This window comes from Bos taurus, chromosome 1 (assembly GCF_002263795.3).
Source record: "Bos taurus isolate L1 Dominette 01449 registration number 42190680 breed Hereford chromosome 1, ARS-UCD2.0, whole genome shotgun sequence".
Classification (NCBI taxonomy): Eukaryota; Metazoa; Chordata; class Mammalia; order Artiodactyla; family Bovidae; genus Bos; species Bos taurus.
Genome location: NC_037328.1, coordinates 142,757,949 through 142,900,597, shown reverse-complemented (window position 1 = coordinate 142,900,597; position 142,649 = coordinate 142,757,949). Strand labels below are relative to the sequence as shown.

At 49.4% G+C, this 142,649-nt stretch overlaps 2 protein-coding genes and 1 long non-coding RNA gene across 11 annotated transcripts; 1 reads left to right on the top strand and 2 right to left on the bottom strand.

Annotated features, from left to right (window-relative positions):
- Nucleotides 1–1,577: 1,577 nt before the first annotated feature.
- On the bottom strand, nt 1,578–2,560 carry LOC101905728 (uncharacterized). Its single transcript, XR_233439.5, has 2 exons — nt 2,051–2,560; nt 1,578–1,763 (listed from the first exon to the last, which is right to left on the bottom strand). It is a non-coding gene; the product is annotated as an uncharacterized lncRNA (long non-coding RNA).
- A 24,118-nt stretch (nt 2,561–26,678) lies between these two features.
- On the bottom strand, nt 26,679–128,293 carry SLC37A1 (solute carrier family 37 member 1). 8 transcript variants are annotated; one of them, XM_059889358.1, is made up of 21 exons: nt 122,385–122,462; nt 118,806–118,863; nt 96,992–97,180; nt 85,709–85,790; nt 76,367–76,499; nt 75,217–75,295; nt 71,808–71,943; nt 69,929–70,005; nt 68,221–68,387; nt 62,936–62,973; nt 55,316–55,396; nt 48,331–48,462; nt 45,361–45,451; nt 42,176–42,238; nt 41,723–41,808; nt 40,623–40,671; nt 39,370–39,443; nt 37,273–37,351; nt 32,833–32,930; nt 28,044–28,108; nt 26,679–27,603 (listed from the first exon to the last, which is right to left on the bottom strand). In XM_059889358.1, the coding sequence occupies exons 3-21, from the start codon at nt 97,045–97,047 to the stop codon at nt 27,588–27,590; spliced, it is 1,602 nt and encodes a 533-aa protein (XP_059745341.1). In that variant the 5' UTR covers nt 97,048–97,180; nt 118,806–118,863; nt 122,385–122,462; the 3' UTR covers nt 26,679–27,587. The 8 variants fall into 8 exon arrangements, 7 of the variants coding, with proteins under 7 accessions (XP_059745341.1, XP_059745344.1, XP_024852320.2 ...); XM_059889361.1 differs by lacking the exons at nt 26,679–27,603; nt 28,044–28,108 and adding an exon at nt 28,115–28,495 and having other exon boundaries at nt 122,385–122,464; XR_009495520.1 differs by lacking the exons at nt 26,679–27,603; nt 28,044–28,108 and adding an exon at nt 38,710–38,915 and having other exon boundaries at nt 32,841–32,930; nt 122,385–122,466.
- RSPH1 (radial spoke head component 1) lies at nt 128,223–141,419 on the top strand. 2 transcript variants are annotated; one of them, XM_005202022.5, is made up of 9 exons: nt 128,223–128,305; nt 130,066–130,179; nt 130,282–130,387; nt 131,746–131,836; nt 132,313–132,448; nt 136,346–136,417; nt 139,143–139,302; nt 140,267–140,407; nt 141,209–141,419. In XM_005202022.5, exons 1-9 carry the CDS (start codon nt 128,252–128,254, stop codon nt 141,259–141,261), a joined length of 927 nt encoding a protein of 308 aa, XP_005202079.1. In that variant the 5' UTR covers nt 128,223–128,251; the 3' UTR covers nt 141,262–141,419.
- The last annotated feature ends 1,230 nt before the right edge of the window (nt 141,420–142,649 follow it).

Here is a 142,649-nt window from a genome sequence, read left to right as displayed (position 1 = left end):
AGCCCGGTTTCAGCCCCACCCAACCGTCTGGCGGCACCGCTGTGGGGGGTACAACCTCCTTGGTCTATGTGGCAGATCTAGCTGTGTTAGTGCGGATGAGGGGAGTGTGAGTGGGTTGGGGGTGGCTCCCGCAGAGTGTGTTGTGTGAAGCAGGAGCTTGAGGGGGCACGTCTGGAAGAGGAAGGCGTTACAGGAGTTCCCTCCGCTGCTTGTAAGGTGGGAAAGCTTCGACTGTGGAGGGAAAAGGTCGGGCTGTCGGCACCCCAGTAACTGTCTGAGAGCGCAAAGCAGGGCCAGAGGGGACGGAAGCCGTGTCCGATGTCAGGACTGGCGGCAGCCAGCCTGCGGCAGCGGTGACAACAGCACTGTCCACCCTCTTCCTTCCAGGCCAAGTGCTGTCTGACGGTGTCAACGTATTAGTCACGCAGTCATGTCCGACTCTTTGTGACCACATGGGTTGTAGCCCGCCAGACTCCTCTGTCCATGGGATTCTCCAGGCAAGAAGACTAGAGTGGGTTGCCATTTCCTTTCTCTGGGAAATCTTCCCCACCCAGGGATCAAACCCGTGTCTCCTGCATTGCAGGCAGATTCTTTGTCCTCTGAGCCACCAGGGAAGCCCCAGGTACTGGCTGGGGAGGCTGATGGGGAAGGGAGGCTGGTGGGTGGTCTTTGGTGAGCCGGGGCACCGGGTGTCTGTGCTGGGGTCCTGTCTATAGGCCACGTGGTTGGGTTCTCCTCTCCCTCTGGATCAGTCTGTGATCAGTATCACGATGGACACGAAGGGTGATCATCATACATGAACAGCATCAGCCAAAAAAAGAAAGGACAGAAACAAATAGTTCAGGGCTTGGAGAAGCCTTTTCCTGGGACATAAGAGAATATCGCAGTCTTAGCACCAAAAATGGCCCTGCCGGTAGCCTCCACAACCTTCCAGGTTGAAGACATAGCACAAAGCTCGGCTTCCAGTTCCTTTCCTCTTGAAGGCCCCACATCATATGTGTTTAGAAGGTGTGAACATCACAACGCTTTCTTTGCGGTGTGACTGAGGCCATGTTGGTCTGTGTCTTGCCTCCTGGCAGGACCAGGAGGCCTGATCCCTGGACCAGATGTTTGTAGGGTCTGTGGGACAGAACCCTCTGATGTGGCAGGGGTCATGGAGGGCAGCTCTGATCACGACCATGTACTCAACCCTGGCTCCAGGGAAGAATATAGTTTCAGGCTAATTTTATAACTAGAATGGGTGTCTGCTGGGCTTCCCAGATGGCACTAGTGGTAAAGAACTCACATACCAATGCAGGGGATGTAAGAGATGTGGGGTTGATCCCTGGTTTGGGAAGATCCCCTGGAGGAGGGCATGGCACTCCACTCCAGTATTCTTGCCTGGAGAATCCCATGGACAGAGGAGCCTGGCGGGCTCTGGTCCATAGGGTTGCAAAGAGTTGGACATTACTGAAGTGACTTAACACACACATGTGTTTCAGTCTCCTGCAAAATTTCACCTTGTAAATCGGTAGATGAGAAGAACAGATATTTCACTCTATAGTTCTGGAAAAGAAATAATAGTTTCTCATGTGAAATAGGCTGAAGTCATCCCAGAATTTCTGAAGTCACTATTTTAATTCAAACAAAGATGTTTTGCAGGAGGTGCTCCCGGGCTGGGTACAAGCTGAATCCAGGAGAAAGAAGACCCTCTGTTGGGGCTTTGAGTCCTCAGTGTAGAGAAGTTCCTTCTGCAGAGTGGGGTTCTCGACTCTGGATGTCTCCTGGAGAGTTTTAAAAATGCTGATGCCTGACTCCGCTCCCCCAAGACCACAGGAATCAGAATCTCTGAGGGTGGGCTTGGCACATGTATCTCTAAAACAGCACCTGGGTGGGTGCTGAGAAGCCTTATGTAGCTTCCTGATTGCTGCAAAGTCAGAATCCAACTGTTTTGGTGCCAGGAGTTTTGTGTGGGGGCTGGGTGGGCATGACTGGTGAGGAAATGTGGGTCAGCCTCCCAGCCAGGCTCAGTGGGAAGCCCCCATCCTTTTTGCCCAGTGACTGGGGTTACCTGGGGGGCTGAGCACCCATGAAAGGTCGTGTGATGAGTGTACAGGGAGTTGTAAAGAGGACGATGCTCCCATCTCGACTGCTCCTCTAACAGACAAGCCTTCCTCAGTTCCTCTTCTGCGTGAGTCATCTGACTGCCCCCAAATTAGTCCACACATCTCCATGTGCACTGCAGGGAGGCAGAGACTGACAGCCTGTCCCAAAATGGAAATGCAGGTGACAGACACTCTATCAAAATAGAAGAGGCAGCGCTTTTAAGACCCCACACGCTGAGGCACAGCTGGCACCGGGGACGCCGTCGACGTGGCCTTGAGTCAGTGAGCTGAGGCGGGGGCACGTGACTCAGCGGGGCCAAGGGGGTGGCTTGCAGCTTTGGGACTTCTCCCTGCAGTGCGCCTGACTGATCATGTCCCACCCCCAGTGGACTGCACACTCCCCCAGGGCCGGGAGGATGTCTTATTCACCTCGATCATCTCCATGGCAGCCAGTGTGATGTCAGACACACAATGGGAATACTTTCTCTGTCTTTTTTTTTTTTTTTTTTAGGAACGAGTGGATAAAAGCAGTGATGTCTGGGAGGTAGATGATGAAACCAGCCTCCACAAGGTGACGGGAGGCCCATCTTACTGGGGACTGAGGCTCCTGCTGCCTCGGGATGGCCAGGGAGACAGACAGATGCCCGCTGGTGTTTCCAGCAGGGTGGTGACCCATCCCGCTCTGAGTCCAGGTGTTGGAGGGCGACAGGAGAGCATATGGAGGGGAGTCAGGTCTTTAAGTTCATCAGGAGCAGGCGCATCCTGATGACTGAATCCTGCGTCTGAGACATCTGTGCAATGCCCTCGTGAAGGGTGATGGCAAACAGGCCAGGGCACCATCTATGCACCCATGCCTTCACCTTCCAGAGTTTTTTTGAGCATCAGGATGTTCTGGGTGCTGGGCTGGACCCCAGTGACCCGGGCTGAGGGGCCACATCTTGCCCTCATAGAGCTACCATCCAGTGCGGAGACAGACCTGCCGCAAGCAATTCTAACTCCACTCGGGGGATAGAGACAGTGCGTGGGGACCACAGGAGCTCTGGGGCCCCTGCAAGAGGCACACCCACATCCTGCGGCATTTTTGATCCCGAGGAGCCGGGACAAAGACGGGAGAGGGCTTTCTGCTCTCTAGCTCTCTGACCACTTAACATTCCAGGCTAATGGTCATGGTTTTATGACAGTGGGAAGCAGGCCTGGGGTGATGTGTGTGTGTGTGTGTGTGTGTGTGTGTGTGTGTGTGTGAAGCTTTAGAGCATCTACGCAGAACCCTGAATCACAGAATTGTCAAACGAGAGTACTGGACTCTGAGTTTACGATGAAGTAGGATAAATGCGTACCTTTCACAAAACTACTCAGAATGCCCCTAATCACTCATCTTCGGTGACAAGAACAAATGGGCTTTCCTAGCTCCTGACGGTCAAGTGTAGAGAAAGCTAGGGATGTTTAGTGGGTCTTTCACAACCAGTCTAGTCATCTCTGCTTCCTAACCTATGTCTTGTTTACATGAAGCTCCCAATAAATTGCTGGAGAGCAATGAATACGTGAGCTCAATACCCACCACCTGCCCACCCTGCACAGGGGCTGATGCATCTCCTTTTTAAATGTCTTTGTGTCTTCGTGGTAGATGTCTTCCTATTTTTAGCTTTTAATTGCATTCATCGCGATGCTGATACAAAAGAGTTGGTTTACATTTCTGGACGTGCTTTCGCTCCACCATCTGGAAGATGGTGTGCTTCAGGGCAGATGTTTACATTCATGCCTGAGCTCTGCTGTTTCTACCCGCTCTCTGCTGCCAGAACCGGTGCCTCATAATCTTTCTGAAGTAGGGGTGGAGATCTGATTTTTCATTAGTGTTACATAGAACATGAAAGTCCTGGAATGAGAAATGAGGGTTTGGCTCACAGGGCCCAGATGTGCGCTAGGGTGCCATTTCCTGGGAGGCTGTGAATTAACTCTTGTCAACTCAAGTTGGCAGTTACTCCAGTGAGCATGGCGTAGTCCATCCTCACCTTCAGAGGTGGGGGCTTTCTGGAATACCAGCTTTGCATGAATCCCACTCACAGGTATGTCCACCACAGGCGTCCCAGGACAAGTCAAGTCTCAGCAGGGATGCTAAGAGAGCAGTGGATGGGGTATCCTGCTGGTGTGGGGACCAGGCAGGGTCACTCCTCATGTACACGGGCCAGGACTTTCCAGTATCAGACTCTGAGAGAGAAAATGGGCCTATTCAAGATTTCTGCTTCTGTGCCTGTCTGAGCTCTCCACAAGGTCCTGTCTGGGTACGTGGTCTTGCCATTTGAAGGCAACAACTTAAAATAACCTGAAGTGTTTCTTTTTATGGATCCACCGTGACAAGGAGGGGACTGAACACACGAGGAGGCTGCTGTCAGATGTGCAGGGTGCCCGGGTCCCTGCGGGAGGGGTCGGCAGCTCAGGGACCCTGCAGAGACACTCAAGGGGTGAAAGCCACCGAAATTAGCCACCAAGTCCTTAAGCCTCCTTCGTGAAAGGTTTTCAAGGGGTAATGCCCATGGCGAAGATGCAAGCCTCAGCCCCAGACAATGGGTGGGGAACTGCAGTGGGTCACGAGCGGAGTGATGGTTTCCGGGTAGAAAGCAGTTTGGGAGGCGGTCTGAGCCTCACCTTTTAACAGACAGTGGCAGCTTCCCTTCTTCTGATGAGAAAGATAATCCCCCACAAGAAGGCACCCATGTGACAAAAATTTTTAATAAATGCACTCCAGGATCAAAGGTACTGACCAAGGTCTTCTGGTTGGGCTGCAGCCTGGAAAGAAAGACAGAGCCAGTCACTTCAGGACGTCAGCAAGAGCACTGTGGTTGTAAAGGCTGTGTGCCGTCGGGGGGTACGCCTGGGGTTGCGATGGTGGCTACCAGCCTGGATTCTTGCTTTGAAACAGTAGAAACCAACCCTCCCTGAATAACCAACATGCACAGAATCTAGGAGAAGCTAGAAAAATGGTGTGGAAGGGGGCGGGGACCCTGCAGCCTGCAGCGGGGAGCATGGATGGTGTGCTCCCTGGGGAGAGTCTGTTATGACACCGCTGCCTTCAGACATGGGCCATGATGGCACAGCTGGATACCCTTCTCTCCCCGTCAGTGCCCAGGTATAGGTCACTGGCTCCGTGGAGTCAACCAGAGCCATCCTCAAGGTCACTGTACTCTTTCCAGGCTGTCTGCTGTGCGTGTCTATTGACTAAACTGGACACAGGAGGATGTGAGATGCCCCCAAGGGATCAGATGGGGGTCAGACACAGGCTTGCGTGTCAGCAACCCTACAGGCCCTGGTGGTCAGGGTCCGTTATCCCTGACCACATGGCGATGCGTTTCTCTGCCCACTGGTCTGTTGCTACCCAGCCTGTTCTTCCAGGACCCTCTTTCCTATGATCACCAGGGAGCCTGGGGCTGGAAGCCCAACCCACCATCCGCCCCATCCCATAGAGGCCAGTCACCGCTCACCACGAGTATCCCTCGGGTACATTTTTAGGATACCTAGAAAAAAATCCCCAACAACTATGGCAAAAGCTTACCAGTGATTGCAATGGAGTTAATGTCAAAAGCTTTGCAGATCAGCAGACAAGCTGTACAGAGACGGTTAGGGCAGGAAGGAGGAATCCACTGAGATACGCAGGCTCTGAGGGACCTGTAAAGATACCTTCCGCCTTACCAAGTGTCCCATCCTTTACCTACCAGACACTCGAGGATTAAGGGGAAGTTGGGGGACTTCTCCGATGGTCTAGTGGCTAAAACTCCACTCCTAATGCAGGGAGCCGGGGTGCGATCCCTGGTCAGGGAACTAAATCCCAGATGCTGTAACTAAAGATCCTGTGTGCCCCAACTAGGACCTAATGCAGCCAAATCTTTTTTCTTTTTTTTTAAAAAGATGTTGGCATGCGGCTTGGAAGGCTTCAAATCTATTTCTCCCAGTCACTGTTCTGAGTCGTGCTTGTTTTATCTCGGTCCCTCTGTTACTGTAACATCAGGTGAGCTCTGCTGCTTCTTGTTCACAAACATCTTCCATGTCACCTGTGCACTCATGGAGCGTGGTGACTCAGGATTTCACCTGTTACGCTGCTGACTGAGATGTCATACCTGGGAGGAGCAAGACGATGTTCCCGGTCAGAGGGACACCTGTTGGTGGAGCTAGAGAGACCTTTACTGACCACTGCAAAGCTGGACTTGGCCAAGGACTGAGTGTACACGCACAGGAGTGTGTGTATGCGTGTGTCCGTGAGGGAGATCCGGGCCACCTTGGGACGTCAAGGCGGCCGTGGGGGCTGGAGGGGAGACAGGAATGGGTAGAGGGAAGTGCTTGGGGTCCTGGGCAAATCAGCATCCTTGGGATCCTGGGCAAATCATTTAAGCATCTGTATCTGAAGCCCTTAAAATCCTCTTCGGTTCAGGTCTCAGGTTCTGTGACCCTCAGGGATGGGTCAGTGCTGGGATAAGCTTTGCTATGGAGGGGCTGATACATATGGACCCGGGGTACCTACAGAGCCTGCCCCCTTGTGGGACCCTGTAGCTCATGCTGGCCAGGCAGACCTCAGATGAGGCCCAGTTCTGAGGCCATGCCCATTAGGAAATGCAGGAACAGTCCCTGGGAATATGGCCTCTGTTCACAAGACGTTGTCCTCTCCCCTGGAGTTTGGCAGGTTGTATTCAAAAACCACACCGTCAGGGAGTAAACTGCCCAGACCGGCAGCGGGTCATGCGTGTCAAATGTCCTTTCATCTCTGAGAAGCCCAGAGAGGTCCATCTGGGGAAAAAAAAATTTCAAAGTTTTGTTGTCCAAAAACAGCCCCTTGGTGAAGTGGTTTTCTACCACAGGCAGTTTGATCAGACCCCCATAGACCGTGAGAACGGGGTTTGCAGAGAAATGCACAGTGTCATACAGCCGTCGGTAGAGGCCTGGGGCGGCCGTGAGCGGCAGGGACGACCTTCAGGTCGCCTCACTCCTTCACCCGTAAATGGGAAAGGCCAAGCTGATGTGTGGGGTGGGACCAAGCTTGGCCAGCAGACCAAGGGCCGTAAAACTCTCAGGTCCTCCAGTGACCTTCCACCGGCTCACAGCGTGGGCTCCTCTTGAGGCTTCAACAAAACTAGGAAGGTTTTCTGTTTCTAGAAAAATTGAGCACAACTGTCCATTAAAGTAAAGCATAGGCAACTGAGACCTGCCAGGAATGGAAGCTTGACTTTGATTTGTTGTTAAACTGGTAATAAAAGCAAAAACCAAACAAAAAAATAGAGCAACAACACTGTAGAATGTAAACCAAATTTGATTCAGTCAAGACACAAACCTAAAAAATGTGACTGTAAATAATCCCAGCCTGATGGATGCCCTGGTTTAGTAGGACAAGAAGGTCTAGAAGCCTCCGGGCCGGCCCTGCCCTCTCCCCTCCCTCGTCTGTCACTCGCCCCCTTGATACAACACAGACACCATTCTGCCTGGGAGGCACTGAAAAAATACCGAGATTTGGAACTTGGAGAGATCCTAGGATTCAGAACAGGAGGGAGAGAAAGAGCTGGAGAAGTAGGACCTAATTAAGGGAATGAAATAGTTACAGTGGGCTTCCCCAGTGGCTCAGCAGTAAAGAATCTGCCTGCAATGCAGGAGATGCAAGTTCAATCCCTGTCTGGAAGATCCTCTGGAGGAGGGCATGGCAACTCACTACAGTACTCTTTCCTGGAGAATCCCATGGACAGAGAAGCCTGGTGGGCTACAGTCCAGGAGTCACAAAGAGTAACGAGTGAAGCAACTCTGCACACACACACACACACACACACACACACTAGTTACAGCAGAGGCACCTCGGAGATGGTCTCTCCCATTGTACCCTCCCCCCGATTACTTCACCAAATTTCTCTGCAAGTGTTCTGTCCACTCTGTTACCTCTGCTCCCTGAAATGATAAAGCTGCCTGTTCCAACAGGTGCCTCTTTAAAAACACGAAATTAGTCTGAGCAGAGTCCTCCCTCCGTCAACTATGAGCTGACATGGCCCACAGAGGAGGACTGTGAGGGACAACGCTGGGTGAGGTTCTCCAGCAGGCAGGGGACCCCAGGAAGGCACAAGGTGATGGGGACCCAGGAAGGTACTGGGCACTGGGCACCTGGGAAGGCACAGGACACTGGAGGCCAGGGAAGGTACAGGGTACTTGGGACCCGGGGAGACACAGGGCACTGGGGCCCCGGGGACACTCAGGGCACTGGGGCCCCAGGAAGACGCAGGGCACTGGGCACCTGGGAAGACGCAGGGCTCTGGGGACCGGGAAGGCACAGGGTGCTTGGAAGCGGAGTGCTCAGAACGTGGAGAAGCTCTGCCATAGGCAGAGTGAGCCTATTAAACGTGTTCTCCCGGGGCCTCCTCGTGCCCGGCAGAGGGATGGAGTCCTGTCTCTGCCTCCTGTCATTTTCCTCCCACCCCCACCTCTGAGCCTGTGTCACAGAATTCACGTGGTCTCAGTGGCTCATCCCCACAATGGGGCTCTTGTGGGCTGGCTGTCCTTGTGGGAACACACACTCTGACCTCTAGACAACCCACCGGCAGGCAAGCTTTGAAAAGCAACCTATTCAGGGTTCTGGGTCAGCTTGTACTCAGACTTCTGAACTTTGCAGAAAGTTTGACTGTGTTTTTTTCCCATTTGTATTCAGAGTATAGAATGACGAAGTCAGGCTGCCAAAGTGAGCCAGTTTGAAGCTTTGATCTCTTGGTGTCAAAAGAGTGAATTGCTAAGTTTACGGTGAGAACAGTACAAATACCGCCTCCAGTAACAGTGACCTAAGCAATTTGAACCAACCCTCCCTCTGAGAACAAGATATATTTTAACAACATATCTGGAAAAAAGTATTCTTGAATACTGATCCACAAGGCCAATAAAGAGAGGTCAAAATTTGGAAAGATGAACCCAGCATCTGGGGCAACCGTTCCTTGCTGATCACTGAAGAGGCCGCTGAGAGGCCTTTGCCATCTCAGCAGGGAAGTGCCTTTGCCATCCCACAGCAAAAGGGGACGACGTCTGGAGTTCAAGAGCCTCCACGTTTGGGGGTCTTAGCAAGCCTTCTTCCTTGGGTTAGGACCCCAGAGTGTTGCACCTAAGGAAATGCGATCCTGTGAACTGTAGCCCACCAAGCTCCTCTGCCCATGGAATTCTCTAGACAAAAATATTGGAATGGGTTGCCATGCCCTCCTCCCGGGGCTCTTCCCAACCCAGGTCTCCCACATTGCAGGTGGATTCTTCACCATCTGAGCCACCAGGGAAGCCCCCAAGGGAAAAAGTGAACTGAAAATAAAGAAACCCTCATAAAAATTTCAATCCAGTTTTCAGACATTACGATGTCTCAGAGAATCTCAATTTATACAATTAGATGAAAATGATTCCAGCTTGCTAAGATAGCCAGCCAGGTGCCTGGCAGTCACAAAAAATTCTCGGAGAAAAACATTAGCATCAGTTATTTCTACAAAATATTTTCCCCAGGTGCGATGTCTAGCCCACCATCCAGAACAACTGAACTCTCTGAGAGAAAGGACAGTGTTAATAAGAACCAGCAGAAACAAAGGGCAATAAAATCAGACAGACCCTCAGGAACTCTAGATCCTGGAATGAGCCAGGCAAAATGCTAAAATCAGTGAGAATTGAAAACTATAAAAAATGACATAACACAAATGAAAACATCCACATACAAATTTGAGAACTACAATATAAATTATTGACATGAAAACTCAGTGGATTAGTTTAACAGAATGTGAGATTAGCTGATGAGAAAAAGAGTGAATTTGAAACAGGTTCAAAGCAAACACCCAGAATAAAAGCATGGACTGAACATACAAAATAGGGCATAAATACACAAAGGTTACTGTGAGAAGATTTCATAAATAATTATAGGAGTCTGAAAAGGAAAAGGAAAAAAAAGACTTGGCAGGAGCAATATTTGAAAAAAAATTGGCTAAGAATTCTTTTCATTGAAGAAAAGCATTTAAGACCCAAGATGTTTCTCTAGACACAGCTTTGTTGCATTCCACGGTATCGGAAAGGTATTTCCCAGCTGGATCAATGGTAAAGAATCTGCCTACCAATCCTGGAAACCTAGGAACAATCCCTGGGTTGGGAAGATCATCTGGAGAAGGAAATGGCAACCTGCTTTAGTATCCTTGCCTGGGAAAGCCCATGGACGGAGGAGCCTGGCGGGCTACAGTTGATGTCGTCACAAAAGAGTCAGACATGACTTAGCGACTAAATAACAAAGGATAAAAATGGCTTAAAATAAAATAATGGAAAAAGAAAACATGGCATGCAAATACTCACAAAAAAGAAACCTAGTGTACATATACTAACAAACAAAATTGACTTCAAGCTTAAAATAGATATTTAAAAGCTTAAAATAGAGATTCTAGAGAGAAGCACATTTATTAATGACAAAGAGGGATACTTTGATTCACCAGGTGTGTTAGTTGCTCAGTCATGTCCGATGCTTTGTGTCCCCATGGACTGTAGCCTGCCAGACTCCTCTGTCCATGGGATTCTCCAGGCAAGAATACTGGAGTGGATTGCCATTTGGTGCCATGATTCACCAGGAAGGTATAACAATTCTAAATTCATATGCAGTTAATAACATAATTGTTGTCACTCAGTCACTCAGTCGTGCCTGACTCTTTGTGACCCCATGGATTGCAGCATGTCAGGCTTCCCTGTCGTTCACCATCTCTTGGAGTTTGCTCAAACTTGTGTTCATTGAGTCGATGATGTCATCCAACCATCTCATCCTCTGTCTCCTTCTTCTCCTCCTGCCCTCAATCTTTCCCAGCATCAGGTAACATAATACCAAAACATATTTTAAAAATTGATGGAATGAAAATAAGTAGAAAGGTCTCCAAATACAATGGGATACCTTGGTGGGCGATGTAACATAGCTTGCTGGAATGGATAAACCGTGTAAGCTCCAAACCCACGAGATGGTTCTATTGCATGGGAAGTCCTGCAGGTCTTGCCGTTGACCAAAGGCACATGAAATGCATTGATGAGATGAGCACTTTAGGAAGAAGTCAGTGGTGGCCTCATCAAGACTCACTGTAAGAGGGGCCATGGAAACCAGAATCATCGAGAGCAACAGAGACAAAGACATAAAACCCACAGGGGCGGGTGTGGGTGCAGACCAGTCAGAATGCACGCAGACAGTGTCTTATTGCAGCTGTCCTTTGCAGCATTTCTTTGCAGCATTTCCTTTCTCATTGCGGTGAACAGAAAGGTCAGTGTGGCAACTTGCAGAGCTGCATGGTTAATACAGCGTAGCATCCTCAGGAGCAAAATGTACCTGCATCCAACAAGGATGTAGATCACGAAATGAAAGCAAGGATGGACATCTGAAGGGTGAAAACAGCTGCCCCATTCAAGAGTCACAATGCTTTGTCCTCTTCTGGACCTGAGAAGCCTGGGTCCCCCGGAGAACTGAACGTGCCACATGTGAGCTTGTTATGAATTGAGCCACTCCCTTGGGTGGTTGTACACTGTGGGAGGATCCAAACATTTTAATGATCACTAGACACAAGCAATGCAGAAGAGTCAGGTCCGATCCCTGGGTTGGGAAGAGCCTCTGGAGAAGGGAATGACTGCCCACTCTAGTGTTCTTGCCTGGAGAATCCCATGGACAGAGGAGCCTGGTGGGCTCCAGTCCGTGATGTCACAAAGAGTCAGACATGACCGAGCGACTAACACTTTCATCTTTACTTTCAGACATAAGTTAAGAGTTTATGTTGGCACCTGAGGATCCCAAGCTTCACGGCAGCCCTCTCTTGAGGTGGGTGTATATACAGCCAAGTGGTCTTCCAGATCTTTGTAGCCAAGGACTGTCTTACAGTAGGTACACTGGGACCCTGACCTGCTATGGTCATGTCCCCAGACCCCAGATTATAATTAGGAGAGACAAACGATGCAATGTGGCTTTGGGTCTTCAGTCTGTGGGGTAGGAACAAGAGGGACATGACAGGTGGAAGTCTTTGGAAATGCCCCCAACCCTGGTCAAGACAATACACACAAAAAATCCACTCTTCCATCTCAGGTGGGGGTGGGGCTGGGATTAGTTCTGCATCCAAGGATCTGAGGGACGCAGGGGTGGAGAGCTCCATCACAGCTCCACGTAACTTACATTTGATTGGCCAATCTGGCCCCTGCAGAAGCAGGAGAATCCTGAAGTGACCAGGAAGCAGCCTCAATGGCAGCTTCCCTCCAGGTGTGGCTCTTTGCCAAACAGATGAGCACAGCCTCAGGTATGTGGTTACCCCCAAAGTTGGCTTTTCTTTGCTGGTGAGGAAACAGTCTGAGGTCTACGTCCTTGTCACCTCATGCACTCTATGTCCCAAGAGATCCAGGTGACCGGACATTCCAAAGGACATCACCCTGCTCTACTACATTGATGACGTCATGCTACCTGGGTGAGAAGCAACAAGAAGAGGTTCACACCCTGGGAGTCTTGGGGAGGTACCTGAGCTCCAGCAGGTGGAAGAGAAACTCTAAGAAGACTCAGAACCCCCACAGCAATACAATTCTTGTTACTGTTGGTTAGTTGCTAAGTCTTGTTTGACTCTTTGCAACTCCACGGACTGGAGCCCACCAAGTTCCTATGTCCATGGGATTCTCCAGGCAAGAATACTGGAATGAGTTGCCATTTATTCCTCCTGGGGATCGAACCTGAGTCTCCTGCATTGGCAGATGGATTCTTAACAGCTGAGCCAACAGGGAAGCCCCAATACAATTCTAATCCTGGTTAGGGGCCCCTAACCAGGAACTGACCTGGACCTCCCACCAGTTCCTGCATCTTGTATCAGCCCCCAGACAATGCCTGGCCAGGCCCCTGTAGACTCTGGAGGTGGCCTGTTTCACCCCTGGGAAGACTGCACCAGCTGTGAGTCAGCCCAGAGCAGAAAAGGGCTCTGCAGCCGGGCTGTGCTGAGAGTGAGCAGCGCTGAGACTCCAGACATACAACCAGGCTCACCGTGTGCCATTAGCGGGGTCACCAGTGGGACAATGCTAATGGCCTTTGTGGCCAGCCCTCATGGCAGAGCCACAGCGCCAGTCCCCGAGACTCTGGAGGAAGGATGCGCCATCTGCAGCAAAGGATCCTGTGCCTTTGAGACACAAATGCTGATGTGCTAAGAGGGCCGGCGGAGATGGGATATCTGGTCACTCATCCGGGGTGAGCTGGGCTCTGTCACCCCCACAAATCGTAAGGTTGTGGGGCTCAGAAATCACCCATCACAGATGGAAGCGAGCATCTGAGACCAGCAGACCTGGGCAGAGGGCCTGCCGGCGGCAAGTCACCCAGCACCACTAGGCCCAGCTTACACCCTCGGCTGGAGGGAGGTTCCCTCTCAGTGGGCCCGTGCAGGAGGGGAAGGCCTGCCTGGTTCAGGGATGGGTTTACTCCAGCCCAGAGGCACGGCCGCCACCCTACAGCCTCACTCAGGTTGCTTTCAAAGAATGAGGAAGGGGACTTCCCTGGTGGTCCAGTTTTTAAGACACTGCACTTCCATTGCAGGGGTCACGGGTTTGATTCTTGGTCAGGGAACTAAGATCTCCCATGCCATATGTGGCCAAAAAAACAGAAAAAAGTAAAAATAAAAAATAAAGAGAGTGAAGAGGGAAAATTCTCCCCATGGTAGAGCTCTGGACCCACCTGGTCCTCTGCTCTGTGTGGACGGAGAAGCAGCCTCAGGTGAGGAGTTTATGGAGGATGGGGAAGGAATGGGCCAGCTGAGCAGAGCTAAGGCAGGGGGCAGGGGACCTGAGACGCGGGAACAGGGAAAAGAGTGGAGTCGTCGGTGGGCAGACGGGCATGAGAAGGAGGCTCTCTGGGCAGCAAGGAGCCCGGAGAGGGCAGCTGGCAGCCCAGCCAGGAGGACAAGCCTGGCCCACTGGGACCTTGGGCGATTCTTGCTCAGACCTATGCCCGGGGACCAAGGCTGTGGTCTGGTCTGCATGGCGGCTCCTCGCCTCCCTCCCTCTGCCATGTCCTTTTCCAGCCCTCCTTTTCACGGCCGTCCATTCCAGGGGGACTCCTAACAGTTGTCCCGCCTGCTCAGCTCCATCTTAGGGTCTGCTCCCTGGAATCTGCCTGGACACTGACCACGTCCAGACTGGAGAGAAGCAAGGTCCTTTTGAGCAGTATTGATGCTAACGTGTCCGCCTGCTCCCTTGGGTTTGCCCTCCTCACATTTGGAATACCTCTCCTCCCCTCCCCACACCCCTTTCCTGGTCATTCCTAGACCAAGCTCTCTGGCTCTCTGGGTGGTATGTGTGTGGGGGGTTTCTGCATCAGGGGTGATGCCCAGGAGTCCCCATCATGTCAGGAACTGGAGACTGATGAGAAGACACATTATCCCCCCACATTTACTATAAAATGTTGGAACCGGGTAGGATGACAGCAATCCATGTACCCACTAGAAAGGGGCAGGAGGGTGGGCAGGCGGGAGCCATGGATCTGTGCCATCCTGGAGCCCCAGTGGGGAAGGAAGGGCCCTGTCCATCGAGCTCTGGCCACGACCCTGCCTTTCGGGGGTCTTCCCTTTGCTGTCCCTCTCTTCAGCCATGTCTGAACGGGACTGGGGAGTGACCCTCCAGCTCTTCTCCCGGCCTGTCTGCTCCACGAGAACATGGCCAATGGATATGTTCAAGTTCTCAAACAGCCCCAACTACTGCTGTGCCTTGTTACTTGTGAATTCTGTGTTTTTAAATTCATCTACACAAGAAAATTTACTTGTAACCTCAAATCATCACCCAAGGAACTTACGACGTCTTTCTCAGACATGCACCGGGGAGGGGGCAGGGAAGGGCAGAGAATCTGAGTGCCCAGACATGCCCCCAGCCGAGGGCAAAAGGATGACTCCGCCTTCTTGTTTCAGCCTGTGTGGCAAACCAGCCTCCTTTCCTGGCCTATTTAGTGCCAGTTTTTCTACATTTTTTGCTGGTGATTTTGCTTTCTAAATGGCCCCGAAAAAATAAATAAATAAATAAATGGCCCCGAGCACAGTGGGCTTCCCTGGTGGCTCAGACAGTATAGAATCTGCCCACAATGCAAGAGACCCAGGTTTGATCCCTGGGTTGGGAAGATCCCCTGGAGAAGGGAATGGCTACCCACTCCAGCATTCTTGCCTGGAGAATCCCATGGACAGAGGAGCCTGGTGGGCTACATTCCACGGGGTCGCAAAGAGTCAGACACGACTGAGCAACTAACACTTCCACACTTTCACACGGTGGGAGTGCTGTCTCGTGTCCCAGACGCAGGAGGCTGGGCTGTGCCCTCTGGCGAAAGCGCGGGCGTCAGAGGAGCTTGGTTACAGGAGTGAGCTTTGGAGCTGCTGGCGGGAGCTCAGGGTTAGTGAATCAACAACATGTATGGAATTAGCTGTCTTTGCACAGAAACACACACCAAACAAGCTCAAACAAGCTCTTTGATGAAATCGTTGTGACCAGAGGCTTGCAGCATCCCGTGTTTGCTGGGAGCCATGGCTTGGACTTCACTGATTCAGAGGGACTTCACGCAGTGTAGCCACAGCAGACAGTGGATACTGGTTGTTTTCTTCCCGGTTTGTAGTTTCTTTGGTGGATGGTCCTCTTACCTCCACAATGAGGAGATATGGCTGTGGTCCCCAAGCCTGTGAGCTGACCTGGGAGACACGGCCTCTTCTCTTCCCACATGTCCACCTGCAGTGACTCTCCGAGAGTCGCCTTGATCCACTGACCTCACCCTGATCTCATCCTCGGTTGTGGCTGAGGTTCCTGCGGCTGCTGCTCCAGGCATTTCTCGGTTTCATCACTTTGCTGTTGGAGTTTGAGAATCAGTGGTGATGGTTCAGTCACTAAGTCATGTCTGACTCTTTGTGACCCCAAAGACTGTAGCCCATCAGGCTCCTCTGTCCATGGAGTTTCCCAGGCAAGAATACTGGAGTGGGTTTTCATTTCCTCCTCTAGGGGATCTTCCCCACTCAGGGACTGAACCCACGTCTCCTGCATTGGCAGGTGGATTCTGTACCACTATGCCACCTGGGAGGCCAGAAGCTTCTTTCTAATCCTGTGAGCTCCTGAGTTTGAGTCTCTGTCTCGTTCATACCCGCTTATAAACCAGAGGATTATTTTCTGAGCTTGTCTTTCCATATAACATCTTTGCATGAATCCAACAGTGACCGATCTCCATACACTAAAATAGAGTTTCCAGCTGTGTCCCCAAGAGCAATGGTGTCCTTAGGTGGAAGATCTGCCTCCGTGGGTTACAGGTGGCAGTTTTACTAAATGAGCAACCAAGCCCACCAAGAAGGACCCTCTTCCTTCTTCTGATGATCTTCTCTTGACCCTCCCGCCAGCCCCTCGGTTGTGTAGGTTTCATTGTGGGGACCCCTGGAGCCATCAAGGGCTGTGCTCACATCTAAGCCAGGTTCACAAAGCAGCCACATCTCAACATCATCAGCCACCATGGCAGAGGGAAAAGTGTTCTGGAGGGTCACACCTGGGCAGTTAAATTCTCCAGCCTGAAGGGACACAGGTCACCCTCCTCACAACACGTTGGCTGAACAGGCAGGGAGCTGGTGGTGCAAGAGCTGTGTGTGCTTGGAAGTGTGTGCAGCGTGTGCAGTCGCTCAGTCGTGTCCGACACTTTGTAACCCTGTGGACTGTGGCCCACCAGGCTATCTGGCCGTGGGATTCTCCAGGTCAGAATACTAGAGTGGGTTTTTGTCATTTCCTCCTCCAGGGGATCTTCTTGACCCAGAAACTGAACCTAGGTCTCCTGCATTGCAAGTGGATTCTCTGCCATCTGAGCCACCAGGATTTTCCTGGTGCTTAGAAGGGGCAAGAATATCTGGTAGAAAACTCAAATTACTGCTGCAGGGGACTAAAGAGATAGGATGACTTTTAGGGACTCCAGGGGAGCAGATGGATCACAAAGCCCAGTGATGTAGCCTCAGGGCTGGGAGGGCGAGCCTCCAAGAGTGGGCTTGTTGAGGGCATTGAGCTGAGCACTCAGTGTTATGGTCCAGCTCTGGCTTGCGCCATCCACACACAGGACAGTGTCTGAGAAGTGGTGACTAAGCTCTTGGGGTTGAGTAACCCCTGGCACAACACTGGTCACACACCTGAAAGCCCTTTGGGGTCCCTGCTTGAGTGCTGGCTCAGGGAACAGGCCTGGGCTTTTGTTCCCACTTGATTCGAGGGCCCCAGAAGTACCCAGCTCCACTCTGTGTTGGCTTTGGACGAGAGCTGACCTATCCTCGAGAGTGTCATTAATACCATCAATTTGTCACCGAGTCGGAAGCCCTCCAGTGGGTCCCCGTTCTATCAAATCCCGCCCCCGGGCATCTCTGAGTCATGGGCACTTGGACGGTTTCCTTGCATTTCCTGTGATTTGGAGGCATCGTTTATCATTTCCCCTTACTTGGTATTCTGGAGACACTCATTTTTCATTTCATGCTGCAGTTTCTAAAAATGAACTTAGTGGTAACTTGAGTTTCTTACTCATTTCTCTTCCTTTACAACACCAGGCGATCGGATATGTGAAATCCTGCAGCTGAGGAGGTGAGTGGAAGACCAAGTTACTCAGAACTCATGTTGTCAGCCTCCTGTTTTGCTTCAGTTGTGATCACCTGCAGAAGTGAGACCACTTTGGTACGGGGGTGGGGGGTGGCTTGCTCCTTGCTCTCGGAGTCAGGTCTCAAGCAGGACCTGCATCCCCAGGGCTCCCAGCTCTGATCCTTGGGGTGTGTGCTTGTGTGCTCAGTCACTAAATTATGCCTGACTCTTTGCAACCTCATGGACTGTAGCCCGCCAGTCTTCTCCTCTGTCCATGGGATTCTCCAGGCAAGAATACTGGAGTGGGTTTCCCTGCCTTCCCCCAGGGGATCTTTCTGACTCAGGAATCGAACCCAGGTCTCTTACATCTCCTGCATCGGCTGGTGGGTTCACCACCAGCGCCATATCCTTGTCACTCTGGCTGGTGCCACTCGGGGTGGCAGTGACTTGTCTAGATGGTGGAGACCAGTGTGTCTGATCTTTGCTCCTATAGAAAAGAGCTGAGCAAGCCGCTGATGGAGGCAGTGAAGGTGTTTGTGTTCAAGGATGTGATTCTAAAATTTGCCTAAAGATACGTAACATTATTAGAGGAAAATAGAAATGCAGTGGCAGAGAGGAAATGCACAGTGATACTTGTTGAGGCCAGGGGATGGGTGCGTGGAACTTACTATGTCAATTTCATGCAAGCATGAAAATTCCCTGGTAAGAAGTATTAAAAAAAGAAAGAACAATAGTTCTTTGTTGGTTATCCATTTTAAATACAGCAGCTTGTGCATGACCTTCCCCAAATCCCTAGCGCATGGAACTCTGCTGAATGTTATGTGCCGCCTGGTTGGGAAGGGAGTGTGGGGAGAACGGATACATGTACGCCTGTGGCTGATTCTCTTTGCTGTTCACCTGAAACTACCACAACACTGTTAATTGGCTATATCCCAGCACAAAATGTTTTTGGTGTTAGAAAATAGAAAAGTAAAAATTAAAACAAAAACAAACTCACAAGGAAGCCTGAGTTTCTCTGGCCTCCCTGGAGAAGGAGAGATGGACAGTGAGCTTTGGTCAGATATGTGGATGCTAACCCTGGCTCAGGGGCTCAGGGAGCTTGAGCAGGTGACTGTCTGGACGTCAGCCCCTCCGCTACTTCTTTAAATGGAGGGGAAGATGAGGGCTCACAAGCGTTGGGAGCATGGGTGGTGACTGAATGTGATGGAGCGTCACCCCACTGCAAGGTGGAGCTGAGCTTCACAAAGGTCGGGGTCTCCTAGGCCCCCCATCAGCCCACCTGGCTGCACAGGGTCCACCCTCCTCCCCTCTGCCCCCAGGCCCGCCCATCCCCTTGCCAGTCTGGCCACCTGACACATGGCGCTGGCTCTTTGGTTCCTTGTACCATATTAAGTGTGACATGGAAACAAAGGGACCTTCTGACAACCCGGCCAGCGAGGGCAGCTCAGGGGGCAGCTCGGGGGTTGGCTGGGGGCCCAGGGAGCCCCTGCAGATGAGCCCCACTCCCACCCCAGGCCCTGGCCATCCTTCCGCAGGTCCCTCTGTGACTCAGCGCGGGGACGCCCTCTAGTGGTAGCAAAGATTTCTGGCTTCTGTTAACAGAGAACTGAAGAAAACAAAACAGGTCTTGCCTCTCAGACCTGCAGGCTTTCAGGTCCCATTACCCCCCCAACCCCTTAGCTGTGGGGGAGTCCCTGGTTGTCCACCAGTGACCAGAACCCCTGGAACATGGCTGGTCCCCTGGGTGTGGAGGCATGAGGCACGGTGGCCGGAACGATTGCCATAGAGACAAGGGTATGTCCAGGGCACTCAGTGACCAGAGGTCACCTGGATTCAGCATTTACAGGGGACGGTGGGCAGGGACAGTGGCCAGCACACCTGACGGGTGTCCTCTGCGCCTCTCCTTGGCCCTCGGTGTCCTCTGCTGTCAAGTGACCTCTGGCAGCTCTGAGCTTGTGATTTTGTTGCCAAAATCAAGCCTTCACCCAGGTCTGCTTTCCTCTGACCCTTCCATCTCTAATTCATCCTCCTTGGCTAACCAGTAACTTCCCAACTTCACCCCTCCCCCACCACATCTGTCCCTGTTTCCATGGTCAACCTCAGCCTTTTATCAGCACCATCTCCTGAGTCTTTGCGCCAAAGCCCACTGACCCCCAGACCACCTACCACCGTTCCTCCAGCAGGTCCCCAGTCCCTAGGACCTCCCATGTCATCCCCGCCACCCACCCCTTCACCCACCAAGGGTCCTGTCCCCTCTCCCCACCTCCCCTGCCCCTCCATCCTGCCTCCCTGGCTCGGCCCATCCTGGTTAAAACGGCAGCCCTCTGTGGCCGGTGCCCACTGACCATCCCGCCCTCTTCCCAGGTCCTTGGATGGTTCGCTCCGTCCTCTCACTGAGTCCTCTGTTCAACGATCCCTTCCCCAAAGACGGTCACGTGATGTAAGGTAACCCCTGCTGTCCTGTCCCATCCCACAGGTTTGGTTTCTTCCTAGAACTGCCCCACCCCCGCCAGGACACTGCTGGTCTGTTTGCTGTCACAGTTCGTGGCCCCACGGAATCGGCCCCACGAAGCAGAGGGTGCTCTCACCCCGAGTGTTACTGCCTTTCTCCACACTCGGCAGTGTGCGTGTTGGATGAAAGAAGGACATCAGTCTACCGATAGGTTTGAAGTCACAATGTTTCTCCATGGGTGCGGCTCCCGGGCTGGGGGTTCTGAAGGCCAAGTTCGAGCAGTTGGTGATGCTGAGGTCCCTGAGGGTGTGGCAGGGCCCCGGGCTCCACAGCCCTGCCTCTGCTGCAGCCCCTGGGAAAATGCGTTGAAACATAAGCCTGCAAGAGTGGACTCTCTTTCTAGTGTTACCCCTGCTTTCAAAATTACCACTTGTGCTGACTATAAAAATAAGAAACATCCCCTTCAAACAAACATGTAGACAATAGAGGAAGGTATTGTACAGATGAGGGTTCTAACAGAAACAGAACCGGTAGGGGATTAGATGTGCATTCCCCACCTCCCACCTCCCCCCACCCCCCGCCAGACATGCATATATACCATACACACATGTAACATAGACACACACCGTACACTCATGGACATATAAGCCACACACAGATGCACACAGGCACACAAATACATACTTGCACACAGACACATAAAGACAGCTCGTGGGGAGCTGCTGTAGAGCACAGGGAGCTCAGCTCAGTGCTCTGTGATGGCCTAGAGGGGTGGGATGGGGGGGTGGGAGGGAGGTCCAAGAGGGAGGGGATTCACAAGCTGATTTACTTCATTGTACAGCAGAAACCGGCACATTGTAAAGCAACACTCCAATTAAGAAAAAACATATATACATATGTATGTATGTGTGTGTGTGTGTGTGCGTGTGTGTATACATATATATATATATAGGGCTTCCCAGATGGCACTAGTGGTAAAGAGCCTGCTTGCCAATGCAAGCGACATAGGAGATGTGGGTTTGATCAGGAAGATCCCTTGGAGGAGAGCATGGCAACCCACTCCAGTATTCTTGCCTGGAGAATCCCATGGACAGAGGAGCCCGGCAGGCTACAGTCCATAGAGTTGTAAAGAGTTGGACACAACTGAAGTGACTTAGCATGCACGCATGTGTATATATATAAAAGGATGGCATCACGGACTCAACAGACATATGTTTGAGCAAACTCTGGGAGATGGTGAAGGACAGGGAAGCCTGGCACGCTGCAGCTCGTAAGGTTGCAAAGAGTTGGACATGACTTAACTACTGAACAACAACAACAAACCACGTCCATGAAGGCCCCTGATAGCACCTGAATCAGTGGCTGATAAACAAGTGGGCGCTGGCAACCAGCCAAGCGCAAAAGCAACCATCAGAGACATGAACCAACTGCAGAAGCCCTCTGCAAATCAGAAAGAAAAGGCCAGCATTCCAACAGGGCAGTAGACAACAGTTCTTAAGAGGCTTGCACAAGAGCCCAGCGGTGCTGACACACGACAGGACGCTCACCCTCGCTCACCGCCGTGTGGGAAACCAGCGAGGTCAGAACAGCGCTGGCTGTTAAGGCAGGGAAGCCACAGGCTCTTTCCGGGGTCGGGGTGACATTCTACCTTCTGCCCTGGATACCGACTACACGACTGTGAAGCGATGATCATTGATTGGTTGGACTTGAAGGGGTGAGGGGCTCCCCCGGGGCTGGGCCGGTTCTGGGTACTGGGGTGGAGGCAAGGCAGTGCTGGTCTCGGCCTTTGGGGTCTGGTGCATGTGTGGAGTGACCGCTGTAGCGCTTGCCCTCTGGAGCTAGCTGCCTGCTTCTCCTACAGGTTTCCTGGGCAAACGCAACCCACACAGGAACCCAGTCACATCGACTTCGAGGCAAGAGACATCTTTTGGCCAGAGTTATCTGCTTTAGGTTGTAAGTTTAGATTGACTCAAAGCAGTAAAAATAATCTAAATTGATCTATTTTACATGCTGGTAGATCTGTGAACACTTTCACACGTGTGCAATGCGTCCTGGCCAGACGTGAGCCATTTGGTGCTACTGGGAAATAAACAGCAGTAAGTAAAGCTGATGGAAAAAGGCAAGGAAACAATGTTTAGGACACAGGTTCTGAGACCTCCGGAAAGGAGAGGGGTCTGACCCGTAAACACTGGCAAGTCCCTCGCAGCCTGCCTGTCTTCCACCTTCCGAGCTGCGGGCGTCGCCCTGTGATGGCTTAGCAGGGACCCAGCACTTTGTTAAGACACCCAGGTCCTCAGTTGAGGTCCTCCCAGTGAGTTTGGAGGTGATGCTCCTGTCCTGTCACGGGAGCATCTTAGTTGGGCCGGCAACTCACCAGTTTCAGGGTCGGGCTTTGTGTGGGTGCAGGGCGCCAGCTCCTGTGCTGCATTTGGGGCGGGGAGTCTGGCTCTTGGTGGGGAACTTGCTCCCCATGAAAGTGTCACTGCCCTGGAGCCCCGCTGCCAGGGCCTCGGTAAAACACCCCCGTCACTCAGCACCCTCGGCCGTGGCAGGGTGGAGACAGGCTGGGGATATAACACTTACCATGCTTCTTTAGAAAAACATCAGAAGGTCTGGGCCTGCAGGAGCAGAGACACCAGGCTGACCCCTGACATGGTAGCTTGAAAGGGACTGCCTGACTGGAGTTGGCGAGCCAGACCTTCCCAGCTCGTGGAGGATGAGCCGAAACCTGCATCCTGGTGGTAGGGGCATTTTGGACACCCTGGAGGAAGACGCCTGAAGGGGCTGCGTGACCAACGTGCAGGGCAGCTCAGGGTTGCGGGGACATGCCAGGTCCCTCGGCCGACTCTGATCCCGGGTCCTTCAGAGCAGCCAGCCTTCCCTCAGGCTTGCGGGCCCTGTCGTAGCCCGGGGTAAGCAGCGGCTTCACGGGCTGTGATCACTGTAGTCGCCAGGCCCTGCCCTTGGGTTGACTGTTCTGCGCGTGCTGTGTGGAGTACTGGAGGGTGTTCTTTTGGGGTCCATGTTTTATAGCAAAGCTGGTTGTGACAGTGATGTGGGGCTGGGGGCTGGACCCTCGGCTGCCCCAAGGACCCTGCCTCCCACTGCCCCTTCCCTGGGAAGAGGGAAAATGTCTTATATTTTAGTACCTCGAACAGCACTTGTTTCTGACTTTGAACAAGGGCTCTCGTTTGGAGAAACGGAAGCCTGCCGCCGGGCCAGTCCACAGAGGAATTGTTGGCACTTCCCAGTGTGCCGGGGGGCCCTGGAAGCCAGGCTGCTGAGGCTCCGTGGGACACGTCACGTGACGCCCTGTGTGAGCCACTCACAGCAGCTCCAGCACGCCCACGGCCCGCCTGCAAGCCCTCCACCCTGCCACCCCATCCTGGGGCGAAGCCATACCACGCCGCACAACCCTTACTGGCAAGTTTATCTCCTATCCGAGGTGTGGCTGGTGGGCCACCGGTTACAGTTCATGATAAGAGAAGCAGACTTCAAAAACAAACTTATGGCTACCAAAGGGGAAACCTGTGATGAGGAGAGGGATAAATTAGAAGTTTAGGATTAACATACACACGCTGAGTTGTTGCATGGGTGCTCAATTGTGTCCAACTCTTTGCAACCCCATGGACTGTAGCCCGCCAGGCTCCTCTGTCCATGGGGTTCTCCAGGCAAGGATACTGGAGTGGGTTGCCATGCCCTCCTCCAGGGGATCTGCCCGACCCAGGGATCGAACTTGCGTCTCCTGCACTGGCAGGTGTATTCTTTACTGCTGAGCCATCGCGGAAGCCCATACACGCTGCTGCTGCTGCTGCTGCTATTGCTAAGTCGCTTCAGTCGTGTCCGACTCTACCAAATTTAAAATAATTGGAAACGTCCCTCGTGGTTCGGTGGTTATGCAGGGGGTGTGGGTTCAGTCCCTGCAGCTAAGATCCCATATGCCTCACGACCAAAAAAACCAAACATAAAACAGAAATATTGCAAAAAATTCAATAAAGACTTTAAAAATGATCTACATTGAAAAAACCTGTTAAAAAATAATCAACAAGAACCTATTGTATAGCACAGGGAACTCCACTCAGTATTCTGTAGTAACCTACGTGGGAAAAGAATCTGAAAAAGAAAGAATATATGCATAACTGGATCGCTTTACTGGACCCATGAAGCTAACACATTACAAACCAACTATACGCCAATGAAATTAAAAAAAAAAAAAAGCTAAACAGAGACAGGAGTAAAGCATTCACAAACTTCCACAGCAATTTGGCAGAGTGGTTTTATGTGTACTGAACCTAATGATAAAAAGTTATGACTTGTATTTTTTTTTTCTAGCTCATTTTTTTTCCTGGTAATTTATTTCTACTAGATTTTATAAGCTGGCAATTGGAGGGGGTTCTGGTTTTATGATCTGGGGGGCTCTTTATTATGGCGAATTTCTGGGAGCAGTTTCTCTCTCCTTTGTGATTGAAGGACTTCTCCGGCTCCTTTGCTACCCCTCTCACAAGCTTGCATTTCAATATGGGGCATTTTTTGTGGATTTGAATAGGAAAATTTCACTGACATAGATATTCATGAAAGGCAGTCTTATTTCCATATGAATGCAAGCAGGCAGGCACCTCGGGCAGGCTGTTTGCAGAAGGATATTATCTCAGCTACTGCTCCGGGTGAAACGATGATGCATTTTTATAGTGAAATCATATACTTTTTTCCTTAAAAGTCAGGACGAACTCTTCCATTCACGGGTAGAGGATGGTTCAGCTAAACTGGTTTAAGAAAGTGTGTGTGCACGTCCTTCTCTAAAGGGGCCGTCAAGGGCGCTGTCTTCTGTCCCTCGGCAGGCTCAGGAGGCCGCCCTCCTGCCTTCATGGGTCATGGAAGATTTTCTTGTAACACCTTAGTCTCCCGAGTTGGGAAAAACAGTGACCGCGTCCTCAAAACTTCCTGTTGCTGAACCATAGCAGAGGATGGCTATTCTTCGGGGAAGGTGCAGAAATGAATTGGGTCATCTGGCTGTCTGACCAGCTCAGGCCCCAGAGAACTGTGCTCTGAGGCGAGGGCAGTGGGTTCCAGATTTTATTAGAAAAGAATTCCCTGGGCATCACTTAACGGCACGATTATATCAGTCTCATCCTGGCCTTGTTTATGCAATTTAGTGTCTAAAGAAGGACAGGAAAAAAAAATAATAAATAAAGGACAGGGGCTGTGTGGCAGCAAGGGGGCCTGCAATCTGCAGGGCACAGAAAACTCAGGCAGCTGTGATTCCTGGAGACCAGTCAGGAGGGGAGGGTGTTTATACCCCAGGCCAGGGAGGGAGGACAAGAAGGCTCTGGGCTTGCGGGCCAGAGGTGGAGGAGGAGACAGGATGGGAAGAGCGGAGGAGAGAAGGATGTGCGGAGTGAACTGTGCGCAGAACTGTATGGAATCCACATTTTGTTGCTGTTCAGTCGCTCAGTTGTATCCGACTCTTTACCATGCCATGGACTGCAGCACACCAAGCTCCCCGTCCTTCACTATCTCCCGGAGTTGCCTCAAATTCATGTCCATAGCGTCCGTGAGGCTATCCAACCATCTCATCCTCTGTCATCCCCTTCTCCTCCTGCCTTCAATCTTTCTCGGCAGCAGTGTCTTTCCCAATGAATCAGCTCTTTGCATTAGGTGGCTAAAGTATTGGAGCTTCAGCTTCAGCATCAGTCCTTCCAGTGAACACTCAGGACTGATTTCATTTAGGATTGACTGGTTTGATCACCTTACAGCCCAAGGGACTCTCAAGTCTTCTCTAACATTTTAACAAATGGGAATTTTATCTTTCGTAGGAGGAAACTTTCCAAGTGTGTAAATTTTGTTAATAAAATAGCAAACCTCCTTGTGAGGACCTCTGTGTTCAGAAGAGCCCTCACCTTGCCTGCCCTTCCCAGGAGAGTGGGGACCATGTGCGGACTGGGGGCTGTCCCCGAGCAGGGTTGATACTGACCAGGGTCCTTGGCCTCCCATGATCAATACACATTGACTAGAGGCCGGACAAGAACCTCAGGCAAGGCTTTGTTGGAGCCCCTGCTACAGCAGTGGGAAGTGAGAAGAGTAACATGTTACCTGCTTGCTTGCTGCTTTCTTATCTGGGGTGAGGGGAGGGGGGCGGGGAGTGTCTGGGGCTCAGGCTGGAGGGGTGGCTTAGCTGGCTTGCTCACCCCTTAGGTGGTGTTGAGTGCAGGGGCACGCTCAATCCTCCTTTTGCTCCCTGCTCTTCAGGAGTGGCAATTGGGTTTTTTGGTCTTTTTGTATCTTTTGACCAGAATTTGCCCCAACTCTCATGCACACAGTTACTTTTAGTCCCTTGCAGTTTCTCTGTGTTGTTGCTGGAGAAGAGGTTCGCCCAGGTGCAAGCTTTGCAGCAAAGGCTCCCAGGCCCCAGCCTGCCTCGGGGTGACCCCTTGTCTGCTGGAAACGGTCTCCGCTTCTAGCTGCCAAACCACAGTCAGGATCCAACCCTGAGAAAACCCAGGGCACGTGCTCTCCCTGGAAGTTTTCTGTTTTGAATATAATGGCGATGTGAGCAGAAATAACCAACATTCTGTCTCAGTTTTATTTTTTTTAACATTTTATTTCAAAGGGCAACAACCGAGGAAACAAGTGGCCAGAGAACAACCGGAGTTTGTCTTAGTAAATAACAAGGTGCCACTTGCGTCTCCTAAGCTTCTACAACACCTCACACATTTCAATAAATAAATCCGCTCCAGTGCCGAGTCTCGGAGGACAGGCCCAGGTCTGCAGTGCTGGGGGGGACAGAGGGCTGGGCGGAGGGCCTAGCCTCACTGTCCTCCTGGCAATCACTCATGGGGCCAGTGGCGTCATGGCCCTTGGGGTTCCAGTGACAGGAACCTCCGGGGTTCCGTGGTGGCCCTCCAGCCTGTCCGAAGGCTTTGATGGTTTCACCGCAGTCCACCCTGGACTGTTTCTGGGTGGGTGAAGAGCAGGAGGAAGCGCTGGGGACGTCCTTGGTCTGAGCTCCGCGTTGCTGTGAACGCAGGTGTCAGCTCTGGCCTTGCAGGGCGTCTCTGCTGCGTGCTCTCCCACCACCTGCAGCGTCCCTACTGTCCCCCGGTGCCTTCCTGTCGCCAGAGCTCCACCCGCTCAGACATCAGTGCTGTAATACCTGAGAGACCAGGGCTGGCCTGGGTGCCACACCAGTCCTGCCGCCGTCACTCTGGACGTGGAGGGGCTGCCCAGCGCCCGGGAGCTGTCTGCTTGAGGGGCTCAGTGGGTGGCAGCCAGCACGCCCATGGGCTCCCCTCCCGTGGCCCGAAGCCCACGGGCCGGCTGACTAGGTGCCAGGAATTCTCAAGGTGGCTTGCGTGTCTTTTCCAGGTGAATGTGCAAAAGGCAAGGGCAAAATCATTCTTTTCAACACAGGATCCTTTATTTGAACTTTTTCTTGAAAAACAGTTTGTGAAGGATGGGCCCAGCCCTCCTTCATGGGATTCGAGGACTCAGTGCTCCTTAAACCTGGAAGAGGAAGAAGAAAAAGCAGCTGGTCACCCGGCCAGCGGCACTCAATTCACCGCCAAAGCGCAGAGCCCAGGTGCCCGCTTCTCCCCGTCTGCCAGGGACTCCTGAGGCCTCCCGTTCCCCTGGCCTTGGGGAGAGCGGAGGGGACAGGACAAAGGAAGGGGGGCAGAGCCAGGCAGAGCCCGGGAGCTGCTATTTGTCCGAAAGCTGCAGCCCAAAGGGAACAACTGAATCAGCATTTTTTTTTCACTCTATTTTGAGAAAAGATTTACCTGGATCGCATCCCCACCTGGTATTCATTAGGAAAGGAGAAATGAGAGTGAGTGAGGTGCAGAGTGCCAGGGACCGTGGGTGAGGTGTGGCCTTTCAGAGAAGCCGGGGCGGCAGTGGACATAAGTGACGGGCACGGGTGGGGTGCGGGCAGGGGAGACACTTACGGAACCTGGTTTCCTGTCGCCGACCCTGGGCAGCTCAGCTCCTTGTGTATGAGGCGAACCAGAAACTGCACGTGCCCAAAGCAAAGAGAAGACCACATTATTGCTGGGAGACCCTGGGTGGGCGCCCTGCTGTCACTGGGGAGGGGCTGGCACAGCCATTCCCCACTCTGCCAGCTCCCCGGCCCAACCAGCTCAGCATTCAAGTTCCAGTTCGTCACGTCTGCGGTTCCCCGTATCACATGATGGGGGTGGGGGGCTGCCCCGTGCCTCTGAATGTAAAATTCTAAAGCAGAGCAGCGGGCGCCCCCGACCCCCAACTCAGGCACAGCTGCCTGCCGGCCTGGTCTCAGGGCAGGGTTGCTGGGCTGCTGGTCACGTAGTCCCATGCATCACAGTGGAGGCCATGCTCCTGGGAATAAGGCCCTTAGGCCAGATTTCATCCAGAAGGACGTCTGTTTAAATGAAACTAGATTAGTCATAAAATATCCAAGGGGAAAAAAGGACAAGGTGACTCACCTTCACAGTGAGACTGGGGGACCTGGGGGGACTCTGAGGCCAGTGCTCACTGGCCGCTGTCACCAGAGGCCCCAGCCACCTCTGGGGAAGCTCCTGGGACAGCTGGGCCCCAGCCCCAGGCCTGTGGTCTACCCCGCGGTCTCAGGGTAGACCCATAACAGCTCTGCCTTCGTCTCCCTCACGGCCCTCACCTGCCAAGACGGCGGAGTCCGTGTACACATCCCGACCTGCGGTGAAGTCTTGCCCTCAGCGGAACCGTCTGCAGCTGTGGACTAGTCTTTCCCTAAGCGCTGAGAACCCCCACCCCCCGGGAGGAACCCCCACGATGTGAGTTGCTCAGGGCTGTGAGAGGGGCTCCTGAGGAAGTCCTGGCTCTCGTGGCCCCTCCTCTAGGGAAGCCGCAGGCGCCCTGGGCCCAGGAGGCCCTGTCAGTGGGGGTGCTGGAGGAGCTTTCGAGGGGCTCCTTCAATAAAACACGAGCTACCAAGTACCAAGTCTACCGGCAGACTCTGGGAGCAGAAACGTTTGTTTTCTTAGACGCAGAAGATTCAGGAAGGAGCTTAAGTCACGCCTCGTATGGTGGCTGTGCAGGTTGAAGACAACAGGTGTTTCTCCTCGAGGACTGACCTACACGTGGGGCTCCTGGGATCTCGGTGGCTGAGCCAGAGGGTGGGGATTTGACAGATGCTCCGAGAACTGCAGGTGGCTATGTCACACTCTGGCTAAAAACACTGATCCTGTGAACTTGAACCTCTAGACCCCATGGTCTAGCACCGCCTTGCTGAGTTTGAGCTGGAGTCTCCTCAATACGAATGCCGAGTCCCATACGTGCAAATCTGTATCAGGGAGGGCCCGTGACCACAGAAAGCAGATCCTTAAGAGGAAGGAGATGAGGAAGGACCCTCGAGTGTTTCCTCTGGGCCGGGGTGCCCTGTGAGCCACAGCGACAATTCTGAAGGGCAAACACCAGCTTCCCAGACAGGACAAAAGTGGCCTCTGTGTGCAATGCCTGCAGTGAATGGACCTCCCAGGCCCAGAGCCCACCTGGGTGGCCACAGCCCCATGGGACCAAAGTTGGAGACTGAGGAGAAGGCCCGAGGCTTGGGGAGCACAGCCCCCAGGCGTGAGTGCGGCTGGACAGTCCTCAGGCCCCCAGGATGACCTGCCGGGTTCACTGAGGTCCAGGCTCAGACCTGCAAGGAGGGGAAACTGGCCTGTGGACCCACAAAGAGAGGAGGTGCGTCTGGTCTTTAAGGATGAAGACTTGCCCTCGGTGAGCCGCCCAGCCGCCTGCTGAAGCCCTCTCTCTCTCCTGCAGTGACTGTGGCTTTAGTTTCTCATCTAACCTGGCTGGTCCTGTAGCCTCAAAGTTATTATTTGCCTGTTGTGTGTGCGAGTCTTCCCTTTTGTCCTCTCTGTGTTTTGACATTTCAGGTGTGTCTCTTGTAACTGGGGTCCGGGTCTCCAAGCCCGTCTTCTGTCTGCGGGTAGGGGTGCGTCAGCCAGCCTGTGCTTCTGCTTGGATCCTCCCCCAAATTCCCTGCATCCACCCCATGTCTCATCATCGATGGCAGGGGCTGCTTCTGTTCTCAGCTCTTTTCAGAGAGTCCCGGTCTCTGCAGTCTCTTCCTTTAGAGTTCCTCCTGGACAGCACAGGGCCTCCAGTCTCTGTCTGCTCTCCAGTATTTTCCATCTCTTCCTGGGCTGCATTCTGGATGGTCTCCTTATACCTGCATCTCACCAGCTCTGTCTTTTTTAGCTCTTGTTCTTTTCTCATGAATTTGGTTTCTTCTTTGCCATCTTTAGTAATGTTTTCTTGTTTTTGTTTTTTTCTTCTTTTAAAAATTAAGGCATGATCCCTGGATTGGGAAGATCCCCAGGAGGAAGGACTGGCAACTCACTCCAGTATTCTTGCCTGGACAATCCCATGGACAGAGGAGCCTGGAGGGCTAAAGTCGGACACGACTGAAGCAACTGAGCACGCACGCATATAGCTGATCTACAGTGTGGTGCCCGCCTCTGATGTGCAGTACAGGGACTCAGTTTATACACACATATTCTTTTTTTATATTCTTCTCCATTATGGTTTATCCCAGAAGACTGAATACAGTTCCCTGTGGTATACGGTAGGACCTTGTTGCTTATCTGTCTTCTACATAATAGGTTGCCTCTGCTAATCCCGAACTCCCCATCCTTGCCTCCCACCACTCCTCCTGGGCAAACACACGTCTGTGAGTCTGTTTCCATCTCAGATAGGTCATTTGTGTTGTATTTTAGATTCCACGTATGAGTGACATCAGATGGTATCTGTCTTTCTCTTTCTGACTTACTTCACTGAGTATGATAATCTTGGTGATTTAGTTGCTAAGTCGTGCCCAACTCTGTGCGACCCCGTGGACTATAACGCACCAGGCTCCTCTGTCCACGGGATTTCCCAGGCAAGAATACCGGAGTGGGCTGCCATTCCCTTTACCAGGGGATCTTTCTGACCTAGGGATTGAACCTCGGTCTCCTGCATTGCAGGCAGATTCTTTGCCAACTGAGCCACCAGGGAAATGCTAAATATGTTTTAGTTTGTCTGGTAACCCTTTTACCTGGGTTTTTTTTGGGGGGTGTCTATCTGTTGTGCCTGTCACCCCATCACAGCAGACCATTTCCTACTGTTTCCTGATTTGGGGTAAGAGCTTGTCTGCAGCGGGGTGACAGCTGCGGGACCCAGTGCCACTGGGGTGAGGACTGTCCCTCTCAGTTGACTTGGGATTTGCTTCTGCTGAAGAACCGGGTATATCAGCATCCTGGGACCAATTTTACTCACTTTTTTGTAATAATCGCTTTTTGAGTATTTTAGTATCATTTTTTACTCATTTTTTTGTAATATTACATACTCATTGTGTGATATTTACAGAATATAAGTTAAAAAGTTGAAGGTTACTGTAGCCCTCAACTGAAGGTTAACTTTTAGCTTCCAGGAAGATTTCTCCCCAGTTTGGTGAGCAGGCTAAGAGGTCGCAGATCCTGCTTCTCTCCTGTGCCAGTACGCACGCGTGTTTATGCCTTCACTGCACCCAGAGCTCCCTGAGGGTCCGGGTTTGAGGAGGGGGGCTCCATTTCCAGCTCCCCGTCCTGGGCCGGTCCAGCACCTGGGGCTGGGGACCGTGGTGGGGGAGGTATAACCGCCCAGCATCAGTTTGGTACATATTTCATGTAGTCTCTACATCTCTGGCTCCTGGGGATGTCCCTTCCTTTCTTACGAGTGTAGTTGTGCAGTAAAAGGAAGTTTAATGTATATATACACGTTATTTCTGAACTAGAAGAATAGTCCATCTTTAAATAGCCGTAATTATGGAAGTTTCACTGCTACCTGGCAGAAATGATCTGGGGGCTTAACTGAGGGGCTGCTTTGCCCACCTCACAGGTTCATAAGCTGAGAGTTGGTATTTGATTGTGTATAAAGTTGGGGAGCTGTGACTTAGGGCTTCTGGGAATGAAAATATAAACTTCCAAGGTGCTCAACTCATTTGTGCTGGGGTAAATGTTCACTTTTCCAGGTGACTTGAGAGGAGACGGTAGCTTTGGGTCTGGGCCTGGTGTGGGTGACTGGTAGGGGAGAGCATGGTGGCCGCTCTCATGGGTGGCCCCTGCAGGACTGTGCTGTGGGGACGGGCCTTCGCCATCCCCAGGAAACCCTCCTCTCTTCTCACGCAGGAGGGGACAGGCCACGGGGCCCAGGGAGCAGATTGCTTAGTGCTGCCTGAGCAGCCCCGGCTCCTCTTCTGACCTCCGGTCCTCTGGATGTGGGAATCAGGAGCTTCCCCAGTGCAGCTGATCGCGGACAGGAGGGGTGTGGGAAAGGTCAGGGCACCAGGTAGGACTCGGCGCATGGTCCCCTTTAATCCCCACAGCAACACAGTAATCATGTTCCTGGTGTCCCCGTGCTGCCCACTTCACAGATGGATGCTTTGGAGCAGAGGGGCTCAGGAACCACCCAAGTCATACACGAACCCAGCCACTCATAGCTGACCGGCTCAGGATCCAAGGCCAGGGAGCCCCTGCTCTTGACCTCTCACCCATCCTGCTGGAAACTGCCTGCTGCTGCTCTGGATGCATCAAAGCCAGAGGGAGAAAGAGCCCCGGCCCAGGAGCCTGAGGGACGCATCACCGGCCCAAAGTCCCCTGGGAGCTTGAGTCCACAGGAACAAGCATCCCCAGCATTTGACTGTCACAACCACAGAGACACTTGTGAAAGCCTTGGAGGAAAAGTGAGGCGACTCACCAGTAAGGCACAGGCGTCTGCGAACATGAGCATGTAGAACACGTTGTTCCATCCTGATGGGGAGATGAGCCCTGCCAGCAGCGGGCCCAGCGCTGCTCCTGGAATGAGGAAATGGACATACATGGTGTGTGCAGAGGACCCTGGACTGCAACCACCCAAATACCCAGGCCCAGTAAACATAAGGGAGTCCTCAACACCTTATTCATAATTAAAACACACACACACACACATTAAGGGGACTTCCCTGTGGTCCAGTGGTTAAGATTCTGTGCTTCCATTGTAGGGGCACAGGTTTGATCCCTGGTTGGAGAACTAAGATCTTTCACACTGCCCCCTCCCTCACAACAGCAGGAATGCTGGGGCACACCCCCATGGGTACTGGGGGTCTCCTCCTCCAGACCCCACTCAGACCCCATAGACCAACAGTTTACACACTCCCCCATGCCTGCTGCACAGAAAAGCATTTTAATGAGTGATTAAGCCCCGTGTTAAACATGAATATATGAGGGGACAGCCAAGGTTCACTCATATCAGAGGAAAGCCTCGCCCTGAAAGAAAACAATCTGGTTCGAGGGGAACCTGGAGGAAATAAACAAACCAGGGAGAAAAACATTCCTAGGAAAGCGTGTCACACTCACGAGAACCACAGAGAATGAAGTTGAAACGTGTGAAACCCCCGCGTCTATGTCTGAAAACCATCTAACACCAGCAACTGCCCAGGATTCAATCTCATAGCACCGCATCCACAAAGAAAGAACGGGAGGGATTAAAAAGGCAGAACGACACCAACGAAGAGAACACTGTGACGGTGAAGATAAAAAGTCGAGTGCAGAAATGGGAAAGGAAAGCCAAGAGCATCTCAGAAGATGGAGGAAAAGAACAAAGACAGTCAGACAGAAGAGAGAACTGGAGGATGACTCCAGAAAGCTAAACATTGACTGGTAAGTTTTCCAGGAAGACAAACAGTGGAGGAAACTTGTTAAAGAGATAACACAGCACAGTTTCCCAGGGATCAAGGGCATCCGTTTCCAGGCTGGGTGGGTCCTGGGTGTCCAGGGCACAGGGGTGGGAGCAGGGATGCAGAGAGGCTGCACAGGTACAGGGAGCTGGGGACCTCTGAGGGGGAAGACCAGAGGTCAGAGGTGGATTTCTTGCCGAGGGTGACAAGAGGCTTTCCTGTGGTGATGACGGAGCTAGAAGACACTGACTCTGGAGGAAATTCTGGAGGGGGGCGTGGGCAGGGGGCTGTCATTTTGCATTTAGTACAGTTCCTAAGTTTAGATATTTTCTTAGATAGTTTCTCAGTTTAGACTTAGGATGCTTTCTAAGGCTATCTGGTTTCTCAAGTGACATCATGTGTTACTTTGAGAAAATTAAAATGAACTTGAAGAACGTCAGGGCTCTAATGAATTGCATAAACATATAGAAACAACCAGCCTGCAGCCCCTGGGGTGCAGCGCTCAGCACTGTGAACACATCACACACATCAGCTGGAGTCCCTGGAACCGTCAGCTCTGGTGAACCGCAAGAAGGCGTTCCGCTCATTAGGCTTCCCCGACGGCTCAGCGGGTAAAGAGACCGCCGGTGAAGCAGGCGATACAGTGGACCCGGGTTCGATCCCTGGGCTGGGAATATCTCCTGGAGGAGGAGCTGGAAACCCACTCCAGTATTTTTGCCTGGAAAATTCCATGGACAGAGGAGCCTGGTGGCTACAGTCCATGGGGCTGCAAAGAGTCGGACATGACTGAGCAGGCTGGCACTTTCGGCTCATTTATAATCAGTCAATCTCTGCCTCCAAAGGAACCAACATTTATGACATTTAACAAACATATCAAGGCATATGCCCTTGAGAATAAGAATTTTGCTGAAACTGTGTGTTCCCACTTGAGCCTTGCTCGGCTTCGGTGTCCTTGGGCAGCACTTAAGCAGAGAAACAACGAGGCAGACGAAGCGGTGGACAAGCCTGCATGCCATTTCCATGGCGATCACCTCCGGGTCCTCATGCACTGGGGCTGGCACAGCCTGGGGGAGTTCGAGTCCAGCCAGACCCTGTCGCCCGGGTGGGAGTCATGATGCTGGATGGTCAGCACTGAACACAGAGGAGCATAGAGGTCGAGGCGGTCTAAGTCGCCCCCTGCAGTCCTTCCGTGGGGGTGGGAGGAGTTCACAGCTGGGCTTTGGTTTCTCCTGTAGCTCAGAGCTGCCCCCGTGCATAGATGCTGAGTCTCCACCCTGGGCCAAGGACTTCTGCTTCCCTCTTGTTTTGGGAAGGAAATCAAGAAATATGTGGCCTTCCAGCTGCTTCATCATTTCCTCTTCTTCAACTCCTCATCTTCTACTTTAAAATCAGTCAGCACTGCCCGCCAAGCTTTGTTTGCTTTCAGAAAAGGGTGTCACAGTGGCAGCCAGGGATGGACTCAGACAGAGGGCTCTGCAGGCAGGAGGTGGGAGGATGCTACCGGGTTGCTCAGCCCCCGAGCACCGCACTCGGCCCAGGAGTCTCCCAATGACCTCATATCTTCCAGGCTGCAGAAGCTTTTCGTGTGCTGTGAGAGCCGGGATAGCAGGCTGGTGGGCAACGAACATCTGTCACGTGACACGACCCTGCCCCCACAGCCCTTTCCCCGGACTTGTCTCAAAGGCTGCAGGAGGAGCCCCCAAAGGGAACGGTCTCCCTGAAGACACCAGAGTGGTGACCACTGTCATAGTGTGGCAGGAGTAGGAGCTGGGGGGCCCTATCTCCATGAGCTGTGAGGGCTGAGGGGGGCCCCGGCCTCTGTCCCCTGAGCCCTCACTTGCAAACCCAGCAGCCTGGACGGGAGACCTTCTGCCCACCCCCCAGGCCTGTCTGCAATCTCCTGCTTTAGAGCCACCCAGCAATGCCCTCCTTGCCCCCTCACTGAGCACCCACTCCTGGGCTCTGCCGGGGGGGTTGAGAACACAGCAGAAAACGAAACCAACTCCTGTCCTGGGGATTCCCACCAGGAGCAGGGAGAGGACAGTATAGAGCAGACAGTGGACGGGGCCCCGGAGGAGGGTAGGCCAGGAGACAGGCCCTGAGTCTGGGTGGGGAGGGGTCTGCAGGCCCCAGACAAGGTGGGCCGAAGAGAGGCCAGCATTTGGTGGAACTCACAGAGCCACCTTCATCCAGCAAACGCTTGGTTTACTGCTAGAGGGTGTTCCAGGCCCCCAGGGCCTGCCCCACCTGGCCTGCCCTCTCTCTCACTGCCCCCCTGGCATCAGGCACCTGTGGTGGGAAGCAACATGCTAGGATGCAACCCGAGACCTCCCGGAGAAGCCGCGAGGGCCACACCAGCCCACATCCTGCCTCCAGTTCCAGGGTCTGCAGAGCACAGGCGGCTTCGGGGTCTTGGCAGGAGTGGTCCCAGACTGCGAGCTCCCCAGCTGAGCCTCAGGAAAGTTCAAGGACATCCCTGTAAGCCTCCTGACTCGGATCAGGACAGGCTTGCTGTCACCAGGTCCCATGTGCCCAGCTCACAGGGGCCAGGGGCTTGTTTCGCCCCCTTTCTTTCCTCAGAACACGTTGCCATGTTCTCTCCAAGACCCCTGACGGGGCTGGTGACACACGTCTCATGAGCTTTGGGACCCACAGCTCACCTGTCATTTACCTCTCAGTAAGATTCTATCCGAGCTTCCCAGGTGGCACTACTGGTAAAGAACCTGCTTGTCAATGCAGGAGATGTAAGAGAGAGATGCAGGCTTGATTCCTGGGTTGAGAAGACCCCCTAGAGGAGGGCAGGCTAGCCACTCCAGTATTCTTGCTTGGAGAATCCCCATGGACAGAGGAGCCCAGCGGGCCATAGTCCATAGGGTCACAAAGAGTCGGACACAACTGAAGCGACTTAGCCCACATGCACTCATGCAAGAATTCCATCCCCCTTGAAATGACAGTGATAAAGAGTCAGCAGACCAGTGGCCTGTGGGCCAGTTTTCCCACTGCTGGCTTGGAGGAAAACCTGGGGCCATGTCCTCTCACGTTGAAGAAACCTTGACCTGCCAGCCACACACCATGTCTCCTCTGGGAGCCTCCCATCAGAGACGATTGGCAGGGCCAGCTGCTCACTTCCCAGGGCTTGCATGTGCTTTGGATCTGCTCACGTTTTAAGGAGGACTGGGACTTTCCTGGTGGTCCAGTGGTTAAAACTCCACACTCCCAGTGCAGAGGGCCCAAGTTCAATTCCTGGTCAGGGAACCAGATCCCACAACTAGATGCTGTAACTAAAGACCCTGCATGCCACAGCTAACACCTGGCACAGCCAAACAAATAAATATTAAATAAACAAGTACATAAAAGAAGAAGGCCAGCTGATCCTGATAACACAAAAGCAGGTGGAATCCAGGGCGTCTGCTAGCTAGACGTGATGACATGGTTTCCCCTTGGACCATGATGAACCTCTTTGGGCTAAAACATCCACGTACCTACAGATCCGGTTCCGTCGATGATGGCGGTCACGGTGGCCAGGGCATGGGAGTTTCCCTTCAGGCTTTTGTGCGTCCCCTGGAGGAGAAGGAACATCAGTGTGAAACACGCCCCAGCAATGGCAGAGTGAGAAATAAACCTACACCTCCTGCACGACAATCCACCCAAATCACTGTGCAAAGCAAAACGTGGAGTCTTTCCATTAGAAGACTGAAGCTCTACTCCATCCCAGACTCATCTTGGAAAAGCATGCAAAGCTTCAAATGTCTTTAATAGTAAAAAACCATCAGAGATATTAATACTTGTCCAAGTGCATTCTGGTTTCCCTGGTAGCTCAGACAGTAAAGACTCTGTCTGTGATACAGGAGACCCGGGTTTGACCCCTGGGCATGAAGATGCCCAGAGGAGGGACTGGCAACCCACTCCAGTATTCTTGCCTGGGAATCCCATGGACAGAGGAACCTGGTGGGCTACAGTCCACGGGGTCACAAAGAGTCGGACGCGACTGACAGACTAATACTTTCAAGTGTATTCTAGTTAAAAGAACACTTGGAATTCTCTTCAGTAAACAAGCCTCTCCTTGGCACCATCACTGAGGCACCGTGTCATCCAGCGTGGAAAATGAAAAGACGCACGGTGCTCGTCCCGTCCCCAAGCTGACCACCGGAGCCGGCAGAAAAGGTCGAGGGCGCTCGGGAGCCGGGGTGGGGACGGCATGCTGGACAGACGCTGAGAAGCCTGGCCTCCCTCCCACAAGTCTGTGCACCACGTGTGGGGGACTGCTTGTGGTTTTAAATAAGCTTTTAATTTAGAACAATCTTAGATTCACAGAAAGTGTGCACAGAGAGGACAGAGCTGGTACAAGCCCTGCACTCGCTTTGCCCTGTGTTCACATCTTGCCCTGCTGGGCTACATTTTTCATGACGAATGACCCAATATTGATGCCTCATCATGAAAATCCATGATTTTTTCAGACCTCTGGCTTTTTATCTAGTGTCTAACTGAATCTGTGTCCCAGGAGCCCACCCAGGTCCATGTGTCTCCTGGGGCTCCTCTTGGCTGTGACAGCTTTGCAGACGTTGCTTCTGGGACTTTCCTTGTTTCCCGTGACTGGATGCGTGTGGGTTCTAGGAAGGAGATCACGAAGGTGAAGGACCGTGGGCATCACCTCTCACCCTGCATCCATGCATCAGCTTGATGCCTCCCTGCTGGTGTTGACCGTGACCTTGGCGGAGGGCAGGGCTGTTGACTTTCTCCCCTGAGAAGTTACTCGATCCCCCCTCCCCACGCTGTCCTCTGTGCTCAGCCTGCCCCTGAGGACAAGGGAGGTGGGCTTCCTGCCCCCGGGCAGAGGACCTGCCTACACCCTTCTGTACAGGACACTGCCTCTCCTCTCCCAGTTATTCATGACACTACTTCCTATCAGGGGCTTTTACTTCAGTGCAGTGCGTGTATCCTGCTGACGTCCACAAGTGGCTCCCATGTGACATGTCTCGTCTTTCCTGTCGGGTAGATGAGACAGCCCTGCCGCCTCTGGGTCCCTCTGGCCTGGAGTCAAAGGCCACCTGTCAGCAGTGCTTCCTCCTGGAAGAACTGGGCAGGAGCCGCCATGGATCCCCAGGCCCGCGTAGAGTTCACCACCCTGTGCAGTAAACGTTTCTTTACCACCCTGGCCTCTGCCTTGGAGCATGTCCTCCCAGGGCCAGGACCCCACCTGGCTTGTCCCTGCAGTCCCCAAGACCAGCAGAGGGCTGGGCACAGAGTGGGACACCCATGGCGGGCCGGACTCTGCTGAGGCCCTAAGGATGGGCTCCAGGGGTCACGGCCACTGGCTTCCAGGGCTGCCAGAGTGGCTCAGAGGAGCGAGCCAGACGCTGGCATCAGGCCTTGGGCTGTTGGTTTACAGGACAGGGCGGCCATGTCCCCTTATCTGCTTCAGAAGACTCTTAGCATCCTTACTGGCCGTCTGCACAGGAGTGCTCGTTGAAACAGACCGTTTTGCTATCAGAGACCACCCATCACAACAGTTGTGATGGAAGAGGTGGCCGCCCCGCCAGCACCTGGCCCCGGCTCTGTGATGAGCTGCGCATACTCACCAGGTCGGCAGACACGGCAGTCGTGATGAGTGCGTACGGCCCGCTGACCAGGGCCCCGCTGAGGAGCAGCATGGCTGCAGGAGACAGAAACCCAGAGAGGGGTCAGCCAGCAGAACAGGCCCCTGGGGGAGCCTCTGCTGTCTAAGCTTCTCCCTGTTGGGCATCCTGGCATTGCATGCTGGCCCTGCCCTGAGCTGGACACGGGCCGGTCCTGGGAAGATGCCCACACCACCAGGGAGTGGCCACAGCTGGAGCAAGCATCATAAACATCTTCCGTTAAACTTGCCCCAAAATGGTTGTAGGTCTAATCACACTTTCCCGAAGACTCAAGCCAAGTTCAGAGAACCTGGCCCCTGTTTTCTTGAACCTGGAGAGCAGAAGCCGTGCTGAGACGAAGCGAGAACCCCGACGTTCAAGCACAGACGTGACCACAGGCGTGACCACAGGTGTGAGCACCCGATGCGGCCACCACCACAGCCTCGTCTGCAGCGGACAGGACTTCCTGTCTTTGTCCACAGCTGCTGATGGCCACCCCCAGGAGACCTGGGGCTCCAGCACAGCCCAGTCCCCGATGGGTGGGACCACCGTGCCCATTCCTGAAATGCAGTCTCCTAACCTGACCCCAGGTTCACGTTCCCGAACCACCCTCTGGGTCACATTGCTCTGAGTGGAAGCTCCTGGACTAATGGGTCACTTCATGGGCCCCTTGCATCCAGAATTTGCACTCTGGGTAACTTTTAATGGGATCCCTACCAATCTCCTCTGCTGGGCTGTGAGACCAAAAGAAGCATTTACTCAGTGTCAGAGCCTTAATTTGATAGAGCTGCTTATGGAAAGTTAAAAATAGAGACTGTGCCCAGAGTGGCAGCTGACAGAGCAGCTCAGAGAGCAGCCGCCCCCGGGCTTGTGATGCTGGGGGTGCGAGACTTGGGGACCACAGCTCCAGCTGCTGCCTTCCAGGGGATGTGGGCTTCTCTGAGTGGCTCCTGCACTGGGCACCCAGGGCTTCTCACAGGCCAGCCCCGGGGCCTGAACTCTCCCACACTGGCTCTTAAACCTGCGGCCTCAGTTCCGCAGGCAGGACCCCCGTGGGCCCCTCTGAAAGTACCCCCTCCAAGAAGGAACACAAGGATGATTTTAGCACAGTGCGCAAGCCGCATCTTTGCTTCTTTGCAGATTTTTCAGTTCATCTCACAAAGCCGTGCGGACCAAAAAAAAAATGGCTGAAGGAAAGAAAGACCTCGTAGACTCACCTATGGTGGCTTCCAGCCCCATTCTGCTGATGGAGGAGAAAGCGTAGAGCTGTGAACGGTGTCAAAAGAGGAGAGGAACAAAGGTTTACTATGAGTAGCTGAGAGATTTCCCAGGAATGTGTATTTCTGAAAAGTGACTCTTGGGCAGCAACCAGACAGTGGAAGGAAGGCCATGCTGCCCTGGCAGGCTGTCCAAAGACAGGTGTCCAGACGCTTGCAAACTGTCCCCAGGCTGGATGCAGACATGTAGGGTCTGATCGCCCAGTGAGCTGGAAACCCGGGAGCGCCCCACCCTGAGCTCCTGGGGGAAGACCCTGGGTTTGGTGCAGCTCTCCCTGAGCCCCGTGTCTCCTCCTGGGCCATAAGCCCTGAACACCAGGGCCCAGGTGGTGAGGGGAGCCCAGTCAGTGCTTCTGCATCAAGGTTCTTGGAGAGTCTGTGCTGCGCAATGTCCAGGGCCCCAGGACGACTGAAGATTGGATTCTGTTCAGCTCAGTGGAGCAGCAGATGGGCAAAGGAGTCAGCGCAAGTTGATGAGCAATACTACTACATATGATGTTGAGGAAACAGTGACGGTGTAACCATGTTCCCCTTGGCCCTCGCCTTCACCCTCTGAGGTGGTGCTGCCGGCATCCTCGTTTTTCAGATGAGGAAACGGGCTCAGAGGGAGTCACCCGCCCGAGGTCACACACAACTAAACACTTGAAAAGCAATGGAACCTGGGTTATGAGGGGAGGGGTGGTGCTCCCCAGGGAAGCGGGTAGGGCAGCCACAGTGGGGGTTCTACAAATGAGCAGGAGCCTGCTGGGGGGAGGGGAAAGGAGGGGAAGGGCACCCCAAAGAGAACAGCCCACAAACGCACACGTGGAGGCAGGGAGGAGGGAGGAGCCACGCTGGTGCGTAGTGTGCAGGGCGCAGGAGGCTGCGGGAGGGGAGGCTGAGTGGGGGGCACTGAGTGGGGTGGAGGCGACACCAGGTCCCGGAAACCAGAGCCCCGAGAGGAGCTGCGCCAGCAGCTGCAGGTGTGTGGGTGGGAGGACAGGGGGGCTGATCCGGAGGTGCGGGGGCCGTGATGAGGCGGGAGGGGCTGCCGGGCCTACCGTGGGGGCCGCGAGCAGCAGCATCAGGCCGCAGGTGGAGGCCCTTTTCTCCAGGCGATCGGAGATCACACCTGCCAGGATCCCACCTGCAAGGCAGAGGGAGGGTCCTGAGGGGTGTACGTGCCCAGTGGGGCCCCATGGAGAGGAAGCAGGACCCTCACTGCCGCAGCAGCAAGGAGAGGAGGACCTCTTCCCTGGGTCCTTTCCACCCCTTGAGCAGGTTGGCCCCAAAGCCCCTTTGCCTGGGAGCATCCTAGCATCACTGGTCTGTCGCCCACCAGGTATCCTGGTCCCCAGGGAGCCCAGGATGGGGCGTGACGTGCTATCAGAGGCCAGGCACTGGGGGCCTCCCAGTAGGGAGTCAAGTCAAACAGCGTCCAGGCTGAGGGTGTCCATGCATCACCTCGGTGGTGAAGGCTTTTGTCAAAGCAGGACAAGAGGAAACGAACTCACCGAAGATCCCACCCACGTCGAACAAGGTGGAGAGCTCCCCCGCCTTCTTGACATCAAGGTGATCTGTTGGAATGACAGCAGAGGGTTTAAAGTGATAACCAAGAAGGACCTATTGTACAGTACAGGGAACTCTGCTCAGTGCCACGTGGCAGCCTGGATAGGAGGAGTTTGGGGGAGAGTGGACATATGTATATGTAGGGCAGAGTCCCCTGGCTGTTCACCTGCAACCATCACAGCGTTGTTAATTGGCTACCCTCCAAATCAAAATTAAAAGTTAAAAGAAAAAATGATGGCAGAATGTCACCGTGAGAAGGCCGCAGCAGTGTACAAGCGACACACAACATTCTTTTGTTTCACAAGCATGATTTAAACCAAACAGCAATTATGAGATCCATGATCAGATTAGCGGAGAAGGCAATGGCAACCCACTCCAGTACTCTTGCCTGGAAAAATCCCATGGATGGAGGAGCCTGGTGGGCTGCAGTCCATGGGGTCGCTGGGAGTCCGACACGACTGAGCGACTTCACTTTCAATTTTCACTTTCGTGCATTGGAGAAGGAAACACAACCCGCTCCAGTGTTCTTGCCTGGAGAATCCCAGGGACGGGGGAGCCTGGTGGGCTGCCATCTATGGGATCGCACAGAGTCGGACACGACTGAAGCAACTTAGCAGTGGCAGCAGATCAGATTAGCATTAAAATAGTAATTACCAGAGTAGATGGAAAAAAGGAGTGTGCTTTGTGGGCAGACACACAGAAAGTGTGAAAAATGAACACTCCTAACCGAAAGGTGAGGGTTCACCTGGCTCTGTCTAGGTATCATCCCACCTTTGCTCTGTGTCCCCTCAGGGCAGCTGTGAGGTCAGACTCAGGGCTGCAGGGCACGGCCTGGGGAAGGGCTGGCCCATGGGAGCCCCCTCGACACAGACTGTATGACCCCCCTGCTTTCAGACCTGGGAGGGGCTGGAACCTTCTCCCCCAGAGAAGGAGGCCGAGGTCTCAGGATGCTCAGCGCAGGACTCTGTGTCTCTAACTCCCACCTAGACTGGGTCTCGGCTGACGCTGGATGGTCCCCTCACTGCCTCTGACTCCCATCCCGAGAAACTCTGCCCTGCTGCCTCGGGCTCACATCCCTCTCTGCTGGTCCTTACAACACTGCTAGTGAAACGGAGCAGGACCTTATGGTCCTTCCCCCAGCCCGTGTCCTCCACCTGCCTTCTGTCTGTGGAAAAGCTTTAGCCAAAGAGTGAGTTTAATCAGAGCAGTGAGAAAACGCAGAAACAAAAGAACACAGTCAAATGAGACCACACAATAATAATGCAGCTATTAAGCAAAGTCAAGGACCTCCTCAAGGACTATAGATAATATTCGGGGCCATCTCCTGTGAGCTGTCTTACAGACACCGAAACTCCCACCAGGTGAAAGAGATTAATGATGACCAGACTGTAGTTGTGACATAAGCTGCCACAATTCCAAGAACTGGCCTCAAGGAAACAGGAACAAACCGATCCTGGAACTGCAGATTCAGTTCAGTTCAGTCACTCAATCGTGTCCGACTCTTTGCAACCCCATGAACCGCAGCACACCAGGCCTCCCTGTCCATCACCAACTCCCGGAGTTCACCCAAACTCATGTCCATTGAGTCGGTGATGCCATCTAGCCATCTCATCCTTTGTCATCCCCTTCTCCTCCTGCCCTCAATCTTTCCCAGCATCAGGGGCTTTTCAAATGAGTCAGCTCTTCGCATGAGGTGGCCAGAGTATTGGAGTTTCAGCTTCAACATCAGACCTTCCAATGAACCCAGGACTGATCTCCTTTAGGATGGACTGGTTGGATCACCTTGCAGTCCAAGGGACTCTCAAGAGTCTTCTCCAACACCACAGTTCAAAAGCATCAATTCTTTGGTGCTCAGCTTTCTTTATAATATAACTCTCACATCCACACATGACTACTGGAAAACCATAGCCTTGACTAGACGGACCTTTAACTGAAGCTTAACTGCACTGAAAACAAGATGACCCTGGTCAGATCACCAATGATCAGTATCCAGATGACTGTCAGAGCTGACTGTGCTGTTTCTGCATGTAGCCCCTCCTTCTATCTATAAAAGCTCTTGCCCACTGGCTAGCCATCAGTTAGCCTTTGGACAGGCAACCCCACCCCCCCAACCCCTGTTGCCAGCATCCAGAATAGAACAAACTTTCCTTTCCACCAACCTTGCCTCTTTATTAGCTTTTGAGCAGTGAGCAGCTCCACCCCGCTTTCAGTTACACTGGGGACATGTGGTCTGTGCTCTGGAGCTTCCACGTCCCAAATTTCTCCTCTTTTCACATTCACTAGGGCACACACCTCCCTGGTTTCTTTGCTTTGTCCTTGAAATCCCTGACTCTGGGGCCCAGAGGCCCTGCTGACTGTCTGGGTCCCTGTCCAGTTGTGGCTGCAGCCCCTACACAGGGACCTCTCCTCCAAGAACTGCTGGTCCTTCTCATCTTCCCTGTGTTCACGCCCAGGACATGGGGTATGTGTTACTACAAATGGGTGTACTGTGTAGTAACCTACAGCTTTAGCCCCTGCTGGACTTCTGAAATGCAGGACAAGCTGTCTGCTTCCCCGGAGTTAGAGCTCAGCTCCAGGAAGCGATTTCTAGGTCAGTCATGAAGGCTGTATTATCTGAGATCCCCAGGGTCTCTCTCCCTGCTCACCAGCTGCTGTGACCAAGTCAGATGCAGCCTAAATTTAAAAGCAGGCTGCCCCAGATAGGAAGCCCTTTGGGGAACCAGTAGCCACAACTGGAGAACACCATGTCAACCCTTTAAACTCCATCTAGGTTCTCATCATGGCAATAAAACATTCCCGTCTGAATTCTCTTTGCCTGTTGTTGTTCAGTTGCTGAGTTGTGTCTGACTCTTCGCGGCCCCAGGGACTGCAGCATGCCAGGCTCCTCTGTCCTCTGCTTTCTCCCAGAGTTTGCTCAGATTCTTGTCCGCTGAGTTGGTGATGCCATCTAAACCATCTCATTGTCTCCACATCTACCTCTTTGTCTGCACGTTTCTACTAATCATGCTATGTGATTCAAGAGCATCATGCATCTCTCTGCTTTCCAAGTTTATAGACACCGGTGGATAAAAGGGAGTCCTGATCACAGCCCTTGAACAGAACCAGCTGTGCTGCTAGCAATGGTACTCACCTACATTTGTGATGTAGAGTGGAAGCCAGAAAAGGAACGTGTAGCTGACCAGTTTCGCAAACAGCAGACACAGAGAGAACTCTATCACGCCCTGAAAGAGAGGGAAGGACAGAAGACAGACCTTGGCGCATGACCCCATAGCAATGGAGCGATGTTCTGAGAGTGAGGATTTGCGAGCAGCTTTTGGCAGGGAGGAGCTCTCTGCAGGAGGCCCCTTTTGTCTTGTCACTTTAGCAAAGCTATAACGTGTTGTTATTGGTGTTGTTCAGTCCTAAGTCATGTCCAACTCATTGGACAGTAAACTGCCAGGCTTCCCTGTCCTTCACTATCTCCCAGAGTTTGTTCAAACTCATGTCCATCATGTCGGTGATGCCATGCAACCATCTTATCTTCTGCCGCCCACTTCTCCTGCTCTCAACCTTCCCCAGCATCAGAATCTTTTCCAATGAGTCTGCTCTTAGCATCAGGTGGCCAAAGGATTGGAGCTTCAGCTTCAGCATCAGTCCTTCCAATGAGTATTCAGGCCTGATTTCCTTTAGGGTGGACTGGTCCTTGCAGTCCAAGGGACTCTCAAGAGTCTTCTCCAACACCACAATTCAAAAGCATCAATTCTTTGGCGCGCAGACTTCTTTACGGTCCAACTCTCACATCCACACATGACTACCAGGAAAACCATAGCTTTGACTATATGGACCTTTGTCAGCAAAGCAATGCGTCAGCTTTTTTAACACGCTGTCTAAGTTTGTCATAGCTTTTCTTCCAAGGAGCAAGCGTCTTTTAATTTCATGGCTGCAGTCACTGTCCACTACATTTTAACTGAACTTAAACCAGTCGCTTGCATACTCTATTCATTTCTGGCCGAGGCCAGATCTTTCAAATCTTTTAGCTCACACAATACTTTGCCTAACTGGTCAGTTCTTTCCTAGATCAAAGAAATAAAAATGAAGAATAAATAATTAACAGATGACCAGATCTCCTCCTCGGCTTCCCCTTCAGTACTCTCACGAGCAACCTGTGTGAACAATACAGCATCTGGAGGAAGATCACAAAGAGCCGACAAGCCTGTAGGCAGTGGGGGTGATGATGGCCCTGATCCTTCATCTCAGTGATGAACCGAGATTACTCTTTTTCTCTTTAAGAACTTTTGTGGCCTCCTCGGAGTTGGTTTTGGGGACACAAGTCCTCCTCCCTGATTGCTGGCTACTCTGGTTAAAGCAACTTTCCTTTCTATCAGCATTTGCTTCTCAAGTGTTGAGTTCAAGCAGCGAGCAGCTGGACCTGAGTTCAGTGATACCCAGAAGAGAAATGTAGATTCTGATGAGGAAACTGAGGTTTGGGGTCTCGTGGCTATTGAGAAATGCTTATATGTTCCATTTTGTGACTACGTTTAGAAAGAGGTGGCCCTTGTGAGATAGTAAGTCCAGGTATCGCTTGGGAAATGAGCGTGAGAAATCGGGTGAACACTAAGGAACCGACTGCTCGGTTGCCGACACCTCGGTTGCTTCTCCCAGGCTATCACAGTGCATAGCTATGCACGCCCTTCAAATCCAAGCAGAGGACACAGTATGCAATTCATGTCAGTGCTCTGGAAGTTAAACAACGTTTTCACAGTCACACCCAGTATGGGCGGTGTGTATAATGCTTACCAAGTGCGTGGCATTGTGCCTGTTGTGTAGTTAATGATCTCATTTGATCCCGAGAACAGCACTAACTAGTTATACAGCCACTGAGCCTGCACTACAGGTGAGGAAACAGAGGCCTAGAGCGGTTACCACCTGTGCCGGGCGTAACCAGCCCGCCCAGGGCAGGCCAGGCCAGGGCCCTGAAGCCTGTTCTTGCCTCCACCCAACTCCTATTTATGGTGGGCACTTAATTCTAGCAACAGTATTTGACCCAGCTACACAATAAAGGAACAACAGAAAAGTTACTACTTGTTATTAACAAATTTAAAAAATAACTTTTATTTGGAACTAGCATCTCCTGCAGGCCAAACCCCCATATATCTTTGTTAGGGACCCTGGAAAGTCCAGGCTGGACCTTCAGTGGTCTCTTCTGGCAGGAGAGCAGCTCCTGGGCCCTCGGCAGCCCAGTTTTATCTGGGAGCTGGCAGAACTCTCTGTTTAAAGCAGCAGTTCTGAGTTTCTTCACTGGGTGCCATGATGCTGAGGTTCTGGGTGCACTGTTAGGTTTCTGGCTCAGCATAGTTGCTATGGAGCCTCTGGGTTCCCTCTTCCAATTGTCCCCGAGGCCAGAATGAGGGAAGTGCCCCTGCCTGCATCTGTTCCCCTGAACAGGCACCCAAGGGCAGGAGCCAGGTGTTCCAGAGTGTGGCCCCCAGCGGCCAGTGTGCTCTCCCCCTCCTCCTGTCTCTGCTCTTGGCTCCCTGCCTTTGTACCCCTCCACAGCTCCACGTCAGAGGAACACAGTTGCTCCCAGGCCTTTGCACAGCTCCCAGCATGCTCTGCTCTGGCAGCTCATGGACTTCACATCCATAATATACATATATAATATATTTTATAACTATTAACAGGTGAACAAAACACTGCAGCCTTATTCAGCCCTGAGCTGATCTGCTTGCAATTCTGGTTCATGCTATGGATTTCTATGAGCTTCCCAGGTGGCTCAGTGGTATAGAACCTGCCTGCCAATGCAGGAGGCACAGTTTCGATCCCTGAGTCAGGAAGATTCCGCTGGAGGAGGAAATAGCAACCCACTCCAGTATGCTTGCCTGGAGAATCCCATGGACAGAGGAGCATGGCGGGCTACATTCCATGGGGTCATAAAGAGTTGAACAAAACAGCCATAAGGACAGCACTTGGATTTCTAATGTGTAGATAATATGATCATGGACTTCTCCTTTTAAACTTATCAACAGCCCAGTGTCTGTTCACAGCATTATGTGTAATTTGTAGTAAACAGACACTGTTCACTGTTCACAAATGCCCCCTTTCAAGAGGGTCGTGTACTCACGGGAATCTTCAGGGCCCCTGTGAAGCTGATGGCTGCCATGCCGCCCCCGCCGTCTGCCGGGAGGACGACCACGTGGTTCTGGTGGCCCGAGTGTTTCCCATCCGACAGCAGTAGACGCTGCATCTCTGGGTCCTGGAGATGAACCCCGCAGAAAAAGAGAAAGGAAAAGAAGAAGACGTGTTATCAGGCAGTCGACTTGGGAGGTGGGTATGCCTTGGACAACATCCTCACATGGCCACTGTTTTTATGGCCATCAGCATCCACGTGGTTTTGGGAAACATTAATCAAAGACATGCAGAATCTTTTGACTCAACTCTAGGACTCTATTTGCAAAAAATACTTTTCGATGTGGAAAAATACTTATATGATAAAATTAATGTCACACCATTATTGAGAAAAATTGCTGAAGAACAGCCACATAACCAACATATTCTTCAGTTGTAAAAAAAAGGTTGTGAGATTTGAAGACATGAGAAAGTGCTTATGATACATTAAGCAATAAAACATCATTCAAAAGCATTTTCATTATGATCTCATTGAATGTTTAAATATAAACCTATTTAAGTAGGTTAACTATCGGATTTATTTATAGGGAAAAAGAAGCTAAATTCTAAACTGACAATGGTTATCACTCAGTGGTAGAATTATGTGTGAAAGTGAAAGTTGCTCAGTCATGTCCGACTCTTTGCGAGCCCATGGACTCTACAGTCCATGGAGTTCTCCAGGCCAGAATACTGGGGTGGGTGGCCTTTCCCTTCTCCAGGGGATCTTCCCAACCCAGGTCTCCTGCATTGTAGGCGGATTGTTTACTGAGCTACAAGGGAAGCCCAAGAGTACTGGAGTGGGTAGCCTATCCCTTCTCCAGAGGATCTTCCTGACCCAGGAATCAAACTGGGGTGTCCTGCATTACAGGCAGATTCTTTACCAACTGAGCTATCAGGGAAGCCCCAGAGTTATGTGTAATTTGTATGAAATGTCAGTTAATTTTCTACACGATCCTGTATTTTTTAAGGAGTTCACAAAGGACGTACATGATCACAAACAATATTATTTTAAACTTCATAAACTAATTCCAATATTTCATAAATTTTGATTCTGGACATCCCTAAAGTTTATCATCATTAAAGCAGAGAACAGTGGTCCCCAACTCAGGGTGGGACATCAAGTCAGAGCAAGGATGATTGAAAAATTTCCTTCATAAAGGCACTATGAAGGTCGAAGACTTAAAAAGAGATGTTTCTATGTATTCCAGACTTTCCACAAAATCAAACAGGTTTTATTGATTTATCTCACCCACTCCAGTGTTCTTGCCTGGAGAATTCTGTGGACAAAGGAGCCTGTCAGGCTACAGTCCATTGGGGCACAAAGACTGAGTGATTATCACTCACTCACACTATACTGTGCAAGCAGGATTCAAAATGCAGTTAAATTGAAAAAAAAAGAAAATGACAAAGCATTGCCACATCTCTTTCTTGATATCAGAATTCTCTTCTAGTGAAGAACAGAAATTTGGAAAACAGAGTGGCAGGCTGCAGCACGGGCAGCCCCTCGGGCACTGAGCACCCAGCACCGCCCTCTTGGCTGCGTCGCTGAGAAGCCTGGTTCCCGCCATGCATGGCTCGGACATCGAGAGCTGGCCTCTGGTGAGCATGGCCACAGTGAACCGTGTGCTCTGATGCTCCAGGATGCAGACGACAAGCCCCGGCTTGGAACCAGAGCATCCTCCTGAAGACAAAAAATGCCACAGAGGTATATGAACACAGAGACCCTCTATTTGAGTTTCGAGATAAACTTCTCTCGGGAGAATTACACGGCTGTCCTGTGTGTGTGTTAAGTGTTACTTCAGTCAGTTGACACCCAATGGACTATAGCCCACCAGGCTCCTCTGTCCTTGGGGTTCTCCAGGCAAGAGTACTGGAGTGGGTTGCCATTCCCTCCTCCAGGGATCTTCCCAACCCAGGGGTTCAACCAGCATCTCTTACATCTCCTGCATTAGCAGGTGGGTTCTTTACCACTAGCACCAGCTGTCCTGTGTAGGAAACAAAATCAATTGTTCTCAACCCTGGCATCTCCTAGGCACTCTGAGAGACTCCCAGGCTGTACCCTAGACCCAGTATAGCAATCTTGGGAGCAGGCCCCCAGAGAGCCGTTTGTGTCATTAGGCTGAGAACCGCAGGATAGACTGTTTTTAACCACTAAATGTTTTGACAGGTGAACCATGAAATGCAGCCAGATAACGAGAAAATCACTTCAGATGGTGACTGCAGCCATGAAATTAAAAGATGCTTTAGATAGCATATTGAAAAACAGAGACATTACTTTGCCAACAAAGGTCCGTCTAGACAAGGCTATGGTTTTTCCTGTGGTCATGTATGGATGTGAGAGTTGGACTGTGAAGAAGGCTGAGCGCTGAAGAATTGATGCTTTTGAACTGTGGTGTTGGAGAAGACTCTTGAGAGTCCCTTGGACTGCAAGGAGTTCCAACCAGTCCATTCTGAAGGAGATCAGCCCTGGGTGTTCTTTGGAAGGAATGATGCTAAAGCTGAAACTCCAGTACTTTGGCCACCTCAGGCAAAGAGTTGACTCATTGGAAAAGACTCTGATGCTGGGAGAGACTGGGGGCAGGAGGAAAAGGGGATGACAGAGGATGAGATGGCTGGATGGCATCACTGACTCGATGGACGTGAGTCTGAGTGAACTCCGGCAGTTGGTGATGGACAGGGAGGCCTGGCGTGCTGCGATTCATGGGGTTGCAAAGAGTCGGACATGACTGAGCAACTGAACTGAACTGAACTGAACGAGAAAAAAGGAAGAGAAAAAACTGCTCAACCAGGACGGTAGTAATCACAGGTCCAGCAGAGAAACCCACCTGGTCACAGCCCAGGGCTGGCACTGGCCCTTCCTTGTTTAGAACACTGGGTACAGTATTCTGTATGCTGGGTTCAAAGCCCCAGTCCAGCCTCTCTGCCCTAAGCTGTGAGGAGCCCCTCAGGCCGGTCGGGAAGCTCTGTTTTCATTTAAGACAGACCTCCTGCCCACACCTGCGCATCCTCTATGCACAATCTCGGGGAGTGAGGAGGGGGTGATTCCAGCCTCCCAGGTCCCGTATTTCGCAGCGTCTGGACGAGAGATCAGTGAGGTCATGGTTGGGGAGGGGGGTCCCAAAGCGAACCAGGAGAGCAAAGCTGCCTCCTTCCGGGAACCAACAGAGACCCGCTGGGGGAACTAGGTACAGAAAGTGGTGTGCCTGGAGCCCCCAGGGCATCTCCTGGGACAGAGAGCCCTCAGTGGGCTGGGGGCTTGTTCAGCCGAGGATCCACACTCTGAGGTTGACACATTCATAGAGCAAAGGGCTCCGTGTGATGAAAGCAAACACACGCGGGAGTTTGCATGAGTGACCCAGCCTCAGCCTGTGCTGGCCCCACGTGGAGCTGTTGGGTGGAGTAACCTTTATTTCTGTTTTTATTAAAGAATTTCTTATTGGAGTATAAATGCTTTACAATGTTGTGCTAGTTTCTTCTGTATAACAAAGTGAATCAGTTGTATGTATATGTATATATATCCCTTCCCACTTGGACCTCCTTCCCACCCCACCCCCAATCCCATCGATCTCGGGCATTAACCTTTAGCATCTAAACACCCGCTCAGCACCCTTTAAGTGGTTGCTGAGCCACACCCATCAGAAAGACCCTCAGAGGTGTAGGAGAGAGTTGGGCTGGGAGTTTGGGGTGAGCAGATGGAACTTGGAATATACAGAATGGATAAACAAGGTCCTACCATAGAGCACAGGGAATTATATCCAATATCCTGTGATAAACCATAATGGAAAAGAATATGAAAAAGAATGTGTTAATATACGTGTGTATAACTGAGTCACTTTGCTGTACAGCAGGCAATTAACGCAACATTGTAATTCAACTATACTTCAATAAAAATAAAATTTAAAAAGATAAAAAACAGAAAGTGGAAAGAATTATTAAACAAAAGACCCTTAGAGAAGCCAAAGATGACAAAAAAGACACATAGCTATAAGGAAGACAAATGTCAACCATCCCCAACATGACATCATGAAAACCCACAAAGCTGGATGCAGGTCACCACATGGGAAGTGATCCCAGAGCCTCTTTCTCTGTTCCTGTCCTCGCCCTACTCCCTTCTTTATGATTTTTTTTTCCATGAAGTCATTAAGAACCATGCCTGGGGCAGGAAAGGATTAAGCAGTCCCAGCTGAAAAGCCATCGTGGTCAGGGGCCTGGGTGAGGCTCAGCTCTGAGCTGGTCACTCTGTGAAAGGGGACAGCAGGGTGTGCTGTCAAACCTGTGACTCATCCTGCCTGCTGACCTGAGGGCCACCTAGTGCGTGAGCCCTTCCTACGACAGAAGGGAGGGGACCAGGCCTGATTAGTGCGCCGGGGCCAGCTGAAAGGAGACGCCCTTCAACCGCCGCCGACGCCTGCCTGGTTATGTGCACATCAAGGTCAGTCTGAAACAGGACCTACTGGGGCCTCGGAATATGTCAGTGTCTCTTAGGTGACATGTTGGTACATAGACGTTTGTAGAAGAAAAAGGAAGAGGAAGTCCCATCTAGAAGACAAGGCTAGCTTTCCTGGCCAGTAACTACATTAGAGGGGCTTCCCAGGTGGCTCTAGTGGTAAAGAATCTGCCCGCCAATGCAAAAGATGCAGGTTTGATCCCTGTGGTCAAGACTGGGCACTTTCACTGAAGTTGTCTGGGCTCATTCTCTGGTTGGGGAACTAAGATTCCCCTGAGCCACAAGGCATGGTCAAAAGAAATAAATAAAATAAAAAATAAACATACCAGGGCTTCCTTGGTGACTCAGTAGTAAATAATCTGCCTGACAATACAGGAGACACAGGTTCAATCCCTGGTCTGGGAAGATCCCAGGCTGCAGAGCAACTAAGTCCTTTAACCACAACCCGGTGCTCTAGAGCTTGGGAACTGCAACTGCTGAAACCCTCATGCCCTAGAGCCCATTTCTGCAATAAGAGAAGCCACCACAGTGAGAAGCCCTTGAGCTGCAACTAAAGAGTAGGCCCCACTCTCTGCAACTAGAGAAGGCCCACAAGCAGTGAAGACCAGAACAGTCATAAATAAATAAAATTATCAAAAAAAAAAAAAAGACATATCAATTAAAGGGGCTTCCCTGGTGGCTCAGATGGTAAAGAATCTTGCTGCAATGCAGGAGAGCCAAGTTCAATCCTCCTGGGATCCAGGAAGATCCCCTGGAGGAGAGCATGGAAACCCACTCCAGTATTCTTGCTTGGAGAATCCCATAGACAGAGGAGCCTGATGGGCTACCGTCCGTGGAGTCGTAAAGAGTCAGACACAACTGAGCACACACACAGACACACACACAAAACTACATCAGAACACAGGGCGTGGCTCGCACCTTTAGAAAAGGGTAAGTCTTTGGAACAAATGGAGAGGAATTAGAGCCATCTGGACACTGATTAAGACCCGATGCTTTATACCAGTATTTCTGTTCCCCCCAAATGTGTATGTTGAACTCCTGTCTCTAACATGATGGAATTAGGAGGTGGGGCCTCCTGGAGGTGATTAGGCCACAAAGGTGGAGCTGGGTGAGGAGGTTAGTGCCCATATAGGAAGAGACAGCAGAGAGCTGGCTTCCCTCCCTGCTCCACCATGTGAGGGTTCCTGGGGAAGGGAGCTGCCCACCAGCTGGGAAGCAGGCTCTCTCCAGATGTCGGATCTGCTGGAGCCTGGATCTGGGACTTCCCAGCCTCCAGAAATACACGTTTAAAATGCGAGAAATAAATGCTTATTGTTTTAGTCACCCAGTCTATGATATTTTTGTTACATCAGCCCAATCTGAGATACCTGATTTTGATGGAAACTCAGAAATGAGTAGAGATTTGAAAGCATTTCAGTTGAATTTCACTAAAATCCAAGAACCAAACTGTATGAGACACTATTTTTCCTTTTTCCATTATTTCAACCACCTGAAATAGTTCCCTTGGACAATAAAGAAAAAAAGTGTAGGAGTCTGTTTAGAACACTTATCCTTTAAGCTAACTGACTTGAAAGGAAAATACCATACACTTTCAAGGATTATAACCAAATATAAAGTGGCCCTGCAGCTGGGTGTGCTCAGCCAGGCAGAAGCGATGCAAGGCATTTCTTGGGAGCACAGCCCTCCCTTGGTACCCGGGATCTGTAGGGGATTGGTATCAGGATTCCCCTTAGAGACTCAAATCCCTCGCATTCGATGGCTAAGAACAGTCGGCCCCCATATGGGCAGGTTTCACAGCCCCCTGGATACGGAGGGCTGACTGCATCCTAAGAGGAGAGGTTCAGGTGAGGCCCAGGCCAGGGAAGAGCCCTGGATTGCATCTAACCTCTTCATTTCTGAGGGGAACCTGGCAGGGAGCTCAGCCCATCTGTGCCTCAACTTCTTCTGTATAATGGACAGGCAGTGAAGGGGCTGGAAGCTGACTTTCTACGTTGTCTCCAGGTCCCCCTCTTATTCCCAGCCCACCTTATGCTCTCCCCACCTGAAACCCCCTTGGGTCAGTATGTGCACACTCAGCCCTCACCTCCTAGACACCTCTGTCCAAGGCCACTGGCTCAGGGAAGCTCCCAAGACCAGGCCTGAACTAGCGCCTGCTCAGTCCTCTCTGGGCAGCTCTGTCTGGTTGGTTTCTCCCTGTACCCCATGTCTGCCCTCTTTCCCCCAGGATGTGAGGTCCACAGGGGTGACAGGATTTTGGGTGAGGGGATGATGCCCCTGGCACAGTCTCACCTGGAGAGGGGCTGCAACCCCAAATGCTGCAGATGGCTGTCCAATGAATGAATCGCTCACAAATTCGAGTCACAAACTTAAAGTAAGCACAGCCCACCATCCAAACAAAATGAACAAAAATGTGAACTGAAGAAATACAACACCCTGGGTGTCTGCAACAGGTGTCACTGAGGCAGGACCCCAACTGCCTGCCTGCGGAACTCACCAGAGGCTTGCTCCTCTCCTCGGCTGGGACTGGCTTCTGCGGCCAGAACCTGTGTGCACCATTCTCGTAGCCTCTCGGATGCTGAGGGAAGAAAGTTAATTAGAGCAATTACTGAATCAACGACCAGAAATGACAGCTACGCTCACTGCAGCAAGGATACTGTCTTCATGAAAATGCTACCAAGGAAAAATAAGGCAAATGTTTAAAACAAAACAAAGCTGCTCAGTTTATTCTCAAGACTCCAGACCCTCAGAATAACAGAGGGTAAAAGTGAAATCCTTTCCTGAAGAGTCATCCAAGACTGAAGAACATTGCTGTTGTTCAATCGCAAATTCACGTCCAACTCTTTGCGACCCCATGGACTGCAGCACACCAGGATCCTCTGTCCATAGGATTACCCAGGCAAGAATACTGGAGTGGGTTGCCATTTCCTTCTCCAGGGGATCTTCCTGGCGAGGGAATGGATCCACGTTTCCTGCATTGGCAGGTCAATTCTTTACCACTGTACCACTTGGGAAGCCCCTAATCAGCTATACTCCAACTGTTGTTGTTCAATCACTCAGTCTTTTTTTTTTTTGCATTGATTGATTTTATTTTTAAACTTTACATAATTGTATTAGTTTTGCCAAATATCAAAATGAATCCACCACAGGTATACATGTGTTCCCCATCCTGAACCCTCCTCCCTCCTCCCTCCCCATACCATCCCTCTGGGTCGTCCCAGTGCACAAGCCCCAAGCATCCAGTATTGTGCATCGAACCTGGACTGGCAACTCGTTTCTTACATGATATTTTACATGTTTCAATGTCATTCTCCCAAATCTTCCCACCCTCTCCCTCTCCCACAGAGTCCATAAGACTGATCTATACATCGGTGTCTCTTTTGCTGTCTCGTACACAGGGTTATTGTTAGCATCTTTCTAAATTCCATATATATGTGTTAGTATACTGTATTGATGTTTTTCCTTCTGGCTTACTTCACTCTGTATAATAGGCTCCAGTTTCATCCACCTCATTAGAACTGATTCAAATGTATTCTTTTTAATGGCTGAGTAATACTCCATTGTGTATATGTACCACAGCTTTCTTATCCATTCATCTGCTGATGGACATCTAGGTTGCTTCCATGTCCTGGCTATTATAAACAGTGCTGCGATGAACATTGGGGTACACGTGTCTCTTTCCCTTCTGGTTTCCTCAGTGTGTATGCCTAGCAGTGGGATTGCTGGATCATAAGGCAGTTCTATTTCCAGTTTTTTAAGGAATCTCCACACTGTTCTCCATAGTGGCTGTACTAGTTTGCATTCCCACCAACAGTGTAAGAGGGTTCCCTTTTCTCCACACCCTCTCCAGCATTTATTATTTGTAGACTTTTGGATCGCAGCCATTCTGACTCGTGTGAAATGGTACCTCATAGTGGTTTTGATTTGCATTTCTCTGATAATGAGTGATGTTGAGCATCTTTTCATGTGTTTGTTAGCCATCTGTATGTCTTCTTTGGAGAAATGTCTATTTAGTTCTTTGGCCCATTTTTTGATTGGGTCATTTATTTTTCTGGAGTTGAGCTGTAGGAGTTGCTTGTATATTTTTGAGATTAGTTGTTTGTCAGTTGCTTCATTTGCTATTATTTTCTCCCATTCTGAAGGCTGTCTTTTCACCTTGCTAATAGTTTCCTTTGATGTGCAGAAGCTTTTAAGGTTAATTAGGTCCCATTTGTTTATTTTTGCTTTTATTTCCAATATTCTGGGAGGTGGGTCATAGAGGATCCTGCTGTGATGTATGTCAGAGAGTCAATCACTCAGTCTTGTCTGACTCTTTGCAGCCCCACAGACTGCAGTACACCAGGCTCCTCTGTCCTTCACTATCTCCCAGAGTCTGTTCAAATTCATGTCCATTGAGTTGGTGATGCCATCCAAGCATCTCACCCTCTGCTGCTCCCTTCTCCTTTTGCCCTCAATCTTTCCCAGCATCACGATCTTTTCCAATGAGCTGGCTCTTCACATCAGGTGGCCAAAGTATTGGAGCTTCAGCATCAGTCTTTCCAATGAATATTCAGGGTTGATTTCCTTTAGGATTGACCAGTTTGATCTCCTTGCAGTCCAAGCGACTCTCAAGAGTCTTCTGAAGCATCATAATTTGAAAACATCAGTTCTTTGGCTCTCAGCCTTCTTTATGGTCCAGTTCTCACATCCATACACGACTACTGGAAAAACCATAGCTTTGATTATTCAGACCTTTGTCAGCAAAGTGACAAGACTGAAGAATAAAAAAACGTAAAGATGCTGGTTAAGGCAACTTAACTTTTATGAATGGCTTTCACATTTTTAAGACTGAAAGGCCTTCAGAAATAATATAGGCCAATGTTTTTCTCTAACAAGTGAAAAGAAAGAGACCTTCTTACACCAGCAGATTCAGAAGGAAGAAAACACCCTCCACATAGGCTTGTCGGACAAGATACAGCTCAGCCACTGGAATTATGGTGTGTATGTGTGTGTGTGCACGCACGCGCATGTGTATTGGTGTGTGTGTGTACAGTAAATATGTTTTAATTTCTCTTGGTTCCCAGGTGGCATCAGTGGTAAAGAATCCACCTGCAATGCAGGAGACCTGGGTTCTATCCCTGGATTGGGAAGATCCTCTGGAGGAGAGCGTGGCAACCCACTCCAGTATTCTTGCCTGGAAAATTCCACAGACAGAGGAGCCTGGGGGGCTACAGTTCATGGGGTCGCAACTGGGCACACACGCACCACACTGCACTGAATTTCTTTCAGATGCACCCAGGAGTGAAATTGCTGGGTCATCTGGTAACTCCACGCTTAACGTTTTGAGGAACTGCCGGACTGTTTTCCAAAGTGGTTGCACCATTTTAATATCCTCACCAGCAGTGTATGAGTGTTCCAATCTGCTATTATCTTCTTGATTCCAGCCAGTGCAGTGAGTATGAAGTGGTATCTCATTATGGTTTGGATTACATTTCCCTGATGACTCATGACATTAAACAGCTTTTCATGTGTTTATTGGCTATTTACTTATCTGCTTTGGAGAAACACCTCTTCAGATTCTTTTAACCCCTTTAAACTAGGTTGTCTTTCTATTACTGAGTTCTAAGTGTTCTTTATATAGTTCAGTTCAGTTCAGTCACTCAGTCGTGTCCAACTCTGCGACCCCACGGACTGTAGCATTCCAGGCTTCCCTGTCCATCACTAACTCCCAGAGCTTGCTCAAGCTCATGTCCATCGAGTCAGTGAGGCCATCCAACCATCTCATCCTCTGTCGTTCCCTTCACCTTCCACCTCCAATCTTTCCCAGCATCAGGGTCTTTTCCAATGAGTCAGTTCTTTGCATCAGGTGGCCAAAGTATTGGAGTTTCAGCATCAGTCCTTCCAATGAACATTCAGAAGTGATTTCCTTTAGGATAGTTCCTGAAGAACTATGGACAGAGGTTTGTGACATTGTACAGGAGGCAGTGATTAAGACCATCGCAAAGAAAAGGAAATGCAAAAATGCAAAACGGTTGTATGAGGAGGCCTTACAAATAGCTGAGAAAAGAAAAGCTAAAGGCAAAGGAGAAACAGAAAGATACACCCTTCTGAATGCAGAGTTCTTTACATAATCTAGATATAAGTCTATGATCAGATATATGATTTGTGCATGTTTTCTACCATTCTTTAGGTTGTATTTTCACTTTCTTGATGGTATCCTTTGAAACCTAGAAGTTTTAAATTCAGTGAAGTCCAATTTATCTGTTTTTACCTCCATGCTCTGTAGTTTTGGTGTCATATCCAAGGAGGCTGGCTTAATCCAAGATCATGAAGATTTCCTCCTGTATTTTCTTCTAAGAGTTTTATAGTTTTAGCTCTCACCTTTAGGTCTTTGGGGCTTCCCTGATAACTCAGTTGGTAAAGAATCCGCCTGCAATGCAGGAGACCCTGGTTCGATTTCTGGGTCGGGAAGATCCCCTGGAGAAGGGAAAGGCTACCCTCTCCAGTATGTTTGGATTTCCCTCGTGGCTCAGCTGGTAAAGAATCTGCCTGCAATGTGGGAGACCTGGGTTCGATCCCTGGGTTAGGAAGATCCCCTGGAGAAGGGAAAGGCTACCCACTCCAGTATTCTGGCCTGGAGAATTCCATGGACTGTATAGATCACAAAGAGTTGGATACAACTGAATGACTTTCACTTTAGGTCTTTAATCCATTTTAATTTTGTGTATGGTATGAAGACGTGTTCCAAATTCATTCTTTGAATGTGGCTATCCAGCTGTCTCAGCACCACGTGTTTAAAAGACTATCTTTTTCCCACTGAATGGTCTTGGCACCTTTGTTGAAAAACAGTTGACCACACATGTGAAGGTTTGTTTCTGGACTCAGTTCTAGTCTATTGATCTATATGTCTAACCTTATGATAGTAACATAGACAGAGCCTTAACTAGAGCAGCTTTGTAGTAAGTTTTGAAATTGGGATGTGTGAGTCCAACTTCACTCTTTTTCAGGATTGTTTTGGCTACTCTAGATTCCTTGAATTTTCATAAGAAATCAAGGATTAACTTATCAATTTTTTCCAAGAAGCCAGCTGGGGTTTTGATATAGATTACACACAATCAGTAGGTCCATTTGGGGAAATACTGCCATCTTGACAATATTCACTGAGTCTTCCTGGCAGTGACTACAGGATGTATTTTCATTTCTTAGGCCTTCAATTTCTTTCAACAATGTTTTGTAGTTGTCAATGTATCAGTCTTGTCCTTCCTTGGTTAAATTTATTTCTGAGTATTTCATTCCTTTTGCTGTTGCTGTCAATAAAATTGCCTTCTTAATTTCATTTTTGGATTGTTCATTGCTAATGTATAGAAATACAAATGACTTTTATATACTGATTTTGTATCTTGCAATCTTGCTAATTTTTTAATTCGTGTGAACAGGTTTTTGGTGGATTCCTTGGGATTTCCTATAGACAAGATCACATCGTCTACAAAGAGGCACTTTTGACTTATTCTTGTCCAATCTGCATGCCTCGAATTTCATTTTCTTGTTCAAATGCTCTGGCTAGAACTTCCTGTACATTAACTAGAAATGGCGAGAGCAGTCATCCTTGTTCTGTTCCTGATGTTACAGGGAAAGCATCCCATCGTTCATCATGAAGTGTGATGTTAGCTGTGGATTTTCATAGATGCCCTTCATCTGGTTGAGGCAAGTCGCTTCTATGTCTAGTCTGCTGAGTGTTTCATCATTCAGGGATGCTGGATTTTGTTGAAGGCTTCCTCTGCTTCTATTGAAATGACCCCAGAGTTTCTGTGCTTTATTCTATCGAGGTAAGTATTACATTAATTGATGTTCAGGTGTTAAACCAGGTGTATACTGGAATAACCCCCATTGAATCATGATGCTTAACCCTTTTTATATGCTGCTGGATTAGTATTTTGTTAAGTTTTGCATCTACACTCATGAGAGAACTTGGTCTGCAGTTTTCTGTTCTTGTGATGTCTTCTATATTGTAGGATAATATAGAATAAGTGGCGAGTTTTCTCTTTTATTTCTTTAGAAGAGTTTGTGAATAGCTGGTATTAATTCTTTGAATGTTTGGTAGAACTCACCAGTGCAGTCATCTAGTCCTGGGGTTATCTTTGTATTAATATCAAAACTTTTCATTAATAATTCAGTTTCTTTCCTTGTTATAGGTCTATTCAGATTCTCTCTCAAGTCAGTTCTGGCAATTTATATTTCTCTAGGAATTCTCCCATTTATTCTAAGCTATCTAACTTGTTAGTATACAGTTGTCCATAGAATTCCTTTATACTTCTTTCTATAAAGTTGGTAGTAACATCCCCTCTCTCATTCCAGATTTTGGTAATGTGAATCTTCTGTATTTTTCCTAATCAGTCTAAAGGAGTCTCTATTTTACAGATCTTTTCAAAGAACCAACTTTTGACTTATGGTCAAAAAATGTTGCCTCCCAGTTTCAGTAAACAAAGAATGTTGCTGCCACCAAGCCATCAGCCACTACAGCCCCCTTCTAAGGGTGCCCTGAGGGGTTTCAGGAATATGAAAAAGGATCCTAGCCATAGAGAGCTAGGATATCTAGAATGCTTATCTAAGGAATAATTTCAATGAGCCCAGTCTCCTGCATCTTACGATACAGACACGAGCAATAAAATCATTTACTTGAGATGTCTGGTTTTTTGTGATTAGCAATAATCTTTTGAAGTATGTGGCTTTTTGTTTCAGCAAAAACTCCTATCCATCCTGGCCCCTCCCTTACCTCTTTGGAACACTTCCTCAGAGCCACTGGGAGGCTTCAGTCCTCAGTGAATTCTCTGAATAAGACATCGCTCACAACTTACAGGTTGTGTGTTTTTTCTGTTGACAAGTTTAATTGATTTTCCCTATTGTTTTTCTATTCTTTTCTGTTGTTGTTTGTTTGTTTTTAATAAAAGAGTCCTTATGGGACTTCCCTGGTGGTCCAGTGGTTAAGAGTCTGCCTTGCAATGCAGGGGACATGAGTTCAATCCCTGGTTGGGGAACTAAGACCCCACATGACAAGAAGCAACTAAGCCTGCAAGCCACAACTTCTGAGACTACATGACTCAAGAAGATTCTGCATGCTGCAACTAAAACTCAGAGCAGCCAAATAAATAAATTTAAAAAAATTAAAAAAAAGAATCCTTATATTTTATAAACATACACTGAAATAGTCAGAGACAAAATGTTACAATATGATGACCAATATTTGCATACAAAATAAACCCTGAGGAGAAGGGGGCGTCTTAGAAGGGGTACTGATAACATGAGATGAGCAGGTAATGGGTACATGCACATTCATGATACTATTCTTTCTACTTTCTTACATGTTTTAAAATTTCTATAACAAAAACTTTAAAGAACTGGAAAAATAAAAACTGCATGCTGAAAAGAAGACCTTTGGATGGGAAATTCCCAGGACGGGGCTGTGCCCAGAAGTCAGCACCTGTGAAAGGCCTTGCAGATGCAGCTTTGCACAGAGCTCTGCTCATGATGAGGGGCATGTGTGAAGGGACAGAGCCGATGGGGAAGCAGCCAAGCTCAGCCTCAGCCCCTGGCCTCTGGGGCCCCTCGGGAAGCCCTCCCTTCCCCTCAACCATGTCTCTCCAGGGCCCTACAGGAAGTGAGCAGAATTCCTGTGGAAAAGAGAACTTTGACACTGTTGTAGAATCTGATGAAACGTCCCCAGAAATCAGTCCAGTCTCTCCCTCTGACCGAATCCCTTTGAGAGTTGGAAAGAGGAAGGGGAGCCCCGATTCCCCATGAGACCTGGAGAAGCTGGCACCCCAGGGGCTCCTCGAGCTGTCAGGAGGACTGAGCAGGGGAAATGACTCAGCTTCAGCCCAGGTCACACACACAAGTGCAGGAACGCCTTCAGCACAGGGATGCTCTTCCATATGTCTGAGCTGTGCACAAGGACAATTACACATGAGGACAATGATGATTGTTATCATTTTAAGTAATCTTTTTTCTAAAACTGCTGATATTTTGAGGGTGGGACTGGTGTGCACATTTGTTACCCACTGACAGGACAGACAGGGTCAGGCTGGTGACAGTAACCAGATACAGTCCTGGAAGACATGAGAAGCAGAGAGCATGTCCTTACCGAGGCCGGGGAGGAAGAGCAGGCGATGTCCTTTGGATCTGAAACACCAAACAGGAACAGTGTGAATCAGGGCTGGGTGCTTCCTCCGACACAAGAAATTAAACCAGAACAAGGCACCATCTGACACTTTTACTAAATTAACAACCATTAAAAAAAAAAAAAGACAATGTGCAAGGCAGCATGTCTGGTGGGTGAGGGCAGAGGTTGGCCACCCCTGCACAAACCCACATGCACACACCCCTTCCCTCACTCAGGCCCCGAGACGGCCTGATCCCTGCGCACTGAAGCTGGGAGAACGGGCAACCAGTGCCAGCAAATGCAGGTCATCATGAATCTGAAGCCCGCTTTGCAAAACAGAAAACAGTTTACAAACAAAAATAAGCAGAACATACGTGTACTGTGGAGACCAGCCTTGTCAGATACATTTAAAGGGTAAATGTTAGAAGGAAAGAGAAAACATGACCAGTAGATCTGAGCAGTGGGACTCTGATAACATTTAGGATGAGTCATTTAATGTTATGGGATGAATAAGAAGGAAAGATTAGTGGGCACAAAACACCTATCTTGAAATAGAACAAAATGCCTTTTACTGAAATGCAAGGAGGTGTGAAATAAGTCATATTTTATAGCAAGCAAAGAAAAATTTAAACATGAAGATTCTTCTCTGCCCTTTGGAGACCTCTCCTCCTCACTGTGAATTCTGTATCTGGATTAGGCATGGACCAGACTTTCCCATCAGGGCTTTCCTGGTGGCTCCGCTGGTAAAGAATCTGCCTGCAACGCAGGAGACCAGGCTTTGATCCCTGGGTCAGGAAGATCCCCTGGAGGAGGGAATGGCAACCACTCCAGTATTCCTGCCTGGAGAATCCCATGGACAGAGGACCCTGGTGGGCTATAGTCCATGGGTTCTCAAAGAGTCGGACATGTCTGAGCGACTGACACTTTCACTTTTCAAATCTCCCCATTGGCAGGATCACCTGCTCATCCAGGAAGAACAACATTCTCCCAGCATCCACAGAACAGTCCTTAAAGATCACATCCCTTCTGGGTCTGGTCAGGGGTCACAGGACCCACCACGATGCCGCTCAGACTTGGATTTGTGATCTGTCAATAACATGACATTTGATGTACAGTCTTCTGTCTCAAAAACCTAATCTGTGTCCTGATTTCTGACTGGTGGAACAGTTCTCAGAGCATTCTAAGACACTCTTCCCGGATAATAGTAACGCTCAAATTTGGCTCAAATAAAACTTTCCAATTCTTTCTTAAATCTACTGATTAATTTTTCATTGATGGAGGGAAGGACATGAAAAGGAACAAATCCAGAAGCTAGGCATTTTTCATTTTCCTAATTTAAGACCATGTCCATGTGATCTGGGAACGAGAGCTGAGCTTATTGCCCTGAGTAGCCTTGGGAATGGAGGAGGCAATGGCACCCCACTCCAGTACTCTTGCCTGGAAAATCCCATGGATGGAGGAGCCTAGTAGGCTGCAGTCCTTGGGGTCGCGAAGAGTCGGACACGACTGAGCGACTTCACTTTCACTTTTCTCTTTCATGCACTGGAGAAGGAAATGGCAACCCAGTCCAGTGTTCTTGCCTGGAGAATCCCAGGGACAGGGGAGCCTGGTGGGCTGCTGTCTATGGGGTCGCACAGAGTTGGACACGACTGAAGCAACTTAGCAGCAGCAGCAGCAGCCTTGGGAAGCAAACCCCACTTCTTGAGAATCCAGAAAGCCACCTTTCAACAGCTCTGCTCCCCCACCACCACCCAGAACCTGGGTCTTTTTATAAAAAGATGGTGAGATAGTTTCACTGCCTTGAAACACAAACTGAGCCACAGGACTTTAAACTTCCCACAGCGGAGTTCCCTCCTACAAGACACAGAGTGGGATATAGTATAGGGGTCCCTGGACCACATGTGATCCTGGGCTGCAGGCTCCTCTTGGCTCACCCTCTGCTGAGGGTAGGCCCAGGGAGCCCTGGTGGACCTGATGGCTCTGGCGATACGCACTGATATCAGCTCCCCTCAACCCCCAGCTTTCCCGTGCCCATAATGGGAGCCCCTGGGGCAGTCCCAGTGGCTCATCCTTGTGGGCATGGCCAGTCCCCAAGATGTGTTTTTTCCTGGGCTTTCACCTGTAGGACATTGGCACATGTGACCCCTTGGTTGGGATATGTCTGAGGGCACCTTCCCAGGCAGCCCTAGTGGGACCAGAGGACAGGGTGCCCACGGGGTCCTTGGGCCCAGCACTGGGCAGGAAGGATGAGCAGGGATGGCCTGTCCCTCACTGCTGGTCACAAGAAGGGGCACAGCTGCAGCTTTGCCACCCACCCCAGAGTCAGGGATCAGGGACGATGAAGGAGCAGAAATAAATCACCAAGATGCACGTGGACCTGATCTTTCCTCTCTGCAGGTGATCTGCCCTTGGACACAGGATGTGCTTACAGCTGCCTCCTGTCATTCACACAAACGCCATGTCCTTGTTACAGGGAAGAATATAGGACCTATCCCTTTGACAGAAAGGACCCCGTGGTCTTCTGTTCTGCTGCAGAGGGCGACCAGCGGCCTGTCAGAGTGACAGTGTGGACAGTGGACTCGGCTCACAGGTGACATCGGAGCCAGGAGGAAAAGACTCATTCGTGAGCACCTGGCTCGGGTCGAGCCTGCCCACCTGTTTCTCTCTTTGTTGTGACTCGTGATCCCAGCGTTGGCGGGGGTGGGCATGGTCAGGGGGCCACAGAAGTGCCTCCTCCCACGAGGCTGGCTACAGGGGCTGCCCAGGGGGAGGTGTCAGGTGCACAACCAACTGGCATCCTGTCAAAGCCGTGTGCATAGAGCAGCGGCTCTAGAGCTTGATCTCAAGAGGAAGATGGTCAGTGGGAAGGTGGGGAAACACCACGCCCAGCAGGCGTGCACAACCCCACGAGCTAGGCCCTGGGGACCTTGGTGGAGGCCAGGTGAGGACAGAGGGAGCCGCCGAGGGTGGTCTCTGGTGGTCTTTAGACAAGCACGGCCAGTCCTGTGGAGAGAGGAGCTGCCCAAGGCAGAGAGGGCAGGACCAGGTGACTGAGTGATGCTCGAGGGGAGGGGGGAACCAGAGTGTGCAGAGACGCCTGCCCCAGCCGGGAGCAGTGCAGGGGAGGGGGCAGGTGTGGGGCAGAGGAGGAGGAGCAGTGAGAGGGCATTTCTGGGGGCCTTGTGAAGAACGGGGATCAGGAACTCAGTGGATGGCCTTGCACAACCTGACCATATTTACCGGTAACGGCGAAAGGCTAAGACTGCATGTAAGGACCCGGCATTGACCACACGAATGTGATGAAAGGAGGGGAGGGGCCTGTGGCTGGGACTTCAGCCCCACAGCACCCTCCCCCCAGCCTGCAGCACCCCAAGACCCCTGTTAGTCTTCAGGGCCCACTGAGGGCCGCCTCCCCCCAGGCCAAGGAGGGGGACACGAGTGCTCAGCGTGCCCCAAGTCGTGTCAATACATCTCCCAGCAACACCTTAGGGGGGACCTGGGCAGGTGCATTTCATCCCAGAGTGGGCCGGGGGTGGGGGGCGGGAAGGGATGCAAAGCCCCGGGTCACCACGGAAACAGGAGAGGGGGTGAGAGGATGGTGCATAGGTAGGAAAGTACCTCTGGGAGAACCCCCCCCCCGTCACTGCCACACAGACCCTCTCAGCATCGCCCCTCAGCAACCACAGAAGCTGCGGCTCTGGGGAGGATGCTCTCATTTTATCACAAACCATGAAATCAGGACTTCCTTGTTCCTGGAAAACCTGTCCCACCCTGGACGACTGAGCCCCAGCCAGGCCAGAAACAAGCTCCTGTCCACTGCCACACACTCCGTCCCTCATCACCTTGCCTCTTTCCCCAGAACCGACCCTTTGTCAGTTAAGGAGGAGAATAAAAGCCACTGTGGACTCTGGACGCTGGGCAGAGTGACTCACGGAGAGGGTGGGGGTGCCTGTGAGTCACTGTCCAGGTGGCGGAGTGGAAGGAGTCCCGGGAGAGGCCAGGTGACCCAGCACCAGGTGCTGGGGAGACAGCCGGAGGAAAACAGGTGACGTGTGGCCTTCCCGGAACTTCGTGACACGCAAGCTACAGCTGACTCCACAGGTCGGCAAGGAAGCTCCCCCGCCCATAAGCTGTTTAACAATTCACTTGTTCAGGCCATTTCGAGATGCTGCTAAAAGCTTCCTCAGCCCCTTGAGGAAACGGTGAAACTGGGAGGTGAGCAGCGCCCCCACTGTTTGCATGGGGTGGGGGGGCAGCTAGGGTTGGGTGCGGCAGGGCGGTAATTCCTCATCTAACTTTCTGTCCTCACCGACAGGACAACGTTGGCCTGAGAGCCTCCTGTGTGCTCCACTAAATGGGTAGTTATCTTAAAAATGCAAAGCTTACCGTTAGAAACAAGAAAAAAGAAGTGAGAAATGTCATATGCCTTAATCTCTTGGATGATGAAACTGCTCCGAATGCAAAGCTGAGGCTGCAATTAATGTTCCACAGGGATGAAGTCATTTGACTCTGGAGCATCTCTACCTGGGAGCTGACAGTGGGGCGCTGTCTAGTACCATATGATTTTATTTAGCTTTACACCAAATTAAAGATGTAAATGCCAAATACAACCCATCAGAATAGCTTGTGGGATTAGAACACCCTGACATGTAACAGCTAAAGCAGCCCCTGCTTCTCTACGGTTAGTGTAACTGTTAGGATCCTTGTCCTGCCAATCATGATTTTAAAAATTATTTTCACATGCAGTTAAAACAGAAGTCTGGTATTGAGTCCAGGATGGAACAAAGGATTGGATTTTCTGGTAGAACACTCTTGTCTAATTAAGACATATGAGCTTAAGTCAGGCCATGGTTTTAAAACATTGTCAAGGATATTTCTTATCAGAGAGCAGACAACTGGCAAGGACCGTTTCAGTTTGTGGCAGCAAGACTGGGGTGAGCGGGCACAGCCACGTGGGCCAGGCAGTGAGCAACGTGGCCGGTGGAGATAGACCACGTACTCTTGATGCTGCAGAGCAAGGGGACAGGGCAGGAGGAGTTACAGCATCAGTTTACTCCAGAAATCAGGAAACAACAGAAAATCCAACCAGACCAGGAGAACAACAGCTCATCAGGGAAGCCTGTACCTAAGAAGGAAGTCTGCCTGGCCTGGGAGAGCCAGGCAACCCCATGCCTGCCCGGGACGAAGCCACAACAGCCTCTTCTGCTAAACTCGTCCCCCAGAAGCCACCACCCACCCCGGGGAGGGGCACCATCCATGGTACTTACGTTCGATGAGAAACAGAAAGCACAGGATCCCCATGGCAGCCACGATGGCCCCGGGCACAATGAAGGACAGGCCCCAGCACGTGGACACCCAGTAGCCAGCGATCAAGGAGCCCAGGATGTTGCCCACGGACGTGTGAGAGTTCCAGACTCCCATAATCAAACCTCGCCTGCAACAAAGCAGGAGATGGCACGTGAGGTCTCAGGGATTCAGTGGGTCAGCACGTGAGCTCACAACAGTGCCTGCACAGTGCATGAGCTGATGTAGTAACAAAAGGGGCTTCCCAGGTGGCACAACGGTAAAGAATCCACCTGCCAATGCAGGAGATGCGGGTTTGATTTCTGGGTCAGAAAGATCCCCTGGAGAAGGGAATGGCAACCCACTCCAGGATTCTTGCCTGGGAAATCCCATGGATAGAGGAGCCTGGATGGCTACTGTCCATGAGGTCACAAAGACAGGCGGTGCACACACCATCTCTGCAAGGCTCAGGACTGGGTGTTTATGAGATGGCTGTTTCCTCACTTACTGTGGCTGTATAATTACATCTCTCTTAGCTTATTCATTTTATGATTAAAAGAGGAAAGCGGCCTTTTCCTGAAATTCTTAGAAAGCCTGAAATTTAAATTTGTGCCTTTGCAATCTAATTACAGGGCTTCCCTTGTGGCTCAGCTGGTAAAGAATCCACCTGCAATGTGCGAGCCCTGGGTTAGGAAGATCCCAGGGTTGGGATCTTCCCTGGGCTGGGAAGATCCCCTACAGAAGGGAAAGGCTACCCACTCCAGTGTTCTGGCCTGGAGAATTCCATGAACTGTATAGTCCATGGGATTGCAAAGAGCTGGACACGACTGAGCAATTTTTACTTCACTTCACTTCACTTCCCCGGTGGTGCTAGTGGTAAAGAACCCCCTTGCAATGCAGGAGACATAAAAGACGTGGGTTAGATCCCTGCATGGCGAAGGTCCCCTGGAATTGGGCATGGCAACCCACTCCAGTATTCTCGCATGGAGAATCCCCATGGACAGAGGAGCCCCGAGGGCTACAGTCCATAAGGTCACAAAGCACTGGACATGACCGAGCAGCTTAGCAAGCATGCAATCTGAATACAATCATCTGATGAAACATCTTGTTAACAAAAGTTCATGCTGATGAACCCGCCAGATGAACATGGCTAAATAAAGCTGGATGAGTGGGTTTCCTGTTTTAGCTTCCCTATGTTGTCCAGCGTCTCCAACCACTTTCTAACCGTGGTCCTGGCTGTGCTGTGTGTCACACGAACTTTAGGATGGCCTCTGACTCCAGTCAGGTCCAGAGGTGAGTACAGCTCTGCTACCAGGTGCTGGGTGACCTCGACAGGACCTGCCAACACTTCCCTGTACCTTCCAGTCTGTGAATATGTAGCTTCTGCTTCCAAAGGCCTGGGGCGAGGCCCTGACTGATTTCTTCCAGGTTCCCAAGGGGCCAGGTAAAGCCCAGGCTGCTGGTGGGCTTGTGAGAGTGACTCAGACTCCTCCTTGCCCACAACGGGGGGCATCTCCTGGGACCAAGGCCCATCTGAATTTCAGACCCCCAAGTCCCAGAGGTTTCAAGCATCTTATCTCATAGAGTAGACTTAGGTGATTTTTCTGTAATCAATCTGAAGAAAAACTAAAAATAAAGTGGTCTAGTTTTCATCAGAAGAATGAAAGCTGCTGGAAAGTCTGCCTTCCTCACCTGCCTTTTCCAAACCAATTCCCCAGGCAGGTGACAACGCTGGGCCAGCCGGTGGTCTGCACAAGTCCATTGATGATCTGCAACAGAGCAAAGGAGAGGACCACTGAGGGGGACACGCACATGGAGGGAGCCCGTGCTCAGGGCTTGGGTGCACAGCAGGGACCTCACAGGAAGAAGGGGCAGAAGCCCATTCAATGGGAGCTTCGATAGCCAAACGTGCATTTTAACTATATATATGTATGTGTGTGCTCAGTTGCTCAATCATGTCCTCATGGACTGTAGTCTGCCAGGCTCCTCTGTCCATGGGATTTCCCAGGCAATAATACTGGAGTGGGTTGACATTTCCTACTCCAGGGGGTCTTCCCAACCTAGGAAATGAACTCAGGTCTCCTGCATTACAGGCACATTCTTTACCACTGAGCCACCAGGGAAGCCCTATATATATGTATATATATATTGGAGAAGGAAATGACAATCCACTCCAGTATTCTTGCCTGGATAATCCCATGAACAGAGGAGCCTGGTGGGCTACAGTCCATAGGGTTGCAAAGAGTCAGACACGACTGAGCTCACACGTATATACCTTATTATGAGAGTAATGTATGCCTACTATGAAAATTTTAGAATAAGCAGAGAGAAGAAAGAAAAGAAAATCTCTTGCTGAGAGATGAACAGCTTGGGGCCAAGCTGTCCAGTGTCTTTCCAACCTAAAACTTTATAAAAAGAGAAAAACCTTCTCTGTTTTATAGAACTGTGATGAAACCACAAACGTGGCTTATAAATTGCACATTTTCCTTCCTTCCACCATCAAGAAGGTACAGTTGCTAAGGCTCCACTGAATTGAGCATAACCTTGACCTGGAAACTGGAGAAACATTCTCCACTTGCCAAGAGCGCCCTGAGCTTTCGTTGGAAGAAGGGACTCAGGAAGTGTATAGGCAACTGGCTTTGCTTTCATCTCAGTGGCCTCAGGGGACAGCTTCAGGAGGAACACAAAGCAAGGCCCAACCTCCAGTCTCTTCCAACCTCCGCAGGGAAGGACTGGCCTCCGGGAGGCAGCCTGGGAGCCGCTGGTCTGGTCTTGGGGGCCAACAGGCTCAGCCTTCCCTCCAGGAACATGCTGCGACTCTGGGGAATTCTAATTTTCTGTATTACTATAAAGTGTACATCACTTTGGTAACAAAAACAGCCAAACTCTTTGAAGTCCTGTGGCGAAAGTTGTAAGAGCAAATTACATATAATTTGCCCCATGATCTTAGAACATCCTCCTGGACTCTCTGGAGAGCCTCAGAAGTTGAGCATCATTGCTTTGAGTCCTTTTCCATGTCCAGTCAGTATTACCCACAGGGCTGCTGGCAGGGGCAGAGCCGAGCGTTCTGGGCAGCGCCGGGCCTGCTAGAAGGGGCCGGCCGCAGGCCCGTCTGGCCCTCGATCCCCTGCAGCTCTGTCAGGCCCTCACTTTTCATCCCCACTGACTGCCCCCAAGGCCCCTCAACCCTCTCCTCCCCCTGCCACACCCACATCCCCCAACTCTGGAGCAGTCAAGTCTGTGACAGGACAGAGCATCTCAAACGCATCCAAACAAAGGCAGAAGGACTCATAGGGATTCATGTTCCAATCCCCCTGCTGGGGTAAAAACAGATAGGATTCTTTAAGTGGCAACTCCTGACACGAAGAAACACTTCGTGGCTGCTGGCATCTCAGAGCAGAGGAGAGAGAAGGGGCCGTGTGGTCCAGCGCTGATCCTGACTTCAGACAGGACACAGCTCTGCCACCTCTCCCATCCTCCGCCATCTACTCCCTTGGCAGAAGTGACATGAACACCCCATCCAGCTCATGGTGGAAACCCAACGTGTGGTGAGCCATGGACCGGACCTCACCTGAGTTATCACGTAGAACCCGAAACTGTGGATGTTGTAGAAGTACCCTACCCCAAACAGGGCAGTGAAGGCGCCGCTGGCCAGCATCCCGAAGGTTAGGTAACACCGGATGGGGAGGCGCTCCCCTATTATGCCACTGAGGACGAGAAAAAAGAAAGACAAACACAAGAAAATGCACACACCCACGACGTAAACGAGCCGGCCACTGCTTTCCGGATGCTTTCAGGCTGTTCTCTGAGCTTTTGGAACTTGAAAGCACTCCAATTTCCAGGAAGTTTTAATCACAATTATTTCTCAATGGAGCATTTATTCACCAGAAATCAGAGACATCCTTTAAGACTTTCTATTTAGAGTAGAAGGAACTGTCAAATCGTAAAATTGAAACACTCTGACAGAAAGGATGACTGCCAGTGAAAAAAAAGCAAAAAACTTGTCCTGCTGGCTTAATCCTGTTTTATATAAAAACAATAGCCAGGGAATATATAGTGTCTTAAAGTTCTGACTGTTGGATTGTAGACAGGTGGCAGGAAAAGGGACCACCTGTGACCTTGAGCTGTGCGTGAGCAGCGAAAGGGGCTCTGCTGATGACCCTCCGGCCTCAACCACTGTGATCTGGTTTAAAGACCGACAGAGTCTTTTATTTAAGGCAAAGCCTGAAACATGGGGGCAAAGCCTCCATGCTCCATCCTCCTTCTAAACAACAGGATGACTCAATAAAGAGCTAATCTTTCTAGAGAACTGCTTCCTAGAGTTGCCTAGGTGCTCAGACAAGTAAATTTGGTTAAGCACCTGGCAGGTGGTGGGTGTGCAATAAAATAGTTCTGGTGCTTCTGGGGAGGGTGAAAATTTCATACCAGGGCTATATATTTAACAGGTTTTTACCACCATCACACCACGCTGCCCAATGCCATAGGAAACACTCTTTATTACTTCCCTATAGGAGATGTCACCATGGAACAGCCTGATGGTATCACTTACTAAGTGAATAAAAAAGCTGGAGAACAATCATTAACGATTATGAGCCTCTTACACTCAACCCTATGGGTCTCATTTTCCTCCATGCAATCATTCTATGAGTCAGATAAATATGAAATGTAATGAAGAATGACACCTGCCTCCCCTGGGAACAAACTCCAAAATTCTGGTCTTTCATCTCAAGAACCAATACCCTAGAGAGCTCTTCCTTCTGAATTTACCAAAAAAAAAAAAAGATCTACCCAGTATCATGTAAGTGACCTTTTAAACACAAAAACAGAGAAAGTGATTTAAAATTATAAACAGCATTCAGGTCAAATTTCAAGCTGAGTAGAAACCTGATCACGTACAAACTCGAGAGCACCCTAGAGCTAAAGGAATTATCTACTTCATCTTGCTCACTTCAGAGAATAGGACCCATGTCCCTGGGGGGGCTGGCTGAGGTGTCCAAGGTCACAGAGCAAGTGCAGAGTCAGATGGGCCTCCAGAGAGTTACTGCTATTGCTGGGCTTTCAAATGTCCTCCAGTCTTGCTAGATAATACTAAGCCTCAATTTGGTCTCCGTTTAAAAGTATTTAAAGAAAAGACCTAACAGAAGGGGCAGCATTCCACATTTTATCAGGCTCCTACAGGTAATGAAAGCCACACCATTCATGCTTGAAGCTGCCAGCATTGAGCTGGGTCAATGCAGGTGCCACTGTGTCTGATTTATCCACTAAACCAGCACCGTCCACATCACTAGCCATGTGCCATGGGGTCACTGAAAGGCCACACAAGGAAGCAGGTAAACCCTCGAGTCACAAGTTTACTGTGAATTTCACATTGCTACACTATTTCATAATAAAGTAATATTATTTCATAATAGCCTTTGTTGGCGAAGTGCATGAAGAACCATCTTTGCCAATAAATAAGCAATGAAAAAACCACTTTATTCAAACCAGGCTTCTAAGCCTCAGCACCCCTGGCGCCTTGGGTACGTAATTCTTTGCGGTGAGGGGCTGTCCTGGGTCCTGTCCTACACTTAGCAGCACCCGGGTCTCTGCCCACTCAATGCCAGCAGCGCCCCCCTTCTCCAACTGAGAAAACCAGGAATGGCTCCAGTCACTCCCAGCTGAGAACCACATTTAAACACTGCTTTTCAGTAACAGAAAAACACACTCAACCTTTGGGTCTTTTTATATTATTGATTATTGGTGTCCAGGAAAACTGTAGTCTGTAGATCACAAACATTTGACCCCAGGGTAGGATATGGCTGGTTGGCTACGGTTGAGGCCCTCGGGAGCCTGAGGCTTACCCCGTCCTTCTCTGAGGCTGGGCTCGCGTTCTGTCCTGCGTCTGCTACTATTTGAGCCGCGCTCAGACAAGCCCTGCTGCTCTACAGATGTGCAAGTTCAACACGGGGTTTCAGCAGAAACTGCCTGTCTGGGCACCAGACACCCAGCCACCCACAGGGTCCTGAGCTGGGGAGGTGGGGCCCAGGGCTGGATAATAACACAGTCCGGGTGGGTCTCAGCAAAGAAGGTAAACATTTATAGGGAAAGCAGAGATCCTCAAAGCTCTAAAATCTCTCTCTCTGAACAAAAGTCTCTTTGGACTAAAGGCCTTGGTCCCTATAAGCCTTTTCTTTTTTTTTTGTTAAACTTGGTTGGACTGACACAACAGCCATTTTTAATTGGCCAATCACATATCCTATACCTGCTAACATTTACCACCTTCTTAGGCCACTTCAGAACTGGATCAAGAATGGGGTAATGATGATCATATGCAACAGATGCTGGGAACACAGATGGGCCCTCTTCTGAGCATCCTATATATACTAACTTATTTAACTCTCATCACACCTCTGTGAGTTAAGAACTACTGGTTTCCCAGTTTTGTAAAAGGGGAAACTGAGGCCCGAGGAGGTGCAGTGACTTGTCCAAAGCCACCTGAGTGAGTAGTCAAAGAAAGCCAGGATCAAATTCCAGCAACGTGTCCCTGGAGTCCACACCCCCAACGGCCAGGCAGGATGGCCTCTGGCAGGCAGGGGAGGCACTGGTCCAGCTAACCTGGGCATCCAGTGGACACGCCAGGCACACCCCGTGTGAACTGCTCGGATGCCAGGCAGGTTAGTAAACAGACGACAGCCCCTGAAACCAGAGGAGAGGGTGCTCTGCTGGGCTTGCTGAGTGGGGAGCTACCAGCACCCTGCTCCAGAGTGACCAGGTCCCTGCAGGGTTCACTGTGCGTCTAACCCCGGGCCAGGATAAGTCATCTGAGGACAGCCTGCCTGGTCAGCAGGACACCTGGGGCGTGCGCTGGCTCCCACCTCACCTCGTGTCTGAGAAGAGATGAGAGGACCACTACCTGTGGACTGGGCCGCATCTTCAGCATGCCTGAGCCTCCCTCTGCACCCAGCGGACCAGCTGGGTCTTGCAGTCCCAGTCAGACCTACCTCAGGTACATGCCGATGGCGTACGCGCACAGGAAGGAGTAGTCCAGGGCTCCAAGCAGCTGTTGATAGTTGTCCTGATCTGCACGGGTCGAGAAGCAATGGGGGAGCCAGAGTGTTGCTTAGCCTTCACTAAATGTCAGCGAACGTCCAGGAGCGGGGCAGTGAAATACTGACTTTTGCTCGCTAGGGCTGGGCGGTGTCCTCAGATGGTAGCACAGAAAACGCAGCAACGGGAAATAAAGTCGCCACGCTGCAAATTATCGCTACATAAATATCCTCCCATCAGGTCAAATCCCAATCGCTGGGGTGAGCCTGCAGTTTATTCGTTCTGTTTCACGGTTACCCTGGCTTTGCTTCAGCACCATCACCCCCAGGTCCTGCCCCGGCCAGCCCCGCAGCACAGCTTTCTTGTTTCCGCCCACAGCTTGTGCCCTGTCAGTCCTGACTTCCAGCTTGGACAAATGCAACCTGCAAATGACCTTCAGTAGTGCATGCATGCTAAGCTGCTTCAGTTGTGTCTGACTCTTGGCGACCCTATGGACCACCAGGCTTCTCTGTCCATGGGATTCTCCAGGCAAGAAAGAATACTGGAGTGGGTAGCCAAGCCCTCCTCCAGGGGATCTTCCCAACCCAGGGATAGATTTCATATCTCGTTATGTCTTCTGCTTTGCAGGAAGGTTCTTTACCACTAGCGCCACCTGGGAAGCCTGACCTTCAGTAGATCTAATCACTAACCCAGCGTTCCCCAACATTTTGGGTACCTGGGACTGGTTTCATGGAAGATAATTTCCCCATGGACCAGGATGGGGGAATGGTTTCAGGATGATTCAAGCGCATTACATTTATTGTGCCCTTTGTCTCTATTATTATTATACCAGCTCCTCTGATCCTGGAGGCTGGGAATCCCTGCATATGGGCACTGGAGACACAGCAGCAGCTGAAGGCGGGAGGCTGGTTTGCTGGGAGGAGGGACCAGTTTGCAACCGGAGGCGTGGCTGCATCTATCCAAGGGCATCGTTACGGCTGCTAAGATCAGCTGGGCCAGGGGAGCCAGGCCAGCCAGCCAGCTCTGGGGTCTCCACCTGTGGAGGAAGCCTTTAGGGGGAGCATGGGGGTGGGGGTGGCGGCTGGGAACAGACAGAGAACTCACCGAACGGGGCCCAGCCGCAGTCGGTCCCATTGTCTGGGAGCTGGTGAGCAAGGGCATCTCTGGCTTTTTGGCTCTGGCTGCTGAATCCGACTTTCCCATCATTTGAAGCCGTGCAGTAGCTGTGCAATTCACCCTGGGACACCCGTGGGGTGGACAGAAGCCAGAGAGAGAGAGAACTCAGTGGGGTTCAGGGGTGCAGCGTGGGGACAGCCATCCTAGGGTGACTGTGTTCTCAGGGGATAAGGCACCCCTGGGGCAATGTCTCTGCAGGACCCACCGCATGTCTGCTGATGAGGACCTTTCCCAAGCTCTGCAGCGCCCAGCCCCTCCTGAGCACAGACACAGCCAGCATAGCCAGTACGGCCATGAGACCACTGCTCAGAGCAGCCGGGCCGCGCCCAGGACCACGTGCCCAAAGCAGATGCATGGATCCATCTTGCTGTATTTATATCATGGAAACAAGTTTCAGGTCCACATGAGGCTGAATCTCAAAATAAGCCTTCCACAGAGGAGCACACGTGGGAGGACTCTGCTCACGAGCTCAGGAGGAGGAAAAGAATCCAGGTGACACCGAGAGGACTGTGGTCACCTAGCGATGGTGGGGTAACGACGGGGACCAGGCACAGGGTGCCCTCGAGAGCTGGACACTGGCCAGACCTCAAATATTTGCCAGGCCAGACACTGAGGTCTGTGGACTTTACTTTGTGCAAATTGTATCTCAAAAACATGCCTAAAACCAGCTCAGGGTGCTCCTTAGGGAGGAGCATGCATGTTCGAAAAGGGCCATATGGCAGCCCGGGCCATCGTGGTATGGGGACCTGAAACTGGCGACTTGTTCCTTGAAACACAAGGAGTGGCAGACAGGACTGCATGCATCTGCCAGGCAGCCTGGGGGTCACACAGTGTCCCTCCCCAGACGGCCCCCGGCTCCCACTTCTTTCCTGCTGTGGGCTTTCTGGGGTTTTCGCTACACGTGGCTCAGATGAACCAATCAGTCTGGTATGAGTGAGGGTAGAAGGGAGGTGTCCTCAAGGCCAGGGAGGTGGCCCTCAGGGGGAGCAGAGGCCTGAAGGGGCCAGGCCTGGGCGGATGTCAGGAAGGGGGCCCTGGCAGGGGCGTCTACCCCGGGGTCAAGACACACAGCAGCAGGACTGCAGTGGACTGGACCCCAGTCCGCCAGGTAGGGGCAGCCAGGAGGCCTGTCCACCACCTGCGCTTCGTGGACACCCTGTCTCTTCAGAAGGGAGTCACCAAAGAGGCTGATGTCCTTTAAGAGGCCACCTGGCCAGGGCCGTGGTTAGCCAGAGAGGACACCTCCTGATTTTACACGGACACACACCCCTGAGACCTGGCCTGGCACACAGGACCCAGCGACTCTGGTCACATGGCTTTGTCGTCATCACTGGGCTGTCTTGCTATAATATAAACATGGCCCTAAAACTAGCCAAGGTTCTGCTTTCCAAACTCAAGGTAACACTCAGCAAAGAGCTTTTCTTAGCTGAGCTCATCCGCCCGGTCGTGGGGTGGGGCACCACCACCTTGGTGTCCTCGGGCCCCCTAGGGCCACTTGAGAAACTGAGGGCGTGACTGTGAACTCAGGACAGGGCCTGGGGAGCCTGCAGCCCTGCCCCTCTCCGTGAAGCTGGATTTCAGCACCTCCCCACCCACCTGATGCAAGCATCTCCTGTCTTTGCCCTCAGGAGCCGGGTGTGTGTGCCCACCTTCCCCTGATGCTTCTCTCGGAAGCCATCAGGGCCAGGCCCAGAGGTGCCACTGATGCTGTCTATTCACCCTTCACTGAAGGAGCCCCAGGCAGGATTCGAGGACCCTGTAGATTGTGTATTGGGGGTGGGGCACGGAAACCTGTGAGCAAGGCTGATGTGGGGTTCCTAACACCTGCGTCTCACGGAAGTCTGCGAAGAGGACCATTGTAGATGCAGCTCCCACAGCAGGTCCACACCCTCTTTCACCATCCACAGGGGATGGAAAGGATTAGAAAGCACCCGTTTTTGTTTCATCAACAAGCAGGAGAGGGTTCCTGTTTTGGTTTGCTGTTGCTGGTCAGGGGCATAGCCTCTGAGCCAGGATCTGGGTGCCGCTGTTCCGGCTTCCAGCCTCGGCCGAGTCACGGGAGGTGAGCTCCCACCGTCCGTTATGGAGCCAGCACAGTGCAGCCCACCCCAGCGCTGCTGTAAAGGTGAGCAGGTGGAGGTGTGTGTGGAGAGCTCCTCCTGGGGTGCTCAGTCCTCAGAAGCACTCAGAAACTGGCTAAGCTGTGAGTTTGGGGTCCAGCCACACTGAGGCACCCTGACGCCTCCAGCTGCCCCTCCTCTCATTCAGCCCCTTTCTCCGCCGGCTCTTTCACGTGAGAAATGCAATCTCCACCCCATCCCATGGAAAGGCTGCAGCAAAAGCAATAAAAGATTGAAGATTACTTGAGTATAATGAGTTCTGAGGATATTCCTGAAACTTGGTGTTTGCAGGAAGATAAGGACTAATAAAACTAAGATTATCTTAGTTTGTAAAAACAAAACAAACTCACCAGGTGAACTGATTCTTATCATATTATAAAATCATTTTTGGGGGGGGTAGCTAGCCTTCTGTTTTCATAAAGGCAGTCTCCTTTGCAAATTTTTTACACATGAAATTAATCAAAACACAGCAGGCAGTTATTAAAAGTCGATCAATCAGAAGACAATGTGGCAGCTGAGAAATAAGAGTTGTGAGACGCCAAGGGAGGAGGAGCAGAATGAAACGTTCTTGGTACTCGGGGCTCATGACGGTTTAATAAATGTCTGTGTGATACACAATGGAATGGGAACAGTGAAATAAACCACAAAACAAAATGAACTGCCACAGTGATTGGCAGGTGGGGGGTGGGGAGCAAGAGAAGACAGGTTATCAGCATGACCGAAGGAGGCTGAGAACAGCCATGACATCACGCAGCACTGTGTGTGGGGGAGGGGCAGGGACAAGCGTGGGTGCGCACGCACTTGCCCATCAGCCACTTAGGCATAATTGTCTTTTATATAAATGTACATTAATGAAGACCCTATGCTCTAAACTCTGAACCTGAGCAACTACACCCTGAGAAACTCTATTTGCTCATTCATTCCAAAAACATGGGTTTGCTCTTGGGTTTTCTGGCCAAGGCCTCCTCGAAGCTGCTCTTTCTAATGGAGGAGATAACCCAGGGGGAATCAGGAAGGGGTCCAGAAGATGCTGACAGGTGACAGTGGGGTGGGGGGGCAGGAATCAAGCCGGGGACTCGGGCCTCATCAGGAGGATGGGGTTGTGTCAGCTTCATTCCACCTTTGGATCACACGTGGAGTTTAGTATGTGCGTGTACATAGATGCACACATGTGCACATACAAGTGTGTACATCATCTATACCAAGTGCATATGTTTAGACAACTTTCTAGAGCTCGTTAGGTTGTGTGGGGCCATTTATTCTAACTAGTCCTTCACGCTCCTTTTATAAAGCTCTGGGTTAAGAGAACTCTTGGCAGCAATATGTGAAAACAGTTCTAGAGGAAAAAGTTCTGGTACCCGCTGTGCTCTGAGTAGTGGTCTCCCACCAAATTCATATGTTGAAACCTAACCCCTGACGTGATAGTGTTAGGACAGGAGGACTGGAGGAGGTGATTAGGTCATGAGGGTAGAGCCCTCATAAATGGGGTTATAGATAGTGAAGTCCTTCAGTCATGTCCGACTCTCTGCGACCCCATGGACTGTAGCCTACCAGGCTCCTCTGTCCATAGGATTTTCCAGGCAATAGTACTGAAGTGGATTGCCATTTCCTTCTCCAGGGGATCTTTCCAACCCAGGGATCGAACCCTGGTCTCCCACATTGTAGACAGATGCTTTACTGTCAGAGCCACCAGGAAAGTCCATAAATGGGGTTCAGTTCAGTTCAGTCGCTCAGTCATGTCTGACTCTTTGTGACCCCATGAATTGCAGCATGCCAGGCCTCCCTGTCCATCACCAGCTCCCAGAGTTCACTCAAACTCACGTCCATTGAGTTGGTGATGCCATCCAGCCATCTCATCCTCTGTCGTCCCCTTCTCCTGCTGCACCCAATCCCTCCCAGCATCAGGGTCTTTTCCAATGAGTCAACTCTTCGCATGATGTGGCCAAAGTATTGGAGTTTCAGCTTTAGCATCAGTCCTTCCAAAGAACACCCAGGACTGATTTCCTTTAGAATGGATTGGTTTGATCTCCTTGTAGTCCAAGGGACTCTCAAGAGTCTTCTCCAACACCACAGTTCAAAAGCATCAATTCTTTGGCACTCAGCTTTCTTCATAGTCCAACTCTCACATCCATACATGACCACTGGAAAAACCATAGCCTTGACTAGATGGACCTTTGTTGGCAAAGTAATGTTTCTGCTTTTGAATATGCTATCTAGATTGGTCATAACTTTCCTTCCAATGAGTAAGCGTCTTTTAATTTCATGGCTGCAATCACCATCTGCGGTGATTTTGGAGCCCCCCAAAATAAAGTCAACCACTGTTTCCACTGTTTCCCCATCTATCTCCCATGAAGTGATGTGACCAGATGCCATGATCTTCGTTTTCTGAATGTTGAGCTTTAAGCCAACTTTTTCACTCTCTTCTTTCACTTTCATCAAGAGGCTCTTTAGTTCTTCTTCACTTTCTGTCATAAGGGTGGTGTCATCTGCATATCTGAGGTTATTGATATTTCTCCCTGCAATCTTGATTCCAGTTTGTGCTTCTTCCAGCCCAGTGTTTCTCATGATGTACTCTGCATAGAAGTTAAATAAGCAGGGTGACAATATACAGCCTTGACGTACTCCTTTTCCTATTTGGAACCAGTCTGTTGTTCCATGTCCAGTTCTAACTGTGGCTTCCTGACCTGCATCCAGATTTCTCAAGAGGCAGGTCAGGTGGTCTGGTATTCCCATCTCTTTCAGAATTTCCACAGTTTATTGTGATCCACACAGTCAAAGGCTTTGGTATAGTCAGTAAAGCAGAAATAGATGTTTTTTTGGAACTCTCTTCCTTTCTCAATGATCCAGTGGATGTTGGCGATTTGATCTCTGGTTCCTCTGCCTTTTCAAAAACCAGCTTGAACATCTGGAAGTTCACGGTTCATGTATTGCTGAAGCCTGGCTTGCAGAATTTTGAGCATTACTTTACTAGAATGTGAGATGAGTGCAATTGTGCAGTAGTTTGAGCATTCTTTGGAATTGCCTTTCTTTGGGATTGGAATGAAAACTGACCTTTTCCAGTCCTGTGGCCACTGCTAAGTGCCCTTTTAAAGGGACCCGCATGCTACTCTAGCATGGAAACATATACATTACCCTATGTAAAGTAGACAACCAGTGGGAATTTGCTGTATGACTCATGGAGCTCAAACCAGTGCTCTGTGACAACCTGGAGAGGTGGGATATTGGAGGTGGAGGGAGGTTCAAGAGGGAGGGAACATATCTCTGATTCATGTTGATACAGGCAGAAACCAACAAAATATTGTAAAGCAGTTATCTTTCAAGTATAAATAAATAAGATTAAAAAAAAAAAAAAGGACCCCAGAGAGCTCCTCAACCTTCTAGCATATGAAGACACGAGGTGGCTGTCTGCAGGCTGGAAGAAACTGATGATGCTGCCACCATGACTGGGGAAGTCCAGACTCCAGGATCATGAGCAAGAACGTCTGCTGTTTACAGCCATCCAGTCTGTGGGGTTTTGTTACCGCGGCAAGAGTGGACAAGATAGCGCTCAGAGCAGGGGGAAGAGGCAAACGGGCCCCACTTATGGCAGCGCCTGCCGGTGGTCAGCTCGTCTGTGCCACAGGCGCCCATGAAGACACACACCTGCGTATGCGGACACACGCCCACTTACACCGGTGTTCAGAAATACACCGGGAGGCCTTGGGGTCACTGTCTATTTTTTAATGGGATCATTCTACATGGACTTATGTACACTTTCACTCTTTTTACTCAAAAATACCTCCGAGGAATTTTTCTGCATCAACTGATTTTGCTCTAATTAATTTTTAAAGTAGTTGTACATATCAGAATATGAATTTACTATAATTTATTCAAACTTTCACCTGCTGATTAAGTTCACATAATAGCCAGGGTTTTTCCTCTCCCCTTTTCCCTTTTTTTTAATTGCCAATAAGGCTGCAATAAAGATGCAATAAGATGTTTATGCGGATATTCCTAAGTGCTTTTATTTTTATGGACAAAGTTCCCAGAAGCAGGAACTGAAGGACAAGCATTTTTAATGCAACAGGTGTTACCCAGACACTTTCCAAAAGGTTGTAAACCCTTCGCATCTGGCAAGGGCTGTCACTGTCTTATATGCTTTGCCCATTAGTGGGTATAAAGTGGCACACTGTTACTTGAACTTGCACTTACAGATATCAGCAAGCTTGCACACAGTCAGTGCAGCTCCTGAAATTCGGATCCCTTGCCCGTGAACTGCCTCTTCAGCGCCTCCGCCCATCGTTGCTCTGGGTTTCCCCACTTTACACCCCTAAAAGGGACATGATCTTGTTCTTGGATTTGTACTTTTCATTCTTCACATTTAAATCTTTAATTCATCCATTTGTTTTATATTACAGAGGTTCAATATTATGAAGCTTCCAGATGAATCACCGCTTATTAGACGAGTTACCCTTTTCCCATCACCTGTCGCCATTCGACTGTGCTTCTACAGTATTTTCTATGCTATTCTACTGACCTCCTTGTTTGCTTTCATGCAATACCATAATCATTTGACTATAGGGGCTTAAAAATGTTATCTTTTTCACAATTTGGTAATTAATTCTTGGACATTCTTTTCATACTGGAGTGGGCTGCTGTGCCTCCTCCAGGGGATCCTCTCACCCCAGGGCTCGAACCCGAGTCTCTTACATCCCCTGCACTGGCAGGCAGGTTCTTTACCACTAGTGCCACCTGGGAAGTCCATATAAACTCTAAGGTTATTTAATTCAATTAACAAAGACACTGCTGAGATTTTCATTGGAGTTGCATCCTATTTCAATACAAATACTTAGGAAGAGTGGAACTTTCCAGATAGCAAGTTTTCCTCCAAAGCCAAGGTGAGCACTTCCAGTCCCTCAGGCTTTGTTTTCTGTCTGCCTATGGACTTCAGAGCTTTCTTCTCCTGGTCCCTTGTGTGCAGAGAGAGCTGAACATTCACACTCAGATCGGTCTCCGCCCCCCACAGAACCTGGATCCCAGCAGCTGTCCGGAGAACCCCCTGTTTTCAGGCTTTTGTTCTGGCCCAGCCCAGGGCAGGGGGCGGCAGGGAAGAGTCCCTCACCGAGTGTCCCTCCAGCCTCTAGGTAGGAGGCGGAGCTAGATCTAGAGCAGCTGAAAAGAGAACAAGGTTGTAACCCCACCTCCTCCCAGACCTGTTTTCATCTTTATCACTTATTTTTCCTTTTTGCTATCTACTAAAATCAGAGAAAATGACAGATATTAGCAGCAAGTATAAACAAAGCAGCCTCATGCTGACAGGACATGTCAGGTCACTATAAATGGCATGAAAGAATGTGAATCGCTATGTAAGTCACCACCCCTGGTGATCAATTCTAGGGAAGCAAATATATTTTTATTTATTCATAATGTTTTAATAAATATGGGTGAGAGATAATTCAAACTGTCCCGTGGGTCAACAGGAATATACATAAGATGAGCTAAATCAGGCATGTGAAAGCCTTGTAAGGCATTACAAAGGAAGGTATCACATGTAGTGGGACATGTCATCCATCTCAGAAGGCCAAGAAGCCCCTGGGTTCTGATGAGGCTAATCCACAACCAGGCACACTGAAGGCGCTGAGTCAGACCATATGTGTGTTGAGGAAAATCTAGGGGTGATGCTGTGAATGTACTTAGGTACTTAAACGTACCCTAGAGGCCCTGAAACCCTGAATGTTCATTGGAAGGACTGAGGCTGAAAGTGAAGCTCCAATATTTTGACCACCTGATGGGAAGAACTGACGCTTTGGAAAAGACCCTGATGCTGGGAAAGATTGAGGGCAGGAGGAGAAGGGGGCAACAGAAGATGAAATGGTTGGATGGCATCACCCACTCAATGGACATGAGCTTGAGCAAGCTCCGGGAGATGGTGAAGGACAGGGAAGCCTGGCGTGCTACAGTCCACGGGGTCGCAAAAAGTCAGGCAAAACTGAGCAACTGGACAACAGAGACCCTGAGCCAGTGAGGTTAAGGGCAGGGACCCTGAAGTCATGGAATTCACCTGGCGTGGTCCCAGCCTTCATGGAGGAATTAGGCTCCAGAGTCTCAATTTCCTCAAAGGGATGCTCTCAGGACAACTGTGATGGCGATATTAAACAAGGGACTCATGCGCCTGGTCAGGCTGGGGGCTCAGCCACAGTTACTGTGATTGATGAAAACTCAGCTAAGCTGCTCACAAGACTGCCTCATCATTAAGCCCCAAGCCCCCATCAGGGAAGCCAGGAGGGTGGCCCTGGCTACAAGGGGATGCGCGTGACCATCAGAAGGAGACCCTCTGGTGTCCAGCCCACCTGTGGGATGCTGCTGCTAAGTCACTTCAGTCGTGTCTGACTCTGTGCGACCCCATAGACGGCAGCCCACCAGGCTCCCCCATCCCTGGGATTCTCCAGGCAAGAACACTGGAGTGGGTTGCCATCTCCTCCTCCAAAGCATGAAAGTGAAAAGTGAAAGTGAAGTAAATGAACTCTCTCTGGCCCTGGATGAGTTCCTCGTCCTTCTATAATAAAGAGTCAAAAGTCATTCAAGCCTGCTCACAGTCTGCAGGCAAAATGATGTCATTCCGATTCCTGCTTTTCCCCCAAGTTATAATTGGCTATTATGTAGAAATGTCTACTTTAACCTCCTTTTCTTCAAATCGAGTTAAATGCCTGCTTAATAACTCCTGCCCACCCATCATTCACACAGAAATCCAGTGTTCTAAGAATAACGAAGAAGCAGAACCATTGTCAGACTTAGAATGAAAACCTAATGACCGCGGAAGCAATTTGGGGAGCAATTTTAGGTCAGATATATTTAGAGAGAAAATTCATATAAGACAGAATAGATATTTAACTAAGATCTAGAATTCTGGAATGGTCAATGAATATAACTGAAAATATACTACCACTGAAATTATAAATCCTGAAACCAGTTTAGAGATTTTAGATTCAGGAGAAAGAGAAACCAAAAAGCAGAGCAGCAAAATCGCTTGCTTCTCAAACAATCCATTTTCTCCATTTATCTCACGACTCTCCCTCACGCTCCCCTCCCCCACAAGTGGCTCTTAAAGTAACTTGTTCCTTATAGAGATTACAGGCAGGAAATGAACTGAGTGCTTTGAATGATTTCTTACCTTAACTATGCTGATAGGCTTTCGAGATAAGTGAAAACTTGCATACAGCAAAAATGTCAAAATAAAAATGAAGGCTCTGTACCTGAAACACAAAACAGTGGCAGGGATGACATAAAATAATATCAGATGCCAGATGAGACAGCAATCCCACTCCTGGGCACGTGCCCAGGCAAAAGTAGCGTTCACAAAGGCTCATGCTCCCCTGCGTTCACAGCAGCGCCATTCACAAAAACCAAGGCATGGAAACAACCTACACATCCATCGACAGATGAATGGATAAAGAAGGTGCGGTGTGTGTGTGACACACACACACACACACACACACACACACACGCACAGTGGAGTATTACTCAACCATTAAAAAGAAGGAAATAATGCCATTTGCAGCAACACAGACGGACCCAGAGATATCATACGAAGCAAAAGAGGTCAGAAAGAGGAAGACAAATACTCATAACATCACTTATACATGGAATCTGACACAAATGAGCTCATCTACAAAATGCAGACAGACTCACAGAGAGGACAGAGCTGGGGTTGCCATGGCAGTAACCACAAGGGGGAGAGACAGAGTGGGGGTTTAGGATTACCAGACACAGACTATCACATACAGAATGGATAAACAACAACGTCCCACTGTATAGCACCGGGAACTATACTCAATATCCCATGATAAACCAGAATGGATAAGAACATGAAAATGAACATAAATATGTATATCACTTTGCTGGACAGCAGAAATTAAATGCAACATTGTAAATCAACTATACTTCAACAACATAATAAAAGATGCATTAAGAATACATTGCAACTGTATTCTTAAATTTCCTTATGCTGTATGCTATTGATTCAGTCCTATATCAAAGATGAATCCTATATATCATATCACTACAATAGAATATTTAAAACATGTGCCATTTTTACTTTGTAAATTGAAATTAAACATCCACGGGAAAAACTAATCAAAGAGGAATCTAGGACCCAGATGTACACATGTGCTTAAAAAGTAGACAAAAAAAAAAGATTATTTAATTTGTAACAAAATTAACTGCAAGTGACTTACAAGCCTGCTATCCTGGGCATTTAAGATCATATTTATTTTTTTTTACTTTTTAGCTCCTCTGCAACTTTTTAGAAGGACACAAGAAATAAAGAAATATAAATATTTCACTGACCTCAGTGAGAACAACTCAGTGATGCCAACAAGCTATGAATAAGGTCAATGACATAAAAACTATTGGCCGAGAGCCCTGGTTTACGAGAAAAGCAGTTTGAGAGGAAGTGCTGAGCTGTATGGAGCGACAGACAAGATGCTCTAGCAAGAAGATGAAAGTTTATTCTAGTCTGAACGTTTGAACCATGCTATAGAAAAACAACCCTTCAGGGAAGAAAACAGGTCAGGAGGAAAACGTCCTTGGCAAGAGATGACAAGGGGCTGCAGCCAGGAAGGCAGGCCCTCTGCGTCTTGAGGCCCAGCTCCCAACCCTGAAGAATCCATTCTGTTCTGTTCTGGAAATGCCAATGATCTTCAAACTGTGTGCAGGCTTCACTTGGTCATTAACCAAGGTGAAGGCAGAGGCCACAGAACCCAGAGGGGGCCCCTCTCTCTTTCTCTGCAGGGGAGCCACAACCCCAGGAGGGCGGCTCATTCTAAGGCCCTCGATATGGAAGGACCCTTGGGAGAAATGGGTGGCAGAGGAAGAGATGGTTGGATAGCATCACCGACTCAATGGACATGAATCCGAGTAAACCCTGGGAGACTGGCATGCTGTAGTCCATGGGGTCTCAAAGAGTCAGACATGACTTAGCTACTGAACAACAACTTCCTCCTATCTCTACCCACGTTTCCAGTGTTGTGATTTAGTTCTCAAGGTCAGCTTCCTTCACTAACATAAAGACTCCTAGGGGTATCTGCCTCTCTGCCCACCAGAAAAGTAAGTAAGTGAAGTTGCTCAGTCATGTCTGAGACTTCTCGACCCCATGGACTGTAGCATGCCAGGCTCCTCTGTCCATGGGATTCTCCAGGCAAGAATACTGGGGTGGGTTGCCATGTCCTTCTCCAGGGGATTTTCCTGACCCAGGGATCAAACCTGGGTCTCCTGCTTTGCAGGCAGACACTTTACCATCTGAACCACCAGGGAAGCCCTGACTCCAGAAAAGGTATGAGTTGAATATTTCCAGATTAAAAAAAAAGTCATATTTCAGATGGGGGGAAAAAGACTTGGTAGTACAATAGGACTCAAAACTTCATCCTCTGGAACACCTGTGCTCAGTGAGTACGCACCACACCGACTTTGCCAGCTACTCAATAAACACTTGTAAAATAAATGCCCCCAGGCTCTATTCCTCAGCAAGGAAATGCTTGCTGATGAAGTTCCTAGGCTTCTTTGCTCTTCAAGTCCCTATCAATGAGCAGATAGGAAAAATGTGCAACTATAACAAAATGACTGTGTCATCTACCTCAAAGAATACAGACTGCAAGTTCAGTGGATTGGTGACCCAAATCCAGCCTTTGTCCTTATATTTCTGAAAGTTGTCATCCTGGTAGGAGTGGGGGGGGGCGCCCTCATTTCTTTGCTGGTATCTCTCCATGATCCCACCCACTGCTCCTCTGTGCTAACTTAGGAAGGTTCTGGACCACTAGAACTTTCAACACTTGACTCTCCAACCCACAGCTAGATCCACTGGTCACTCAGATGACCACTTGCTAGGGCTGGTGTAGTCTAGGGGCGACCTCGGTCAGCCCCTATTTGAATGCAGAGTTCCCTTTTCTCACCTCCACAAGGAGTAAGAAAACGTTCTCAGACTGAGTCACCTCCAGCCCCTCCAGAACCAGAGTGTGAGAGAAAGATCTGGAGCCCTCAGGGATGCTATATAGCACCGGCTTACAGGTGTGCTACCCACCAGGAGAATCTCATAATCACCTAGCCCAGAAGGATGTGGAGTGAGCGGCTCTACTTAAATGGGCCTTGGGCTCATGTTTGCCACACTCTACCCAGAACTTTCCACTTATAAACATTCTAGTTTTATTAAGAATGTTTAAAATATAAATATTAATATTAAAATATATTTAATATATTAAATAGAATAAATAAACCCAGAAACAGAGAGTTTGTCTTGTGTCCAGGTCTAAAGAGCCCTGGGGGCCTAATACACCTGCATTCATATTTAGGCTGTCTCAGCTATACAGGTTACTGAAAACTAGCCAGTCATCCCGGGCCCCTGCTTCCTTCTCCAGGGCCCCTGCCTCCTTCTCTGGGGCCTCTGCCTCCTTCCCTGGGACCCCTTTCTCCTTCCTGGGACCCCTGCTTCCTTCTCCAGGGCCCCTGCCTCCTTCTCTGGGGCCTCTGCCTCCTTCCCTGGGACCCCTTTCTCCTTCCCAGGACCCCTGCCTCCTTTTCCTGGGCCCCTGCCTCCTTCTCTGGGTCCCCTGCCTCCTTCTCTAGGGCCCCTGCCTCCTTCTCCTGGGCCCCTGCTTCCTTCTCTAGAGCCGCTGCCTCCTTCTCTGGGACCCCTATCTCCTTCTCCTGGGGCCCTGTCTCCTTCTCTAGGGCCCCTGCCTCCTTCTCTAGAGTCCCTGCCTCTTTGTTGGGGCCTCTGCTTCCTTCTCTCATGAGTGGTTCTGCAAGTGAAGCTCACTTGCACAGAGCCTGCAGGGTGGATGGAAGTCCCAGGACTGCCCCATGCATGGTGATGTGGACCGGAGCACAGTCATCGGGGACTACAGAGTGGAGAACTTGCCTCTGGATGTTTTCAGTTCAGCTTTGTGTGGAAGTGAAACACCCTAATGAATCAGCCCCTCTGGGAAGAGTACAAGCCGTGCCTGCCATGCTAAGTCGCTTCAGTCATATCTGACTTTGCAACTCCATGAACTGTAGCCTGACAGGCTTCTCTGTCCATGGGATTCTCCAGGCAACAATACAGGAGTGGGTTGCCATGCCCTCCCCCAGGGGGTCTTCCTGACCCAGGGATTGAACCTGAGTCTCTTATGTCTCCTGCATTAGCAGATGGGTTCTTTACCACTAGCGACACCTGGGAAGCCCCAAGAGTACCAGAAAGTGAAAGTGAGAGTCCCTCAGTTGTGTCTGACCCTTTGGGACCCCATGGATTGTAGTCTGTCAGGCTCCTCTGTCTGTGGAATTCTCCAGGCAAGAATACTGGAGTTGGTAGCAGTTCCCTCTTCCAGGGGATCTTCCCAACCCAGGGATCCCAGGTCTCCCGCATTGCAGGCAGTTTCTTTACCACCTGAGGTGGCCCAATATTGTCTAGGAAGATCAGGGGATGCTTGTAAGCCCAGCTGATAGCACTGGCTCTTAGGAGGCCCATCAGATTCTACCACTTGCTCTGTGACCTTAGCAGCGTACTCAGAGGCAACCCGCCCTGCAGAGTCAGGGCAAAGGTCAACTTACACTGCACACCAGGCATTTCCTAGAGACGGAATAAGTGTCTCCGGAAGAGGAACCTCTATCGTTTATTTAGAAACCATCAGGTCAACTCTATTCCCTCTGTTTCCAAGTCTATCCTTTCTCCCTCTTTCCGCATCTTCTTACGTAGAACCCTGGGGAGATGGGAAAGGCCGGCCACTAGAGGTTGAGTTTCCCCTTCCAGAAGGTCTGAACATGGCCCCACTGATCACTTTTAAATCACAGCAGCCACGCTGTGGGGTTGGTACCTTCCTAGTGGCCATGGCAACACCCTTGTCCTGGAAGGCAAGCAGACTTCTCACTTCTGGGGGTTATCCTGGATTATGGGGATGAAAGGCCTAAATAGCCCTCTGGAAGTTCTTTCCCATTTTGTAATTCTATCCTCACCTACTTTCTTCCTTTGTCATTTATGAAGTAAGGATTTTGGATAATATTTGTTTTATCCATCTTGCAGTGGATTTAATGCTGTTTCCCCAAAACTGAAAGTGAAAGTTGCTCAGTCGTGTCTGATTCTTTGTGACTCCCCAAACTGATGTCCATTATAAATCTTAGAATGTGACCTTATTTTGGAAATCAGGTCTTGCAGAGGTAATTAGCTGAGGTCATACTCAACTCCTATAAAGAAAGTTGAGCGCTGAAGAATTGATGCTTATGAACTGTGGTGTTGGAGAAGACTCTTGAGAGTCCTTTGGACTGCAAGAAGATCCAAACAGTCAGTCCTAAAGGAAATCAGTCCTGAATATTCATTGGAAGGACTGATGCTGACGCTGAAGCTCCAATACTTTGGCTACCTGATGTGAAGAACCGACTCACTGGAAAAGATGCTGATGCTGGGAAGATTGAAGGCGGGAGGAGAACAGGATGGCAGAGGATGAGATGGTTGGATGGCATCACCGACATGATGGACATGAGTTTGAGTAGGCTCTGGGAGTTGGTGATGGACAGGGAAGCCTGGCGTGCTGCAGTCCATGGGGTCACAAAGTCAGACACCACTGAGCAACTGGACTGAACTGAATACTCAACTCCAGGTGGTGCTAGTGGTAAGAACCCTCTGGCCAAAGCAGGAGACCTAAGAGATGCAGGTTCAGGCCCAGGGTGGGGAAGACCCTCTGAAGGAGGAAATGGCAACCCACTCCAGTATTCTTGCCTGGGAAATCCCATTGACAGAGGAGCCTGGCCAGCCATGGTCCATGGGGTCATAAAGAGACATGACTGAAGCACCTTAGCATGCATATGGCGTCATATAACTCACATATGATGTCAAATCCACTGAGATCCTAAGTCCAGCTATGGGACTTCATAGAAGGCCATGGGGAGACAGAGATAGACAGGGAGGAAAGGTCACGTGGCAATGAGGGCAGAGCAGGACAGATACTGCCATGAACAGCCAGCAGCCACCAGAAATGGGAAGAGGTGAGAAAGTGTTCTTCCCTCAAGCCTTCTGTGAAAGCACAGCCCTGTGACACATGGATCTCAGACTCCTCCTTCCAGATCTATGAGAAATTAATTTCTATTATCTTAAGCCACCCAGCTTGTGGACTTGTTACAGCACCCCCAGGAAACTAATATAATCCAATACTTTGATTCCTGTTTTGTGTTACATTTAGGCTTGTGAATATTAAGCAAATACAATTAAAAGTGAATAATTTGATCCTTAACTTCATTGGTGTTCCACTTACTTTCTGTAGTTATGTCTGACAACAGGTAGCATTCTTTGTATCTAGCAATACTATAAGACTAGCATTTGGGTTCGGAGAAGGCAATGGCACCCCACTCCAGTACTCTTGCCTGGAAAATCCCATGGGCGGAGGAGTCTGGTAGGCTGCAGTCTATGGGGTCGCTAAGAGTCGGACATGACTGAGTGACTTCACTTTTACTTTTCACTTTCATGCATTGGAGAAGGACATGGCAACCCACTCCAGTGTTCTTGCCTGGAGAATCCAGGGACAGGGGAGCCTGGTGGGCTGCCCTGTATGGGATCGCACAGAGTCTGACACGACTGACGAGACTTAGCAGCAGCAGCAGCAGCATTTGGGTTAAGCTCGAGTTTCTAGCCATGAAAGCCTCTCCCAGCAATGCTCCTTCGAAGCATCCTCAGAAATGTCCTAGATGCTGCCTGCATTCCCAGATAAATGGAAGCCTGCTCCCAGTTCAGAGACTCAGGGGAGAATACAGCTTCCTTCCTTGAGTGTTATTTATCTAGGTAATAGGCAAATAAGAAGTTAAAAAAAAATGCTTTAGATGAGAATACCTGAACAGTAATGACCTGGCACAGAAATGAGTGAGAAGACATCTTACTTTAGGAACAAGGAAACCATGCATATCGTGACAGGAGTCCCTCCAGAGCACCCTAAAGGGGGCCATGACGTCAGTGATGTTAAGTACTGACCACCTGGTTTGGGGGCTCTCTGCCTCATTGCCCGTCAGAGAAGATACCATTTTCTCTCTAGTAATTAATAACCAATTTGTGGGAAAACACTCTGAGGTTAGGTAGCTAACCCAGTTGTTTACCCAACTTTCTCCCAATTTTGTGTGTCTACTGATGCTCCTTACCTAATCCAAGCATTCCTGATGGTTTCAAAAGGTGACATTCCAGCTTGGACACTCCTGCTCTGTACTCAGTGGCTGGCATCCCATTGTGGGAAAGAGCTTTCCCTCCTCCCATTTATGCTTATTCAGTTATAGGAGCATGGACTTGTTTCTGTCAATGGGCTATAATTCATTACTAGTATTGTTTATTTAAAATATTATCCCAGGGACTTCCCTGGTGGTCCAGTGGTTAAGAATCTACCTGCCAATGCAGGGAATATGGGTTCAATCTCTGGTCTGGGAACTAAGATCCCACATGTCACCGCGCAACTCAACCCACTCACCGCAACTACGGAAGCCTGTGTGCTCCGGAGCCCCGAGACAAGAAGAGCAGCTGCAGCAGTGAGAAGCCTGTGAACCACGACTAGAAAGCAACCCCACCCACTACAACCAGAGAAAGGCTGCCTGCAGCCACGGAGAGCCGGTGGGTTGCAAAGAAGACCCAGCACAGCCAAAAAAAAAATCTCATCTCATATTTGGCCAGTGAGAGCCACTTCATTTTTAAGCACTGTCTTATTTTTTGACACCAGATATTCCTGGCTCATCTCACTTTCCCTGCCCAGTGATGACACCATCCCAGTCTCCAAGGATGCCTGCCTGGCTCCTTCAACAGGAAACGGTACACAGAAACCAAGATCGAGCACCAGGGGTGCTCACTGCTGCTGGGATGCTGCTGTTTCCAGGGCCTATCTCCAGCCAAGAGAAGGCATTTTACACACCTGCACCCACAACACATACACACACAGCACACACACACATCACACACACATACACACATACACACACATCACATACATCACACACACATACACACACATACACACACACACACACATCACACACACATCACATCACACACACATCACATCACACACACATCACATCACACACACATACACACACAGCATACACACACACATCACACACATCACACACACATCACACACATCACACACACCACACACATCACACACACACACTTCTCTGCTTACCTGCTCTCCAGTTTTCCTTGATATCTTTCATTTCAACCCAGCACCACACGATTCATCCAGTCCCCTCAGCCCCACCAATATCTGTAACTCCATTACCGTTAGGGAGAAGCTGTCTCCTTTCTGTGTTATATCTGAGAACAATGCGTAATTTGAATCTAACCATGAGGAAACAACAGACACATTGAAAAGAAGAAAGTCTATAAAATAAATGGCTTGTACTCTCCAAAAATGACAAGCTTACAGGAGACAAAGAAAGGCCAAGATATGGTTCCAAATGAAAGGAAACTAAACACACAGGATGAGTAAATGCCGAGTGTGCCCACACACTAGATCCTGGCCCAGAGGAAAATCTATAAAAGAAAAAGAAAAATCTATAGAAAGACTTCAAAAGTCTATAGAAAAGTCTATAAAAGACATTATTGGGCATTTGAACATGGACTGTGGATTAGATAATAGCATTACACCCACGTTAAACTTCCTGATCTTGATCTTTGTGTGCAGTTATATGTGCTATGCTTAGTTGCTAAGTTGTGTCTGACTCTTTGCAACCCCATGGACTATAGCCCACCAGGCTCCTCTGTCCATGGGGATTCTCCAGGCAAGAATACTGGGTTGCCATGCCCTCCTCCAAGGGATCTTTATAACCCAGGGATAGAACCCAGCTCTCCCCCATTGAGGGCGGATTTTTTACCATCTGAGCTACCAGGGAAGCAGTTACATGAGAATATCTTATTTACAGGAAATACATACTAATGTATTTAGAAATAAAAGGGTATAATGTCTGCAACTTGCTGTCAAATGGTTCATGAAAAAGTGTGTGTGAGTGTGTGTGTGTACATACATCTGCACACACACACAGATGAGAGAAGGTGAAGGGAGAAGCAAATGAGGATGAACGTTAAGAATCTGCCATTGAGCCTGGCCCCACAGCTGGACTGTGCTGGTGGCTCAGTAGTAAAGAAATCCTCCTGCAATGCAGGCAATTCAACAGGAGATGTGGGTTTGATCTATGGGTTGGGAAGCTCCCCTGGAAAAGTGCATGGCAACCTGCTTCAGTATTCTTGCCTGGAGAATCCCATGGACAGAGGAGCCTGATGGGCTATAGTCCATGGGGTCACAAAAGAATCAGACACGACTTAGCACATGGCAGAGCTAGACCAGACACACCTCACCATTTGCTCTGCCCTAGGCTCACTCTACTTGAGATTCAAAGTCCCAGGACAGAGAGGCTGGTTCGCCCACCTTAGGCCCGCTCCTGCCTCCTGCTGGACGTGGGCTACAGCAGAAGGTCAGTGGGACGGAGCCTCAGGGGTCTCTACTGGCTTCTGTAAGGGGACAGAAGATCCTGAGACTCCCCTGCTGGTCACAGCTGCATGCAAGGGAGGGAAGTCAGCCCCCCAAAGATCAGAGTGCTGCTAAAAATATATATTAATAAATGTCCTTGGCAGGAATGTTGACACTGATTCTCTCACAGCCAAGGAAGCTGAGGTCTAGAAAGGTTAAATAACCTTTCAAGGTCAAAGAGCAAGTCTGAGGTAGAGATGGAACAGAAATGAAGACAAATACGCCATCTCTGTGCTACTCAAAGAATGGTCTGTGGACCCACAGTATCACATCACCTGGGAAATGGAGGTTCTCAGGTGCCACCCCAAGTCTGCTGAGTCAGGATCTGCATTTTAACAAGTTTTGAATGATTCCCATGCACATTACAGTGTAAGAAGCAATGCTCTATCTCTAAGGGTTTAACCTAAAAAAAAAAGGCGGGGGCGGGGGGTGGATTTGTGATTATAGGAGTTCTATGTAAATTCTTATCATTTCCTCCTGTGAGTTTGAAAAATTGTATCCAAATAAAGTTACAAAAGAAAACAAAAATAAATACCCGCTAAAAAAAGGTAAGTGTTGAACTACTTCTGTCTAGACTAGTGCTAGATGGGAAATGAATCGACAAGTGAACTATTCCAGGAAGAGCCAGATGTCTGAAGTCACTTCTGAGACCCCATGGGCACACCAGCCACCAGCCTGGGCCAGAGAAGCTGCAAAGGATGTGTAGGCGGCACATGGCTGGGAGATGGAGCTTAAGGGACCCAGAACACACGCTGTGGCATAAACATTACTGTGAGCAGAAGGTGTTTGAGTTTCTGAAATCTCTCATCTGCCTCAAAACAGAGCCTCCAAAACAACTCAACTGTCATCAATCCTCCCTGCGAGCAACTAGGAGAGACTGAGTCTTAGTACCAGAGGCGGGAAGCACCCACCTCACACCCAAATAAGACTCTGTCCAACTGTATCCTGGCCCCCTGCCAGTCTCCCAAGGGCCCGTTTACCTTTCCAAAAAGTCATTTGCTTTCCCAAACATGCCCTCCTCCTTCTCTTCCCCTACTAAGGTGGTATATACACCCCAAATTCTAAGGCCCCCAGGAGTCACCTTTTTCTGTGAACTCCCACACATATGTGGCTAAATCTGTCTTCTCTCTTGTGCATCTGTCTTTCGTCGATTTAATTCACATGCCCCCAGTCATTCAACCTAACAGGGTAGAGGGAAAACACTTCTCTTCCTGACAGAGATCAGCAGGAGAGAGTGTGGCTTAGAGACGAGACAGCCCAGCTCTAGACTCCGCCCTCACCTTCAGCCTCCTCCAAGGAGTGTGTGTGGGATTCATAAGTCTCCTAGGAGAAGGACTCTCAGAGAGCACACAGGGTGCTCTCGGAACAGAAAGGGGTGTTTTGGTCTGTGTTTAACTTGTTCAGATTTCATTTTCTCTTCCAAAGTCCCAGCTCAGCGAGGCCACTCGTAGAGTTCAGAGTTAATATACTTATTTCACCCACAGCCATTTACTCATCCTGCTGCTGCTGCTGCTAAGTCGGTTCAGTTGTGTCCAACTCTGTGCGACCCCATAGATGGCAGCCCACCAGGCTCCCCCGTCCCTGGGATTCTCCAGGCAGGAATACTGGAGTGGGTTGCCATTTCCTTCTCCAGTGCATGAAAATGAAGTCGCTCAGTCGTGTCCGACCCTTAGCGACCCCATGGACTGCAGCCTACTCATCCTACCAAGATGATATTCAGTGGACTAGAAACCACTGAGAACCCCAGAGGTTTTCAGTCTGTCTGTCCCTGCAGAAGCAAGGGTGGACAGCTCAGCAGCGTTCCTGGTCACCACTTCCACCACGGATAAACCACTCAAGAGTTATGGGGAGGGCGGGCATCCACATGTGTCTTATCAGGAAACTGGGGGTGGGGGGCCTGCTGGCTGCAGGGTGGCACGGTGCCCCCGACTTACCACTGATCCCTGGAGAATGAGATGATGAAGCGAATGCCAGGGGGAAGCTGGGCCATTGACGCCTCCCTGGATGTGGAGCTTCGGTCATAAAATAAGATGCTTCATAAATAGGTTCTTAATCCCAGGAAGCGAGTAAGGATGCTCGTGGGGACTCGCCTCCTCTCTTTCCTCCAGGAGAGGCTCAGCTGTCTACAAGGAGAAGGAGGGGTGGAAAGGTCAGGCGTTGTCTGAGGCCCTGGCGGAAGTAACTACACGCAGTGTGGTCACCCAGCCCAGAGCAGAGCCAGACGCAACAGGGCGCTCCCACCATAACAGCCACCTGGTGGGGGTGGAGTGTGTGCCCTGTGGGGGCAGCTTATTCAACCATCACTGAAAGGAACTTCACATGATGTTCTGAGGGTGCAATGAAGAGAGAACGGCTGAATTTATCTCCATCCGGAAGGTATCCAGAGATCAACCGCTCACTCTTCACCACCACACTCCACAGAGCTGACGTTCATACTCACAGGAGACCAGCAGGAGCCCAGAGGTCACACCAGGTGCTCAGTCACCAGAGGGCCACCAACCAGCCGGTCCTGATTCCCCCGCTGGGGGCCAGGCCACGTCTGAGCTACAGTAACAGAGAGGAACGTAGGCCTGGACCAGGTGGTGGGTCATCAAGCCCATCATTTGACTGTGGCTTTGCAATGGAGTTTAAATACATGTAATGCCATGGGGATGAACACCTCGAATCAGCCTCCTCATTTCTCACTCCTGTGGTCACTGCAGGGGCCTTGGAAAATGGCCCCTTTCTGAGCAAGACAGGAAGAAAGCGGCAGGGAGGCCTGGCCGCCCATTCCAAAGCCAACCTCAACACGTGTGCTGTCTTCCAGTTTTTCTCCTATGTTCACTGGGTGAGGAGGAATCTTGGGGACCCATGCATTTATCACAGAGCACATCACGCCCTCGGGAGCACGTACGGTTCCATCTTAGTGCTTATGGAAAAGTCACAGGTTATATGGTGTTTTTAAAGAAGGCTACTTTTGATGGAACACTGATTTTGATTTAAAGCTTAGAAATGTATTCAATGTCTTTAAACAACTTCCTTGAGATAACAGACAAGTAACAGCCAACAGTTCTAAGTTAGAGGATCTAAAATGGGCCTCAGGATCCCCATGTCCACGCCTGCCTTCCCTCTAGGGTGAGCTTTCAAAATGCACCTTGGCAAGCCATCACACAGCTATGAAATTAAAAGATTCTTGCTCCTTAGAAGAAAAGCTATGACAAACCTAGACAGCATATTAGAAAGCAGAGATATCACTTTGCCAACACAGGTATGTGTAGGCAAAGCTACAGTTTTTTTCAGTAGTCACGTACGAATGTGAGAGTTGGACCACAAAGAAGGTTGAGTGCTGAGGAACTGATGCTTTCAGTGCTGAAGAAGACTCTTGAGAGACACTTGGACTGCAAGGAGATCAAACCAGTTAATCCTGAAGGAAATCAGTCCTGAATATTCATTGGAAGGACTGATGCTGAAGCTGAAGCTCCAGTACTTTGGCCACCTGATGGGAAGAGCCAACTTGTTGGAAAAGACCCTGATGCTGGGAAAGATAGAGGGCAGGAAAAGGGGGTGACAGAGGACGAGATGATTGGATGGCATCACCAACTCAATGGACATGAGTTTGAGCAAACTCAGGGAGATAGTGAAGGACAAGGAAGTCTGGTGTGCTGCAGTCCATGGGGTTGCAAAGAGTCAGACATGACTGCTGCGATGCTGAACAACAGCAAGCTGTCATACCTGTCCCCTGACCCCATCTCCTCTCAGAGAGGCAACGAGGCCCCTCCTTCTGCTTCAGCCAGGAGAACTACACCTTTGCTCCTCCCAGCTCATCATCCTGCCTGGAGTGCCACCTGCCCTCATGGCTGGCCCTGCACTGGGTAATCCCAGGCATGTCACAAACTTCCTGCTCCCTCACTTGCCCCAGCTAAAAACAGAGATGGTAGCATCTACATTTTTGGGTTGCTATTACAAATGAGATGTGCGATCTGTGGACAGCCCTGAGCACAGAGCCTGGTGTGGAGGAGATGCCCAGTCAGGAGGAGCTGGTTCTGTTCTCAGGAGACATCACGAGAGGCATCAAGGGACTGCAGGCGACCACCCAGCCCCCATTCCCTGGTCTAGCACAGAGCCAGCGCCCAGGAGACGTGTGGAATCAAGCTCCACAAGCGTTTCAACACTGTTGTTGCTCATATCTCTAGATTTTAAAAAGATTTTATTAAAATTCTGCTCAAAATGAGTGGGCTCCTACTTGGACCTAAACATACTTTGAGAAGGGGCTTCTCAGGTGGGGCTAGAGGTGAAGAACTCGCCTGCCAATGCAGGAGACATAAGAGACCAGGCCTCCATCCCTGGGTTGGAAAGATCCCCTGGAGAAGGGCATGGCAACCCACTCCAGTATTCTTGCCTGGAGAATCCCATGGACAGAGAAGCCGGGTGGGCTATGGTCCATAGGATTGCAAAGAGTTGGACACAACTGAAGTACCGCACCCATACGTTGAGAAACAATTTTTGGGTGCTGACTTTAAAGTAAAGGATTTGGTCTGAATTTTACAGCACCCGGGAATGGATGGTCAGAAGCAAATGTCCTCCTCTGTCCAGACACTGCTTCTCTAGGTACAGCTTATCTGGAAGTATCCAACTGCATCTACTACACCTACTAAGGGACTGCCCTGGTGGCTCAGAGGCAAAGAATCTGCCTGCAGTGCAGGAGACTCGGGTTCAATCCTTGGGTTGGGAAGATCCCCTGAAGGAGGAAATGGCAACTCACTCCAGTATTCTTGCCTGGAGAATCCCATAGACAGAGGAGCTGAGCGGGCTACAGTCCAAAGGGTTGCAAAGAGTCACATATGACTGAGCGACTAAGCACACACGAACACACCAACTCATCAGTCAACCTCAATTCAAGGCTGGTAAAACTTGGAACTTTAAAACAAAATCCAGAAGACATTGGAAAAATCAGCAGGAAAAAAAAAATCTTGATTTCCTTTGAAAACTACGGTTCTTCCTCCTCCTATAAAATGGGGTAACTCCAGTGCTATAAATTCTCACCGTTGGTGCAGTTAAGATGTGTAAACACAGTGATTTTACACGTTAGACGTTAAGAGCTCGATTTAATTAGGCCCTTTCCTCCAAAGTCTGACCAGTGACCACTGACCATTCCAGCGAGGGCTGGTCAAGAGCTCCGAGGACAGGGCTGACAACTCTGTGCTCTCCTGCCAGCCCCCGGCTGGCCCAGAGGCTGGCCCGCGGCGCTGGACACCTGGGGCAAATTCAGGTTGGTCCAGTTTCCCTCAGTCCCCTCCCCCGCCTCACTTCCTCTGGGCAGATCCCCTGCAAAGAGAGAACAGCAGAACTGGAGCTGATCACTTGGTTTCAGCCTTGTTTTTGACACATAACCCAAGTACATAAAAAGAACATGCACTTTTAAAAAAATGGCTCTTAATAGACACCTGGAACTCACAGCACCACAGGAGGGAAAAGTGTAAGAATATCCAGTTTCAAAGATAACAACTTCAGAAGCACCCCACAGCAGCATCTCTGTTACAATCCACAAAGCACATTTTTATACCCATCATGCGAAAGAGCCCAACTTAGTCTATAAACTGTAAAACTATGAAATGGAATGACCTGAAGGCAACATGAATTCTGGAGCTCCACCTTTGGCCTCACCACTTGCGGAAGAGTCCTGTGTACTCACTGGAGGTGAAAAAGAGACTCAAAGGCAAGCAATGAAGAGAATAACACAGAAAGGGTCTTCCCACAACTGAAGCTCTGTTGTCAGTAGTCAAAGCAATCCCATGCATACCTTAAATAATCTACCTAAAGGCAAAGCTTTTAAGCTGGGTCTTATTTTAAGGCAAACAAGTTTTCATACATTTTTCTTTTATGAGGGAGAGAAAGGTAATGAGTGAGGGAAACTTGCTTTCCAGAGAACACATTTTCTATGGTCTGTGCCTTAGGCAATATTAAAGATTAATGACAAAAGCCAGTATCTCTTTCCTGGGCTTCAATACAAATGCGAACCCTCCATCTCGATTGCTTTCTCCCACCAACAAGCAGCACCCCAGGTGGTGTGCACAACACAGAACCTGCAAAGGCGCTTGCAAAACCCTGTGGTAAGACTCTGGGGGTCTCCAGTCCTGGGTTCTCAGGGTTGATTTTAAAAGGCCTTAAAGAAAGAGCGATGGGGAAATTTAATCTAGTTACCAACTCAGACATCCTCAGACGATTGAAATTCAAGGGCAGGTGGGCACTGTCCAGGCAGGCAGCTCAGGGAGAGGAAAGGAAAGACGGGCTAGAGAATTTCAAACCTGACGGTGGGGCGTGGGGCCTCCAGCACTGGGGTCGCAGTCCCGGGTCGCCAGGTCACCGGGATCAGCAGGGTGGCTGCGGAGGCTGGGACGGCAGGAGGGTGGGGGCAGGAGGAAAAATAAGCCAGACTGTGGTTGCCCCGAGGCCGGGTGACTTTCCGGGGCTCTGAGTCCTGTAAATCACTCCCGGAGGCTCCGGGCTCTGGGGACCAGCCGCTCAGAGACAAACAACCCGAAGGCCCCGGGTGCGGGCGGCGGCTCCTCCCCGCGGTCGGTCCCGGAGGAGGACAGGCGGGCACGCCCCCGTCTCCGCCGCGCGACGGCCCCGCGCCCTACTCCCCGCGCGACCCCCGGCATAGCTGTCACCGCGGCCCAGCGGCCCGGGAAGGGCCCGGGAGGACGGCTGTGCTCGCCCGCGCCCGGAGCTCCGATGGGCGGGTGCCGGCCCAGCACCGGCTCCGCGCCTCCGCTCCCGGGTCCCGGGGCGCCCGGGTGATCCCGTAGACCCACCCCCGCCCGGCTGCATCCGCCCCCCTGGGCCTGGGGGGCGCCCGGCCCCGGACCAGCACAAAGACGCGCGCCCGGCGCAGGGACCCCGGCTCCCCGCGCGTCGCCAGCGCTGGCAGGTGTCGCTCGGCCCCGGCGCCCTGGTTCCCAGGCCCGGCCGGCGCGGGCGGTGGGCAGGGGTCCGCGCATCGCAAACCCTCTCCCCGCCCCGTCCGGGTCCCCACGCCTCACCTGCGCCCCCAGGCCCGCGCCCCGCCGCCCGGCCCCGCAGCCGCGGGCGCTTCCTGTCGCGACTTCCTGGGGCGGCGCGGAGGCCCCGGCGGCCCTTTCACTTTCAGCGATCGCGGGGCGCCGGCTCGGGCCCCTCCCCTCCGGCTCATCCTCCTCCCGTCCTCCCCCGGCCCCGGAGCCGCCCGGGGGCCCTGACAGCCTGGGGACGGCGGGCGGGGCGCCCCCACGCGGAGCCCGGGGCATCGCCGCGCAGGAGTCCTCCCCGCGGCCCCAGGTCCCGGCGGCACCTGCCTGCGCGCGCCCGGGCTTGAGTTCCCACTGATCGAAGAGGCGTTCCCCAAGGACGCTTAGTCCTCAAGGCAGGTCCTACCCAGAGCGCGGCTTCCGAGAAAGGATGGCACTAAAGGGGCAGCCTTGCCGCTGCCACCTGCCCCCAACATTATTCCTATTGCCTCCTTTCAGGGGTCAGACTTAGACTGACGTTGTATTAAATGAAAATGGGGCCCATGATAGCTGTGTTGACCCATCTTTGATCACACCTGTGTAAGTGTGACACGCGGCTCACCTCACCTGCTCTCAGTCACCTGCTCTAGACCAACCTCCCCTCTCCTAATCCCGACCCTTGGCACCGCCCCCTCCCCTCCAGAGCCTGATTATTCTCCTCGGGACCGCAGAGCACCCAGGGTGGACACATGGCATCCAAACCCAGCCCAGGTGCCTGCTCCCAGGAAAGCAGCTCCTGGGAAGGACCCCATGAGACAGAAAAGAAACTCCAGGAAGAAGTGTCCATAGGATTAAAGCAACGCTTGAAGCTAAAACAAATTCAACGCCTGGCTGTAAATGCCCAAGAGGTCTGTAGGAGACAGAGGGCCCTGTGGCCTCTGGGCAGGCACCCACCTGGGTCTCGGGGGCCCTGCTGTGCCTGGGGAACACCGTGCCATTCTTTCCCGCTGGCTGAACTGGGTGTCAAATACCCCACCTCTGTTGGCTTTTGAGACACCTCCTCCATTTGGGAAGGAGAACTGCCACTTCACTGAAGCCAGAGGTCGAGCCACAGGTGAGCTGCTGCTCACCCTGCAAGGGAGGCGGCCCGTCTCCTGATTTCTGTCTCCCCTTGGTAAGGTCTCTTTTTCCCCAGACCTCCTCTCTCAGACAGTTCTCCTCCCTTCCCTAACTCTCCATTCCTGCAGATTCAAGCCTGCCCAGCCTGGCTTCCCTGTCCCTCCAAGTCACCCTGCACTCTCACCTGCCCAGGGCTCTGCTCAGGGCTCCTCAGGCTCCCAGCCTCCAAGCAAGCCCTCCCTCCCCAAATCCACTTCTCCAGCACCTCAAACTGCCCTCCCAAAGCAGACTGGACCTTGGCGTTCCTGAGGAAAACCTTTCAAGACCCCTGCCTTTGGATCAGAAATGAGCCCCAGTCCTTACTAGCTAGAAAGCAAGACCCAAACCCACTCATGACTTCAGGACCAAAGCTCAGACCATTCTCTAGTTTCCAAGACTTTCTCACTTGGCAGGTTGCTATTTCTGCCCTGGGCCTCCAGGCCAGCCTTTTCTAGTGAGCTCAAACTTCAAGACCTAGGTCAAGTATTTGTCAGTTTACTGCTTTCCCAGGGCGCTACGGGAACCTCTGGGTCCTGACTTATCTATCACAATGAACTAGTACTGGTTATTTCTAAACCTGTCTCCTAGCCCCTAGCCTGGGACCAAGGGATTCTCAGGGTCCTGCCCAACTCAGAAGGCCTCATCCATGTTTGCCAACAGCATGAAAAGATGCGGGAGAACTCAGCGCAGGGAGCCCCCCCGTTTCTACACCATTTCTCACCTAGAAAGAGATGATCCTTGTGTGGCACACCAGGGAAAACCAGAGGAACCTGAGCTGGTCTGCGTAATATTTGCCAAAAATATTCATCTATCAATTTTGCTGTTGTTGTTTTAGTTACTCAGTCGTGTCTAACTCTTGTGACTCCGTGGACCTCTGCCCATGGAATTTCCCAGGCAAAAATACGGGAGCTGGTTGCCATTTTCTTCTCTGGGGGCATCTTCCAAACCCAGGGATCGAACCTACAACTCCTGCTTCTCCTGCACTGGCAGGCAGATTCTTACCACTGAGCCACCAGGGAAGCCCCTATTAATTTTACAAAGATTAAAATAGTAATATTTTACAAAATATAGTTTTTATGTTATTATTTTGTATGATTGATTGTAAGAAATATTTGAAAAGTATTAGGGAGACAGTAAATTTGTATGAAATTTCCAAATAAAAGAGTTCACATTTTGAAATGAAAACAAGTAATTGCTCCAGTGGACATACCAGGTCTCATGCTTGACGTGGGTGCATGTAAGCTCAGGATGGGAGACAGCTGGGATGTTACCATGGGGACACTTTCTTGGTTAAAGTAGATGACCACCGGAAAGCCTTTTTTACAATCACAACATTTCCCAAAAGTTGAAATTATATTTAAGAATCTGACACTCTTTTCTTTCAACTTGTTTTGTTGACATTTCTTGTGCGAATCAACAGATAAATTTCCAGCCCAGTTGACATTTCATATCCAGCATTTCAAGCTCATGATGAAGCATGTCGGTCAGCACAGCAGTGCCTACGGGCTGCTGGTGCCAAAGCCGACTGCCAGGCTTCCAGAGAGATGAGCCCAGGGTGCCCAGACCTGGGGCTGCCCTGAACACATCTGCCTGGGTGGCCCTCGGCTTTAACCTCAAACTTCCATGTCGAGTTTGAATTTATTTTGATTTTATTTCAGAAAAGAGGAACAGACCCAATGAGAGGTACAAACACTCTGATCCAACAGACATGTCTTGGGTGCCTAATGGAGCCAGCCCCAAGCCAGGCACAGAGGCCTCAGTCAACAGGGGCCTTGCTTTCCCAGGATTCATAGAGCAAAGGCGTGTGGCAGGAACAGGCTGGTCCTCTCAGAGGGAAACTGATGTGAGCATGAGGGAGGACTCAGGTTCATTTCCTGGGGTGACCATAACAAAGGACCTCAAACTGGGTGACTTAAGATAACAGACATTTACAGTCTCTCGGTTCTGGAGGCCAAGACTCGGGCAGGGGACTTCCCTGGCGGTCCAGTGGTTAAGACTTCACCTCCCAGTACATGGGTGCAGGCTTGATTCCTGGCCAGGGAGCTAAGATCACACATGCCTCTCAGCCAAAAAAAACTAAAACAAAAACATAAAAACAAAACCAATATTTCAACAAATTCAATAAAGACTTTAAAAATGGCCCACATTAAGAAAAAAAAATCTAATAAAAAGAAAAAAGACGTCGGCAGGGATGTGCTCCCTCCAAAGTCTCCAGGGAAGTTTCTGTTTCACGTCTTTCTCTCAGCTTCTGATGTCACTGGCCATCCCGGGTGTTTTTTACCTTGTCGGGGTGTGTGTGTGTGTGTGTGTGTGTGTTAGCTGCTCAGTTGTGTCCAACTCTTTGCAACCCCATGGACTGTAGCCTTCCAGGTTCCTCTGTCCATGGGATTCTCCAGGCAAGGATACTGGAGTGGGCTGCCATTGCCTTCTTGTAACTACATGGCTCTAATCAGCCTCTGTTTTTACCTTCTCCAGGCTTGTCGGCATTCACATTGTCTTTTCTCCCTCTGTCTGTATCTCTTTTTCCCTCTGATAAGGACACCAGTTATGCTGGATTTATGCTCCCAACTCCAGGAGGAATTCAACTAAACTCATTATATCTGCAGTGATCCCATTTCCACTAAGGCCACATTCAGAGCTTCAGGGAAGAACATGAATTTGTGGGGTGGGGCAGGGCAGGAGGGGAACATTATTTAACACAGAACAAGGCTGTAAGGTTCTGTATAAGCCTGAACAGTGCTAGGGAGGGCACTCCCAGGTGAGCAGCATCAGGAAGTTGGCACCTGAGGTCCGTGGAAGTCAGGGGAGTGGGCTGTCACTGGGATCCAGGGCGCTAAGGCTACAGAGGGACCTGTTGGACTGACAGGAACTTTAGCAGAGGAGTAGCGGGGGAAAGATTCAGGGAATCCACAGCCCCAGCTCTGCTCCAGACCTCCCACTGCCTGACTAGGAGGGGGTGGAGGCCAGGAGAATCCCCTGGACACAGTGCAGCGCTGGACAGATGTGGTCCTTTCCTTGCCAAGAGCTTCCAGCTAGCGGAGGTGTCAGGTCACCAGCGATCACAATACCAACTCGTTATAATAGGAGACACTGTTGCTGCTGTTTAGTCTCTAAGTCTTGTCTGACTCTTTGTGACCCCATAGACTGTAGCCCACCAGACTCCTCTGTCCATGGGATTTCCCAGGCAAGAATACTGTAGTGGGTTGCCATTTCCTCCTCCAGGAGATCTTCCTGACCCAGGGATCGAACCTGAGTCTCCTGCATTGGTAGGCAGATTCTTTAACACTGCGCCACCTGAGAAGTCCAATAGTGGACATGGGTGACAAAGAGGGTTGCCTGACCCAGACTTGATGGTCACAGGAGGTGACATGTCAGGAGCACACTAGGAGTTGGCCTAGAGCTTGGAGAAGAGAAGTCTGTGCAGAGGGAGCACTGCAGGTACAAAAGCCTCCAAGACAGGCTGATTGGGGAGTGGGGATGGAGCGGGGTGAGTGAGAGGGCAAGGCTGAGGACTCTGGCAGCAATCTGACGGTTGTCTGGGAGCGCAGATGGAAGGAAGGTCTAAGAGGTGACAGAAAGGAGGCAAATGAGGAGGAGGAGGGTGGACACCCAACTGTTGGACCTGGGCAGTTACGTGGATGGTGGCGTCTTCACAGAGACAGGGAACAAAGAGAGGACAAACAGACTCGAGGGGTGGAGGCGGGGACAGGAAATTAGTTTATATTTGTTGAGCAATCGGTTCCTGAAGGACCATTCAGTGGGGATGTTGACTGGAGTTGGACATGTGTGTCTGGAGTCTGTGGAAGAACCCTAGGCTGGTGAGGGATGTGGGTGTAGACGACCAGGAGGGAAGAAAGCTTGCCAACACCTATGGGCCACGCAGGGAGACAGGCTGGAAGCTGAGGATGGAGCAGAGGGAAAAGCCAGAAGACTGTGATGTCCAGGAACCCGAGAGAGACACTGGAGGCTGCAAAGAAGTCAGGGTCTACTGACTTCACCTGGAAGGGGATGACTGAAGTTTCCATGGGTGTGGGGTGGGTGGGTGTGGAAAAGGAGACAGCATGGAGCAGAAAACCATTCCAGGAAGATTGGCTGTACAAAGAAAGGAAAGGCCCAACGTTGGAGAGGGACTTAGGGAGAAGAAGGGATATGTTTTAAATGTGTGGACATTTTCAAGCATAGATGAAAATGGAGATAACATAACAAAGCCCCAGGGACCCAACACCAGCCTTCGTCAATGATCAGTGTATGGCCAGTTTTGTTTCCTGTCTTGACTCACTTCCTGTCCCAGGATTATTTTGCAGAAAATCCCAGACATTATATTTCACCTATACAATTTCACGTGTATTTCTAAAAGATACATTTTTAAGCATAACCACTTTACCATCATCATGGCTCCCCCAAGCAACAATAATCCCATAGCAGCATCAACTACCCAGCCCATGTTTTCACTCCCCTGAGTGTCCTGTAAGAGGTCTCATGCTCTGAGTTCACTTTCAGGTGGGGACACGAACAGCCCATGTTAGCGTATCGTCTGACATGTCTCCTAGGTCTCTCCATCTGGAGATTCCCTTCTGTCTTTGTCCTGAGCCATTTGTCACTGTCATCACGGAGGCCGGGCCCTTCTTCTTGTGGAGCTTCCTACACTGTGTGCTGTGCTGACTCCTTCTTTATGACATGATCAAACTCATTCTTTGTGCATTTCCTTTGTATTTCCTGAAACTAGCAATGAGGTCTCGAGGTCTGATCATATTCTGGTTGATTCAAGGCAGAGAGACACCGAGCCTTGGGTCATCCTCTGCGGTGTTAGACATGCCTCACCTAAATTCCAGAGACAGCAATGGCACCCCACTCCAGTACTCTTGCCTGGAAAATCCCATGGATGGAGGAGCCTGGTGGGCTGCAGTCCATAGGGTCGAGAAGAGTTGGACACGACTGAGTGACTTCACTTTCACTTTTCACTTTCATGCATTGGAGAAGGCAATGGCAACCCACTCCAGTGTTCTTGCCTGGAGAATCCCAGGGACAGGGGAGCCTGGTGGGCTGCCGTCTATGGGGTCACACAGAGTCAGACACAACTGAAGCAACTTAGCAGCAGCAGCAGCACCTAAATTCATTACTTCATTAGAGATAGAATCCATACTTGTGAGATGCCGCTATCAGAATTCCATTGTTTCTTTTTTATTTGCTAGCATACTTTTATAAAAAGAAACATCCCCTCTGGGGTTTCCCTGGTGGCTCAGTGGTAAATAATCTGACTGCCAATGCAGGAGACACAGGTTCAATCCCTGGTCTAGGAAGATCCCATATACTGTGGAGCAACTAAGCCCATGTCCCAAGACTACTGAGCCCGCACTCTAGAGCCCAGGAACCACAACTAATGAGCCTGTGAGCTACAGCTACTGAAGCCCGTGTGCCCTGGAGCCTGTGCTCTGCAATAAGAGAAGCCACTGCAGTAAGCCCATGTACTGCAATGACGAGTAACCCCTACTAGAGAAAGCCTGGGCAGCAATGAAGACCCAGCACAGTAAACAATACATAAATAAAATTATATAAATATGCTGCTCTCTCTTTCTCTCTCTCTCTCTCTCTATATATATAAAGAAAAATGTCCCCTCATCAATCATTCAATTATTCAGTTAACTCTGAGGCACAGTTCATATAGGAAAGGCAGGATAAAGGTGAAATTCCTTATTCATCAGTTGTCCAAAAAAATGAGCTGATTTTCTAGTGTTCTTCAAAAGTGAGCCATGAGTTTTTTGTGCTCTGCGTTTTCATGCTCAGCATTAGTGGGTGGAGCCACAGTAGCTGTGTTTGCATCCACTCCCTTTGTTACTCTCCTCCCTGAATCTCACTGGACCACACTGGCCAGTCCTTGGCCAGTGGGAGGCTCTTCTAAGTGACTCCTGGGTCCTTCTGATGTGACCCAGGTACTTTGTCTTCCAGGGTGACACACAGTCATGCATATCCTGCCCAGACTGGAGTCAGCCCCTCCCCCAGGAGGCCAGGTCCTGGAGCAGCCAGAAGGGAAGGTGGGGGTGGGCAGGAAAGGGAGCTCCAAGCTTTAACGACACAAGTCCCACTACAGGAAGAAAGAGCAGGAATCCAGAGTATGTGAGGAGGAATGAGCCTCGGGCTGGAGAAGGGGTGAAGGAAAAGGGCAGGAGCAGAGTGCAGTCCCTTGGCAGGTGAAAAGGCACGAGGGGTGGAGTCTTAGCTCTGTTCCCTTTGTCACAGAAAGGAGTCAGCTGTGAAAGTGAAGAGGGAGGCTTTTGGGGGGACATCCAGAGAGTTGAGGGGAACCTCTAGGAACCCTGAGGAGGGGACAGCAGGTGCAGCTGGGAAACCAGAAGGAAGGTCATGAGATGAACATCTCTTGGTGCTAGTCTGTGAGGCAGTGCAAATGTGTCCGAGAGTCCAGTGGCACGGAGAGAGGACACAGCAGTGGACAGCTCCACGTGGAAGGCTCAGCTTTCACCACCCTCTTTCACAGGGAACATTCACTCCTTTCCCTGGTCTTAAGAAAGAGGCAATTTCAACCCTGCTGGAAGGTGGGGTCATCCATATGAGAGAGTCACCAAAAATGAGCACCTACTATGTACCTGAAGAACTATGGACAGAGGTTCAGGACACTGTACAGGAGGCAGTGATTAAGACCGTCCCCAAGAAAAAGAAATGCAAAAAGGAAAAATGGTTGTCTGAGGCAGTCTTACAAACAGCTTCCCTGTAGGGCTTCCCTTATAGTTCAGTCCGTAAAGAATCTGCCTGCAGTGCAGGAGACCCTGGTTCAATCCCTGGGTCGGAAAGATCCCCTGGAGAAGGAAATGGCAACCCACTCCAGTATCCTTGCCTGGAAAATCTCAGGGACACAGGAGCCTGGTGGGCTGCAGTCCATGGGGTCACAAAGAGTCCGGCATGACTGAGCGACTAACACTTACTTACAAACAGCTGAAAAAAGAAGAGAAGTGAAAGGCAAAAGAGAAAAGGAAAGATATACCTATCTGAATACAGAGTCCCAAAGAACAGCAAGGAGAGATAAGAAAGCCTTCCTCAGTGATCAATGCAAAGAAATAGAGGAAAACAACAGAATGGGAAAGACTAGCAATCTCTTCAAGAAAATCAGAGATACCAAGGGAACATTTCATGCAAAGATGGGCAAAATAAAGGACAGAAATGATATGGACCTAACAGAAGCAGAAGATATTAAGAAGAGGTGGCAAGAATACACAGAAGAGCTATACAAAAATATCTTAATGACCCAGATAACCAATCACCAAGCCAGACATCCTGGAGTCCAAAGTCAGGTGGGACTTAGGAAGTATCACTATGAACAAAGCTAGTGGAGGTGATAGAATTCCAGCTGAGCTATTTCAAGTCCTAAAAGATGATGCTGTAAAAGTGTTGCACTCAATATGCCAGCAAATTTGGAAAACTCAGCAGTGGCCACAGGACTGGAAAAGGTCAGTTTTCATGCCAATCCCAAAGAAAGGCAATGCCAAAGAATGTTCAAACTACTGCACAATTGCACTCATCTCACACACTAGCAAAGTAACGCTCAAAATTCTCCAAGCCAGGCTTCAACAGTACATGAACAGTGAACTTCCAGATGTTCAAGCTGGATTTGGAAAAGGAAGAGGAACCAGAGATCAAATTGCCAACATCTGTTGGATCATCAAAAAAGAAAGAGAGTTGCAGAAAAAACATTTACTTCTGCTTTATTGACTATGGCAAAGCCCTTAACTGTGTGGATCACAACAAACTGTGGAAAATTCTGAAAGATATGAGAATACCAGACCACCTTACCTGCCTCCTGAGAAATCTATACAGGTCAAGACGCAACAGTTAGAACTGGACATGGAACAACGGACTGGTTCCAAATTGGGAAAGGAGTATGTCAAGGCTGTATGTTGTTGCCCTGCTTATCTAACTTATATGCAGAGTACGTCATGTGAAATGCCAGAGTGGATGAAGCACAAGCTGGAATCAAGATTGCCGGGAGAAATGTCAAGAACCTCAGATATGTAGTGACACCACCCTTATGGCAGAAAGCAAAGAGGAGCTAAAGAGCCTCTTGATGAAAGTGAAAAGGGAGAGTAGAAAAGTTGGCTTAAAACTCAACATTCAGAAAACGAGGGTCATGGCATCCAGTCCATCACTTCATAGCAAATAGATGGGGAAACAATGGAAACAGTGACAGACTATTTTGGGGAGCTCCAAAATCTCTGCAGATGGTGACTGCAGCCATGAAATTAAAAGATGTTTGCTGCTTGGAAGAAAAGCTATGACCAACCTAGACAGCATATTAAAAAGCAGAGACATTACTTTGCTGACAAAGTCTGTCTAGTCAAAGCTATGGTTTTTACAGTAGTCATGTATGGATGTGAGAGTGGGACCATAAAGAAAGCTGAGTGCAGAAGAATTGATGCTTTTGAACTCTGGTGTTGGAGAAGATTCTTGAGAGTCCCTTGGACTGCAAGGAGATCAAACCATTCAATTCTAAAGGAATTTCTGAAGCTGAAACTCCAATACTTTGGACACCTGATGTGAAGAATTGACTCTTGGAAGAGACCCTGATGCTGGGAAAGATTGAAGGCAGGAACAGAAGGGGGTGACAGAGGATGAGATGGTTGGATGGCACCAATGGCTCAATGGACATGAATTTGAGCAAGCTCTGGGAGTTGGTGATGAACTGGAAATCCTGGTGTGCTGCAGTCCATGGGGTCGCAAAAAGTTGGACATGACTGAGCTACTGAACTGAACTACATGCACAATAAGTTCTATGTAGAAGCAGGGGTTGCCATGAGAAATAAGACAAAAAAAAAAAAAAAAGGACCTTCCACCAAGAAGTTCTGTCTCTGCAGGGAAACCATGAGTCATGGCAGGTGCAAATCCAGAGAGGGCAGACATTGCCCGGGGAGGGCAGAGGGGGACAAGGGCCCCAGAGGGAGCCTTGAGGAAGCTGGGCTTCAGAGCACAAGAAAATGCCTCCCGCTTCGAGGCATGGAAAGCGTGAAATATTATTGGAGAGATAAGGAAAGGTAACATCAGTACATGTTTACTTACTGTGAAGGCATCTCATTTTATCTCTATTGATCAAACAGCAAAAATTCTAGCAGTATGGGGTGGTCAACCGGTGCACCAGGGAGGTTTTTGGTTCAGTTGCTAATGTTGTTGGTAAAGAACAGAATGAAAAGCCTCCCACTAGAAGCATGTCCTGTATTGCAGGCAGACAAGAGTCCACATGCCAAGGAGTTGTGGTCCCACCAAGGATGGAGAAGCAGGCCTGCTAGGTCCCCGGGGGCCCAGAGAGAAGAAGGCCAGGCCTTCAGGCTTCCCTGGTGGCTCAGTGGTGAAGAATTCACCCGCTAACACAGAAGACACAAATTCGATCCCTGATCCCACAAGACTCAGAGCAACTAAGCCATGGCATCACAATCACTGAGCCTGTGCGCTACAGCCGAGCAGCTGCAACTACTCAAGTCCTTCACTCGGGATCCCGTGCTAGACAACAAAAGAAGATACTGCAGTGAGAAGCCTGCGCACTGCAACTAGAGCAGCCCTCGCTCTCCGCAGCTAGAGAAAGTCTGAGCAGTAACGAAGACCCAGCAAAGACAAAGATAAATAAAGAAAAAGAAGGCCAGGCCTTGGGGTGCTGCAAGCTGCCAACCTCTTGACTCAACCCTAGCTGACTCACTCTGTCCCCACCCGAGGCTCTCGTCTGGATGGGAAGGGCCCAGGCAGCAGGGTTTAACAGTATTTAGAAACATTGTCAGGGAATGTCAGAGACTGAGCTCAGCTCCAAAACAAGAGTGCCAAGAAGTCTAAGCTGGACAGAACAATCTCAGGGAACTCATAGTTTCTTTATAAACAGAGAAAAGGGTCAGAGTGGAGAGTTGCTGCCTCTGGGCTGTGAGAAGAGGCACAAAAAGCACCAAGCCATGTTTTTTCAAATAGAATAATAATAATAATAATAAAATTAATGTAAAAAACAAAGATAGAAGGCACACACACACATGCTTAGCCTAGGCCATGACTCATTAGTGGTAGGATTTTAGACTTCATGATACTGTGGTTCAGCTGGTAAAGAATCTGCCTGCAATGCGGGAGACCTCAGTTCGATCCCTGGGTTGGGAAGATCCCCTGGAGAAGGGAAAGGCTACCCATTCCAGTAGTCTGGCCTGGAGAATTCCATGGACTGTATCCTCATGGGGTTGCAAAGAGTTGGACATGACTAAGCAACTTTCACATCCTGCGTTAGGACACATTTTGTGGAGAGTAGCTTTGCAAATCCTGTGATAACACCTAACATGGAGGCACCCTCCCATTTGCAAGGGTGTGTGTTTTAGTCACTCAGTCGTGATTGACTCTTTGTGACCCCATGGACTGGAGTCCATGGACTGGAATATTGGAGTAGATGGTTGATCCCTTGTCCAGGGGATCTTCCCACCCCAGGGATCAAATTCGCATCTCCTGCGCTGGCAGGCAGATTCTTTAAAGTCTGAGCTGTCCTGTGATAACATCTAACACTGAGGTACCTGCCCATTTGCAAGGGTGGCCCTCAGCAAACTGCCTGTCTAAGACAGGGTCAAATGTTCCTGCTCCCAGCCCCTGGTGATGTTTCTTGCTTTTTTTCTGTGCTGTAATAAGGGGAGTGGTCCCTGGAAAATGCCTGAGAGCCTTGGGAGTAGCCAGACCCTGGCTCCACGGGGGCTACTGGATATTTGCACTGACCTATGCTTTCAGCCAGGAACCCCCCAGCCCCACCCCAGGGCTAACTTGTTGCTGGAGTCCATCTGTTGTAATTCCTCCTAGTTTTAAGCCTATAGGTAGTAGGTCAGGGAGAGGAAAACAGGAATCTGGCTCATCAGCAAAGGAGTGGAGTCATACCATGGACCCCCTCCCCCACCTCCAGCTGAGCTAGTGCAGATAAACAGGATAAGAAAGTTGGAATCTTTTTTTTTTTTTTAAGATTTTTTGATGTGGATCATCTTAAAGTCTTTATTGAATTTGTTACAGTATTGCTTCTGTTTTTTTTATGTTTTGGTGTTTTGATCCCAAGGCATGGGGGACCTTAGCCCCCAGCCAGGGATTGAACCTGCGACCCTCGCATTGGAAGGTGAAGCCTTAACCACTGGACCACCAGGGAAGTCTGCGAATTGGAATCTTTTTATGAGGTCCTCCACAAAGCTTGACACTTTTCAGTCTAGGTGTGATTTGGTAAATTATGTGTTATAAATCACAGGGTTGTACTTTAAATTTCCCTCTGGGCCTGTATTTGGTGATTTATGAAGAGGGGGTGCTTTTATTTGAAACAATATGTTAACAGCCTGGTGGGAGAATGTGGCTACAGTGGGCCCTGTTCACCTTTGGATTCTGCATCTGTAGATTCAACCAACCAGTGGATGGAAAATATTAAAAATACTTAAAAAAATTTCAAGAAAGCTCCAAAAAACAAAACTTGGATTTGCTACACACCAACAACTACTGACACAGCATTGACATTGTATTAGGTATTAGAAGTCATCTAGACATAACCTGACTTCAAGCCAGGCTTCAACAGTGTGTGAACCAAGAGCTTCCCAATGTACAAGCTGGGTTCAGAAAAGGCAGAGGAACCAGAGATGAAATGGCCAACATCCATTGGCTCACAGAGAAAACAACAGAACTTCAGAAAAATATCTACTTCTCCTTTATTGACTATGCAAAAGGCTTTGACAGTTGGATCACAACAAACTGAAAAATTCTTTTTTTCTTTTTTTTGAAAATTCTTAAAAAGATGGGACTACCAGACCACCTTACCTGGTTCTTGAGAAACCTGTATTCAGGTAAAGAAGCAACAGTTAGAATTGGACATGGAACAATGGACTAGTTCAAAATTGGGAAAGGACTACACCAAGGATGTATATTGTCACTCTGTTTATTTAACTTATATGCAGAGTACATCATGTGAAATGCCAGACTGGATGAATCAGTCAAGCTGGAATCAACACTGCCGGGAGAAATACCAACAACCTCAGATATGTAGATGATACCACTTTAATGGCAGAAAGTGAAGGGGAACTAAAGAGCCTCTTGAAGAAGGTGAAAGAAGAGAGTGAAAAAGCTGACTTGAAAATCAACATTCAAAAAACTAAGATAATGGCATCTGGCCCCATTACTTCACAGCAAATAGAAGGGGAAAAGTGGAAGCAGTGACAGACTTTATTTTCTTGGGTTCCAAAATCACTGCAGATGGTGACTGTAGCCATGAAATTAGAAGATGCTTGTTCCTTGGAAGGAAAGGTATGACAAACTTAGATAGCGTATTAAAAAGCAGACATGTCACTTTGCCAACAAAGGTCAGTAGAATCAAAGATGTAGTTTTCCCAGTAGTCATGTATGGATGCAGGAGTTGGACCATAAAGAAGGCTGGATGCCAAAGAACTGAAGCTTTTGAACTGTGGTGTTGGAGAAGACTCTTGAGAGTCCCTTGGGCTGCATGGAGATCCAACCAGTCAAACCTAAAGGAAACCAGCCCTGAATATTCATTGGAAGGACTGATGCTGAAGCTGAGGCTTCAATACTTTGGCCACATGATGCGAAGAGCCAACTCATGGGAAAAGACCCTGATGCTAGGAAAGATTGAGAGTAGGAGGAGAAGGGGGAAGCTGAGGATGGGATGGTTAGATAACATCACTGACTCAAGGGACATGAATTTGAGCAAACTATGAGAAGGACAGGGAGGCCCGGGGTGCTGTAGTCCATGGGGTCGCAAAGAGTTGGACAGGACTTAGGACTAAACAATAGCAACAGAGATAAAGTATATGGGAGGATGAGTGTGGGTTGTACGCAAACAGGATACCATATAAAGAACTTGAGCATACTTAGAGTTTGGTATCTGCTGGAGGTGGGGTTCTAGACCCAACTCCCCACAGAAACCGAGGGGCAATTGTACTCATGTTCTCTCTACCAAGCCCATCTTTTCCCAGCCAACATGGAGCCTGGGAAAGTCTGGCTGTGAACGGGGAGGCTCTCTGCCCAGGCAGCTGAATCCACCTTGCTCACCCAGGGGTGACAGTGCCAGCTCCCACCACAGCTTCCAATGATGACCTCGGCACTCACTTGGTCACTGGAAGGCTTGGCCCTGGGCTCCCCCAGGTGCTACCTTTTCTAGATCACTAGGACATAGCTCACTCTAGTCACCTCCTGACTCTCCTCTTTGGGGAGGGAGAGGGTAATGACTTGTTTATGTCTTCTGATGATTGCATTTGCTTTATGACTGCCTAGAGGCTTGTCCTAGCAGCTAGAACATAAAAAACCAGACCCGGGGAAGAGAGAGAGACGTACAGACAAGCAGGGATGCCAGAACCATAGAGGACAGGCCAGAACCTACAGCTGAGAAAGGGCTTTTGAGGGTCATTCCATAGCCGGGGGAAGCAGGTACCCAGAGAAGACACGTGAAACAGCATTTGCTTAGTAACACACTGGAGTACAGTTTCCTCAAGTACCACCTCTACATCCTTCAAATGTGTATTGAACATTTTCACTCATTCTTTTATATCAAATCTTGATTGAGTCAAAATAATTTTAAGAGGAAAGTGGAAAAAAGTTGGCTTAAATTTCAACATTCAAAAAACTAAGATCCTGGCATCCAGTCCCATCATTTCATGACAAACAGATGGGGAAACAGTGACAGACTTTATTTTCTTGGGCTCCAAAATCACTGCAGATGGTGACCGCAGCCATGAAATTAAAAGATGCTTGTTCCTTGGAAGCAAAGCTATGACTGACCTAGACAGCATATTAAAAAGCAGAGGCATTCTTTTGCCAACAAAGGTTGATCTAGTCAAAGCTATGGTTTTTCCAGTAGTCATGTATGGATGTGAGAGTTGGACAATAAAGAAAGCTGAGCTCTGAAGACTTGATGCTTTTGAACTGTGGTGTTGGAGAAGACTTGAGAGTTCCTTGGACCACAAGGAGATCAAACCAGTCAATCCTAAAAGAAATCAGTCCTGAATATTCATTGGAAGGACTGATGCTGAAGCTGAAACTCCAATACTGTGGCCACCTCATGCAAAGAGCCAACTCATTGGAAAAGACCCTGATGCTGGGAAAGATTGAGGGCAAGAGGAGAAGGGGGCAACAGAAGATGAGATGGTTGGATGGCATCACTGACTCAATGGACAAGAGTGTGAGCAAGCTCTGGGAGTTGGTGATGGACAGGGAAGGCTGGCATACTGCAGTCCATGAGGTCACAAAGAGTTGAACAAGACTGAGTGAATGAACTGAAGTGAACCCTGTAAGTCAGTGGTAAAGAATCTGCCTGCCAATGTAGGAAGCACAGGAGAGGCAGGTTCAGTCCTAGGGTAGGGAAAATCTCCTGGAGGAGGAAATGGCAACCCACTCCAGTATTCCCACCTGGAAAATTCCATTGAAAGAGGAGCCTGGTGGGCTCACAAAGAGTCAGACAGAATTGAGCATGGACACGGACAGGAACTTTTAAGATGAAATACTATTGTTTCTGAAAACACTTTTGAAGACATTTGGGTGCATTACCCCATAATCGTAAGTGAAAAATAAAACAACTCCAATTAAATACAAATACATCCCCATTCAAGAAGGCTGGGAGGATAAGCGGAGGAGGATACGAGAAGTCTTTGGAAGGCAGGGTTAGTGGTCATCTTTACTTACCTCTTTATACTTTACTGTATTTTCCCAATTTTCTGAGAGCATTTAGTAATTTTAATAATCCAAGTCTAGGCTCTGTGCTAGATTGCAGGGGTCAAGGCCCTGGTCCCCCTAGGGAGGTTGACCCAGAAACACAAGTCACAGCTAGGCAGGGGGGGCAACAACCACAGCCAGAGGGGGGTCAGAAGGAGCCAGAGAGGCGTCTCGCCATCAGGAGAGGCGGCCCCCAGAGGTGACATCTAGGTAAGTTACAGTAAGTCCCCTATGTATGAATGAGTTCCATTCCAAGTCCAATTTGTTCATAAGTACAACAAATTCAGTCCAGGTACCCAGTGAACACAATCAGCTATATAGTACTCTACTGGGATAGATTTATAATACTTTTCACACAAATAATCCACAAAAGAAACAACCAAAAAATAAAGAAAAACATGTTAGTATTATAGAACAGTATCTTGAAAAGTACAGTAGTCCAGGACAACAGCTGACATACGGGGGCTGGCATTGAGTGAACAGACAAGAAGAGTTACTGACTGCAGGAGGGAGAGGAGGTGGGAGATTATAGAGCTGAAGGGTCACCAGCAATAGGAGACGAAGGGCAAGCTGCAGTTTCACTCACGCCTGACGTTGATGGAATGCATGTTTGCATCTTTGAAAGTTCACAACTTGAAGGTTCGTATGTAGGGGAATTACTGTAGTAAAGCTGAAGAACTATTCCCCAGGTAGAGAACATGGGTCTTGTGTTTCAGAGAACAAGCAACAACGTACAAGGATCCATGAGGGTGTCTTGGAGAAATGTGATCTAAATAGTCAGCAATAGCTAACGTAGAGGGAGAAGGAGCCCTGGGGTGGGGGAGGGAGGGTCCTTATCTCCACAAATAATCAGGGAAATACAAAGTAAAGGCACTCTGAGACACTGTTTTGCCCAGAAAATTAGCAGATAAGAGAAATGACTTACAGCAGGCGGGGGAGCAGCAGCGATCAGTCACTCTGTTGGAGTGGGCAGGACTGGAGTTCTAGAAGGCAATGCGGGAGTAGGTGTTTATAGTCTTAAGGTTTCTTCCCACCGCCCAGTAACCCTTCATCCTATACAACTGAATTCTACAGCAGAGTCGGATTTGAGGTGTGGACAGAGACCTGTGCACTCAGAGGGTTATGATTTTCCTCATTTCTTCATTCATTTCTTTAGCTGGGGGAGAGGTTCCCAGGTGTTCACTGAGTGACTTTGTTACATCACTGACATTTCTGAATATGTATTCTTCTGTATGCATCAAATATTATACAATCAATGACTTCAAAAGATCAGTTAAACATACATGTTACGTTTCCCCAGCATCTGGCGTTTCCAGAGCATTCTCATCCTCAACATCTTATTTGACCCTTATGACCTCCGGCAGGTTGGGCAGCCTGATTCTGGGAAGTGTGTACATGTCACTCAGCTTGCACCCTCCTCCTCTGCTCCTTACTCAGAGAGACTCGTCTGGCCCTGAAAGGTGCAGCCCCTTGTCCCATAGGATCTCCTACCACCATCACTGCGGGTCATAGCAAGGTCACAGGTAATATCAGACGCAGAACCAAGCTTCTTATCTGCAAGTCGGGAAAGTGAAAGTTAAGTCGCTCAGTCATGTCTGACTCTATGCGACCTCATGGACTGTAGCCCACCAGGCTCCTCTGTTCATGGGATTTTCCAGGCAAGAGTACTGGAATGGGCTGCCATTTCCTTCTCCAGGGGATCTTCCCGACCCAGGGATTGAACCCAGGTCTCCTGCATTGCAGACAGATGCTTTACCATCTGAGCCACCAGGGAAGGACATTCATTTTAGAATAAGGCATTAACAGGTCAGTCAGTCAGTCAGTTCAGTCGCTCACTCATGTCCGACTCTTTGCGACCCCATAAATCGCAGCACGCCGGGCCTCCCTGTCCATCACCAACTCCTGGAGTTCACTCAGACTCATGTCCATCGAGTCAGTGATGCCATCCAGCCATCTCATCCTCTGTTGTCCCCATCTCCTCCTTCCCCCAATCCCTCCCAGCATCAGAGTCTTTTCCAATGAGTCAACTCTTCACATGAGGTGGCCAAAGTACTGGAGTTTCAGCTTTAGCATCATTCCTTCCAAAGAAATCCCAGGGCTGATCTCCCTTCACAATGGACTGGTTGGATCTCCTTGCAGTCCAAGGGACTCTCAAGAGTCTTCTCCAACACCACTGTTCAAAAGCATCAATTCTTCAGCGCTCAGCCTTCTTCACAGTCCAACTCTCACATCCATACATGACATCCATACAGGAAAAACCATAGCCTTGACTAGACGGACCTTTGTTGGCAAAGTAATGTCTCTAGGGATGTGTATTTCCTTCTTGTCAACTGCCACGCTTATAAGAGTGATAATCATAGATTATAGCCCGCCAGGCTCCTCTGTCCATGGGATTCTCCAGGCAAGAATCCTGTAGTGGGTAGCCATTCCCTTCTCCAGGGGATCTTCCCGAGCCATGGCTTGAACCCAGGTTTCCAGTATGACAGTCAGATTCTCTACCATCTGAGCCACCAGGAAGCTGTACTCGTATAAGAGACATAACCTCAAACAGTTAAAAGAGCTCCTTACACATAGAAACCTACTTATCTGTATATTTCCAGAAACTTCTGTCTCTTTCAACCCTTATGGGTATTAGTGGTATTAAATATAAGCATTAAACATCATCTGTTGTTCACAGAGTAACTTCTGACTGTCACAATTACCTGGCTGAACCATCTTTGGCAGTTTGGTCTTCTCCAGGAAGACACAATTGAAAATGACCAAGATAATCTGGAGTCAAAACCTCCCCAAAGACCTGTTGATGAACAGAATGTGCTTGTTTCTATATGAGTAACCAAAGTGCAGTTATTAACAATAATAGTGAACATTTACTATTATTGTTGAGCAACAGCAGTGTAATTATTAATAATAATAGCTAGTATTTACCAGGTGCTTTACTATGTGCTGGGCACACACTAAGCTCATTATAAACATCTTATTTAGACCTTACAACAACCCTAAAAGGACAGTGAACTATTACCACCATTTTATTCAGAAAGAAGCAAACAAAGCTAAGATTTCAAATTTGGGTCTGACTCCTACCCACTAAATGCCATAGAAACTCTATTTTTTTTTTTAAAGCAATTGCAGTGCCTGTGTTTTTATATCTATCTGTAGGTACACCTCTAAGTGTGTGTTTGTGCATATATAGGAGTTCAATTTTCTTGGGTTCCAAAATCACAGCAGATGGTGACTGCAGCCATGAAATTAAAAGATGCTTGCTCCTTGGAAGAAAAACTATGACCAACCTAGAGAGCATATTAAAGAGCAGAGACATTATTTTGCCAACAAAGGTCCATCTAGTCAAAGCTATGGTTTTTCCAGTAGTCACGTATGGATGTAAGGTATGGATGTGAGACCATAAAGAAAGCTTAGCACTGACGAGTTGATGCTTTTGAACTGTGGTGTTGGAGAAGACTCTTGAGAGTCCCTTGGACTGCAAGGAGATCAAACCAGTCAATCCTAAAAGAAATCCATCCTGAATGGTCATTGGAAGGACTGATGCTGAAGCTGAAACTCCAATACTGTGGCTACCTGATGGGAAGAACTGACTCATTGGAAAAGACTCTGATTCTGGGAAAGATTGAAGGTAGGAGGAGAAAGGGACCACAGAGGATGAGAGTACCATCACTGACTGGATGGACATGAGTTTGAGCATGCTCTGGGAGTTGGTGATGGACAGCAAAGCCTGGCCTGCTGCAGTCCATGGGGCTGCAGAGTCAGACAAGACTGAGCGGCTGAACTGAACTGAGGAGTTCAATACTCAAGAATACAAGTATTTTAATAAACAACCTTCCATTTCCACAGTGAAGATGGGCCTGAATTCATTATGGTGAAAAGTCTGTGGTTTTTATCTGAGCAGTTTGTAAACAAACAGGGAACCAACCCTATTTGCATCAGTCCTCAGGGACTTGACTTTTCTCAGTCGGTAAGGAATCCGCCCACAATGTGGGAGACTTGGATTTGATCCCTGGGTTGGGAAGATCCCCTGGAGAAGGAAATAGCAACCCAGTGCAGTATTCTTGCCAGGAGAATCCCTTGAACAGAGGAGCCTGGCGGACTGCAGTCCATGGGGTCGCAAAGTCTGACACTACTGAGCGACTTAGCAGAGCACAGCATTCTCAAGTAGGGAAGGGCCTCGACTCAGCCAGTCGCCATGGCAACTGCCTGGCAGCCCGACCCGGCAAGGAGGCTAGTCAGAAAGGTGTGGAAGCTCGGAAGCGGACCCCCAGGAGGCCTCCAGGACACTTTCCTCCCCCGGGGCAGTCCCACCCTATAAGCACAAGGCACCCTCCTCAGCTCCTCAGCGCTGAACCTTCGACGGGTTTCCTTCACTCCTTTTCGCTGGGTGTGGGGGAGGTAGAGAGAGGAGGGTCTCTCATTTATATTTAAGAAAAGCAAAAAGTTAACTTCTGCCTGGGGGAAGGAGCTCGGAGAAACCGTGGTCCCGGCCTTCTCCACTCACCCAAGGGCCCGCCGCCGCCGCGCCCCTCCCTTCTCCCGCGGAGGCCTTATCTGCGCAAGGGTGGGGGAAGGGGAGAGGACGGGAACCCCTTCCCGGGGGGTGATGGGAGGGGCCGGCTGGCTGGGGGATTATGGAAGTGCCTCCAGGGCCAGGGGAGGAAGTAGAAGAGAACTTCCTCCTTTTTCCTGGGAAGAAACTCCTAGTGATGGCCTCGCTGTGTGAGCGCTCTGCAGGCCTCCAGAGTTGGAAAGCTCTGCAGGCCTCCGGAGTTGGAAAACTCTGCTTCTGTGATCACCAAATGATTGCTTATCACCTGGGGGTTAAGGGTCACAGAGGCTGAGGCTGCCTGAGGTCCCATTGACCTAATGATGCCTTTTCTGGTCTCCCTAGGGAGAGGGTGGGTGGGGCTCTCAGCCTGACCTGAGAGACAGCATCCTCTTTCTGGAAGCAATCTCTGGGCTAGTTGCTGCTGCAGGAGGCTGGGGGTCCAGTCCTGAAGTTTACCTTACTTTGCCTTATTTGGACAACTGCTAAACCTGCAGGGTAGTGAAATTACTATAGATTGACTGAAAGATATTTTTGAGGGATGTTGGTGATTTAGTCAGTAAGTCATGTCTGACTCTTATTAACCCATGGACTGTAGCCCCGCAAGCTCCTCTGTCCATGGGATTCTCCAAACAATATTGGAGTGAGTTGCCTTTTCCTTCTCCAGGGGGTCTACCCAACCCAGGGATCAAACCTGGGTCTCCTGCATTGCAGGAGAATTCTTTACCAACAGAGCCACAAGGGACTTTGAGGGGCAGGGGGACTGACTTATTTGCTTAAGACATAAATCAAATTGTAAGTTTTAGGATCTAATAATTCAATGGCTAGACATCCAGCTGCTTATGGTGTGATCCAGAGCAGGGTATGTTTAAACCACTTTCTGGTTTTTTTAATCAAAGGATCTTTGAGCCAGTGGTTCTCCACTTGGTAGATGGTTAAGGTCACTTCCTCTCTCTTAAGAGCTTCCCTGGTGGCTCAGAGGTTAAAGTGTCTGCCTCCAATTCGGGAGACCTGGGTTCAATCCCTGGGTCGGGAAGATCCCCTGGAGAAGGGAATGGCAACCCACTCCAGTATTCTCACCTGGAGAATCCCATGGACGGAGGAGCCTGGTGGGCTACAGTCCATGGGGTTGCAAAGAGTTGGACATGACTGAGCAACTTCACTTTCTTTAACTTAAGGTCACTTCCAGAAAACCATAGTTATTCCTTTAAATCAGAGATCTGGGGGGAGGGCAGTAGAGTATAGTGATTAACAGTAATAGCTTGAGTCAGATGGCATGGTTTGAATCCCATTGGCTGTGTGATTTTGAGCAATGTCTTTTACCTCTCTGTGGCTTCTTTTCCTTAGCTGTACAATGGGGAAATGACAGTGATTATTTAATAAGACAATTCCTATAAAATTCCTCAAACACTGCCAGCACAGTCAGAACATTATTACTTCCTGGCATTGTGAGAGAAAATTTGAATTTCTGACATTTTTTTTTATGTGCAGAAAAGTTAACATCTAGTTGCATATTCTTGATTGTATTTCCATTTCATTCCAGATTTCTAATATTGAAAATGTTTTGAGGTTTTATTAAAAAAGACATGGTCTACTGAATTAAATGTGGCATCTGTCAAATATAAAGAAGAAAATCACAATCAGTCCTTCTGAAGTCCCCACTTTTTCCCACAAGAAATACTGTTCATTTGGGTGTTTACAGTGTTTTTAACTTTGCAGGTAACAAACAATATAATTGTAGGGTCTTGTGCATTAATTTGCCTGTACATTGTTTTGTTTTTTGAAGAGTGATGGATTTGGGTCTGGGATGTGGTTAAGACTGCAACCTTCCATTATGCAGCTGTTTCAGAGGGAAAGGTTTGTGTGTTCTGGAAGACCTGGGGATTATTTGGATATCTGCATCATGGGTTTGGGCTCTGTAATGCTGCCAGTAAGATCAAACTCTGTGTTTCCTCAGTCACTGCTTCCCTCTCCAGCAACATCCCACAACATACCTTTAAGGGGAGGTGGGTATGAGAATTTTCTGTTAATGATGTGTGATTCTTTTGTAATATCTTTGTTGATAGCATTATATAGCTAGCATAATAAATAATGTACTAATAAAGTGTCATCTTTGATCCCCAGGGCAACTGTTTGAGTTGGGAAGGGTTTATTCCCTTCAGTTAACAGGATAGGGATGTGAGAGTTGGACCATTAAGAAGGCTTTATGACCCATAAAGAAGGGTCAAAGAATTGATACTTTTGAACTGTGGTGCTGGAGAAGACTCTTGAGAGTCCCTTGGACAGCAATGAGATCAAATCAGTCAATCCTAAAGGAAATCAACCCTGAATGTTCACTGGAAGGACTGATGCTGAAGCTGACACTCCAACACTTTGGCCACCTGATGGGAAGAGCCAACTCATTGGAAAAGACCCTGATGCTGGGAAAGGTTGGGGGCAAGAGGAAAAGGGGGCAACAGAAGATGAGCTGGTTGGATGGCATCAATGACTCAGTGGACATGAGTTTGAGCAAATTCTGGGAGATAGTGAAGGACAGGGAATCCTGGTATGCTGCAGTTCATGGGGTCACAAAGAGTCGGACACGACTTAGCAGCTGAACAACAACAGCAGGATAGGAAACTGAGGCTCAGAGGACCGGGGAGTTCCCTGAGGTCACCAAAGCTAATAGGCTGTGCAATCCCAGACTTTAAAGTTGGGCATTTTGGCTCTAGGTGAGTAATGTTTCCACTAAATGAAGATGACTTTAAGACTTGTTTTCCCTCCATTGGAGAGGGCACTAGCAACCCACTCCAGTACTCGTGCCTGGAAAATGCCATGGACGGAGGACCCTGGTGGGCTGCAGTCCCTGGGATCACTGGGAGTCAGACACAACTGAGCAACTTCACTTTCACTTTTCACTTTCATGCATTGGAGAAGGAAATGGCAACCCACTCCACTGTTCTTGCCTGGAGAATCCCAGGGACGGGGGAGCCTGGTGGGCTGCCGTCTATGGGGTCGCACAGAGTCGGACACGACTGAAGTGACTTAGCAGCAGCAGCAGCAGATCAATTTTTTAAAGTATTAGATTTAAATAATTAAAAATTGGGAATATTATTATTATAAAAGTTATTAAACCTTAAAAGCCACTAAGAATACCATGCAATATTTAGATTTAAGATAAAACACATTATTTGTATAATTTGCAAAAACACATTAAGAATTAGATATACAAATGTACAGTGGCCAAACCGTAATTAAAAACTGAATTTTGATCCACAACTTGCAGCAGCAAGCCCAGGAAACCAACCCACTATCTACAGTAACCCTCCCAGGAAACCACCCTACTGTAGGCCAGACTCCCAGGAAGTCAGTCCTTTTCTAACTGATCCAGGAGCAAATAAGAACCCCTTTAACAATAGGCTCCAAATGCGGCTTCCCAGGTGACTCAGTGGTAGAGAATATGCCTGCCAATGCAGGAGACACAGAAGACGATCTCTGGGTAGAGAAGATCCCCTGGAGGAAGAAATGGAAAACCACTCCAGTATTCTTGCCTGGAGAATCCCACAGACAGAGGATCCTGGCGGGCTACAGTCCATGGGGTCACAAAGAGTCAGACACGACTGAGCACACATGCACCACCAAATGGCCAAGACTTGATTAATAGTGAGAGTTTACCTAATTTTTGCCCCCATTTCCACCTTAGGGCCAATCAGAGAAAGCTGAATTTCTACCCTCACCGATCACATAGGATGCCTGGGTTCTCCTGAGCCCTCCAGCAGCTTCCCCCATACTCTCAGCCTCTGATCAGGATACTAAATTCTTACGTTTTTTCCTCTATAAAGTTTTCCCACTCCTCTGCCTGCTTTTTAGTCTCTTTCAAAATATAAGTGATCATGACTGACCCTCTTGCTAGAACAAGCCCCGAATAAAAGTCTTTGCTTGCTCTCATTGAGTGGTCTTTGTTCATTTCCACATGCAAAATAGAGATGCTTTCAAGTATATGTGATAAAGGAAGAACATATTTGCGTCTCACTCGGGGATCTAAAGGCTCACGTGGACTGGATTTCCCTGGCTTGGTTGATCATCCACTGTGTGCAAAACACTTTTCTAGGTGCTGTGGGGAGGCAGAGATGAGGGCAATGTGGCTCCTGAGTGTCCAATAATCAGATAACCACCTGGATGACTGTGACGTGAGACAGAGCTTGTCCTGTGTGTATGATAAAGATGGCTCAAGGTACAATGGGAATTAAGAGAAAGACAGCGAGAACAACTCACTTGAAGGATCAGAAGAAGCTGCAGGTGGAAGGTGTCCAATATTTAGAGTAAAAAATTAAAAATACAGAGGAATATGGTTAATATATACTAACAAAAACTCACTACTTTAAATTTTGCATATTGTCATGCTCAGACCTTTAAACTAGATACACAGATGGATAGATAGACAGATGATACAGAGAGGTGAAGTCCTTTCCTCTTTCTCCAACCCTGTCCCTCTCTTCCTCCCTGGGGGCATCCTTATCATGAATTTGGAGCTTTTTCTGGAAGTGGTTCCTTAGCCAGTCTTTGAAGAATGGCTCTGACTATAGGCAAGGCCATCAGAAGGAAGACTTCCAGGGGAAGCATTTGGCATAGGCCAAGACACAGACGTGGGGAAGTGAAGGATGTATTGGGGACTGTGCTCATGGTTTGCTTTTATCTGAATCATGTAACAAGTATAGGAAGGTGTTGATGGACCAGGAGGCTGAGAGGATGACTTGGGGTTTGAATATGGAGATAGTGAATACAGTGGTCTGCATGCAGTCTGGTCTGCACGTGGGTTTCCAAATAGAGGAGGAGGGTGAAGTGGTTAAGAGTGCCTAAGTCTGGAGACAAACAGGCTGAATCAGAGCCTATTGCCAGAGTTAACAAGGGGAGAAGGCCTGGATCAGGGTGGTGACAAGAGGAACTGGGAAGGAGATCATGAGGGGTCCTGGGCAGACCGAGTGTCAGATAACTGGAGGGAAGCTAGGAAGAGAGGCCCATTTAAGAGCGGGAATGAGTGTGAATGTGTGTGCGTGTGTGTGAGGGAGTGAGCTCCACTGGGAATTCCCAGGAGACTGGTTTCACATCTGGGATGGAGGAGGGGTGTCAAACCCTGACGGGCATCAGGGTAGCCTTGCATCTGCTAATGAGTCGAAGCTGACTCCTTGAGTCAGGAGAAGATGCTTACAAACACAAGAAAAGATATCGAAGAACGCATCTCTGTGGACTACCAACATGGAAGGGTCAGAAGAGTCCAGAAAGGTGATGAGGGGCAGGCAGGGCCTATGGAGAGACCCAAGGAACCAAGGGCCAGGGCTAAGAAAGGTCAGTGTCCACCTCTAGGGGGGGCGAGGCCTTTCCAGAGCTGGCCCTATGAGCTTCCTCCACCCCTTCTCGTTTCAGCATCACCCAGCCGCTGGTTAAAGGGGACAGCCATGTGGTGTCCAGGTAAGAGAGAAGGTGGGTACCCAATACGCCTCAGGCCCCGCCCCCTCCCTCCTCCGTGGGTGACGATTGGCCGAGGCTCTCCTTACGTTGTTATGACAGCACCTGAAGGCAGGCATTGGCTCCTTCCCAAGCCGTCCCGCCCCAGGCCCCGCCCCTCTCCCCAGAAGGCGACTGGCAGTTGCGACCCGTTGCTATGACAGCACCCGAAGGTTAACGGTTACCCTTCCCGTGCTTCCCAGCTTCTCCGCAAGGGCTGGGAGGGAGAGAGCCTGGTCGCGTCTCCATGGCGACGGCGGACGCGGTGGTGCAAGCAGCTGGTACCTACCGACTAGAAAGGCGCAGGCGGCAGCAGACATCCAGACTGGGGCGAAGCCATGTCGGACCTGGGCTCAGAGGAGTTGGAAGAGGAGGGAGAGAATGATCTTGGGGTGAGAGTTCCGGGCAAGGGAGGAGCTCCCAGGGTTGCGTGGACCCTTGGAAACCGGGTTCAGAGAGTGGGACGGCCTGGAGGCCCGCCACAGTCCCTCCGGGAGGCCCAGCCAAGGACAAGGACCATGCTGGCCACAGCGGGCGCTGCGTCCTGCAAGTTGGCTCTGAAAGGTGAAACGTTATGACGTCCTCTTACCACATCCCTTCTCGCTCCCCCCTCCACCTTTCCTCCTCCCGTTAAAGGCAAAGATTTCCGAATAGAAGGCATTGGAAGAGTCCTGCTGTTACCCTCCACGGAGGCAGTTTCCTTGAATGGCTGGTCATCCCAAGCTGGGCTCTTCCGACCCTTCCATGATGCCCTCTTCTCCTTCTGCCCTCAATCTTTCCCAGCATCAGGAACTTTTCCAATGCTGTTCACATCAGATGACCAAAATCCTGGAGTTTCAACTTCAGCATCAGTCCTTCCAATGAATATTTAGGATTGATTTCTCTTAAGATTGACTGGTTTGATCTCCTTGTTGTCCAAGGGACTGAGAAAGGTGCCAACCTTGTGGCTCGTTGTGGGTATATTTGGGAGTCTCTGGGTCAGGAAGAGGAGTCTTTTATACATTTTGATTTAGACTAACCCTGAAACAAATTTGTAAGGTTATAAAATTTGCCTTATGTTCTGAGCATGAATTTCTGAGCCAAACAGTGCTAGAAAAGCACAAAAAATGCAAAAATGTTTTTTTTCCCCAAAGCCCTTGATTTAATGTGCCTGAATTTGTGCTAATGTCTATCCAGATCCAATTCCAGGTCAGATCATTCTCTGTGCCCTTGCTATTTCATTGTTTATTATTTACATGCTACACCCATGTAATTAGGTGCTTGAGAAACATGTCTTTTATGAAGGATAGAGACAATAGGGAAATGAGAAGCTAGTATTGTTTTTTATTGATTTACTTTAAAGATGTGTGTATGTATGTGTGTGTTAGTCACTCAGTCGTGTCCAATTCTTTGCAACCCCATGGACTATAGCTCTCCAGGTTCCTTTGTCCATGGAATTCTCCAGGCAAGAATACTGGAGTGGGTTGCCATTCTCTTCTCCAGAGCATCTTCCCAACCCAGGGATCGAACCCAGGCCTCCTGCATTGCAGGCAGATTCTTTACCGTCTGAGTCACCAGGGAAGCCCACTATAAAGATAGATATGTAATTATTTCCCTATTGGGCTATGAGTGTTTGAACCTTAAGCCTCTTGAGTTTAAAAATCAGTTAAACTGAATTGAGTTTGGAAACTCAAGCTGACCATTGAGCCTGATTCATTCCTCAGCTCCCCCTGTTCCTCTCCTGACATCAGAGCTTTCCTCAAGGTCAAAGCTGTCTTCAGGCCACGGATACCCAGGGATGACTTGTATTTTAAATTATGGATTATTGGAAGAAGGTGGGTTCAGGACCTGCTCCACCTGCAAATGCTATTAATACTTCAAACATGTCCTTGTAAAGAACACAACTTGGACCATCTTGCATTTTCCCCCAAGTGGTTGGTTTTGTTTACAGTGTAAAGGATTGTCATAATAAAGTGGAGGGAGAGAGTGAATGTCCACCATGGACAGGGACCAGCTGTGTGGGCTTGGACTGATGCTCCATGTCTCCCAGGCCTGGAGCCTGGGAGACAAGGTCAAGGGTTGGAAAAGTTCAGTGGAATACTATTGAATTCACAAAATGCTTAGCACATGGTTAGTGCTTAATAAAGAGTAGCTGTGATTATCTTCTGTCCAGGAGTATGAAGGGGAACGGAATGAGGCAGGTGAACGGCACGGACACGGGAAAGCCAGACTGCCCAATGGGGACATTTATGAAGGGAACTATGAGCATGGTAAAAGACACGGCCAGGTCAGAATCGGTGACTTGAGTGGGTGGTTTTCCCAATTTAATGCTCTATTAGCAATCATTAAATCCAGGAGTGATATAAATTATATCATCACTGTGTTTCAGGGGATCTACAAATTTAAAAATGGTGCTCGGTACATCGGAGAATATGTTAGAAACCAAAAGCACGGCCAAGGCACGTTCATCTACCCAGATGGATCGAGATATGAAGGTGAAGTGTTACCACGAAGCAAACCTTCTTGCTGGGGGGGTAGGGTGTAGGGAAGCTGTGGGTGAGGGTAGACCCGGGGTAGTAGGGTGGACCGAGGCCGTTGGTGCTTGGTGGCATTCTTCTCCTTGGAGTCGTTTTTGCTGTTTTCCGTTTCTGACCAGCCCCTCTTCTGATGAACACGGTGTCTGTGTATATGATGATTCTTTCACTGAGGGCTTCTGCTCTGGGAGGCATTCCTACCTCTGCCGTAGTTGTAACCTCTGTGTTACGTGGCAGAGTCATGTCTCAGGAAGATTCTTGCCCCTAACATGAACCTCACTGTTGCTCCCCCGACCACTGTCACCTGTGTGATGACAAGTGAAAAGTGAAAGTGAAGTCGCTCAGTCGTGTCCAACTGTTTGCGACCCCATGGACTGTAACCTACCAGGCTCCTCCACCCATGGGATTTTCCAGGCAAGAATACTGGAGTGGGTTGCCATTTCCTTCTCCAGGGGATCTTCCCCACCCAGGGATTGAAACTGGGTCTCCCACATTGTAGGCAGACGCTTTACTGTCTGAGCCACCAGGGAAGTCAATCCCAACAAGAGATGAAGGCAGTTCCGACAGGCAGGGGTGGGTGGTGAGCTTCGCAAACCGCGTGCAAAGGTTAGGCTCTGGGCTGCTTTTCTGGGCAGAAATTGTCTAGTTTTCATCAGATTTCCAAAAAGGTCTGTGAGCCCAACCCTGATGCTGGGGTGACAATAGGTGTGACCTTATTCAGGGACGTCATTCCGCCTCGTTTCTGCCTCCTCCTCTTCAGTGTGAGGACCAGATGGACTCACACAGGTGAGATGCTCAGAGCCAGGGCTAACCGATGGTACTTGTTCAGTAAATGCAGGCGAGGGACAATGTCGCTTGTGTGACAGCGGCGTGTCTTAGCTCGGATGCCACCTTCTCAGGGGGCAGGCTGGAGCGGCCTGTCTGCTGGCCACGTGAAACCAGAGCCGAGGCCGCCTCGGGACTTCCGCTGGAGCCCGAGACCCAAGTGGAGAGTGTCGCTGCTCCTCCTTCTAGCAGTGGGATTTCTCTTTTGTTTTGTTTCACAAATCTTAGAAAACTGGCTCCAGACATAGCTCCGTCTGCTTTTTAAATCAGCTCAAAGCAATTTAATTTAGGATTTAATTGAATTCTTTTAAATCCTTATGAGCCTAATCTCATTGTGGTCATTTTGATTTCAGTGTAGATGTTAATCTAATTTGAACAACATTTCTATTTATGTATGTTATTACGTATGACAAGATATATGTTATGTATGATAAAATATGTGCATATGTGGAGATACATATGTACATACACACACGTGTGTGCCGTCCCTCCAGGGGAGTGGGCAGACGACCTGCGGCACGGCCACGGCGTGTACTACTACATCAACAACGACACCTACACCGGAGAGTGGTTTGCCCACCAAAGGTTCGATTCCCCCTCGGACCCACAGCTCGGTTCACGTCGTGAGCGCACGACTGTGACTAAGCAACAGAATCATGACCGGAGCCCACGGGGCAGCGCGGCCTGCGGTTCATAGCTTTAGGGCGAGCCTGTGGGCAATGCCCTGTTGGTCAGGTGCATTCCCCGGGAAACAGGTCCAAGGGCCCCAAGCCATGGAGGACACAGGACAACCTGCTGGGGCTGAGTCACAGCTCCCGGGAGCCCTGCCCCTTGCCTGAGCCAACCAGCTGACGGGCAGGAGGTTGCCGCTGCCCAGCAGGGGTGCCCAGCCATGCCTGGACTGTGAACAGGATGTGTTTTGAATGAGCCCAGATATAGAAGCCATTTCGTTTGTGAGCCACATCAGCCTAGGCCCCCTGGGTTTAAATTTCTGTCTCATAAACCTGGAAGGGTTTTCACTGCAGCAGAACCAAGTGTGTTGTGCTCCTTGTCTTCACCAGGCATGGGCAGGGCACCTACTTCTATGCAGAGACGGGCAGCAAGTACGTGGGTACCTGGGTGAATGGCCAACAGGAGGGCGCAGCTGAGCTCATCCACCTGAACCACAGGTACCAGGGCAAGTTCTTGAACAAAAACGTAAGTCAATGGGCAGTGACATTTGCCAGTGAAATAAGCAGCACCCTCCATGCCCCACCCCCTGCCCTGCTTGTGAGTATGTGTGAGCAGGAAAGAGGACAAACCCAGGCAAACTGTCCACCCTCTCCAGATCGGGAGACAGAGCTGAGCCTCTCTGCTACCCACAAAGGACAGGGTGGGCGCGGAGGAGGCTTGGCGGATCTCTGCATCTCTGTAACATTCACACAGCCTCCCAGCAATGGAAATCCTTATAGCATTGGGGCATCTTGACCTTGGTCTCATAAGTAAATTGGATATGAAATACTTACTTGTTTGAATGACTGAGCAGTTGGGCATGTAATGTTTTGACTTTCTTTCTCCTGAGAGGGCCACAGCCTGAGCCTGGGAAGGAAGACCCCATGAATTCCTCCCTTGAGCTCTGTGCCAGCCCACCCACTTCAGGCTGCGGTGGGATTGGAGGGCTGCTCCTGGCCTTGGGCCTGGAGGTCTCCAGTTCACAGTGCCCACGACTGATCATCTCTGTCTGGAGGATGCTGTGACCTTGCTTGTCCTACTTCCCAAGCCCTGGTGGGATGCAGAGAAACCCTGAATCATTTGGAACCTACCTACCACCCTGCATTTGCTATAGCTTTGATCAGGTGTTGAACAGACACTTTCCACAAAAAGAAAGTTTTTGAAGCAAATGAAAGGTGTTAGATGTTGACATAGGGAACATCCAACTGATTTAATAAAGTTGCCCCAGATTCCAGTTTTCATTCCTGTATAATTCACGCCCTTATTACAGATTCTACTTGTAGTCTCTTTAGTGCAGGCAGCTTTTCCTCAAATCTATACATTAAACATGTTTGCTGTTTTAGTCGTTCAGTTGTGTCTGACTCTTTGTGATCCCATGGACTATAGCCTACCAGGCTCCTCTGTCCATGGGATTTCCCAGGCAGCAATACTAGAGTGGGTTGCCAGTTCCTTCTCCACTGAGTATGTCATTCTTGCAAAATTCTCCTTTGATATTTTTTTGGCACAGGGAGGTGGGTGGAGGAAAGAGAATTTAACACAAGTTGGTTGGGAGGAATCAATGAATATGGTGAACCTAAACCAACCTGAGGAATGAGAATGAAAGTGAGACTTCATTCTGCCAGTTAGTAGAAGATTTAAAGTTGCACAGGTAACACACCAGGATGTTCCACTTGTAAAACACTCCTCCTCTGGACTCCTCCCCACCCACCTCAAGCGGCCTGGAGGTACAGACTTATATAGACAGCTCATACAGAAGTGCAGTGTGGGGATTTTAACTATATAAATAGGACCACTCTGTTATCAGGACACAAAAATATGCCCAGAGAAACATCTTCTATCTGTGCACATTTGGAAGTTTTTATGTTGGTTAGCTAGTGGAATTGGAGAATGTACAAGTATTGATATTTTTTTTCTTACAGATGCTGGTGATTTATTGATGATTAGATGCAGTAAATGTTGTATATAACTTAGTTTCATTCTACCTTAATAATATTGCATCATTTTTTGAGTGATTACTATGTGCCAGGCACTGTTCTAAGTATTTTACATGTATTAACTCATATAATTTAAAATAAAAGTGTCCCCATTGATGTATAAGTATACCAAAAACAAAGACAGGTTAAACTGAGGCTCCCAAAGTTGTTCTGTTAAGTGGTGGAGCTAGGATTCAAATGCCAGCAGCCTACTGCTGCAGCCTGTGTTCCTAGATTTGGTATTTTTTTCAAACTGTTGATGTTTTAAATGATGCCAGACACTGCCGATTGTCCTGAAAAGCTGAGCTAGTTTATACTCTGATCAACAGAATATGGGCGTCTCTTCATCACATTTTCTCACCAACATTGGATTTTATTAGTCTTTATTTTTTTTTTTCAAACCTAATTGGGTAAAAAATGTTATCTCATAGTTTTAATGTGCAGTTCACTGGTTACTGGTGAGGCTCAGCATCTTCAAACACTTCTCCTGCTAGTTTGACTGTCTTCCTTCAGAGACTTACCTGTTCACATCCTTGCTGGAAAGTTGTGAAATACACTGTAAAGCTTCAATAACGAAAACAGTGTGCTGCTAGGTTATGAGATACACGTAGTCAGGGACTTAGGTCAAAGAGTAGACAGATTCAAGCATATATAATAATTTAGCACTTGAAAGGATGTCATTTCCAGCTGAAAGAAATGGTGGGGAGAAATCAAGAAATGGTGCTGGGACAGCCTGATGACAACTTGGGAGAAAAAAAACCAGAGTTTGTCCTTCAGCATTTAGGTGAAGACACTGGGTTGGCCAAAAGTTCATTTGGGGTTTTCCATATGATGTCATGGAAAATCCAAGCACATGTTTTGGCCAACCATACTTGCTAGAAGAAATAAAGATTTAAATGTAAACAGAAAGCCACAGACAGAAAAATAGGCTTTTTTTTTTTTTTTGAGAAATATGGACTTTCTAAACAGAAATATAAAGGAAAAACCAAGAGATCCCACTTGACAAACATAATCCCATATAGATTAGAAAACACAGTAAAGAAAATTTAAAACCTAAAGGACAAATGGGCTTGGGATATTTGTAACATGTAATGTGTAAAGCACTTATGTCAATCAGCATGATTTAAATTTCAAAAATGTTGAAAAAAATTAAACCTTGCTAATAATGTAAAAGATGTGACTTAAAATTCTGAGGTTCTATTTTTTTACATATAAGAATGTAAAGAGAACAAATGTTAATGCCCAGAAAAAAATAAGGGTTTGAAGACAAAGGGATCTTAAGTGCTGTTGTGGGAGTGAAAGTTACTAGAGGCTCATTCTGATAAAATCTATCAGATTATCTATCTACCTATACATACTTTTCTCCAGAAATTCAATTTCTATAAACTTACTTTGAGGAAATTATCAAGACTGTACATAAAGATTTAGCTCAGAATATGTTTACACAGTGTTTTTTGTCAAAGTATCAGCATAACAAATATTAACAACAGGGAGTAAAATAGATGATGATTCCTTGATGAAATAGCATACCTATTTCTAAGTATCTCTAAATATGTTCATACTCTCAGTTCAGTTTAGTCGCTCAGTCGTGTCTGACTCTGTGACGCCATAGACTGTAGCACACCAGGCTTCCCTGTCCATCACCAACTCCCAGAGCTTGCTCAAACTCTGGCCATTGAGTCGGTGATGCCATCCAACCATCTCATTCTCTGTTGTCCCCTCCTCCTCCTGCCTTCAACCTTTCCCAGCATCTGGGTCTTTTCCAGTGAGTCAGTTCTTCGCACCATGTAGCCAAAGTATTGGAGCTTCAGCTTCAGCATCAGTCCTTCCAATGAATATTCAGGATGGATTTCCTTTAGGATTGACTGGTCTAATCTCCTTGCAGTCCAAGGGACTCTCAAGAGTCTTCTCTAACACTACAGTTCAAAAGCATCAATTCTTCGGGGCTCAGCTTTCTTTATTGTCCAACTCTCACATCCATACATGACTACTGGGAAAACCGTAGTTTTGACTAGATGGACCTTTGTTGGCAAAGTAATGTCTCTGCTTTTTAAATCAACTATATTTCCATAAATATTTTAAAATTATTTATTAGTAGTCCTTTTCTAGCTAGTTTGACTGTGGGTGTTGACTAAGTAAAATTTCTGTCATAAATACTTTTGTAAAGAAATAAAATGTAGTTTTTTTTTTTTTTAACAAAGGTAAGGGGACCTACACTTTGCATTCCATTAGCCATTAGTTTACAAAGCCATCTTTAATTTGTATTGGATTTCCCCAGTTCCATGATTCTGGGTAGAGTTTATGCAGGTCACATTTATACTCTATGTACTTTGTATACACATTTACACATTTTGTACTTTCTACCGGGCGTTGACACTCGAGAATGAAGTTGGTTTCTCTTTGCTCATAGCCTGTTGGCCCTGGAAAGTACGTGTTTGATATTGGATGTGAACAGCACGGGGAGTATCGCTTGACTGACGTGGTAAGTTGCAGAGTCTGTATCTTTTTCTACATTCATAGGCAAATAAACTGTTCGATGATGTTCACCTTGTAGATCTGTGTTGGGATCAATTGCCCTGAGGCAGTATAGGAAACGGAGTCGGGCAGAAGGGAAAGTTGGGTTGTGATGGGACCCTGTGGGAGCTCTGAAATGGGATAACCCTTCAAAGTGTCCTGAACAGGGCTTCCCTGGTGGCCCAGTGGTAAAGAATCTTCCTGCCAGTACAGGAGACAAGGGTTCAATCCCTGAGATGGGAAGATTCCACAAGCCCCAGAGCAACCAAGCCCATGCGGCCCAACTCTTGAGCCTTTGCTCTCAAGTCCGGGAGCCACAACCACGGAAACCTGCATGCCCTAGAGCTGGTGCTCTGCAGCAAGAGAAGTGTCCACAGCGAGAAGCCTGCGACCCCAAGGAAGAGTAGCCCCCGCTCACTACAACTAGAGAAAGAGCAGCAAGGAAGACCCAGCACAGCCAAAAATAAATAAAATAATTTTTAAAAATGTTCTGAACAGAGGCCAGGTACCTTAGACTCCCATGTGGACTGGTCACTGGGTGTGGGCTGCCCGTGGACAGAGAGGGGCATGAAACCTAGGCTGTGCGGCTTGCTTTGGCCAAGGGCAGTTCACGGGAGGGACTTTGCTATGAGTGAGCGGCCACCCACCCTCCAGCAGCTGGAAGAAGGAGGGCCTGCATCTTGTGGGGAGAGCATGTGAGCACCTACGAGTGACGAGACAGCAGGCACCCCCTAGACAGTAGTTCTGCAGTGCAGTCCCCGGGCCTGCAGCTTTGGCAACACCTGGCAGTCTGTTCCACATGCAGGTTACTGGACCTCACCCCAGACCTCCTGAATCAGAAACCCTGGGGCTGGGCCAGCGATCTGTACATGAACAACCTCTCCAGGGGATTGTGGCACAACTGAAGCCTGAGCTCCACTGTCCTGGGGTCCTGCCGTCACCCTTCCTGGGGTACACATTTTTAAACCAAGGAGTTCAGTTTATTTCTGAGTGACTCAGGGGAAGTATTAGGCAGGGATCTGTCACTCTGTGTGTTAGATGTTATCATGTTTGTGGCAGTGAAGTTTTCCATATTTATAGGACTGATGTTCAAATCTTTGGAATTTTGTGATGAGTACAAATCTGAGAAAGAAAGTGAAAGTGAAGTCGCTCAGTCGCGTCCAACTCTTTGCGACCCCATGGACTGTAGCCTACCACACTCCTCCATCCATAGAATTTTCCAGGCAACAGTACTGGAGTGGGTTGTCATTTCCTTCTCCAAGGGATCTTCCCGACCCAGGGATTGAACCCGGGTCTCCCACTTTGCAGGCAGACACTTTACCATCTGAGCCACCTGGTAAGCCCAAAATTCCAACAGTGGTTAACAGCCGCATATGTCGATGTTGCCAAGCATATTGGTCTACTTGGTCTACAAATCTGAGTAGACCAATATGCTTGGCAACATCGACATATGCGGCTGTTAACCACTGTTGGAATTATACATCATGGTGGTGAGGGACAGGGAGGCCTGGCTTGGTGTAGTCCATAGGGTTGCGAAGAGTTGGACATGATTTGGCAACTGAACTACAACAAATAAACTATTCCACATTTAGAACTGATGGACTTTGTTTACTTTGACTGTGTTTTATTTATCTCTCCATAATCCTTGAGACTAGAACTTAGGAGTCCATGCCCTTGCATGTCCTTATATGGATGTCTTTGGGTGTTTTTAGGTTTTTGCTTACAGTGATGATGCTGAATCTTGACCTCTGTCCACTCATGCAGAATTGAATCTCAGAGACAGAGTTTTGGTGAAAAGACTAGCTTTACTGGTTTGCCAGGCAAAGGCAGACATAGCAAGCTAATGCCTTCCATAGTGTGTCCCAAGGCGGGGGGTAGGGATTTGGCGAGGAGTTTCACAGCAGTGGTTCAAGGGCAGGGTTTTGACAAGGATGGGGTGTGTGCGGGTCCTGCGGTCCTTTAACCTGGCCTCAGGTGTTCCCCTGATGAGTTCTGTGGTTCTCCAGGTTATCCAACTATGACCTTCTCTCCAGAATGAAGAATGTTTCATCACGTAGTTAACAGCTTCCACTTGTTAGGGTTTCAGTTCTGCAGAAGAGCTCAAAGACACAGTTCTGTGTGTCTCTTGAAGCAGAATTGGGCCCCTTCCCCAAGGCTGCTCTGTTGTTTCTTGGCTGCTCCTCCCTCGTCTCTGCATCCATTAGCTTCCCTGAACCTGCAAGTGCCCGAACCTGCCCTTGGGAACTCAGGGAAGGTCATAAAGGCTGGAGTCTGTTTCCTACAAACAAGAAATGGGGGACACAGAAAGACATCCATGCCCAGGAGCCCCACGGGGTCCTACTTGGTTTCAGTGTTTGTTTCGTTATGTTTGAAGAATCTTAGAGCTGAAATGTAGCTGAATGGTTGCAAAGAGTCATTAGTTCTGGCCATTTCTTAACTGGAAATGTTAGTCTGAAAACCTCTTGCACTGTCACCGAAATGAGTGCGGGAGCTGTACTGATCCCACTTTGATTTCTCATCCTTGTTGTTTTAAGCTCCATTTTCAGCTCTTGAATTATACCATTGACACTGGCAATTACTCTGATTACTGAATCCTGTTATGGAAATGTTAAAGCACCTTTCAAAACCTGTCCCATCTACCCGTACTGTAAACATCCCATGCATGTTGGTCAATTTACATTGTTTTAACTTAGGAAAGAGGAGAAGAGGAGGAGGAGGAGGAGACACTGATAACTGTCATTCCAAAATGGAAAGCCACCAAAATCACAGAGCTGGCCTTGTGGACCCCGACCCTCCCCCAGGAGCAGCCCGCTGCAGACAGACCAGGCCAGGAGGAGGCCCCAGGAGCTGAGGGTATGGAGGTCTAAGGGGGTGAGGGGAATGGGGCTCTCGGGGAGCAGGCTCTGAGTCCTTCTCCTTGGCCTGTGACTGGCTGTGGGCATGACCTGAGCAAGGCTCTGGCTGCAACTGGAGTGACAGGTCCTTCCTGAAGGACAGCACTTCTCTGTGACCATCACAGGGGACTTCCTGGCAAGTCCTCAGAGGGCTGTGGAGGATCAAAGGTTACACTGGGCAGGAGCCCTTCTGTTGCAAGTGATTGAAAGTCCTAGTTGCTCAGTTGTGTCCAACTCTTTGTGACCCCCATGGACTGTAGCCCACCAGGCTCCTCTGTCCATGGGATTCTGCAGGCAAGAACACTGAAGTGAATTGCCAGGCCCTTCTCCAGGAGATCTTCCTGATCCAGGGTCTCCTGCATTGCTGGCAGATTCTTTACCATCTGAGCTACCAAGGAAGCCCTAAGGGATTGAAGATCAACTCCAGTTGGCCTAAGTGGAATAATACTGACACTAATTCATTGGTTCATACCACTGGAGCAGTCGGGTAGGACGACCTCAGGTCTGGCTGGATCAGGCGTCTTCTCTCTGGTCTCCACTTTCCCGTGTACTGGCTCTACTTGGTGGTACCCCCTTCCCTTTGGAGATCAAAGCTCAGTGACTTTATCAGATTGTCACCCAATCTGCTCAAGAACCCTGGAAAACAGAGGGCTTCTTTCTCCATATGCTCATCAAAACCCCTGGGATATATACTGTACACTTAAAACAAAAAACCCTTGGGAATTAGATTATCAGACAAGGGATGCCCATCCCTAAACCTGTCACTGTGATGGGGACTGGGGACCAGGTGTCAGGCCTGGGTGGAGCTGAGACTCTGAGTTGGGGGTGGTCCCCTGATGGAGAGGTGGGCCCTGCTGTCAGCAGGAGGCAGGAGTGGGTGCTAAAAGGCGCCTGCTGATACCGTTTCCTTTTGTCCATCTCAGGTGGGGGCGAGATGGTGGAGGAGGTCCAGCCTCTGACTGATGTGTCAGAGGGGGAGTTAGAGTCGACGCGGCCTGGAGACGAGGAGGGAGACGCCAGTAGAGAGGACCGAGAGGAATTCCAATATGACAGCTTAGACCAGGGTGAGCCTGTGCTTCGGTGACCGAGGTGGGCAGAGGGGACGAGGCACTAGCACCCTGGAGCGGGCACAGCGTTTTCTTTGCCTTTGCTGGAGGCCGTCCTTGGGTCAGGCCTGGGGAACTGACCCTGGGATCCAGGGTCATTCAGGGGATCCACCCTGGGAATGTCACACCTTCTTAGCTGTCCTGCACAAGGACAGCTGTGTGACATGTGTTCTCTCTGACTCTGTCCTTGCTAGTCTTGGTTTCACCAAATACCGCATGACTTGGGTGTCCTGGTAGATATTGATGTGGCTTTATTTTATGACATGGTTTTCACCTTTATCACACTTTATAATAATGCTCTGTAAAGAAATATATAGCATGCACATTCAAAGTGTAAACCCTTTCAACATTTAATTTTTCATCATTAATTCACATAAACACTATTATGGGGGTGGGGAAGGAGGGTGGGAAGTGTGGATTACAGCCTTTATAGAGACCAGAGTTCCAACAGTGTTGTTTATAAATTATAGTCCGTCAATTTCATTACTGATCAGTGCACATAGGCAAAAGACAATGATGAACCTTACTCTCACTGACATGCATATTCTTATCTTAGCATTTACTCTGAAAATATTTTTTGCCTACTTTATTACTGGTACCAAAACAAAAACTATATAAGTCTGTCTAAGATAAAAGTTAACATTCCATGAATTTGCCTGATAATGTGTTTAATATTTGTTACAAAAGATCTGCAAGCAAATCAATAGTTTTTAAATAGAAATAAAGTTAATACACTCACATTTCCTTTTTTCTTCTCAGGAAACATCAGTTTTGAAGAAGAGGAAGGCAGACAGTCAGAACTGCTAGAATAAGATGAAGCAAAGCCAGGATGGTAGGAGATGGATCAGAAAGATGCTCTGACACCAGCATAGTAATTACTGATGTATCACTAATTTTTCTTACTTAGTTGTTTGTTAAAATGTTTTATGATTGCAAATAAATTTCTTTATTTTCCTTTGTTTATGAAATAGCCTCTGCTTCAAGTTCTCAAGTTCTTTAAAAGTTACCAAGTTATTTTGCCATGATTTTTTAAAAGATTATTTTCTTTTAATGTGGACCATTTTTAAAGTTTTGATTGAATTTGTTACCGTAACCAGCTGGTTACTTGAATTGATGCTTTTGAACTGTGGTGTTGGAGAAGACTCTTGAGAGTCCCCAGGACTGCAAGGAGATCCAACCAGTCCATTCTAAAAGAGATCAGTCCTGGGTGTTCATTGGAAGGACTGATGCTAAAGCTGAAACTCCAATACTTTGGCCACCTCATGCGAAGAGTTGACTCATTGGAAAAGACTCTGATACTGGGAGAGATTGGGGGCAGGAGGAAAAGGGGATGACAGAAGATGAGATGGCTGGATGGCATCACCGACTCGATGGACATAGTTTGAGTGAACTCTGGGAGTTGGTGACGGACAGGGAAGCCTGGCGTGCTTCGATTCATGGGGTCGCAAAGAGTCGGACACAACTGAGCGACTGAACTGAACTGAACTGACTTAAAGTTGAGGCCCTTGCTCATTTACCATTCTGAAAATCCTAGGACCCTTAAGAATTATGCTGTACAAATTACACAAACTGGGTGGCTTTAAACAACTAAAAGGGCTTCCTGGGTTGCGCAGTGGTGAAGAATCCACCTGCCAATGCAGGAAATTCAAGAGACTCGGGTTCAATCCCTGGCTCAGGAAGATCCATCCCCTGGAGGAGGAAATGGCAACCCACTCCAGTGTCCTTGCCTGGAGAATCCCATAGACAGAGGCACCTGGAGGGTTATGAGAGAGCTAATTCTCAGGTAGGTTGATAAGGAGTCTGGGGCCCTCAAGGAGGAAGGGGTCCAGGGCCCTTGAGAGGAAAAAGGGGTCTGGGGCTCTCGAGGAGGAGATAGGGGTCTGGAGTTTTCAAGGAGGAGAAAAGGACAAAAGTTTTTTTCTTTATTGCTTTGTTTTAGTCAATATAGTATCTTCCTTCAGAGAAGGCAATGGCACCCCACTCCAGTACTTTTGCCTGGAAAATCCCATGGATGGAGGAGCCTGGTAGGCTGCAATCCATGGGGTCGCTAAGAGTCAGACACGACTGAGCGACTTCACTTTCACTTTTCACTTTCATGCATTGGAGAAGGAAATGGCAACCCACTCCAATGTTCTTGCCTGGAGAATCCCAGGGACAGGGGAGGCTGGTGGCTGTCGTCTATGGGGTCACACAGAGTCAG

What these genes read in the sequence shown, in the direction of transcription:
- RSPH1 (XM_005202022.5), top strand. Translation starts at nt 128,252, where the DNA reads ATGTCGGACCTGGGCTCAGAGGAGTTGGAAGAGGAGGGAGAGAATGAT. An exon ending in ATGGTAAAAGACACGGCCAG is followed by an intron (nt 130,180 to 130,281) that starts GTCAGAATCGGT and finishes ACTGTGTTTCAG; the next exon opens with GGGATCTACAAATTTAAAAA. An exon ending in AGTATCGCTTGACTGACGTG is followed by an intron (nt 136,418 to 139,142) that starts GTAAGTTGCAGA and finishes GTTTTAACTTAG; the next exon opens with GAAAGAGGAGAAGAGGAGGA.
- SLC37A1 (XM_024996552.2), bottom strand. Translation starts at nt 97,047, where the DNA reads ATGGCCCAGCTTCCCCCTGGCATTCGCTTCATCATCTCATTCTCCAGG. An exon ending in CTGCGGCTGGGCCCCGTTCG is followed by an intron (nt 75,296 to 76,366) that starts GTGAGTTCTCTG and finishes CGACCCGTGCAG; the next exon opens with ATCAGGACAACTATCAACAG. An exon ending in CTGCCGTGTCTGCCGACCTG is followed by an intron (nt 38,916 to 39,369) that starts GTGAGTATGCGC and finishes TTTACTGCACAG; the next exon opens with GGTGGTGAACTCTACGCGGG.